This window comes from Perna viridis, chromosome 6 (genome assembly GCF_037379345.1).
Source record: "Perna viridis isolate PV_CMFRI_1.1 ecotype Kerala chromosome 6, ASM3737934v1, whole genome shotgun sequence".
Lineage (NCBI taxonomy): Eukaryota > Metazoa > Mollusca > Bivalvia > Mytilida > Mytilidae > Perna > Perna viridis.
The window spans coordinates 10,963,690-11,095,471 of NC_142450.1; the positions used below are offsets into that span (position 1 = coordinate 10,963,690).

Below are 131,782 nucleotides of genomic sequence, written 5' to 3' on the forward strand. Positions count from 1 at the left end.
GAATGACCTCAATACCTACTTTTGACAGCATTGAAAACGACCAGCTGGACACATTACAATACGTCTTTACTGCTTTCGTAAATCATTCCAGTTGCATTTTCTGTCATATCTACAAGTAAAATCGGTTATTAAGTACCATTCTGTGTAAGAATCAGGCAATGAGTGGCACATCATTTTTCTCAATTTGGTCTTTTTTGCCTTAAACATATTCAAATGCATCTAGAAAACAACTGAAAAGCTATTTAAATTTATCCTGAAGCATTGGTGACTTAGATATTTTTGGGCAGCTTATATAATGAAAAAGTGTGGGAAAATTTTCCCGCTATTTTTCCATAGTGCATTTCAACTAAATTTGACCTAACGATATCTTAAAAAGGCAAATTTTACAAACACTTTGACAGTAATTTCTTGAGTTTATAAGGTATAAATACTTGGATAATGTAATAAAATCTCTGTGTATTTTTTCTTCATGTGCCACAAGTTATACACATTTTGCCCGATTCTTAGACGGATAAGTATTTAAATATTTGGCCACCCATATCATAATTCTTGCTTGATTTTCACATGACAGCATTGTTGCGATCTTTCTGCCCAATAATATCATTCATTTTTCATTAGCAATCGAAGAATCAAATTATTTACATTTATGTACATGTACAAAAATAAATATTTCGCTGTATTGTTTTGTTCGTGCTTTATTTTGGAGCCGTTGGGTCATGTTAGATTTGTAGCTATGCGATTTTCTCGAAATCATGTTTTGCCTGAACCTGATTTCTGTGCACGAGTTTTAGCCGGACTATGTAAATAGCAAAAGTATGCTGACAAAGACATATGAATTCCGAATCGGTGGCGCTGACTGGCTTAAGGAAGGGAGGGGAAATTCAGTAATTTTTTTTATTATATAAACAACCGAATTTTTCTAGCATAAGGTGGTCGCCATGTGCAGCCTCTCCCGCTTGAATCACGTATGATTATAGTTATATACATCAAAGATACACTTAAGCTAAACTGCGTTTCAAGATTACCATGCATTCAATGTCAAAATAGATTTTTAAGAAATCCTACGTTCTATTGAACTGCTATTTTTGTAACACATGTAATATACTAATATCAGAAATGTCGGTTAGACTAAATAAACAAAATAACTCATTTTTATTTATTTTATTGACAGTTTTATAGAATAAGTTAAGAGCGCAAGGTAAGACTTTTTGTTTTTAAATACATCAAAAGAAAATACAGATATTTGCTAGAGATGTACGAATATGATCATTATAATCAAATGTGTCCATAATAGGAGCTACATTTGGTGTATAAGTGCATAATATGTGTATAAATACTGTGCAAGGTTGGTGAAATTTGTTTGTTACTTTTTGAGTTGCAGATAATACAAAGTAGATACTGTCAACAACATGAAATGACAAAAAAGCCTAAGATCAACACGTGAAAATATTTTTATCAAATTTCCCTATAATAAGAGGTGTACATTTCATTATATACACAAACATTCGGAACAGGCGGGAGATGTCGTGCGGTTGCTAGACCTGCTTTTACCGTTGGTAACGCAGGTTAAATCTTTTTATACCATGACCCGAACCTTTGGCATCTGGAAACATGGACTTGAGACGTCATGCATATACCAGTACTCTTTGTCAGTGAAATGAGGCAGACCTATATTTTTTGTTGTTGTTTCGTCCACATCGGACAAAGGGGGCCCACCGCCGGTTCGTAATTGACTTCTTTGATTACGACTGCCCTAATTTTGGCTATGGAGAATGATATTCTCATAATTTCGACGCAGTGGGTATAGTTTCGCTTTTCATCCTTTAGCCTTAAAGACGCTCTTCCATGGAAACGCCAGTCTACTGATCGCAATTCTGTTTCCAGACTGGCCAAATACTAATAACTTAATGGCGCTCGAAAAAAAGTATCGAATATTTAAATTGCGTGCCATGTGTTATTCCTGAATAAAATTAAAAAAAATAAAAGTAAAAAGAACAAATTTTACTGCATGCAATTCAACCCACTCACATATAAATAAGAAAGAGTGGTCATAAGAAAGTTTTCACTTCGTTTTCTTTTCTTCCCAGTCGGCTGCTTTATAATTTTGTTTTCCATGTCAAAGTGCATTATGGGAGTTATCCAGTGGTTAAATAAGTTATCCACACATTGGTCTTGAGCGACAGAAAATAATCCAACGGATAATAGTGGGCTACCATACCATTGGATAGAAGATTTACCCACCACTGGACAATTTAAACAAGTGTTCGGAGCAACTCAATTCATGGCGAAACGGTGGCAATTAAAATCCCGGGGCAACACATAATTTTCACCAAAAAAGATCAAGTCGTCTTTGCCTATAAAAAATGTCTACGCCTTTCTCAGCACTTTCTAGTTAAGGTCACTTTGGCGTGCTATTTATATTCACCATAATATTTAGGGAAGAAGCCCAATAAAATGAAGTTCAATTTTCTGCATCATGGCTTTCATCTAAACAGACACCCAAAAAGGTCGTCTATCCTTCATACAAACGGTTTTCTAAATACAAATATAATGATTTTTAAGTACTATATGATTCAAGAATGCAAATTTCCACAGATTTGTTTTGTTCAGTAAATACTTAATTTTCAGTGAGTTACATGTACATTTTGCATGTGCTTGGTAGGCAGGTGCGGATCCAAAGACGAGAGTGCCGGGCGTACGCGCTGCGCCCTCTAAAATTGGTGGAAATAAATGCTTAAAATCTTAATTTTTCACAAAGGCCATCCCTCAATTTTTTTTTGACCCGCTTTGCGCGGTATTTAATTCATTTCTGTTATCGTCTTGTCCTATTTTGAAATCCCTGATTCACCCTTGGCATACATGTCATCGGTATTTACAAGTAGTCTATTTTTAGAAATTATGTGTTTATCTTATGATTCGGAGATCGAAATGTTCGCTACGCGGAATTTTAGCTAGTTATATTCAACCAAAAATAGTCCTTAGGACACACACATACTGCGGAAAATGTGCATGGACATCTAATCCAATCTCGTCGATGAGTGAACCTGTTTTTAGCACAAATACAAATTCCTTTTTTTTCGTTCATAAAATATTTATGATTTATATATCAAAATATAAACATATTTTATTCAGTAATATTACAATAATTATATGGCAATGATTCGGAAACAAGCAGAGCTAATACAAAGCATGTTTCCTTAAAACAAGAACGTACGGAGTTAATGTAATACTTTGACACGCTCACAAACTTCTATATTACATGCAACACACTGTTTTTGTGTAATTTGGGTGTATCACTGTTTTATTTTTAGCCGTCAATGATTACATGGCAATTGGGCAAATTTGTTATCTGAAACCTATTACTTTTTCAAAATGTTTTCTTTTCCTTGCATTTTGCACGGAAGAATAAATCTTTCAACAAGTTGCATGTAAGAACTGAATGTACGGTTACATTTGTAGGTGTATAACTGTATATGAATTTAAGGAAATTAAATTTACAACATGAATTTTATGAACGACTGTTAGATTTTTTGGTCTATGAAGAAATAACCCTAATGCCCGTGGTGCACACATTTGAATAAATTGCTACGCAGGTTATTTTGTATGCACCACCTGATTGAAGTTATTTCTTCATAGACCGAAAAAATACAAGTCATGATTCCCTAAATATCCAATTTACAAACTTTAAATAAAGAATAAATAAAGTACCACAAATGTTTTTAAGTACCAATCCATATAAAATTCAGACTATGGCACGGGTAGAAGTGATTCAATGTGAAGATAAAATCTAACGAATGAATGGCACTTTACATACCCCCGCAAATAAAGTTTGGGGTATAATGAAATCGCACCGTCTGTCTGTCCATTTTCCTTGTAAGCGCAACTCCTCCTAAACCGCTCTAGGAATTTTCATGAAATTTTATAGGAAGGTTGAGTATCATATATATGTGTGCATGAAGGAGTAGAATTACTCTCGGCGGACTACAAAAGGAGATAATCCAAATTAAAGGTTTTACATGTTAAAACCGCGTAAGCGCAACTTCTCCTAAACAAGGCTAGAAACCACTAATTCCACTTCCCATAGGCTTCTATGCTAATTTCACAATATTCAATGGCTTCACTGGGCTTTACCTTAACTTTAACCTGCAGAGGACTATATATCAGCATGATTCTACATATGTCAGCTCACAATCCTCAGAATGGCATGTGGGGTTAGCAGACTTGCAGTGCAGTATTGGTCACCGGAATTGAAGGGTCTATAAATAGCATGGGAAATCCCAGTGTTTTCACAAGATAGGGGTGTAAATATAGAAATCATTATGGAGATTAGGCTTCACATCACAAGAAGCAAAATGCACCTACAGATTGTACAGAAATGTTTTTCCTTTCAGAAACTGCTTAATTTTTTTAAATAAGATGATAACTTTTTTCACAGCACTATGAGGAACAGGGGTAATTTCTGCGTAGGACTATTTTTGCGTACGTTCCAAATGCTCATTGGTTGAATTGGTGGTCTGTAACCTAAACAGCTCAAGGAATTTTGATGAAATTTTATTAGACGGTTGACTATCTTTAGTAGATGTGCATAATTACTGTTGGAAGATTCCAAAGGGAGATACATCCAAATTAAAGGTTTCACTTTTGAGTCTATTTGAAGCAGGGGTATTCTCTTCGTAAGCTTTCTCACAGTATTTCCTGTTCAATCTACGAACACAATTTTTTTTACATAACTTAGTCCTTTCTGTATACTGATCTGTATTTTAGAGTAAACCAAACATTCAACTCCCTCTTAAGGCTAAGGGATTTCTGTAATTTAACAATGTAAATTGAACCAGTGTAAGGGACACAACTCTTATAAAACATTGGAACCTTTGTATTCAACATTTTACATCAGTCTCATGTAAGCATCAAAGTAACATGGATCAATACCATTGTTTCAAATGAAAGCTTGATAGACCTTGGTGAAATTGAATACGATACAAAAATATCGATTTCAAGAGTTATGTCCCTTATCCTAGGTCTACCTCCTTAAATCAACCAAAAACCATGGAAAGGGAGAAACAGAGTAACAGGGAAACCATGGGGGACAAAATCCAAAAGCTAGGTGCATCATGTACCGTAAAAAGAACTCATTTTTAGTAGTCAACTCAAATATTTGGGATACAGGAAATAGAATCAGCATTTAATTGGTTTGCTACCACATGTATTATATGTACAAACAGCTTTCAATTAAGGAATGTAACTAATATCTGAATATATTATTTTGTATAAATATTTTTTGTTTGATTTACACAGAATAAACGGTAACACAGTTTACATTATGCGTGAATCAATCCAAAGTTCCTTACACAAATTAAAGGTTTCACTTTTGAGTCCATTTGAAGCAGGGCTATTTTCTTCATAAGCTTGCTCACAGTATTTCCAGTTCAATCTTCAATATGAAAAAGTATTACATGACCATAGTCCTTTCTATATACTCATCTGTATTTTAGAGTAAACCAAACGGGAATTTCTGTAATTCAACTATGTAAATTGACCCAATGATTCTTACACAATGTAACATATTCAGATATTAGTTACATTCGTTGTGAATTAATATTTTGGCAAAAATATGATAAATTCATATAAATTTAGTCCAATAATACGCTTTTTTACAACAACAACATTTCATTTGTAAAAGTAGTCTAATTAAAAGGGGCTTGGTTTAAAGTTCATCACCTTGTTTATTAATCAGATGATAGGAAAATTTTGTACCAAAGATAAAATAAAAACGACGGCATCATTTTAAACTGTAATAAAATCATTATATTAATGGAAAATAAACTAAAAAAAAAAAATTCAATTGTTCAACAGCTTCCTAAACACTACTGGGACAGACATTGCTTTTATTGAGATCAAACATTTCTACAGGATATCCTCATGTGAGGTACACAATTGGGCAGGATATACACTTCTTATCCTCATGTGAGATACACAATTGGGCAGGATTTACACTTCTCTGGAGAAATAACAAAGGCGTTAACAGAGAACAGCTTTATACCGACACAAAAGTATACAAAATTATATTTATCATATTCATGTCTCTTTTGCCTTATCCACCATTTTCTGTATTGATATCGGGACCCACTGGTCATTGTCAAAAACAAACAGTACATTACGGTCCACGTAAACTTGGTACTTTCCAAATTTGTAAACCTGTTTTGCTTCCTGCGTTTTCCCTGGAAGGGGCATAAATAAAATGTTGTTTTCTTCTGCCTACAAAAGACAATAGGTATGTATGAGTGAAACATTCCTGCTTGTTTTTATCGCTATCAATTTGTGTACTACCATTTTGCCAAAATTTCCTTTGTGTTTACAAGTGGTAAGTGAAGTATAGTTCAGGGAAGGTTACATCTATTAAGGTAGTAGACCTAGGGTAAGGGACACAACTCTTACAAGTCATTGGAACGTTTGTATTCACCATTTTACATCAATCTCATGGAAGCTTCAAAGTTACTTGGACTGATTTCATTCTGTTTTGAAGGAGATCTTGAAAGGCTCTGATAAAATTGAATATGATACAAACATATCACTGATTTCAAGAGTTACGTCCCTTACCCTAGGTCTACCTCCTCAATTTTGCAAGTTGATTTCTGTATTTTGTGGGAAAGTAAATTAAAATTTAAAATTTTCTGTAAGGGGGTAAATGCCTATAAAGATTTTAGAGCCCTGTGCATTTTCTCTATGTTTTACAAATGAATACTCAGAATCTGTAAATAAAAATCATTTTTACACTATCATATTCTACTCATACCATGTCAATAATCATTATACTTTTTCATGTTGATTGTTATTAGCTATTCTCTTTTACAGTTTATAATAGACCAAGTAAATGCAACAAATTTATTTTTTATTCACTCTATTAAAAAGTGACTTCAATAGTTAGCTGGCTCTCTCGACAAAATATTTCAAAAACAGTCCGAAATATGTATATATATATCTGCCGTTTTACTGGCCCCTGAAAATTTGCCAACGACTTTAAAAACACAACTGTACCTTTGCTGAATGAAATTTTAACAGACAACCATACAACTGCAGTCTTATTATGCTACAGTTTAATCAGTGACCCAAAATTCATATTTCATGCTTACCATTTTTTCAACAAGACCCTTAAAATTTGAGGCATATGATGTACTTGGACTAGAACTTCTGACTGTTCCATACTGAAAATATACATATAACAGAAGTGAAAGTATGATATTGTCTTAAAAAAAAAGGAGGGCTTTAATGGAACATTAAGTGATACCCGCCACAAAGTAGCGAAAAAAAAAAGGGGGTGGTAATATATTCAAAATGGCTTTTTGGATTTTGCTGACAATTATGCTTAACCTGTATTCTATGGAACTTAAAATGGTGCAAAGTTTCAAAAGAATTCATTAATATGTTCTCAAGTTATTGCCAGAAGACAAGACATACATGCAATTATTTGGAATAATAATACATTGCCACTTCGTGTGGCAGGGTATAAAAAAAAAAAGAACAAAGAAAAAATGAAGCAATCACAGATACATGTAATCTCAGAGCAGCTAAGATTCCCCATTGCTGGAAAATTTGTTTGAGTAATAAGAAAATTACTGAAGCAAGCCTCCTCTTTGGCACTTAAGCACCTTTTCCTTTTCAGAATTTTTGAATCCCCACTGATCATGAGATTAAAATAAGACAAGCATACTCAGAAATATGTAAGATGACCATAAAATACCCCATCTTTCATGTCAATCAAAATTTTTTTTCTTTTTTTCATTCTGTAGCTTAAATATGGTGCAACAAAAATACTCATTGATCATAATTCAACTCCAAACATTGTCAAAAGTGTCAGCGGTATCTTAGGGATAAAATAACTTACATCTGATTCTGGTCTGAGTGGTGGTGGGGGCGGGGGTTTAGCTGACTGGTTGTCTAGTAAGTGACGTCTCTCTGTATGAGTGAAGTAAGCAATGTTCTCCTTGACACCTGGCTGGAATGTACCACTTACAGCTCTGTTCATCAACTCTAAAGCCTTCTTAAAGTGTTCTGAAGTATAAACAACATTTCTTCAATTCAAAGTCAGTCTTTTTAAAATGCACACGACTTCTTAAACAGATGCTGGGATTAAATAGCTGACAGAGATTTCCGGCCAATTTAAATTTTCGTGAGTTAAACCACAGATTTGCTTAAGTTCATAGAGAGTAGATGACAATTTAAACTTTTAAAATTTCAAGAGTTATGTCCCTTACCCCAGTTCTACCTCCTTAAATGCCTAAGTATGAATATCTTTAGGTAACTGATATTCAATCAATTAGGAAAGATCAATTCTATCCCTTTAAGTACCAATCCATATAAAATTCAGACATTGCCTATGGTAAAGTGATTAATAGTGTAAAAACCCCACAGAACAAAACACTGCATTCTTGATCTACATATGCTACATTTTTATGTGACAATAGACTTTTCTGTATAAAGATCTGTACTTTTGAGAAAATTACACTTCAATCTCTCACTAAAATCAACCAAATCAAACCAAATCAAGAACAATAACTCTTGTTAAGTGTTAATTTCATGTACAATCTACATAAATTTGATCTCAAAAAGCACAAACCCTAAATGTATAACTAAGAAATTGGTGGGTTTTTGACATGCATGAATCACCTCCTGTCTGATTATATATATAGTGAATACCCAATAAGAGTTGAAAATTTTCTATCACAATTATTTCCGATATGTAAACAGTTATATCATGTATGTGTTCTTCAATACAGAGAGATATCAATTCATTTGTATGATTTTGCATTGTGTAGACCACACATAATTGGATAAAACTGTTCCTTCAAATAACCGAAGGAGCAATACACAAATTAAGAAAAATCATCCGCCACTGATGAAAATATTTGAGTGAAATAGGAAAATGACTATAAAAGGAAAATCCATCCATCAATGATAACAATAGTTGCAGAATGATGTAGAGACTGATATATCTTTATCAATGAAATGAGGCTCGTTTTAAACAATTTGACCTGAATACTTCATTCATGCCACCAGCCAGTGTGTACATTTGACCTAGATGCCAAGACAAAAATAGATTTTACCTGGTAACCACTGACAGATGTTCAAAATAACTTTCAAGAAATAGATTAATTTATTTCTCCATAAAGTAGATTAGCAAAATCGTACAAAAATGTTATAAGCTCCAGTAACTGTCTGTGATTATTTAGACAGTCAGTAGATCTGTTGGAGGGATTCGACTAATGCCTACCCCCCCTTGCCCCCCAACAAATCTACTGGCTGTCTAAATAATCATAAATGGTCATGGGATCTTATTATCTATGTATTTCGTGTGTCTTCAAATTCAGTTTTATTTCATGTCCTTAAACAGTTACAGATCACATAACCAGTCTTAGTTTTTCATTTGGTTATTGTGCATTTGAGATAAAAAATACATAGATTGTACATGAAATTGGCACTTTGAAAGAGTTATGGTTCTTGGAAGAGTTAATTTGAGTTTGACTTAGTTGATTTTAATGAGAGATAAATGTATGATTTTCTAAAAAGTGCCGATCTGAATGCAGAAATGATTATCGTCATGGGAAAGTATAGCATATAAAGACTGGAAAAGCATCGTTTGTTTGGTGGGTTTTTCTTCACCATGAATCACTTGATCATTGGCAGTGTCTGAATTTTAGGTGGACTGGTATTTAAATATATTATAGTCCATTTAATTTGGTTTTGTGAAACCTTTGATTTTTTTTTTCATCCAATGTATAATTAAGGTAGATTGCACTTTGATAAAACATATACATATGTATAGGGAGGTTACTCTATTTCAATCAATAATGTTAATTATTTTTTTTATTTAACAAGTTTTCAAATTTGCAATATTCATTAAAAATACTACTAAAATCAATATTTGTTCCTACACATACTTACCTTTGGAACAAATCTCCCCATTCGACACTGTCTTATGCGGAAGATGTTTATGTAAATGCAAATATCTGATGTAAAAATTCAATTATTTAGTATTTTTCACAGAAAATAGGGAAATTTGAACTAAAAACCTCCCACAAATTTTACATTTTTATGTGGGATATTCTAAATTTTTCATTGATTTTGTGTGAGTCTCCCCATTTAACAAGAATGCACACAGAAGCCACCACTTACCGACAACAGGAGGGTAGTTACGGTATTCATCAGAGAATAAAGTCTTCCATCCTAAATACCACTTGGTGATCTCATCATAATTTGGCATGTTAGACATCCATGAACACAGTACCTGTAACCATTTGGGGAAAAATGTCTTTTCCAACATGGCAACCATGTGCTTTATAGGGATGGTATCTGACCATGACATTACCCAATGCCAAGGGTCTAAAATTAGAAAGAGAACAATGTCAAGAGGTTGTGGAACAATTAAAAATTTAGACCATAAAGTATCATCATCATCATCACGACAGAAGTTTTATGGTCGCCATCATGAAATCGTGGATTGTTAAGTTGTATCCATTGGTGCCATGAAATTGATTTGTTTAATGTGTCATAGTTTTTACTTTCCTCATTCATCTACCCTGGACATGACTTTTTATGAGCAACTTCAGTGTCGACAAATTTCATCACTTCCATCAGAATATTTTTAGCCATTGATAGTTCCAGTCTTACATTCTACATCTATAGGATGTCACAGACACTCCATCCATATCAAATTTTGACACTATCATTTACTTAAAGAGGCTTATTCACAGTAATTGATTTTTATTTTTAATTTTTTAATTTTTTTTTCTTTCTTGTGAAATAAGCCACAAGAAATCTGTAAATAAAAAGCTCACTAAGTATACCTTCCTTTCCATCACAATATAAGGAAAATTTATGTTTTTTTCAGGAGACAGGAAGTAGATGTCATCCAAGTACAAAAACATATTCCCTGATTGAGTTAACCCATATGAAGCTTTGTATTGAATATCAACAGCCTATAATTTACAGAAGCTGAGAAATTTGTTACTAAACAAATGTGGCGTAGAACATGCACAATGAGAATGACAAACACATGTAAAACAGGATACACCCTCCTATGGAGCGGGAGTATAAAGATAACTTGGTTTACAGTTCACCCAACATTCAACTGCATATGTGGCATCAGACTATTGAATAAAACTCTTTAATGCATATTACTGTTAACATATATTTTGTTCTTGCTAATTTTTGCGGATTCTGTCAAGTAATCATGATATTTGCAGGTGTCAATTTTTGCAGTTTAAAAAATGATAAGTGTTATATCATGAACTGGTACTTTTTTTTGCGCTTGTCTATCCAGTGCAAAAATAAAGAAAAATTAGTACATTTACAGTACTTGCTAAGTGTAACATGCAACTTTCTGAAAATTTGTCAAAATGAAACCGTAAAAAAACCATCTTTCTCAAATTTCAAATCATATCACAAAAATATAAATAAAAATCATAATGCACCATAAAAAGTTTGAAAATAATGTAAACCTACCAAGGACCTGATTAACAGGGTTGATGACAAACTCCTGCATACACATGCCCAGCTTCGGTAATATATTTTTCACCAGAAAAGCTTCAGTATGGCCAGGTTTAAATACTTTAATCCAAGGCTGCAGAATAACTTTGGCAGAACTATCTGATGGATGCCAGTTGGTTAATGCATTAGCAAGCTTATGTCTGATTGGGGGGTAACAGGGCTCCAGTTTATCTCCCATGAGAGGCAACCAAGGATGAAGCCAGGAATGAAGTGGGACAGGATCAGTGAGGGGGTTCCAGTTTTCTACTTCCTGTAACAGCCGTGGGAGGACAAGTTGATCAAGGATGTTTTCCATCATCCAATGTGGTAGAATTGGTTTCCATGTCTCTAGAAGTTCAATGGGTGGGTCAAAGTTTCGAGGGTTCCATTGTCTACAAGAATGTAAAAGTGTAAGCACAAAGCTAAGCTGTGATAATCCATAGAGTGTAATAATTTTGTCAAATTTGTGATGCCTTTGCCAATGTATACCTATAAAATCTTTAGGAATTATGATTAAATGGACAAAAATGCTTCAAAATATTAAGGTATTACATGGGTCTACATTGGTAGAGACATTTGATTTCCCATGGAATTGATGATTTACTTCCTGGTTTTGTAAAATTTAAGAAAACCAGTTATTTGATGATGACTGTTATCAAAATGTGAAGAAATAAAGGCAATTCAATTTTAGGTTTTACACTTTAGTTCAGCAAGTAAAAGTTTTCTGTGATTCAAACATTAATTTTCACAAAAATAAGGGCCACTTTAACCTGTAAATGTACCCCAACAACAAACTATATAGGAACTACAAACAATCCACAAACATCTCTTTATACCATATCTCAACAACATTGGAAACTTTTTTGTAAAGTATCTTTTGTGGTTTATCTGATCAGTCCGCTTTCACATAATATTATTTTCATGATAGCTTATCTAATCAATTGTAATCTTCGTTTAAAACATATATTCGTGGTAGTTAAATTCTCATGAAAATAAAACAACTGTGAAAAGTTCATTGTTTACCGGACACATTTTTTTTAAATTGCTTAACTTCAAAATATTAGTTACATTGTACTTGTAAATGTAATCCATTGTGTACATGTAAAAGATTGTATACCAGTACATGTATCATTGAACAAAGAAAGCAAAAAACAAAGAATATTTACAATATAGCTGTCCTAACATAGGGTAACCATACATCCCACAGGAGCCTCTGAAACACATTCATATTCTGTAGACTTGTATTGTATGTATTATTGTAGTTTTCAAGGATGCACTGCCATTCCTTTATAGTGTTGACACCAAGTGTGGGGTTCTTCCAGGGGTCCCAATCCTTAAAATGATCCCTTACCTGAGAATGGAATATCAATGATAATTGTTCAAACATAAGTGATCCATTATGGCTTTACATTTAAAGCACATTTTAAGGAGATAGATCTAGGGTAAGGGACATAACTCTTGCATTCAGTGATATGTTTGTATCATATTCAATTTCACCACAGCCTATCAAGCTTTCATTTAAAATAGAATGAAATCAGTCAAAGTTACTTTGATGCGTACATGAGATTGACATAAAAAGCTGAATACAAACGTTCTAATGATTTGCAAGAGTTGTGAGCCTTATCCTAGTCTAACTGTTTAAGCCATTTCAAAGGAAAGTTTGTTTTGATCAGCCAAGATGACTATCTTGACTTGCACTTCAACAATGTTCAAGCAGAACTTTTGTTTCCATGAAAGCTGTCTTTGTCTTGTTTTGTAGTTTTCTCCTAAATAGGAGCACTTAAAAATTTGATACACTTGTATTGTAATGATAACACATGACAAAATACAATATATAATTGCAAATTCCCAAGACACTTTATCATGGCAGCAAATATTTCATATGAATTAAAAAAACAGCAAAGTCCAAAAAGTGGAATTTGATATCAGACAGCACCCAAAATTGTCTACAAAGTATGCCCCATCAATATAAAGCCACAAACCAAATTTGAAATTAATCAATCCATTAACAGCCAAAATTTGGATGGATAGACAGAATTCTAAAATACCACCCACTTATTGATTGGGGGTATAATATAAATGGAGTTTCAAATTTAAAAAGCTAATTCATAGCCTTAAGTAGAATGAAAATTCTGTAATATGGGAGAGACCCACAAAGAAGGCTACACATTTTTACCTTTGTAATTATATTGTTTTAATGGGATGTATGATGAAATGTATAATTACTCATTCCAATCTGGTGAATCTGCCGGGTCTTGGGAGATAATTCACATAGAAAATCCAATAGTTTCTATTGTATTTTCATGTCGTTTACAAAGTTATCTCCCTTAACTAAGAATTCTACAATACATTCTATGTAAAATATATCGCTTCAGACAAGGGTTACATGGAAAAACATGTACATGTATGTTCATTTCTGTTTACCATAACATTTTAAACAAAAAATGAAAATCAAAAATCAAAAAAAAAAAAAAATGTAGGCTTTCAAACCATGCATTACATTATGTATGGTTTTTAGCTGAAGTACTACTTAAACAGTTTTTACAATAATTTGCATGTTTATATTTTAAGTGGCCGTCCATGTCAAAATCAGGCAGATCCTATGATTTAGTCGGCACAGGGGAAATTTTATCCCTCTGAATTTTTTGTTTTAATGTAATGTATGTATCTTATGTATGTCCAATAGTACAAAGATTTTTCCAAATTTTAAATCAACAATGGATGGGTCAGAAAATTATTTTAAAATTCCCTAAGAAATCAACCAAATTTTGCACAAAATTAATGAGTTAACTTCCCTTTTCAATGCTTTCTACGTAGTTTATTTCTACTTATATGTTGCAGTAAATTTAAAACCAACATTCACCTTTGAGAAAGGATGCATTTGTGAAATAAAATAGATGAAATTTTTTTGAAAACAAAATTTGTCATGTGCAACCCACTGCCTGATTTTTGCGTGAAAGGCCTCTTAATTGTAAATCTTAAATTAGATGAACATGAATCTTACCATAGGAAACACTAAAGCTATAGAGAGAGAGGCTAAGTCATACATCTTATATTCCTCATAAAAATCATCCTGAAGACATTTAAATATTTTAGCACACTCAGACAGGGACAGGGGGTTCTCAGATCCAGGCTTTGTTCTCTCCTCACATCTGTAACATATGTAATAGTTATTGATATATTAGGTTAAAGTATGGGTGAAATTTAAAGATCTATCAGCTGGACCAAAAACGGCAAAGATGCATTAGAAGTCTTGGAAGCATGATTCCTATGATAAAAAGACAGTCTATTTAAATTTGAAAATATTTTTTTCTAAAGAAGACAAATTTTTGCAGATTATTTTTTGAAGTTGCAGTTAGACAGAACATTGACCTTCAGATTGATTAATCAATTTAAATAATGATTCCATTTTAAAAACTAACTGTACATTCAAATGTTTATCATTGTATTTGTTATAACATTTGACTGATAGGTCTATTGTAGTTTTAAAGCAGATTTTTCATACATTTCAGGATAAAAACATTTGCCAAGTTTGACAGGGTATGACATTTAAGGCTATCCTATTTCCCTGGACAAGCAATATTGACATTCAGACAAATAAAAGTTCAATGATACCTGCCCAAATAACAACTAAATTTCTCTGAATTTTCAACATAAATAGTTAGTAGAGGGCAACTTAACTTTCATAATGGGCAAGTGAAATCTACTTCAACTTGCCCAGTATGACTAGGCCCAGTGTTCTCCCCACGCCAATATAGCACTGTTCTTTGCAGTGCTATGATTTCTTAGTACTGTGCTATCAGTAATTAATTTTAGTTAGAATGTACTATGGGCACTATGCTATAATTTTGGAGGAAGGCTAAAAGAGCTGTGCTATGCCAGTAAGCACTGTGCTATTAAAAATTTATGGGGAGAACACTGCTACTAGGCTCTCAAAAATTTAACATCAGTCCCTGCTCAATATAATCAACATACTAGTCTGAAATGCTAAATTAAGATTTTTATTGTGCTACATGTAGCCTACAGAAGTAACAGCCTGCAGGTAGGCATGTAACCCAGCTTTGTCACATTATTTTGACTTGATGCCAGTTGTCCTTGGCAAAGAAGCAATGCCTACTAAATTAAAAGTCTTTGGAGTGACTTGGCTGGGGATTGAGTCTATGACCTCTTGCACTCAAAGTGAGGATGCTACCACAAGACCATCAAGACTATTTCTGATGTTTGAGCTAATACCACCACAAATGTTTTCTAAAGCTTGACACTTAAATCTATCCTTACGTGTCAATAATATCCATAATCTTTTTTAACTTTTCCAGTTGTCTCTCTTCCTGGTCACAAATATCATCCAATCTTATTTTCTCATGTCTCATATTTACAATGTGGTCACTTTCATATCTTAACCTGCAAGAGGATAATAATTACTTTTTGTTTTTTAAGGAGGTAGACCTAAAGTAAGAGACATAACTCTAGAAATCAATGATACATTTGTACCACATTCAATTTCAACAAACCTATCAAGCTTTCATTAGAAACAGAATGAAACCAGTCTGGGTTACTTTGATGCATACATGAGATTGATGTAAAATGCTGAATACAAATGTTTGAATGATTTGTAAGTATTGTGTCCCCTCCCCAAGGTCTACCTCCTCAATTCAGTATGTTTTGAAGCAGTCAATACAGCAAATGAAAAAATGTCAAGTAAAAATATTAACAAAATCAGACTCGGAACCCACTATAAACTGTTTTTTTTTACACAGCAATATCTTTCTTCCCTCTCATTTCTTGACTACAAATTAAAAAAACAGGATACTTAATATGAAAATATAATATTTATCAGTCAAAGAGTAATCAAGGGAACCAAGGTTATAGAGGTAATCAAAAGAATGTAATCCAGGGACAGAGACCAGACATAGAATACAGACACACACAACAAAGAACATAAAGTAACTAAAAACATACATACAAAGTAACAAAAGCAAATGAGCAACTCGGACTCCACAAAAAACTGGGAGCATGGACCAGGTGCACTGGTAGGGTAAGCGTCCTCTGCTTTTCTAGAGACACCCGCCGAGTTGCTCATAAAAAGTCAAGTCCGGGGTAGACAAACAAGGAAAGGAAAAGTAATGAACTATGAACATAATCAAAATGCAGTTGGACACCCTGTTGTGTTAGGCATACACAATCTGGTACAGGAAGTCGAAACTGGATAGCAACCAAAATGGCTAACAATGCATGCCATATCTATATAAACCAACATACCAAATTTGAAATAAATCCATTGAGTGGTGGCTGAGATTTTTGTGATGAAAGTTTTGATGAACAGAATGACAGAATGATATATGCCCAAGCTGATTCCAATATACCACCTACTCAGTAAGTGGGGGAATAATGACATTACATCCATATTTCCTTTTAGTTTATATCTTCATTGTATAGAGAAGGTAATTAAAAAAGTAATCAAGGAAACCAAGATTCCAGCAGAAATCAAAAGAATGTAATCCAAGGACAAAGACCAGACACAGAAAACAGACAAACACAACAAAGAACATAAAATAACTAAAATAATACATAAAAAGTAACGAAAGTAAATGAGCCCCTCAGACACTAACAACTGGGAGCATGGACCAGGTGCACTGGTAGAGTAAGCATCCTCTGGTTATCTAGAAACATCCCCTAAGTTATGAAAGACTCAAAGTTTGAAGTGTCACTTTCCCTCAATGGAGAACAGACTGCATACATATACATTATACATATTATGTGAGTAAATAATCAAGTACAGGTAAATTGAATTTCTCAAGTGCCTTAAGTAGCAAATAAGTCACACAAAGTTTTGATATGTTTTTTGAATTTATATTGGTTTATAGTAATGAAGAACTTTTCTTCATGAAAATAGTACTTTTTATACAATCCTTTTCAGAATTTTAGTTTTACTTCCAAAAGCCCTGCTAGGATGTCAACTGGATTTTACTTTTCAATTGGTCCATAAAACCATTTCAGATAAGAGTCTACAAATTTTTACAAAATTTAGAACTCACTTTACTCTTTTAACAACTTTCCTCATTCCATATCAGAGAAAAAATATGGCATTAACGGACCATTAAGTGATACCACACCAAGTAATTAGCATAATGTTCAAAATGGTATAACTTGAAAACCACACTTTGGACTCTGCTGAAATTCAACATAACCTGTAGTTAATATATGGTTCTAAACCACTGTGCAAAGTTCCCAAAACATTCATTAATCTGTTTTCAAGTTATCATCTGGAAACCAACAGGGGACAGATGGAAAATGGAAGGACATGCAACATTTTGGAAGTATCACACAATACCTCGCCACTTTGTGTGGCACGTCATAAAAATAATATATTCTTTTTGATAAAAACATGATCATGTGGTATTCAATCCATTAATGTGCATTACAAAATCAAGAGAGCATTGTGGGCATTAACACAAGACAATACCCAGGGTAATACCCACTTTAGATTTTTCAACATAAAATGCCTACTTTCTATCATTCATGATAATTTCCTCCTCTGCCATATCTACCAAGATATTCAGATTGTGCATGAGTTCTGGCATGGAAAACACTCTCTTTTTTGTTGGTTCTGGTTGCAATATATCTTCATCTTCCTCAGGCTTATCATGTCTTTGGGATATAGAATGGTACCCTAAAAATATATGATACACATGGGAGTATCAAACAAACAGGTTTGGTACCCTACAATTTTATTCACAATTTGAATAGTGGAAATGCTCCTGATATCAAAAACAAACATGAACACTTTACAAACTATTAAATTTCACCATAGAAAAATTAAATCAAGGAAAACTTTGATAATATTGAGTTGTATATTGTATTTTGACGTGATAACACAATGTCGACAAAAAATCAATCTTTGGTAAAATTGAAGTTAAATATACAATCAAACTTGAAAGCTAAGAGTAAAGATCACTAAGTGATACCCCCCTCTAAAAAAATAAACCATATAGGAAACCCCAAAAATTATTCAAACTGAAAAACAAAATAGGAGGTGCACAATAGCATCATGTGAAAGAGAATGTGTGAAAGTTTCATAAACTCCATTCAGCGGTTTAAGAGGAATTTCATATTATAGGGTTATCCTCCACTGGTTATGAAATGAGTTAGTCAGTGTTTTGGAGTTGTCGAGATTCTTATAATTATGATTTGTTGTAATTATCGTGGGAAAATAACGTCCACATTTTTGTACATTCCTATTGTTGACATTGCCATTACAATAATGTCAGCTTAGGTGGAAGTAAGATTGAGATGGCAATAAACATTTATAGAAGTCATGAGGAGTTTTCAATATTTATTAGATTAGTTCAACAAATTTCCCATAGGATTATGATTTAAATGTCAATGTCATATCAGGAATAAACTAAATTGATTTCTGATTTAATTTGAAGAAAGTCATGTCTTTGTCATCGTGGAGAACTTAGCATTTAATGCATACCTGTCATAACCTTTTGCTCTTTTCCTGTCATGTCTATGACCTTGACCTTTGATGACCTATTGGGGATGACCTTCTTGGTTTTACCTCCAGTTTCTATGAGTTCCTGAGCTGTTCTGTAGACATATTTTGGTTTCTTTACCGGTTTAGCTTGTCCCTAAAGAATCCATTTACACGTATGAAAAATACAAGTCAAATGTAAGAAATCCTGGCATAACAGTTCAACCAATTCGGTTCTTTTTTATACTAAAATCATCAATGTACACGTATCAAATAAGTTAAAGTGAGATTTTTGAAAGGATGTCCATTAAATTCCTAATTTTCATATTATATATTATGATTACTTAAAAAAAATCCCCTCTAGATTCATACCTGATTTTATGAGGTCAACAAACAAGAGAAAATTGGTAAAATCAGAAGTAAATAAACCGTAACTAAGATATAAATTGTGGAAAATGGAGTTACCATGATTTACTTGCAATTCTAATATGACTAGTTTCTTAATATTCTTGAATAGAAGCAGTCTACAGTCAAACCTCGGTAGCTCGAACTCCAAGGGACCATTGAAATGTGTTTGAGTTATCAGGAGTTCGAGAAATTGAAGTTTGAATATTTCCTGATTTTTTTCGTTGCCGGTCCGAGTTCAACTTTATCGTTAGAAATTGCTTACTACTTCCGTAGTTGTGTTAGTTCGTGGATCCTTTTCATTCGCTTTCAGAAGATTATGTTGATTTGTGGACATTAAAAATGCTGTGTTCACTTTTAAAAACGTTCAGAGTTCGAGTTCCTTGGTCAATAATTTGTTTTTATCTGATTTTCTTTCATGCTTTCATCATACCGACTTCGGAAAACATTCTCGAACTTTAATCAGTACTATGTTAAGATCAAAACTACCTAATAAGTGATGACTTAAGTATTACCTGTAATTAACTAAAATGACACTGGCTAATCATAGGGTTTCAGTTTTTCACACCTTTTATTATCCAAGCTGACACAATGGCAGACGTGTTTGAGTTAGTGATGGTTATTCTCTAAGATTTACTACTGAACGGACTGACTACTCAGTTCGAGAAATTGATGTTCGAGAAATCCATGGTTATTTATATTTATTATATTGGAGAAAATTTTGGTACTTTTGGAAATCCCGGGTGTTCGAGCCATCCAAGTTCGAGCGAGTGAAGTTCAACTGTATATGTTGCACGAAATGTTGATCATGTAATTATCACCTTTTTTTTTTTACCATGGCTGTGGTCTAAATAGCTTTGAAGAGCACGTCATATTAGAATTAAAGAATGTCATGGATTTGATTCAGCTGCATTCCTCTTTAAAGCGAAAAAACACACAAAAAAAAAAAAAAAAACATAAAAAAGAAAGAGTTTTGTCTAATTTACCTCAGATTTTTTCTTCCATTGCTGCAGTTGATTTTGAAACTGTTTTTCCTCTTCTTCTTCTGAGTCATAAACAGGAAAGTCCTTTAGGGATCTCTCAGTCCTTTCTGATCCATATGCTCCTACTGCAGCTCTTCCTTTTCTCAACTTGGCCTCTACAGGTGTGGTTATACCTTGGTTTGTTTTACCTAAACCTTTACCTTGTTCATAACCCATCTAAAAATATCATATACGGTGAAACCTGTGTTAACAAACCCCTATTGGACTTTCAAATTGGTTTGGTTTACCAGGGTTCAAAATACATTCAAATTGATGTAAAGGGACTTACACAATGAGTGGTTTTGGCAGGTTTTCAGATTATTCAGTGTTTGGTTTAGACAGGTTTCAATGTATTATTGTATTACTGTATGTTATTTAATATGTAAAATGCAGATATTTAAGTGTTTAAGTGAAAATGCTGTAAAACTACAGTGTCATATATTAAGTGTAAGTGTTTGTAAGAATCAGGTAAAATGGGAAAAATTAAAAATATACATGTCAAAACCCCACCGATCTGACAATGTAATATAACCCAAGGATACTTTATCTATTTGAAAAGACCATTATTTGATCTCTGCATCACTGGTTTTGCTCAGATATTTTTCAAATAGAATGTTAGAAAAATGAGGTTTTGACAGAGTTATCTGCCCTTGAAATGTTCAATTTGCCAGAATGAGCTGGAAAATATTGTCTTTTTTCCTTGATTCTGATGGTGCAAATAGTCAAATTACAGTATCAAAATGTTTGTTTTTTTCATACCATGTTTCACCCACTGCCCGATTCTTACAGAGACTGACACTTAACAATGTAAAATTTGGGTAGAATATATATCATGATATTCCTTGGTCTAGTTACATATCTTGGTCCTAAGGGCTTCTATTAAGACAAGGTGAACAGCCAGGATTTGTCCTTTTATTCAAACTTTAAATGTGGAAGGAAATAAGTATGGCTTTTTTCCCATATCCTTAAATTGCTCATTTTAATGCTAAAAAATGTTAAAACCAATCCAAATGTCATTCAAGTTGTGTACAGACCCATGTAAAAGAGATGTAGATGGGGATAAACATAATAAAATATGAAACTTTATAATGCAGAAATAAACTGAGTTTTACTACCTGAATTTTACATTAATCTGTACAAATAAATCCCTTACCTTCTGCAGGAGCTTCTGTCCAATACCTTTTGTATGTCTTTCCCAACCACCAAATTCTCTGTAACCACATAATAACTGATTATATATAATAAGAAAACAAAGATGCACTGGCATTGATACAGAAATTTAAGAATGGGGTTCACAGTCAAATGTGCCACAAATGATAAACATATATGTTGCTCAATTCATATGATATTCATATGATAATCATATGATGCAAACCATATGATCTTCATGTGTGGCAAATTTGCCTGTGTTCCTGGGAATTATTTGATCAGTTCTGCTAGTATTTTGCACAGTATTAACAAAATTTTCCAACAAAAGGGGGGATCCAAAATACCTAGACCTCTGGATCTGTCATTGGATTCAATTTTACTGAGATTATCTTGATTTTATTGAATGATCATTTGAATTTAGTCCTTAAAAGATACAGAAGCCTTAATATACAATGACAAATCATGCTCAGGATCGATTTTTCTAGTCTTCCAAGTAAGCCTTTTGATAATTGGCATATAGGTGGACTTCCTTCAACATGATGTGTTGTATACCAGAATGTTTAACCTTTAAACCTTGAGGATAAATTTTGTGGGTTTTCTTTTAATTTTCATGTAATAAATCATTTCTGAGGTGTCACATTTTTTTTGGAGTTTAGGCTTTATATATTGTAGAAGGCATGAGGGGATGACAATCTGAAGATGAAGTGTCATGTATTTTGAGGGTTTTTAACATTTGACCTTGAACTTTGAAATTTAAATGTACTATATGTTAGTTTTCCATCAGTCTGCTTAACCATGATTTATTTTCAGTGGTGCTCACAAACATGAACTCCATCTCACATTACATATTACATGTATCTTCAACAAGATTTCTGAAGTATTTTTCTCATTTTAAAATAAATGAAATGATAATTATACCTTGACTCAACTGGGGGTATAAAGTGAAAGGGCTTCCATCTATTCTTCCTTCCATTGCGCAAAGGGGTAACTATCTTGTACACTACTTGAAACATTCAGGTTTCCAATTTTAGCGTTCGTGAATCGTTTATCGTGCATTTACACATCGTTTTGCTTTCGTTTAAATGCACGATAGAAGTGTTTGTTTAAATGTACAGAAGGAGTGTTCGTTTAAACTCACACTAGGAGCATTCATTTAAACGTACGATAGAAGCATTTGTTTAAATGCACAGAAGGAGTGTTCGTTTAAACGCACACTAGGAGCATTCGTTTAAACGTACGATAGAAGCATTTGTTTAAATGCACAGAAGGAGTGTTCGTTTAAACGTACACTAGCAGCATTCGTTTAAACGTATGATAGAAGCATTTGTTTAAATGTACAGAAGGAGTGTTTGTTTAAATGCACACTACGAGCATTCATTTAAACGTACGATAGAAGCATTTGTTTAAACGCATGCTGGGAGCATTCTTTTTAACGCACACTGGGAGTGTTCATTTAAATGCACGATTGGAGCGTTGGTTAAAAAGTACAATACAAGCATTCGTTTAAACGTACAAGAGAAGCGTTTGTCTATAGTGCGTTTTAACGCACGCTGTGAGCATTCGTTTATCATGCATTTAGTGAGCGTTTAGCGTGTGTTTAGGTATAGTGCATGCGGGAAACCTAAAGTCTCAAGGAGTATATCTCTTAGTCCTTCTACACCACTGAATGGAATAAAAGGAAAACTTCTCAGAATTTTTATAACATACTCCCATTGTGCACCTCTCATTTTAGATTTTTATCCAAATATATTTTGAGGTATAAAGATGCATGTTATAGAATGGCCAAGTAGGAAATCAAGTTCATGAGCATTGCTTACATATTTTTTAGTTCTATAAGTGTTTATAATTATGAAGACAACATGTATCTTACTTGGTTGCATCAATGAAACCAGGAAATCCTCCTCTTCCTTTCTGTTTTCTGGATCTTTGGACAGGTACATCATCATCACTATCAGAATCCTGTTAAATGAGAGAGAAAACGTAAGATCACATTTCTGAATTTTAACTAAATTAATATTTTTTGCCCAAACATAAATTCCTGACAATATGCACATCCCAATATGGTAATCTAACACCCTCTTAAGTATCTTAACAATCCTGCAAGTGGTTGAGGAGGAGTTGCGGACAACACATGAAACTAAGTTTTGCTGAAAAATGTTTAAGTCCATCAGTCGTCATTTCTACAATTTTCCCCCAAACATAAATTCCTGACAGTATGTACATGTACATTGGTTTGCAGTTATTTTACATCCCATAAAGTTTCATAACAATGCTGCAAGCTGCTTAGAAAATAGTTCAGACAGACAAGATTGTTAAAGATCTAACTACTAGTTCATATAAAATTCAGACACTGCCAATAATAAAGTGATTCATGATGTAGAAAAACCCACCGAACAAACAATGCTTATTCAATCTACATATGCTATATATTTACATAAAAATGTTTATTTCTGTATCAATATCTGCACTTTTGAGAAAATGTTACATTTATCTCCCATTAAAATCAACCAAATCAAACAAAATCAAGAACAATAACTCTTGCAAAGCACTAATATCATGTACAATCTATATAATTTTTATCTCAAAAGCGCAAACCCCAAATGAAAAACTAAATATTGTTATGTGATCAGTAACTATTTCTGAACCAGAAATAAAAGTGAATTTGGTGGGTTTTTGACATGCATGAATCACCTTCTGCCTGATTTTTATCAAAACTGCTACTGAAACAGCAATCCTTAAGGCTTTGGTGCCACAAATATACAAGTATATTAATATTCTTACACCAATCAGAAATAAAATATTTTTATTTTAAACTCAGAACATTCAAGTGCTTCTTGCAACATAAATGAGTTGAGGAATAATCTAAAATTAACTGTTAAACATAGTAACACCTGAAGTTTAGTTTGGAAAACTTCGTATCGTAAAAAGGGTTATTCATGCAAAGGTTAAATTTTGTGAATTTAGAGGTCAAAGCTATTCATTAGTATAATATTTGAGATTTTCTTTACTATGTTTCTATATACAGCTTTAATAATTATTTCATATAAGGGATGTTTTTGCCGAATATTTAATGACCACAAATTTAGAGAAATACAAACATTAACTCTTTGCAAAAATTTTCTATTTTACAGTACTTTTTCAGAAGTTTGTATTGAGGAAGATTGATTGACGGTTTATGCATATATGTCCTATATTTCAGGCATTTCAGGAAGAAAACAATTGAATAATCGAACAATCCCTGTTTTTTACTTGTCCAAAACACAGAACCAGATATTTATTGTGCTGATGATTGAAGCCACTACCCCTCCCCCACTTGAGGTGAGCCTGCTGCTTTGTGACCATTAAGCCAATTTCAACACACAAAAAAAAAATTTTTTTTAGAACTTGAAACATACATATGCTGCAGGCAGCCCTGTGGTGCAAGAGTTTCTTTGTTGCTCATTGAAAACCCATGAGAGGCCTTAAGCTGACATTTTTCATCCCGGTGGAATTGTTGTCGCTTTGATCTATTCACCATATCCAATCTTGTTATTAATATATGGTTATCTAATCCAATGGGAATTGTATCACACTACATTATAATACATGTGCTGATAAATATAGACATCAATTTTAGTTTCATTTTACTCCTTAATTACAGGAACATCACTTCCTCCCATTCTTAGCCAGTCATTTAAAGTGCACGTTCCAAGCAGTCATTAAATTTCTTAGAGAGTTTTCTCGCAATTTTTCATTTTTAGAGTTTTCTAAAGATTTCATGGGAAAAACGGATTCTTCTTCAGCTTAATTTTGAATCAAATTATTTCTCCACTCTCTATGATAAAATTACCATAAGATTTTAACATGCTCGCTAAAGCTTTTATGTTGGGAATCTAGATTTTACCATCTTTAGTGAACAAATAATTTAAACTGCTCATTACTGAAAAAAATCTATAAGTACAAGTATTTCTACATTTCAATATTACAATGTACATGAGTATTTCTTAACCTTTTTTAATAATCAGTTCTTACCGAGTCCTTCTCACCACTGTCTTTAGTAATCTTATCTCCCTGTTTTATTCCACCACTGACAAAGCCTATAGGAGCTGTCATATCTTTGGTTTTTCTAGATCTTCCAAAACTGGGCCTTTCATCATCACTGTCATTATCAGCCCACATGCCTGTAAATTAAAACATCAAAACCATTGTATGTCAAGTATTTGTTGGATAAAAAAACAAGTAATTTGTAAAATAAAAAGGTTCATTGTGTAAAATCATAAGATTAGCTGAATTGTTTTGGTAAAAATAGGACATTGATAGAACAAAATGATAACCTGCCACATAATGGGGAAAAAAAAGAGGGATGAAAAATGTACCAAATAATTAAAAAAGTACATATTTCATTTTGCTTAAAATTTATCCAAACCTGTATTTTATGATACTTAACAACTAGTGATACCCTTGTTTTTAATCACGATATAAAGAAAAATTCATGTGTTTTTCTGAAAACAGGAAGTAGATGTCATATGTGTACAAAAACACATCCCACTATGCAACATCTCTATAGGAAGCTTCGTACAATATATATTAAAAATCTGTCATTAACAGTAGCTGAAATAAATGTGAAGAAAATTTTGCTTATTACCACCACATAAGGAAAATTCTTGTTTTTCCCTCAGCAAACACGAAGTATATGTCATAGGAGTATGAAAATGTGCTTTATTTGTATTTTATTTGTATTAAGAAGGTAGACCTAGGGTAAGGGATACAACTCTTACAAATCATTGAAACATTTGACATCAATCTCATGTAAGCATCGAAGTAACTTGGACTGATTTCATTCTGTTTCAAAAGAAAGTTTGAGAGACTTTGGTAAAATTGAATATGATACAAACATCATATTCAAGAGTAATGTCCCTTACCCTTGGTCTACCCACTCCTTCCCGTTTAACTTTTAAACATGGCTTTTGTTCATTTATTTACTATTCTTAAAGCAGTATTCCCCATTCTCCTATGCAGCAGGGGTATAAAAATACAAACAATGTATGTATAGGTACATGTATGGAGCATGTACAATAATCATGATCACAATCATGATACATGTAGTCATACATGTTTGTAGTATGCATATTTACATACATGTATGGTTACCCTACAATTCTCTTATGTAAAAATTGGCTTGCTAACATATGTCTTTGTATGATTACTACACATGTGTGGACATGACTTTACGAGGTCTACAAACAAAGCGGAAAATGGCAAATCAGAAGTAAATTTACAGTAAAAAAAAGAATCGTACGGTAAAATCTGGATTTGAAATAATGGAATTCCACTAAAAAGCGGGAAAAAATCATGTCTGCAGTGATCACAATATACATGTTTTATGATAATCATAACTAAATTATAACAAATGTTAATCATTTAACACTTAATTCATTGAATAATCATACATGTTGCACTTCATCTGATACTCCTGTGTAGCTGTTTAGCATGTGTACCCCCAACCATGATCACAGTAATCATATGGTCAAAATACACTTCTGTCAACCAAAATTTTAATGTCCACACTATTCACAGTAGAGTCACTCATGTTCTCCACTGTGACTCCACCAAAGTAAAAACTGAGATAAAATTGCTCCATTTCAATAGTTTTCAATTTTTTTCTGTCCTTTGCTAAAATGTTATTAAACTGCTAGAACCATTTAATATAAATTGGTATAAAGACAACAGAAGTTAATTACAGACAATTTTTAAAATGGTGACTCTAGAGACACTGTGACTCCACTTAAAATATCTCCACTGTGTAGAGCGGAGAAATTAATATTTGTGTTGACAGTAGTGTATCTGTTCTGAGTTGAAAATAGCTGGATTCAAATTAGGCCAAAACAAAAAAATATGTGTGTTTCTTGGTAATACCTATCTTTTTTTGTGCCCAACTAAAATATTATGTAGCCATTTTGGCTCAAGCACAGTAAAAGTCCAGATTGTTTTCCCATTCACACAATATAAAATGTTTTAGAAAAATGAAATGATTTCCCTACCTCCCTATCCTATTTTTGTCTTGATGGTAGCATGAAAACAAGACTTTCATGTTTTTTTTGGGGCTTGCAGTACATTTTTTTTATTTTTTTTTAATAATAAGAAATTTACAAATGTACATGTATTGCAACAATAAGATAAAAAATTTGTTTTATCATTAAAACTTTGATTATCAGCATGAAGAATGATGATTTTTAATGTGAATTTGCATTTATAAAACAAAGCTTGAAACTGTTCATTAAATAAACAGTGGAAAAAAACAGATAAAGTGAAATGTAACAAATTCTCCAGCCTATAACTTAATACAAAACAGTAAATACTTCCACAGGTCATCTGACATAAGATGCAATGCTAATGTATAAACTCATATAAATTCAATATACCATATATAGCCTGATTTTTTGTCTGTCGTCTCCCTGCCCTGGGGTAGAATTCATTGGCAAGATCCTCCTCTGTCACCTCAAACCTCTCAACCTCTGGGGAAGACATGGTTTTGTCTCTTTTCTACCTACATGTAGTTAGAGAAAATACAGTAACATATTTGAAATCAAGACAGTGGCCTTTTCTTATAAAGCCTGTGTAATTTGCTACATGCATCATGTTGTGTCAAAAATGTTATGAGAAAGGCTGCTTGTCACATTTAAATGCTTGAATAAAAAACTTCTTTATCCTAAACTTAAAAACTCTCATTAGGCCAAACATAAAAAAATGTGTGGTTCCAGTCATCAGACCCACCCACTGCCCCATCCTTTTTTTTTTGCAAAAATGTGAAAATAAAATAAAAACTGACCAACCCCATTAACTTAGGGTAATCTAGATTGCTTAACTTCTCAAAACCAGACTATTTACAGTAGTAAACAATATTGTTAAACAGGATAAACTCTGCTTCAATTGTTTAGGTAAGCACTTTCTTAGAGACTGCAAGTCAAAGCATAAATGCAGAAATTGTGACAAGGGACATCACACCAGTCTATGCAATGGAAAACAAGGTTCTAACCCACAAAGAGAAGACTAAATGGAATCAACCAAATCAGGACCAGATGTTTTGTTGAAGACTGCTATTCAGCTATACATGAAGCTTATTGTAGGTTAATAAAAATCATATTTCTTGACATTCGCTAACCTTTTAAAAAGTGCAATTGTTTTATTTATCTGTTATGTAAGAGATAAAATGCATTTTTATTTTCATGTGTAAAGTTCAAATGAAGTCAAACCCGAAACAGTTCTTCTGGTAATTTTACAAATATTTGGAATTCCCTTTGATGTCTCTCACTTACAAATGTATTACTAATGACAAATTCCTAGACAAACTTGGCAAAATGATAAATGGCATTAAGTCTAATTTGTTGAAATGGGAACCTGATACTTTTGCTTTGGACTTGGCTCCATCTAAAGGCCATTGCCTATCTCATATTATTCTATTGTATCCTATATTAGAATAAACCACTTATTATAACTGGGTTAGAGCAACTAACCAATTGTTTTTGTCATCTTAGTATTTGGTTTCACCTATTTCATATTAAATTCAGACACTATGAAAATTTGTTATTTAGTTTAGTTATTAGTTTTTCATACAAAAATATACTGCTGTACCCTCTTTCCGATGTATACCTAGTTCCGATGTAATATTAATATCCCTTTTTGTACAGAACTGATTGCACATGCTTGGGTCAGCGCTCAGAGGTTGCTGACACTGAACCCGGCCTGTTTCACGAAAACAACAACAAAAGATCAGATTGCCTGTATTCCAGGTAATTTTCAAGTTTCAAGCTCAACATGGAGTATTTCCCACTTTTCCAAAACCTCTGTATGCCATATTATTTAATCCCTTTTAGAAATGTAGAAAATATACATGAAACCAATCAATGAATATTGATTTATTGTCTGCCATTTGCAAAGCTTCCCAAACAACAATCACGTGACCAAAATACGTCATGTGTCATACAAATTAACTTTGGAAAGCCAGATTAACAAATAATGAACATTTTCTGAGGATTTGACAAATTAAAATATTGAACATATTTTCCCTCATCTTAAAAGCATTCTGCTTGGAAAAATTCAATGGAAATTAGTAGTTAAGCAAATTTAACACTAGAAAATTTTAACAATGAACAAATTTATGCTAATTTGGGATATTTTTTTTTTTACTTACAGATATATAAAAAAATGAAGACAAAACGGTATCACCCTGATGCTTAGAAATCTGCCTTCAATGCAGTACAGAATGGATATTTTTTGTTTTACATTTTTTTTCTTGTTTTGCTGCTGTTGATTTTATTAAAGTTGTTCAAATGTATAAATGATTTAATTTTCTAAGTTAGAATTAATTCAAATGAAAAATAAGTTGCACAAAAATGGTATATGAAATACTTATATTAGAATATTTAAATGTTTATCCAATAAAAATTAGCAAGTTTAAATAATCCAATGATTGACATCACCTAGTATATCAATTTCAAGTAATCTAAAGTATTCTAAATGATTTCAATTCTTAATCAATTTCAATCAAATGATTATTTGAATAGGAATTGAAATAAGATAAACATTATTTTGAAATAATTTGCCTTAAAAAATGAAGTGTTTAAATTCTCACATAGAGAAATTTCTCTTAAAATAGACTGAAAAATAGATTCTATAAAGTTATTTTTGTTCAGTACTATATTTTTTCAATAAATTGAATACTAGCATATTTCTATTTATTTAGTGAAAATGTATTGTATCCCATATGGCTCCCCATACTTGTTTAATCTCTGTACTGGAAATGCATGGATTTGGGGTATGACAACAATAATGGCGGATGATTGACATTTGATTTTCAGTCACTGGTGAAATAATTAAATAAAGATGCACCTAACATAATTTACAGAAAGGGAAAGTAGAATGTCCGAATTTTATTTCTATAAATTATAAATAATATTAGCTTCGTCTGGTCAAATCGGTAACTCGATCGGAAAAATATTATTTTGACCAACGGAATGGGGGTACCCCTTTATACTAAAAAAAAAAAAAAAAAACACCTTTTCCTTTAATTGTGGTCCAAATATGGAGGACACTGAACATGTCATGTGCCTGTGAAAACGAAGCCCTACGTCTACCAGTTTCTAAACATACATGTACAATACAATACAAAAGCTTTAATCAAAACAATTACAACAGCCAACATAACTTAAGCACTCCTAGGAGCTTTTAAAATCGACATATATACCTAGCTTGGTGTAATGTAACACTAATCAAATATAATTGCGTCGTGTAAATTGTGAAATGCTCTGTGTTAATTTTGGATATATCTACTCTTTCATATTTATAAAAAAATGTTCAGTTTTTCTGTGGTGCCAAAACGTTTTATCGATGTTACTTTGAATTACTGCCAAGATTTTAATGTTCGTATTCACTAAAGCGCACTCTCGACTAAGTATATAGTACTGTCCATCTAATCAACTTAATCGTACCTAGACAATTTTCGTCCCATAGTTAAAAGCGTATTCTGTAAAAATTGGAGTAAACCTGGTATAGTTATTAAAATTCACCAACATTATCCCCATTGTTATAAGGTCTTGTGATTAGCATACTTGTACGAATCACATTTTCTGGCTAGAATAAAAAACGAACCTTCCAAACAGACAGAGAAATCAAGGCACCCACGTGCACGATTCTAGCGGAAATCGAAAGAATGGAACCCAGCAAGAAAGACCAGGCTTGAAAAAACAGACACACACACAACAACGTATATGTTATAACCAAAATTAAAACAAACAAAGTAAAAAAAGTAAATGAGCAACTCGGACTCGGACTCCACTAAAAACTGCCGGTAGGATAAGTGTCCTCTGCTTTTCCTTTTCTAGTAACACCCACCGGGTTGCTCACAAAAAGTCAAGACCAGGGCAGACGAAAGAGGAAATGAAAACTGTGACAAGTTGAACAAATTTTTCAAAGTGCCGATGACCATACCGTAACGATCTACGAGTTCATGATGACGACCTTAAAACTTCTGTACTGATGACTTGTAGCACCATAACCCTGTTCCAGAAGCCTAATTGTAACAGAATTCTAGTGCGAATCAAAAAGTCTGCGTAGTTACGGAAAACTCTGGTATAACGTATGAGTTATAATAAATGAAAACTCTACGCAGGTGCTGAAAGAACGTTGCCAAAGATGAAAGGAAAGTTGACAATACGGAATGAAAAGTCATCGCATTTGTCGTATAGTATGGTCAATAAGTTTTCTTTACCATCGATCTCTAAGTGTAGGTCAAGATATATGGCTGACTTAATAGTGTCAGTAGTATCCTTTTTAGTTAAAGGGGAAGATGCGATGTATCAAATACCCGAAACTAGAATTGTTTAACGATGATACTTTTATCTATATAGCGGAAACATAGATTAAATGATCTGGCTAAATGATGTTCCCACTTTTGGATCAGATCAACTATAAAATCAGCCTCACAAGAGTAAAGGAATAGGTTAGCAAGTAGAGGCGCACAATTTGTTCCATTGGAATGCCGACCGTTTGTTAAAAAACACAAGATATTTGTTTGTTTGTAATCCCCTTCCTGCTAAACACAAAGACGTAAAGGCTTATTTATAACATTCTGAGGTTAGAAGACTTGTTATTACATGCATATGCAATACAATTAATTTTTTGACTTTTGAGAGCGTGTCCATGCAAATACCAGACAGTTGGTTGCACATTACAGATTTTGATTCCAAATGTTATCATGTTGAATATTGGTTTTTTGATTAATTGCAACGATTAAAGAAAAAATAAAGTATGTGGAAAGCATTGAAATTCGTTGGAGAAAGGGAGATAAATCCTTAATTTGAGCAAAATTCGGTTCCTTTGTTTGGGAATTTTAAAATCATTTTCACAGCCATCCACTGTCGATTCAAAATAAACTTTATGATATTTGACATACATATGATAAATCAATCACATTGGAACAAAAACAATCAGTGGGATAAAGTTTACCATGTTTCACCCATATTAAAGGATCTGCCTGTTATTTAAATGGAGAGCCTCTTAATACATATGCATGCTGTTGATATGAAGAAAAAAAAATTCCTAGGGCGACTGAGAGCAACATTTTATCTTCTGATATGATTTCTCTATTCGAAAAGACAATTTTAAAATCATTTTCACAGCCATCCATTGTCGATTCAAAATAAACTTTATGATATTTGACATACATATGATAAATCAATCACATTGGAACAAAAACAATCAGTGGGATAAAGTTTACCAAGAAATAGAAAGTTTTTGACAGAGTTATTTGCCGTTGAAATGTTCCGATTCTGATGGTGCAAATAGTCAAATTAGACTTTTACAATGATGAGTTTTTTCATACCATGTCTCACCCACTGCCTAATTCTTACAGAGACCGACACTTGATTTCTTATCCAACAATATGTAAATATGTGAACACAGGAGAGTTATAATGCATACATCAGTTCTGCTTTTCAATTGCTATCGACACATATTTATGTTTTTTCTTTTTGTTTTGCTTTTTATGGTTTGTTATTATTTGTTTTCTTTTTTGTGTTTTTTTTTCTTTTTTGTTTCCTGTGAAAATTAAAACCAATAACGACACTTAACCCTTAAAAAATCAGGACCACATAAAGTTCTATGATAACACGAGTAACATATTTTCAAAGAGTAATCAAGGGAACCAGGGTAATAGCGGTAATCAAAGAGTAATCAAGGGAACCAAGGTTATAGCGGTAATCAAAAGAATGTAATCCAGGGACAAAGACCAGACATGGAAAACAGACATACACAACAAAGAATACAAAGCAACTAAAACTACACATACAAAGTAATAAAAGTAAATGAGCAACTCGGACTCCACTAAAAACTGGGAGCCTGGACCAGGTGCACCGGTAGGGTAAGCGTCCTCTGCTTTTCTAGAAACACCCGCCGAGTTGCTCATAAAAAGTCAAGTCCGGGGTAGACAAACGAGGAAAGGAAAACTATGACCCGTTGAATAAATCAGTTTTCATGGTGCTGATGGATACACCATAACGATCCACGAGTTCATGATGACGATCATAAAATTTCTGTAGTGATGACTTCAATCTTGTAGCAACAAAACCCTGTTCCAGAAGCCTATTTGTTAGAGTTCTAGCGCGATACAAAAAGTCTGCGTAGTTTCGGCAAGCTCTGGCATAACGTATGAGTTGTGATATGAACAGTCCATATGCAGGAGCCGAAGGGATGTTGCCACAGATGAAAGGAAAGTTGACAATTCTGAATGAAAAATCATCACGTTTGTCGTAAAGTTTGGTCAATAGTTTTCCTTTACCATCGATTTGTAAGTGTAGGTCAAGATATGAGGCTGACTTCACAGTGTCTCTAGTATCTTTTATCTCAAGTTCTTTTGGGTAGATGCGATGTATCAAATCCCCGAAATTAGGATTGTTTAAAGATAACACATCTTCTATATAACGGAAACTGAGATTAAAGGATCTGGCCAATCGATATTCTTTCTTTCGGATCAAATCAGCTATAAAGTCAGCCTCATAAGAGCGAAGAAATAAGTCAGCAAGTAGAGGAGCACAATTTGTTCCCATTGGAATGCCGACCGTATGTTGAAAAACGCGTCCGCCACACTGGAAAAATATGTTGTCGATTGAAAATTTCAGCATTTTGTAAACATCTTCTTCTGTATATTTGGAAGATGATTTGGAATTATTTTTCACAAAGTATGAGGAATCTCTACCAGAACTATATAATGTAACTAGAGGTACTATATTTTTGAAACAAAAACAACGATGTATAATGTTTTTGAGTCGGGATTTTAACTGAGTATGGGGAATTGAAGTATACAGTGTTGAAGTGGATTCTTGTGGAGTCTAAGAATCCAGTACATAGACGGTAAATCACAATCATCGTCCTTGATAGAGATACCAAAATAGGATAGCACAGATTTATTGTTTTCCACAATCTCTTCTTTGGAGAGGTGGTAGCAGCATAGGTCTTATCACTGTTATTATTTTCGACGTCTACCTCTGATAATGAACATTGGATGTAAAACGTTTTGCAGACAAAATAATGTTGTTTTGGGCTTTTTCTGCTGGTACGACAACATATTTGTCATGTATTATAGACAATGTTTTTGCTACATAGGGGTCTTTGAAAACTGATGTAGCATTGGTATTCACTGACCTACTTAAAACTTTCATTCGTTTCAAAATTAAAGACCTCACGGCCTTCAACCATTCTGACAATGTCTTCTATTCTCGTTTTATCCATTTTCTTGCGTAGTCCTCCACGGCATCCATGAGAACTTTAAAGTTATAATTCCAATTTATGGAGCGTGGTTCACGGTACTTGGGACCTTTAGAAAAGATATTACGCAGAGATTCGTTTTCGATGATGGTTAAATCCCCCCCAGACAGCATGCCTCCTTTGGGCCAACGTTGGTTCAACGGGAGTCATTTATGTTGGGCCAACGTGGGGTACCCAATTTTGGCCCAACGTTGTAAGTGCAAAGAGAGCCAACGTTGGCCCAACGTAATGCCAACATTGACCCAACGAATACGAAACGAATACCCAATGTTGGCCCAACATAAGCCCAACGTTTACCCAACCAAGCGGTCTGAGCATGGTATTCATTGAGATATATTAGAATTAAATTTTATAATTTGTTTAATTGTTACGTTGCAGAGTGCTGATGCTATGTACTATATATCAAAGATAGCACTCAAATTCCCCTCAGTTTATCATATATATTCTTGAAAGTTAAAACGAACCAATGACAAGTTGATTGCAGTTGAAAACGTTTAAAACAAAAAAATCTATTATCAAATTAGCAGATATTACAGGCATTGGTATAATAGATATTGAAAATTTGCAAATCATTTGCATTTGATAGAAATATGATAATGCTTGTCACTGTTTTGTGTTTAGGTAGAATTTACATTGAAAATATGTATACGTTTGTTCAAAATGAAAGACAACTTATGTTTTGAAAAAGGCGTATTAAGATTTCAGTAACAAAATAAGGGGGAGATAATCACGTACATTATTGTTATCATAAGTTAGATTTGGTTATTCATAATAAGTTATTATTAAGTACTAAATGATAAACACTCGTTACATAAATATTAAACATACACATAACAGTATTTTTGACAAAGCTAACAGAGCTTTTTTTAAAGTAAAAATATATATCATTTAATTTTTTGGGTGTTTCAACGCAGTATCGCAGTTTAGATGCAACACAATTTTTCTTCAATATGTCTGGATTTGATTTCTTGTTTCACTTTACTTGAGATCAAAAATAATATGAAGTCTGTTTTAACATGTGTATCACCAAAGTTGTTTTGACGTTAGTTCAATGTTGGCTCACCGTTGGCTATGGGTTGGACTAATGTAGAAAAAAAACAAATTATGTAAGCATGGTTTTGATTTAAAAATTGAAATTTAACAATACTCTCAAGTACAAACAGCTTCTAAAAAGAAAAACATTAAATGCAAAAGTTATTCTGAATAGTAGGGCCAACGTAGAACCAACGTTGGGCCAACGTAAAACCTTTTTACGACATATCAAAACGGCATGTTTAACCATTGGCTTGACATGTATAAACGATTTTGGTAAAAACAAATCAAGAGGAAATATTTTCCCAAACCACTCACTGCTACATTGGGCCAACGTTGGGCCAACATAGTATTGCCAACGCCAACTAAAAACAAACGAATCAACCATCAGCCAACGTTGGCCTAACGGAGGCATGCTGTCTGGGCCGTAACGACGTGACCGGAAGGACCATATTTGATATATTTGGTATAACACGTTTTTGATACAGCAGTTTTGTTTAAAGAAATTGTTTGAAAAACTCAGCGGCGAAAATGAAAACATCATGGATGGAAAACACCAAAAAGTTTTATTTTAGTTTGAAAGGGTTGTTCATTGCCAACATAATATCAATTTTTTCCCACAAATTTAAAGTGCCTTTTAAATTGTTCTGCCACTACTTCGGATCGGTGGCATGTTTTATTTGCACAAATTCAGTGTTCAGGTCTTCATATTCACTGTACATTAAGCTTGAAATTATTTTCAAGCCGTCTCTTCTAGCCATTTTTCGCAGCTTCGGTTTTTCAGGAAGTGGTACATCTGGGCTTGCACCCCCCTTTCCGAGTTCTTTTAAACCAAAATCTTGTTCAGACATTATCGTAATAATCTCCTGCTTGGTTCAGCCGTCAAAACTTGTATATTGGCTTTGAAAGCTAATTCTGTTTGATTACACGGGTAACTACAAAGTACAAAACAAAAACAATATTAACAAATAGTTATCAATTATCATTGATTTAGTAACATTTTAACTACAGTCAAGCCATATAGAACTAAACAATACGCATACCCAAATCATCAAATAAAATTCATGTCCAGTGACAAGTGACTGAATCCATATTGAACTACTGCAAATTAAAAAAAAATGCTTTTGATTTCAGTCACTGGAGACCATTTAATCAGCAAAATGAATACGAAACGAAGAAGAAATAATAATAATAAAACAAAACAAATAAACAAAGGAAAAAAAAAACAAACAAACAAACACGTGCAAGGTAGATTGGAAGAAAAAAAGTTTACGAAGGCGCAGCGTGATACTGTGATGTAGCATATGTCTAATGCGTAATCAAGGAAACCAAGATTCCAGCGGAAATCAAAATAATGTAATCTAGGGACGAAAAACCAGACAAACACAACAAAGAACATAGAGCAACAAAAATAATACATGCAAAGTAACAAAAGTAAACAAGCAACTCGCACTAAAACTCGGAGCATGGTACACTGGTAGGGCGAGCTTCCTATACTTTCCTAGAAACACCCATCGTGTTGCTCATAAAAAGTCAAGTCCTGGATAGACGAAGGAGAAAAAAACTATGACACGTTGAACAAATCAGTTTTCATAGTGCAAATGGATATACCGTAACGATCTACGAGTTCATGATGACATTAAAACGTCTGTAATGATGACTTCAATCTTGTAGCATCATAACCCTGTTCCAGAAGCCTGGATGTAAGAATGGAAGCGCGATGCAGAATTTAAAGTTTGTGTAGTTACGGAAAGCTCTGACAAAACGTATGAGTTGTGATATGAAAACTCCATACGCAGGGGCTGATAGGATGTTGCTATAGATGAAAAGAAAGTTGACAATACGGAATAAAAAGTCATCGCGTTTGTCGTAAAGTTTTGGTCAACAAAAGTCCTTTTAAAATGCCCTTCCAATGCCGAGTTTAAGCATTTATAACTTCGAAGCAGTGTCATGTTTTATTTGCACAAATTCAGTGTTCAGTTCTTCACTGTACAATAAGCTGAATTATTTTCAAGCCCTCTTTTCAAGCCATTTTCGCACCTTTGGTTTACCAGGAAATGGTACATTGGGCTTGTACTCCCTTACTCCAGTAGATTCTATTGTATTGGGGTGTCATTCATATAGTTATCTCCCTCACTTTTGAAATCTACATTGCATTCTATATAATTTTTATATCCTAAGAACACGGGTTATATGAAAAACTGAACGTTAATTTCTGATTACTATGGCAATTCAAACAAAATATCAAAAATAAAAATATGCAGGTTTTTTTACCCTTGAATCATATTTTGCATAATTCTTAGCCGGAGTGCTACTTAACAAGTGATACTGTGTTTGTAAATGTCGTCAAAACCGGCAGATAGTTGGGTTCAGTGAAATTTTGAAGTCGCCATTGAATTAGGATTGCAATGTGTATCTCAGAAATCAATTTTCATTGAAATCAAACAATGTTAACATTTTGTCGAATTAGGCGGCCATTTTGAAAAAAATGGCGACTGTCTAACAAAATCTGAAACCGCCATTGAATTGAGAATGTCGTGTTTACCCTATATATCAAATTTCATGGAAATCGAACAATTTTGAAATTTTGCCAATTTTGGCGGCCATTTTGTAAAAAAATTGCGGTTTGTTAAAATATTTTTTTCGACTAAATTTCAGTAAGTTCAGGACAGTGTTCTGAGTTATTTTCATACAATTAATGCTCATTTTGTATTTTAAACGGCAGCCGTTTTGAAATTCCGGAAGTAACTTGCACATCCCCTCAGCATGTTTGATATTTAAGCCAAGTTTGGTATGAATCGAATAAACCGTCTCGGAAAAATCGCCAGGACATCTTTACGTATAGAAAAAAATATAATAATTAAAATTTACGTTTCCACAAAGCGCGTAGAATTCGCCTTCCGTTTCCTTATCTGTGTTTTGAAAAACATATCGTCAGATGAACTGCTTATTATTAATCGAGGCAGCGTAAAGAACCTTGATATCAAATTTCGTCGAAATGGAATAACTTAAAGTTTTTCATTGCGGTGGCGGCCATTTTGAAAATGGCCGCCGAGATGCACGCGAGTTTTTTTCATGATTTTGTTTGGACTATTGAGATTAATATATACACCAAGTTTCGTCAAATTCTGATCAGCAGTTTTCGAGATATATGATGCTACAATTTCCGATGTAAAAAAATTAGTACCTTTAGTCCGGCCGCCATTTTGAAAAAAAAATGGCGGCAGCCGAAAATTTTTTTTGAGGTTCTGCATCCTTCGAAGAGTAGTTCTAATATCTTGAAAAGTTTCATCTCAATCTGACCAGCCACTTTTGAGAAAAAAGGCGGACACGTTCAACAATTTTTATGACAGGAGTATTAAAATAATAATAATAACTAGAATTGCCATTGCGAGCAATAGCGAATGTCGCCCTCGGCAACCGTTTAAGTTCCCAATTTTATAATTGTATTGTTATACCTATTCAATTCTTTTGACAGACTTATTTTCAAATTTGTATCTATTCATGTTGTTGAGATAATGCTATGTCCTAGATTGTGACCTAAGGCAGCCATTTTGAAACTTTTCGTCAGAATATTTCCTTTAATTCCGAGGTCTGACTGATACGCATTATATTACTAAGTTTCATTAAATTTCTTCAATGAATAAAACACTTATGACCATGTGAAAAAAATGGATTTTGATATTCATGAAATTTTCAGCTCTTCGTTGCCATGGCAACAGACAACATATCGATTCACTTCTTTTGGCTTTCTTTTATTAGGCTCTCTATACTGTATCACTGTTATCGCACTATGTTAGGCATTAAATAGTCGACACAATATTGTAGGGTTCTGGATAGTTTATTTTGAAGCAACAAAAAATAAACCCTCTAACGAAATATCACAATTAGTAACAAAAAACTATATGTATAAGTTTCTGATTTTCTAAACATGGAATAAGTCATTCTAATAGATTTAAAAAACGTTTGTCATTCAAAAATTACTACTTGAACTGTAATTGCGTCACAGATTCATAAAATTAATAAATTGAATACTTAAATATTATCTGATATTTCAGATCAAAATCAAATCAAAGCAAAATACTAAGCAAATGTAAAACAAACTGAACGATTTACCATACCTCGTATGAAGTACATTACATTACATCATAAGCTAGGTTACCAAATCTGTCATAATACTTGTACAACAAATATTAAATTATAGTTACTTTGCACAGATTTGTATACACTGAAATTCATATCTGCCTTAGACAAATTTAATAAAAAAATGTAACTCAAAAGTATTTTATCAAATTTAAAAGTTTACTCATTTACTCTCGGACTCATTCCGCTCAGTCGCTCGTCATTCATTACGTTTATTTAAAATCAAGTTATTTAATTCAGGCATAAATCAAGAACTCTAACCTTAAATATTATGCCTGTTAGAAAATTACAATTACTTTAACAAGTTTACATAATTCACACACCATTCGCCCAATGCACATTCTGACTACGATAACATGTTAAAATGGAAAGTTACCCGTGCGTGAAACGATGTAAATCAATAATACAACCGAGTAGAAGAATGACCGAAAATGAAAAGATAAAGTAATAAACTGACCTGAATTAACCGTAGAACTCCTCCAACATGAATAAGAGAATATCAAACTGCAAATTAAAGCAACAGAAGAAATCAGATACGTGTGTTCGGCTTGAACATGAACTACCTGGACTTCAAAAGAGATAAATCGCCAAAAGAGATATGACCAATGAAATAGTAAAGAGTGTGCGGCTAAATCAAGCGTAAAAAACTGACCATATAGAAATAGTAAGAGTGAATGATAATCAAGACGAACACTGTCAACTGTCAAAGTCCGTCTATGTAAAATACACAAATATTTAATTCATAATCAATTACAATCCGTAATTAATCTATGTTAAATAAAGACAAAAGTTTCATATGAATATATTAATGATTTTATTTCAAACTAAAGTTAATATAATAAAATTAATTCAAATTACAAATAAGTATTCAAATATAAATTTTAACACAAATTCTGAATATTTTCACACTATCACATACTCCCCCCGGATCAGAAATGACGTCCCGTCATTTGCCACTGGTAGTTTTAATGATGTCCAGAATGGTCGTTGCTGCTTCGTCCTGTAAATCGTGAAACATGTTGGTATCTGCTAATGATGTTATGCACTGGATCTTCTGGTACCAATCCTTGTCTGTAACTGAACACACAGAACGCGATAGGTCATACTTACCTGACCTCATCCATGCTGGTGGTTTCCCCTCTCTGGTAGACCGTCTAACAGTATGCGAGGATAACAAAGAGCTATCATCAGACGGTTCTTCCTGCTGTGCTGCGTCACTCCTACTACTCAAAGCGCTTCTCTGTTCAGTTTCTGAATCTGTCTCAAAAACTGATCTAGATTCGTCAGCCTGAGAAAGGGCGTCCCCATCAGATTCAGAAATCTCTGTTATATCTAATTCGGTCTGCTGTCCTGGCTGTGATGATGGTTCTGTAGCGGCTGAGTCACGGTCATCATCAGCATCTGGATGCAGTACCACCAACTCCATTGACTCCTCATCAGAAGATTCGTTCTGTCTGTAGTCTGGACTTGGTACCGGTCTATCAGGTGTTGCGACAAGTGGTACGGTTTACTTTCTATTCCTTGGCTTCGGAATTGGTTTGTCCTCCTTCGGTGTGTCTGTAATGTATCCTACAGGCAAACGATGGTTTCTGTGCAGGTTACGTTACTTTCCACCTCCATGTTCCTTCTGCGCTGTGTACACTGGAATGTCTGGGTTTGGCTGCTCCAGTACACAATACGAATCCTGTTCCCATTTATCGAAAAGCTTGTGGCGTCCATCAAATGCGTTGACTCGTACCAGCACTATGTCTCCTTTCTGTATGGTTGCTCCCCGAACTTTAGTGTCGTAGCATCCTTTCTGTTTCTGTTGAGCTTTCTCTGATGTCGCTGCTGCAGCCTTGTATGCATATTCCAGTCTTTCCTTCATGTGTTTGATGTAATCCTGATTCTTTGCCTCCTTCCTAAGACCAAACGCTACGTCAACTGGCAATCGTGGGTTCCTGCCAAACATCAAAAAGTACGGTGAGTAGCCTGTAGATTCATGTCTGGTGCTGTTGTAACAGTAAACTAATGGTCCAACATAAGTCTTCCAGTTTATTTTCTGTTTTTCTTCCAGGGTTCCCAGCATACTCATTAATGTCCGGTTAAACCTCTCGCATTTTCCATTCACTTGTGGATGGTAACTGGTGGTGCGGGATTTTACCATCCCTGTCAGGTTACATAGCTCTTTTATCAGCTTGGATTCGAACTGTGCCCCTTGTTCTGAGTGGAGTCTTCTTTCTGGAAGTCCGTAGTGAACGATGTAGTGGTTGTACAGAGCTTCAGCAGTTGTTCTGGCCGTCATGTTCTTTGTTGGTATGGCCTGCGCAAATCTGGTGAAATGGTCCGTTATAACAAGAACATACTGTTGTCCTCCCTTTGATGGTTCCATGGTCAGGTAGTCTACACAAACAATCTCAAGGGGTGCGCTGGTCTGTATGCTGACGTGTGGTGCTCTATGGTTGGGGATGGCTTTCCTCCTTAAACATCTTCCACAGTGTGCTATCCATTCCTCAACGTCTTTCGCCATTCCGGGCAAATAGAACTGGTCTCTAAGAAGTGAGAGAGTTCTGTCCTTTCCTTGGTGCCCAATATCACTATGAAATGACTGCAAAAAGGTGGTTACTAGCTGTGATGGCAATACAAGTTGTTTCTTCATCTCATCATAACTGCTTACTACTCTGTATAGGATACCTTCAATAATCTTCAAATGGTTGAACTGTCTCTTCAATATCCGATCTCCCTGTTGTGGTCTGACCGAACAGGTAGTCCTTAAATTTGTCGGTGATTGCCCACTTCAGTGCCAAAAATTCCAGTTTATGCGGCGGATAATTCTTCTCTGCTTTAGTAAGGCCTCTGCTTGCATAGCATATCACACGCTTCTCACCTTCTTGTTCCTGGTAAATGACTGCTCCTAATCCAACTCTTGAGGCGTCTGTGTGCAACTTGAAAGGAAGTCTGGAATCCGCATATTCTAAAACAGGTGCTGACGTAAGAAGCTGTTTTAGGGTGGCGAAGGCTCTTTCCTGATCTTGTTCCCATTTCCATTCTATCTGTTTCTTGGGCTTTCTTTTGGTTCCTTTCTTGCCTGTTGGTACTGGCATCAAATCTGTGAGTGGTCTGGTAATCTGGCTAAAGCTCTTTATGTATCGACGATAGTAGCCTACAAAACCTATAAAACGTCTGACTTCTCTGGCGATGATGGTGTTGGCCAGGTGGTAACTTTGTCCGTCTTTTCTGGGTCGATCTCTCTCCAATACTCTGACACTATGTGACCCACAAACCTGACTCGTCTCTTGAAGAAGAAACACTTCTTTGGAGCTAGTTTCAAGTTGACTTGTCTGATCCTCTTCAATACCAGCTTCAGGTTCTGCAGATGCTCTTCATATATCTTCCCAAACACAACAATGTCATCTATGAAGACACAACATATACGTAGATGGTAATTCCCTAGACAGTCTTCCATCATTCTCTATTAAGTGGCCGGGCTGTTGGTAAGACCAAACGGCATTCTGTTGTACTCATAAAAACCTAATGGACCGACTGTGAATGCTTTTCTCTGCTTGTGGGGCTCATAAATCTCGATCTGATGGTATCCTGACTTCATGCCTATTGTAGAAAAATAAGTTGCTCCTGATAGGCAATCCAAAAGGTCGTCGATTCTAGGGAGTGCATAGCTATCTTTTTTGGTGACGTTGTTTAAAGTCCTGTAATCCACACACAGCCGTAGGCTTGAGTCTTTCTTCCTTACCAGTACAACGTTGGACGCAAAAGGACTGTGTGATGGTCTAATAATCCCTGCATCTAAAGGTTGGCTCAGATGTGCTCGGACTTCATCATATGCTGAGGGTGGAATATGCCGGTATCTCTGCTTAAAGGGCTTCTCGTCTTATAAATCAATCCGGTGTTGAACTATCCCAGTGTGTCCCACGTCGTCATCACTCTTGGAGAAAATATCTATGTAGGAACGGATAAGTGCAAGTCCTTCCTCAAACAGTTCGTTGATAAGATCACTCTGAGTAAATTCCATCTTGTCCATTATTGCTCCGACTTCTTCATCTGATGTTACTGTTTGTGGTGACTCAATGGTAACTGGTTGTATCTCGGCAATGATTGCTCTTGGTGGCATGCTAATGGTTCTGGTGGTAACGTTGGAAATTCTAACATCTAATGGTCCATTCCTTTGGTGTTGGTATCCAATAAGTGTTGGTTCGACATCTAAATCATCAGAATCTCTGGCTAATGGTGATGACTGTAGCATGACTAATGAATCCTGATACGGTATTTCTTTGTCTACAAATCCAGTGACTCTGATGTAGGAGTTTGGTGGTATGGTTACAGGTTTGATTTGTCCATTTCTAATTACTCCAAGTCGGTTGATGTTCTTTTTAAGTTGTTTCTCTCTGAGTGTGATGCATCTGAGTGTGAGGTACCATGGAGTGGTTAAGTCGCTGTCCTGAAGAAATCTGTCTCCAATACTTACCTTAAGTTCTTCAATGATGGTTGAAAGTGTATTGGTTCCTATCAACAGCGGTACTTGTTTGTTGTATCTGCTATCTGTAGTTATAAGGAGTATACATTGAAATTCCGGATGTTGACCTGGTATATGTATGTATGTTTCTGTATATCCAATGTATGACAGCTGTTGTCCATCTGCACATTTAATATCTAGCAAGGTTTCAATCTTCTTTAAAGGTGTCTGTAAATGGTTGTTGAAAAATGACTGGCTAATGGTGGAAACTGTTGAGCCGGTATCCAAAAGTGCTGATATTATCATTCTTTTAATCTGTATGTTTACTTCAGTTGGATGACCAAAGAGTCCGAGTGGTGTCTTGACCTGGCTGACTTTGGGAACGTTGCTGTCATGTAAGTCTATGAATGTTCCCCCTGCATAGACTTCTTGGAGTTTAAATTCTGTTTACTCTGGTCCATCCTAACCTTGCATCCTATCTTCAAATGTACCATCTGACCGCATCTCCAGCACTGGTAGTCCTTTTCTTGGTTATCTCTACCTCTATTACTACTTTGTCATCTACCTCTATTTCTTCCTCTATCTCTCTGTTCTTGTCTGTAATGTGGTTGCTGTTGCCATGGTGACTGCCTTAGCTGCTGCCATGGTGGTGTATTCCTATGTGGCTGCCATGATGATGACTGTCTATGTGGTTGCCATTGTGATGGCTGTCTTGATTGTTGCTGGTTCCATGGTGCTTGCTCCCACCTTTTATCATTGGTATCTAGTATTGTGTTGATCTGCTGTATCATACCCTTGATTTCTTCATAACTGTCACTTCCTGGTTGGGTTACAGCTTTGTTGATTTGTGACTTCTTGGTATCTGATAAGTCTCTCTTTTGTTGGTTACTCTCGAACTGTCGCAAAGCTACACGTAGTTCATCAAACTCAGATGTATGGTGATGTGATAGTGTGTAGCCACCTAGGTTTCCGAGATACTGCAATGTCTTAGATTATGAACTTTTCGCGTTTCCATTGAAACGTTAGCCATTTTTATCGCCAACTGTTCTGGGGTCTGTTGTTCAACTTGTCATTAAAATTATAGAGTAATTAATTTTAACGAGTCATTAAAACTTAATTGAGTGATTAGTAAATCAAATGATTAAATTTTGTTGTTCAACTTAATTTAATCATTGCATTTGTTAATTATTGTATTAAATTTTAATTGCATGATTAAAATACAAGTGCATCCCATAATGCACTTTAAATATCAACTTCTGGCACTTCCTGTTACTTTAATATAACCAAATATTGATAATGTAGCATATCCTTCTTAAATATTACATTTCTATGTGACAAAAATAAGTCATAAAGTAAATTAATGTACCAAGACTCATTTCTGAATGGTTTTGTAAAAACTTACACTTTTTTCAGTCTTGCATTCATGACAAGAGTATTTATTTCATATTGTGGTACCTAAGTACATGTTATTGAGATTACATTCACTTTAACTTACAAAAAGTAAAACTTTTAACTTTTCAAACTTTGTTTGCATTGTTTCAAGGTCAATGGGAGATAACTCTTTACCGGGTCCTACTAAAAACATGATTTGACTCTGATTCATTATCGCAAACTGTGTAAATGGTGTTTGAATTATGTGATTAAAGTTTCAATTCAGGTCCAGTGGGTGCATTTAATTTAATGACACGATCAGCATTTTTAATGATTCATTAAATTTAATGACAAGGTGAACAACAAGTTAATTACATAATTAATTTTAATCAATTGATTAAGGTATTTTAATTACTAATTTAGATTAATGACAAGTTGAACAACAGACCCCTAGTGCACTTCTTCTCAATACCATCTACCTCCATCCAAAGTTTAATCCATTCCCTTCGGTGATGCTCCTTAAAAACTCCGAACAAAAATCATTGGAAGAAAAATAATAATACTAATAATAACTAGAATTGCCATTGCGAGCAATAGCGGATGTCGCCCCTCCTCCGCAACCGTTTAAGTTCCAAATTTTAATATTGTATTGTTATGCCTATTCAAATTCTTTGACAGACGTATTTTCAGATTTGTAGCTATTCATGTCCTAGATTATGACCTAAGCCAGCCATTTTGGAAAATATTTGCTTTAATTCCAAGTTGTGACTGATATGCATTATATTACTAAGTTTAATTAAATTTGTTCAATGAATAAAAAACTTATGACCTTGTGAAAAATGGAATTTGAGATTCATGAAATTTTTACTTTTTCGTTGCCATGGCAACAGACAACATATCGATTCACTCCGATGTACCAGCATACCAAATTTCAAGTTTCTAGCCACCTAGGTTTCCGAGATATTGCAATGTCCTAGATTATGAACTTCGGTAGCCATTTTGAAAATGGCGGGATATTGGCGAAAAATTTTTATACGAGTTCCGAGATATTAATCAGACGCTGCATACAAGAAAGTTTCATTAAAATTGCCCACTAAATAAAAAAGTCATAGTAGTGAGAAAAAAGTGGATGTTGGTATCCATGAAATTTTCAGTTTTTTCGTTGCCATAGCAACTGGTAACATATCGATTCACTTTTTTTGCTTAATGTTATTAGACACATTGAGTTCTACCACTATACCAAATTTGAAATTTCTAGCCACCTAGGTTTCCGAGATATTCCAATGTCCTAGATTATGAACTTTTCACGTTTCCATGGAAACGGTAGCCATTTTTTCGCCAAAAGTTTTGGTGCAATCCTTCTCAATACCATCTACCTCCATATCAAGTTTCAATTCATTCCCTTCATTCAGTGATGCTCTCTAAAAACTCTGGACAAAAATCATTGGAAGAAAAAAAATAATAATAATAATAAAAAGAAGAAACAGTACAATAATGACATGTCACCCAGACATTCGTCGGTGGCGACATAATAAAAAAAACACAGTAAAAGCAATAAGTCTCCGCCACTTCGTGGTCGGCGACTTAATAATAATAATAAGAAACACAGTAAAAGCAATAAGTCACCGCCACTTCGTGGTCGGCGACTTAAAAACAAGTTTTAAGTTGGGCTTGCAAGCAAGTCACATATAAGTCCCCTAATGTTGTTCCCCAAATGGTCACAGAATTCAGTATACAATTTTAAACCTACATACTGGGTTTCATATCATGTGGATGAAATTAACACTGCTTCCCAGAGGGGGCACCTTATTTTGGATGGCTGTCATTTTGAAAGGCATGCAGCCATCTATAATAATAAAAATATGAAACTTTTTCACACTTATATGGTTTTATATCCTTTAAGTTTGGTAAAGATATCTCAAGTCTTTTTTCCTACATAAAGGAAAAAGATCAGAAAAATTCAAAAAAAAATTCATTTTGTTCATTACCATGGCAACAGATGAAATATCGATTCACTTTTTTGCATAATATTGTAGAGCTCGCCAAACTCTACCACCACACCAATTTTCAAGTTCCTGGCCACCTAGGTTTCAGTGATATCGCAGAAGAAACGGAGCAAAAAAGTAAGTCGCAAACTTCATTTTAGCGACTTAATAAATAGTTACACCAATAATCATTGACATTATTACAGGCTCAACCACGTTAAAACCGTATAGAACTAAACAGTACATATACAATTTACCAGCAATTCTCAAAACAAAACAAAAGAAGAAAACAAATTAAAACAATAATCACCAATTACACGTGTCAGGCAGGTACGAAAAACGCTTATGATGATAATTTTTTATACAGTGGCAAAGATCAAAACATGAGAGGTTTAAATGCAAATAACTTGGTTTACATTATTGCTCGGTATTTTTTATTTTTTTTGGTTGTTTCTTGTTCTTTGTTGCGCGTGTCCGTTTTACCTGTACATATTTCATCCCTGGATGCATTCTTTTGATTTTGATTTTTGGAGTCTTGTTTCACTTGATCACGCTTCATTGCCTCGTGACCACGATGTAAATCGTGAGTCATCTGCTCTATTCATCAATATGTTTCATACTATCAAGGCAAATAGCAACGGGAGAAGCAGATAACTTTCCCCTGCTATTTGTTGAAAATGACCATTTATAAATTATTTGTAACAACTGAACAATTTGAAAACTGACAACCAAAATATAGAACTTCAAATACTCGATTATATTCAGCACAGAACCATGGACGTCAAAATTGGAACAAACCCAATTTATTTAGAGTACGCTTACTCATGGTTTTGGCGCCTTATCCCTACCTCTACACAGCGACAACACGTGTTCAGAAACACAATCGATATAGATGTATTACCTTACTTTATCATTTTGCATCTTTTTATAGAAGCCGAGTGAGAGCTAGTTGACTTTAACTATGCATATCAATCTGATTGATACAACATCGAAAAAACGTGACGTACTAATTAAAAGGAGCTTAAAAATAAAGTTCTGCTTTCGATAAAAAAGAAAAAAAACAAACAAACCAACAAACCAAAATAAATAAATTAATAAATAAATAAAACAATTAAATAGATAAAACATAAAAAAGTGTTAATTCTGTTTTCCATATTTGTATACTTCATCACATTTATTTGTAAACTAGACAAAACTAGTGCATGTTAGTGTTCACATGCACAAGGAAAATACACTTACTTTAGTTTCTTTCTGTTACCTTTCTTAGTTATAGGAGTACAGTCTATCATACTGTATTTATTTCTGCCGAACAACCAATCAAAATGTTAAATTTTGTTAAGGTGTTCTTAAATGATATATTTATTACATGCATGAAAATTATACAACCAAAGTAATGAAGTAAAAGGTCTTTAACAATTGTTAAGTTAATAATCTCAGTGGGACATACCTAATTAAAAATCAGATATAGGTTTGGCGATATTTGGCCACAGCTTTAATCGACAAATACTATATATATATATATACTATAATAAATATTCACACAACATAGATATATGCACAGATGTACGGTTAAACAATGCACCGTGGGATACACAGATATTTGTTGATTCTATGTACCGTGGGTGCAAAGCAGTGAGCCCAACATTTTAATAATTAACTGTAAATGAAACTCATCTCAAAATATGTACAAATTTCAATAAACAGCTAGGATCATCAATAAAACATCAAGATTCAGCTCTAAATACATGTGTGTTTAATCAAGATAATTGAAAAATACAAGAAATTACAAAGGAAATTTCAAACCCCCGTCTCTTCTTCATGTGAAATACTCAATAGCTCCTGGCAAAATGTTCAAAAAAATATCATTCCCAAGAGGTGTGAAATGAACATCATCCGTTCTCATAAAACTTAGGTTTGGTTTAATATCTGTATATATTACATTTGCATAAAACCCCCAGATTGAAGAACAAATGCTGCCACAGAATTGTTTATCCTGTAATGACTCTTATTTATTGCATCACAATTTTCTGAATATTTCCACTTTAACCGTGGTAATTCTTGGGACCATAGCAACATGGTGTTTGAAAACTCGCATAAAATCCAACGAATTATATTTTAATCTCATTACGTAGAAATCCAACTTTGACTTTTCCTATACCATTACCTGCTACATGGAAGATTAGGTCGATCTTCAAAAGTTCCTCATGAATCTAAGCTATTTTTTCACCTGCCTTAAAACTATACCACTTCTTCCGTGCCACCACAAAGAGATATCTAAACATCCTAATCCTACGTTTACACCTCCCGGACAACTCCTGGCTGAGACAAAGGCCTCTTTGATAATAGATGACCCCACGATCCATTCTTTCACAGCATTTCCTACAAACCTGATATAGCAATGAGCTAACGTGTTTGCAGGAAAGCATGGGAACATAATTAAAATTAAACTAAGATACGATATTTAATGTCTTGTATAACCTTTGCATGTATTGGACCTCAAATGACCAAGGCGCATTTTTTCATCATCCGAAACACCTTCAACTGATAAATTTGTTGCCGTCCCAACGCAAAATGAATGTGAACTGAACCTGTGCTGTAGAATGCCAAATACACTGAGTGACTTCGTCAATAAAGTCACAAATTGGTTGCGAGACAAAGGTCTAACATCAAAATGACAAAAACAGTGGACATGAAATCAATTCAATGAAATCCTGAACTAGTCTGACATGGTAAATTGACAATTCATTAGCAGAGTGTATAAAAACAGTTGTACCACTGTTTTAGATGTAAGTTTTAGATGATCTGTTTTAGAGGAGATAATATCTATTTAAGGAACTGCCAAAAACTGCAATGTTTGTATTCAATAATGTGTGTTTGTGTATGTTATTAGTAACTGTCAACTCTCCAATTCTAAATAAACCATAGTATGATAGGACAGTACTTAGACATTATTGATTAAATTGTTATTGTTGAGAAAGGGAGCAATGTATAATGACTTTAAGAATTAATATTGTCTATGTTAACTATAAATTGAATTATATGCATGTACGGGTAAACATGTACGGGTAAACTGGACACATAGAATGTTTATGTCAAGATTCACATTGATTGATGGATGTGTCTTATATAATTGAATGGTATATATATTTGAACATGTTGTATATTCGGGGAGCGTAACAAGTAATGAGCAAGTCAAAAGAAATGCAATTATACCTAGAGGTAAAAAAAAATACTTGTACACAAATAATAAATCGGCGGGTAAACTGGACACATAGAATGTTTATGTCCAGATTCACATTGATTGAATGATGTGTCTTATATAATTGAATAGTATATATATTTGAACGGAGGGCTCGCTTTTACTCTTGAACATGTTGTATATTCGGAGAGCTCGCTTTTACTCTTGAACATGTTGTATATTCGGAGAGCTCGCTTTTACTCTTGTAATAAACGTTACAGTCAGTTTTACTTGTCTTGGAATTATTCATCCGTACCAGACTGTACCACATATTTTTGGTGCCGTGACAGTTCGTTCCTGAAAGTAAGTCGCTTTAATGTTATGTTAGATTTTGTTTTCTGTTACAATGACTTACCAAAATCCATTTGATGGTTTGACTGCACAATTAGCTAGCTTGTCGAATTCAGTTAATGTACAAACAGTTCTTGACCGTATTAAACCTTTTTACGGGGATTCAAAAGATTTTAAAGGTTGGGTTAAGGCTCTAGAAAAACATGCTTTTATCAGTAAGATACCTGCTATTGAAATTAAACAATTAGCTTTCTTGACTTCGAAGGGTTATGTAAGTGACACAATTCAACGAAGGCTTACGAATTTTCCAGAAGAAACTTGGGACGGGTTAAAGAAAGAATTGAATGCTCGTTTAGGTACTTTTCTGATGCTCATTTCGCGGGAACCATGCTAAGAAGAATTAGGCAAAAACATGATGAAAATGTTCAATTGTTTTCTGAAAGGTTATTAAATCTGAATGAGGAAGCATATGGTAATCTGCCGGGGGGAATTGATGCTCATGAACTTTAAATTTTGCTGTTAAAAGTGCCACTAAAGAACAAAATTTAAGGCAACGATTTTCATTAAGAACAGATAGAGTTCATCACTGGTCTCAGTCAAGTGACCCCAATGCTAGGCAATGCTTTGATAGGCAGTGTAGGCGTCCCTATAATCACAACGTTGATCATGAAGAATCCTCGCACGAACCCATGGAGGTTGATAGCTTTCAAAGGTGTAATAAGTGTAAAAAGTTTGGACATAATGTGGAATTTTGTAGATCTTCCTCTAAATTACCTTTAGGGCAACCATATAATTTCAGAAATGGTTATAAACGACAGGGGTATTCACAGGCTGCACATGTACCTTTACATAATCCAAATTTTTCAGACCACAGATTCAGCAATAGTCCACGTGTTCCTTTATATAATCCACAGGACTCTGCTCAAAGATTCCAAAATCGGACTTTGTTAAAATGTTATCGATGTCAGAAACCTGGTCATATTTCCACCCAATTGTCCACTTCCACCACCTCATAGAACTCAGTCAAACTAAAGCTTTCTCTTTATTCCGGAAGCGATAAGGGGAAGAAAATACGTGTCAAGAAATTAAAAAAATTGAAGGGTCAAAATTTTAAAATTAATTTAGCGGGTACACCACGTTCCTGTTTATTCGAATTCAAAATCGTTATCTCCGAACTCTTATCGACACAGAAGCAGAAATTAGTATTTTGAATAATAGAATTTTTAATTCTTTGAGAAATAAACCCCATTTGAAATTTGTTAGGGTGCATGTTCAAGGGGTTGACGGGTCTGCATTACATGTTCAAGGAGTTTGTGAACTTCAGTTTAAAATTGGCATGGAAATTTTGACACATCAATTTTATGTGGTTAAAAACGTAAATAGGAATATTATTTTAGGCAGGGATTGGCTTTCAAAATATGGGGTGAGGTTATATTATGATTTGCATTCTTTGAAAATTAATAGTTCATATGTACCTTTAGAGAACGACACGCGTATAGCTTCCATGGTACGATTGTCGGCTAGCACAGTTTTAAAACCTCAACGAGTTTATGTCTGTCAAGCTAGATTAAAGCATAACCCGAGTTTTAAAAAATGTCAGTTTATTCAAATAGAAGCTGCAGATGCAGGTTTTCTTGCTTCTCATCCGGGTATTATGTTAGGGAATAGTTTAGTTCAAATACGTCAAAGTAGACGTTTTCCACTCATGATTGCGAACAATACAAATCAAACGGTACATCTTAGGCGTGGGTGTTGTTTGGGTTACGTTCATACAATTTCCGAGGAAACTATATCGGAAACGGACATGTCGAATTTTGTATCACGGGGCGAGCCGGATATAAATATTGAAATCAATGCGATTAGCAAATCTGAATTAGAAAAGCATGTCCAGGTGCCAGATGAATTTGGGGATCAAATTAATGAGTTGATTATAGCTAATGAGGGTGTGTTCGCACAAACTGATAGGGATTTAGGTATGACTAAGACTTTGAAAATGTCCATTGATACTGGGGATCACCCACCAATTCGGCTCCGTCCTTAAAGGGTGCCATTGCATTATCGTCATGAAGTAGATGAGTGTATTGATAAAATGCTTGACGCAAATGTAATCAAAGAATTTGATTCACCATGGGCTTTTCCTTTAGTAGTTGTAAAGAAAAAAGATGGGACTTTGAGAATTTGTTGTGATTTTCGGAAATTGAACAAAATTACAAAGACTAAGAGTTGGCCGTTGCCTTTGATAGACGATATTCTCTCGCTGTTAGGAAATGCAGTATATATGTCTTCTCTTGACGCCAGATCTGCGTATTGGGCAGTTGAATTAGATGAAGAGGCTAAGCAGAAAGCATCCTTCACATGCCCGCAAGGTGTATTTTCTTTTAACGTCATGCCGTTTGGACTTTGTAATGCTCCTTCTGTTTTTCAGCAGTTAATGTCTATTGTGTTAAAGGGTTGTCAAAAGTTTGCGATTGCCTATCTTGATGATATTCTAGTATTTTCTAGGTCGGCTGAAGAACACATGCGTCATTTACAAATGATTTTTGATCGATTGCGAGAACACAATATTAGGTTGAAATTAAAGAAGTGTTCATTTTTGCAAAAAAGAAACTAATTATTTAGGATTTGTCATTACAGAGACCGGTATTAAACTAGATTTACAGAAAGTAAAGGCAATTAGAGAATTTCCACCTCCAAAAACGGTAAAAGAGGTTCGAGCTGCTCTCGGACTTTTCAATTGGTATAGGCGGTTTTTCAGTGGTTTTTCTGAACTTGCTATTCCTCTTGTTGAACTAACCAAGAAAAACGTTTGTATGGTCTGAAGAACAACAAAAAGCTTTTGATTTATTAAAGTCCAAGTTATGCGCAGGTCCATTGTTAAATCACCCAGATGTGTCAAAAGATTGAATATACAACATGTTCAAATATATATACCATTCAATTATATAAGACACATCCATCAATCAATGTGAATCTTGACATAAACATTCTATGTGTCCAGTTTACCCGTACATGTTTACCCGTACATGCATATAATTCAATTTATAGTTAACATAGACAATATTAATTCTTAAAGTCATTATACATTCCTCCCTTTCTCAACAATAACAATTTAATCAATAATGTCTAAGTACTGTCATATCATAATAGTAGGCGAGTGAAAATGCAGCTGTCAACAAGCATAATTCATATTGCAACTTAATAATAATAATAAGAAACACAGTAAAAGCAATAAGTCACCGCCACTTCGTGGTCGGCGACTTAATAACAAGTTTATAACATGTGGATGAAATTAACACTGCTTCCCAGAGGGGGCACCTTATTTTGGATGGCTGTCATTTTGAAAGGCATGCAGCCATCTGTAATGATAAAAATATGAAACTTTTTCGCACTTATATGGTTTTATATCTTTTACGTTTGGTAAAGATATCTCAAGTCTTTTTTCCTACATAAAGGAAAAAGATCAGAAAAATATAAAAAAAATCATTTTGTTCATTACCATGGCAAAAGATGAAATATCGATTCACTTTTTTGCATAACATTGTAGAGCTCGCCAAACTCTACCACCACACCAATTTTCAAGTTCCTGGCCACCTAGGTTTCAGTGATATCGCAGAAGAAACGGAGCAAAAAAGTAAGTCGCAAAACTTCATTTTAGCGACTTAATAAATAGTTATACCGATAATCATTGACATTATTACAAGCTCAACCACGTTAAAACCGTATAGAACTAAACAGTACATATACACTTTACCAGCAATTCTCAAAACAAAACAAAAGAAAAAAAAAAAAAAACAAATTAAAACAATAACAACCAATTACACGTGTCAGGTAGGTACGAAAAAAGCTAATGATGACACATTATTATACAGTGGCAAAGATCAAAACATGAGAGGTTTAAATGGAAATAACTTGGCTTACATTTTTTCTCGGTATTTTTGTTTTGTTGTTTCCTGTTTTTTGTTGCGCGTGTCCTTTTTACCTATACATATTTCATCCCTGGATGCATTCTTTTGATTTTGATTTTTGGAGTCTTGTTTCACTTGATCACGTTTGATATAAAGTGTATATGATTTCGATAGAAAAAAACTTTGAAAAAATGACAAAACCTCTTTTACATTTTAGACAAATAGCAAAACATTTTAAGTAACACTCTAGATAACCTCTACATAATCATGTGTTTAACAACTGACAGAAGTCAAATATTGTTACATACAGTAATAACTTTAGGCAAATTAATCTTGCAACAAAATGTATGCAAAATACAAACTTACAAATGGAATTTTGTGTGAAAAATGCAATGCACGAGTGATTTATCTTTGATTCGATTTTCATTGCCTCGTGACCACGATGTAAATCGTGAGTCATCTGCTCTATGCATCAATATGTTTCATACTATCAAGGCAAATAGCAACGGGAGAAGCAGATAAATTTTCTCTGCTATTTGTTGAAAATAACCATTTATAAATTATTTGTAACAACTGAACAATTTGAAAACTGACAACCAAAATATAGAACTTCAAATACTCGATTATATTCAGCACAGAACCATGGACGTCAAAATTGGAACAAACCCAATTTATACAGAGTACGCTTACTCATGGTTTTGGCGCCTTATCCCTACCTCTACACAGCGACAACACGTGTTCAGAAACACAATCGATATAGATGTATTACCTTACTTTATCATTTTGCATCTTTTTATAGAAGCCGAGTGAGAGCTAGTTGACTTTAACTATGCATATCAATCTGATTGATACAACATCGAAAAAACGTGACGTACTAATTAAAAGGAGCTTAAAAATAAAGTTCTGCTTTCGATAAAAAAGAAAAAAAAACAAACAAACCAACAAACCAAAATAAATAAATTAATAAATAAATAATAAAAAATTAAATAGATAAAACATAAAAAAGTGTTAATTCCGTTTTCCATATTTGTATACTTCATCACATTTATTTGTAAACTAGACAAATCTAGTACATGTTAGTGTTCACATGCAGAAAAGGAAAATACACTTACTTTAGTTTCTTTCTGTTACCTTTCATAGTGATAGGAGTACAGTCTATCATACTGTATTTATTTCTGCCGAACAACCAATCAAAATGTTAAATTTTGTTAAGGTGTTCTTACATAATATATTTATTACATGCATGAAAATTATACAACCAAAGTAATGAAGTAAAAGGTCTTTAACAATTGTTAATAATCTCAGTTGGACATACCAAAATTAAAAATCAGATATAGGTTTGGCGATATTTGGCCACAGCTTTTATCGACAAATACTATATAAATAGTCACACAACATAGATATATGCCTAGATGTACGGTTAAACAATGCACCGTGGGATACACAGATGTTTGTTGATTCTATATACCGTGGGTGCAAAGCAGTGAGCCAAACATTTTAATAATTAACTGTAAATGAAACTCATCTCAACATATTTTAATCTCATTATGTAGAAAGCCAACTTTGACTTTTCCTATATCATTACCTGCTACATGGAAGATACGAAAATTAGGTCGATCTTCAAAAGTTCCTCATGAATCTAAGCTATTTTTTCACCTGCCTTATAACCATACCACTTCTTCCGTGCCACCACAAAGAGATATCTAAACAGCCTAATCCTACGTTTACACCTCCCACTACAAAAGGGGTTGATCGGGGACCCCCCTTTCATATCTATTTATAGATCCAAGGGTAGATCTGAGGAACATAAGGATAATGAAGAGATCGAAGATATTAAAATTACTATGCCTGAACAACTGTCAAACTTTATTTCAAACGATCAAACGATGATAGATAAGCGACAAAGTATTGTTAAATGGATAATAGGAATGGTATTGTTAGCCATGATTTCAATCACATTAGGCATAACAAATAAAACTGTTTTGAAAGAGGTGGATTTTACATCAGATTGTATCAAAATTGCATCTCAAAAGGGATACCAATATATTAATTTCACAAAGTAATCTTATGCATTCAAAAACATTTGAATCAATATCTTTTACAATAACTGATCTAAAGAAAAAAAAATATATATATATATATATATATATATATATATATATATATATATATATATATATATATATATATATATATATATATATATATAAAGAGAAATTTATAGCTCCAAATTGTATTTGAGTAGAACATGAATTCGAACACGGATGAATTGTACAAATGCATCAACATTGATGACAAAGAAAATAAGATCAACTGGACGAACATGGATGATACCACCTTTCAAATCTACGAACGTATAGTATCTACAATGTTTAATGACGGAATAATAAACTGGGGGCGAATACTAACCTTGTTTGTTTTTACAAGGAAATTATGTCATGAGAATCCTCAATATTCAGAAAGGTTATGGGCTGTGTATTACAGATCAGTAAAATGATTAAAATAGTATCTTGTAGGAAAAGACATTTTACATCAGTGTAGAAAAAGGGAGACCTTATAACATTTTGTAATTTTATACTTAGTATCCATGATTAGCGATATCGGTACCGTTATATAATATTTACCAACCGTGACACTCTTTGGGTATAAATAAGCTTTTGGACAACATTTATCTTTACAAATGGGTTTCGACAGAGAAAAAACAATTTTTAACTGTGGTTGTTACTTAGAATACTATTCACACGATTTCTTCAATTATCAAAAGGATCATAGATTTTTCAACGTCTGTGGTAAACATCCTAATCAAAAAGCTGCAATGGAAATTCAAAAGTCGCCACATGAATTAGGAACCGAACAAAACCGAGCAGCAATGGAAATTCAAAAGTCACCACAGGTATTAGGACCCGACCAAAACGCACCCTTTGACAAGTCTGATGACATATTTACATGTTACGATGGAAGATGTTTCATCAATCTACTTGATAATTTATATGTGGTCGCCAAAGAATTCAATAAAAAAAATGCTAATACACATTAGACACTTTGACGAAACAGGACAGAATAAAATTCCTACAAAAAAAGGGGTAACATTTAATCTATCCAGATGGTTATTATTGGAGAGTAAAATGGATGACATAAACACCCTGTTTCTGAAATCACTGTCAGGCGATGAGATGGAAACATACCGACTACATTTAGGAGGAGGTGTTCACGTCACAGTTGATCCAAAATTTCCAACGGTAGATATACGACACTTTTGGAAACCATCGGACTCAGATAAACCAGTGCCAACAAAAAAAGGAGTGGCTCTCAACAGAAAGAAATGGATTCGTTTGTGCGACACAGTACAAGTTATGAGAGAGTTTGTACCTGAACTGAATACAACGGCTGTTTGTTTCGATTCACATCTCAACGATCTTGAAGCATTATCATGTAAAGAATGTTTCCCCTTTGAAAAAGAAGAGGAATGGAAAGAACTTTTACCAAATCTAGAAGAAGACGACGCCGACCATACACAACCTTTACCAACAGAGGACAAGTAATAATAATACAAGACGTTGTTCATATATCTGACATTTTAATTTTTATCATTAGTTAGTCAATAAAATAATGTTTCCTATTTTTTTGTGTTGTTGTTTTTATAATGATAGAGGTAAAAACAAAACAAACCAAAATAAATAAAAGCTCGTGAAAAACCAACAGTTACTCATTTGAACATCCATTGACCCAACCGGTACCACAAAAAAAAAATGTATGAAAAATAAAGAAAAATTCAGTTTGAAAAAAAAAAACACCGAGATGACGTATCAGGAGAAACGTAAATATGTTCTTAAAATATGGACTGACCCTGCACATCCTGCAACATTTACAGGGCCTGAAAAACTATATACTGTTATACGTAAAGAGGGAAAATACAACATTGGTTTAGGAACAATTAAGAAAATATTATCTAATAAGGAGTCTTACACTGTGCAGAAACCAGTGCGACGAGCATTTGCACGGAACAGAGTTATTGTCAGTGGTCTCGATGATCAATGGGACATGGATTTAGCCTCCATGGAAAACGTAGCTCAATACAACGACAACGTTAAATTTTTACTGATAGTCATAGATATTTTTTCAAGATATTTAATGGTCAGGCCTTTAAAAAATAAAAAAAGTTCTTCAGTAGCCGATGCCATTAAAAACATTCTAAAAGACCACAAAAACAGGAGACCCCTTGTTATACGTGCGGACCAGGGTGGTGAATTCAAATCAGAAGTGAAAAAAATCTTAACAAAACAGCATATTCATATTTTCTACACACATAACTCTACTATAAAGAGTTCATACGCTGAGCGTGCGATACGTACACTGAAAGGGAAAATTTATTCTTTTTTCATGGAAAAACAAACATATAGATATATAGACGTTCTGCAAAAGATCGTTAGTAGCTATAACCACTCCCCTCATCAATCTTTAGGGGGATATACACCATCATCTATTAACAAAACTAACGAAGACGAAATGAGATACGTGCAATATATTGTGCGAATAAAAAAGATGAAAGGAAAACCAACTAACACACCTATAAAACTAAAAGCAAGTACTCAAAAGAAAAAGAAGAAGAAGAAACCGTTTTACAAATTTAAGCTGGCCGATTTCGTAAGAGTATCACATTTAAAAAGAACATTTGAAAAAGGTTATCAAGAAAAATGGACTATGGAATATTTCAAAATCGTGAAGAGATTCAAAAGGGGAAACAAAGATATGTACATGATAGCAGACATAGACGGTGACAAAATCAAGGGTACATTCTACAGATACGAATTACAAAAAATAGATAAAACCGAAACCGATACCTACAAGATTGAAAAAATAATCAAACGGAAGAAAATAGATGGTACAAAACATGTTTTGGTAAAATGGTTGGGTTGGCCAGTGAAATTCAACTCATGGGTTCCAGAGGCCGATGTTAAGGATATATAACATTAATCTAATACTATATTCCATACATTTGAGGCAGAGATGAGCTTGAGAATGGTACTATCTTCCGAGGACGGAAAGAGTTTTAATCCTAGTAATACCCCATACGACTTTAGAATTAAACTGAATAGGGCTTTACAGTTTGATGGTTATTGGGAAGTGGCTTTAACAGAAATTAGAATTTCCCAGGAAGATCAGAAAGAAGACACCGCATTGTTCGTGTGTTCGGATATTTGTCAAGACAGTATTGTCGGAACTTCAGAACAGCCTTTATTAAGAAGAGTATTTTTTGACGACGTAAATGGAAAAAATGTAGTATATACGCATCCGTATTACGTACCGCTAAAATTGAGAGATGTTCAACAAATTCGTATCTATATTAAAGAAGGAAGCAGCGCTGATGCTTTATTTTTGAAAAAGAAAGTGACGGTGACACTTCACTTTAAAAAATTCCCCTTTCTTTCGTAAAACAGAAATGTATGGTCAGTCCTACGTGTCAAATCCATCTCTTTGGCAAAACTTCTATAAGAATATGTCGGAAAATAAATTTAATGCATACAAATATAGGAAAAATTAAAAAAAAAAACAGACAGGCAGAGGCATGTATGGAAGATACAGAGGGTCCTACATGATTCCAGTCAACCAAAACACAACCTCAGACTCTACTCCTGTGGTTAAAACATCCGTGGTTTCGCCTATTGCGGCTGCGGAGAAAAGGGTAGAATCGCAAATGGAAGAAGAAAAGAAATTACAAAAACCTCGTGTGAAATTAATACAAAAACGTATAAAAAGAAAAAAACAAGACAAACACATCATTAAGAAAAAAGCTGACAAGAGGAGAACATCTTTACGATCTTCAGCAAAAGTAAATAAAAAGACACAGAGGAAAAAGGTCAATTCTAAGAAAAAACACAAGATATCAAGCTCAAGAAAATCAAAACCTCACAATAAGAAGCTTCATTTTTATGATAGTGTTTGGGATCTTCCATTGATCAAGAAGAAAAAGAAATAAAATGTCATTTTTAAGTGATGAGAATAAGGAAGTCGGCCAACCTATGGAACTGTCAATTTTCGCCTCTCCTCCGAACCAGGTTGCCATTGATAAAATTAACTACACCGAAGAAAGACCCATTTCTAACTTGTTGAACGATGGAACACCCGTTGAAATCGTAGTTTCCGGTGCTGGTAGCGATTATATAGATTTAAGAAAGAGTCGATTATATGTCAAACTTCAAATTGTAAAAGGAGATGGTTCCCCTCTTGTTGCAAAAGAAAAAACAGGTATCATCAATTTACCTTTGCAAAGTATGTTCTCACATATCGATATATACATGAACAACAAACTGGTCTCAGTGAACTCAAATAATTATCCGTGGAAAGCATATTTGAAGGTGATACTATCATCGGGTAAAGATGAACAGGAGTCGCAACTGCAAAGCCAATTGTTTATGAAAGACGATGATCCAATGGACTCCGTCACACTGAATGCAGGGTTTGTTAACAGATACGAATTTACCAAAGAATCCAGAACTTTTGAATTGGAAGGAAATTTGTTAGAAGACGCCTTGAATTTGGAAGGAAAGTTGTTGATTAACGGTGTGGACATATACATGAAATTATTCAGGTCGAGTAGTCCGTTTTTATTGATCTCAGGGGAGTCAACACCTAACTACAAAGTTAAAATCCTAGACGTCTATTTTAAAACAGCCAGAGTAAAATTAGACCCTGGTGTCATCTTGAATCACAGAAATCAAATACGTGAAACTCCAGCAAAGTATGTCATTAACAGAAGCAATGTCATTCAAAACGCCATACCAAAAGGCTCTACCGAATTTTACTGGGACGGAATGTTTCCAAAGGCCATACCATCCAAGTTAGTTATTGGTCTTCTATCGCAGACGGGTGTTAACGGAGATTACACTAAAAATCCATTTCATTTTCAACATTTTAACATGAAGGAGGTGTCATTGAAAGTTAATGGGGTAGAAATATACGGAACACCTCTCAAGCTAGATTTTGGAGTCAACAGAAATTACAGTACACCGTATGTGAGACTTTTTGAAATAAGTGAAAAATGGAATAAAGATACAGGGTTAAACATATCTTATAGTGATTTTGGGGCAGGATATTGCCTGCTGGCTTTTTCTTTGGATCCTAGTTTAGACTTTCAAGAAGATTTCCTCAATTTAGTTAAACATGGCAACGCTAGATTAGAAATTAGATTTGGTACCGCTACTACTGAGACTATAAATTGTCTGTGTTACTATCAATCACAAGCCATTTTAACTGTAGACGAGTCCAGAGAAGTAAGGATCATAGAACCATGAACACAGATCAATTAAAAGGAATGTTAAACAGATACAAATGCCTAAGAAACATACTTATTGACATCACAGCAATCAATGTTTTGCCAAAACGCACATCTTCCATTTATCCTCAGTTATATATCATCAATACAGATCCTCTACCCAACCCTGGAAAGCACTGGGTGTGTGTGATTTTATACAATTATGGACAGCTCGATTATTTTGACAGTCTTGGAAATCCGGCACAATACTACGGCAACGATCTGCATAATTTTTTTAAAAGGAACGGTCAGAAACATAATAATTCTGTGCAAAGACGTATACAATCGCTCTATTCGGATCTATGCGGTCTTTATGTGGTATATTTTGCAGTGATGAGACTATGTTTACATTTTTCAATCAGAGATATTTATCAGAGTTTCCATATCAATGACTTTAAGCAAAACGATAAGTTTATTTATATGTATTTTTCACAAGAGTTTTTTTAGTAAATAAAATGATAATTCAAAGAATACTGGTTTTATTTTGTAAACAAACATCCCATTGTAATGACGTCGAAAAAAACACTCCTGCCGTTTTTCTCTCCAACTACTCTATGCATCGTAGGTCCGACCCAAAGTGGGAAAAGCATGTTCACCAAGAAATTGGTGGAAAACGCAGTTTCCATGTTTACCCTTCCTCCGGAGAAAATATTGTATGCCTATTCTGAACACCAAAAAATGTTCGACGAAATGCAAAACATACCAAATTTGACATTTCATGAGGGGGTGCCGAGTAAACAATGTTTAGAAGAGCTAGCTCAGGATACAAAACACTGTTTAGTTATCCTTGACGACTTAATGTCAAAAATAGTTCAATCCGAAGAAATTTTACACCTTTTTACAATATCAAGTCATCATAAAGGAATTTCAGTGGCGTACTTAAGTCGGAATCTTTACACGCAGGGCAAATTTGCAAAGACTATTGCCCTCAATTCGGCAAATTTTGTTTTATTTCGTAATCCTAATATGAGACAAATCTTAACGTTTGCCTCTCAAATACTGCCAGGACAGACCCGCTTTTTCTTAGATAGTTTTACAAAAGCTACCAAGGAAATGTATTCTTATCTCATGGTGGATTTGTCGACACATAGTAATAGGGAGTATATGCTCCGATCTGGAATTTTTCCGGAAGATACATGTATTGTGTATAAACCTCAATAAAAATTATAAAATATCAAAAAACTTGGCATTGTTAAAATATGAGTCGTCGAATGAAGACGCATGCCGCATTTATTAAATTTTTACATAATTCAACTGTGAAACAAAGAAAAGCAATTTTATCCAATCTTACTGACAAGGAAATTAATCTCTTGTCAGAAATTGCATTAAACATATTCAAGGGAGTATTACCTCACAGAGAAAACTACGTCAAGACATTAAAACCTTACAAATTGATCATTGCACGGCTTGCACACAAATCCGAAAGCGGAGCTCAAAAGAAAAAACTCTTACTTCAAAATGTTAAAGTCGTTCCAAAACTTTTGAGACCTGTTCTTAAATACCTATGATGGCAAAAGAACTAGTCCTCATACCCAGAAAGAAGTACGAAGAACTGTGCAATCATGACAAAAAAAGTGACATTAATAAAAACACGGAACCGACAGAAAATTTTAAAAATTCTCAATCTGAGGATGTTGATAAAAAACCGGAACCGATAAATGATTCAGATGATCGTACTACTGTGCAGTCGGGGGAAGGGTTCGTCGTGAAACAACGATCTATAGGCAGACTTCTAGGAATCTCCAACAGGGTATTAAAAAAGACAAATATACAATGGCTAAAATTTTAATAAATATGTATATTTTTGTACAAATAAAACAAAAGTTTGAGAATGTTACAGTTTTGTCTTATTTTGTGCAATATCCATAAGGTAAAGTTGAGAGGTTGCTTAGTAGACGTCTCTTAGTGTAGACCATTCTGAAATCTTGTGCTCGATTCTGTTGTATAGTTTTCTTTTTAGCGCTAAGCGAGAAATTTTCCGAGGATTTGTTACTGTAATACAATGTTTGGTCTTTGCTACGACAATTTCTTTCATGGTTGAAAAGTTTATCAGGTCAGAGTTCGTCTTACTTTCCAAAGAAAAACCTCTGACCTTGCAAACTTGTCGCTGTGATTTAGTTAAAAATGCATACGATTTAGGACCACTGGAAACAAATTTCGTGATGTGCCCATCCTCTGGGACTATTTCGTTTGTCAATTCGCCCAAATAATTACCGATGGGTAATGTGTTTGTTATTGTTCGATCATTATCCACAAAAATGATTGAATCTGTATCCACGTACAGTGCTCTGTCTTGAGTCACTTCTAACAATTCGTAAAGTCGTAATCTTGCCATACAGGTTGTGAAACTGGCCAAGAACACATTTGTTTTAAAATCTACTGGCAAGAAAGACGAATCGTCGGCATATTCCAGATGAATCATGTCATCACTAATGATGTGAAAATCAGAAACTTCTTTTGTAGAGTCACAAAGTAATTGGAAGAATTTATCCGCTTCAGTATCGTAAAAAAACTTTGTTTGACTCATGTTCAAGCGCTGTCCAAACTTTCCCCAAAAACTGTTTAAACAAATTTTGGCCAAAGTACGTAATCCGGGATTCTTTTTTATCTGCTCATATTCAAGTTGGATTTTTTCCTTTTCCGCATATTTTGCAATATAATCTAATTTCTCTACTTCAGTTTTACATTCGCTAGGAAATCCCGATGCCTCTTGTTTTATTTTCAAAAACATATTCACATATCCGGCAAACAAACCTCCAGACGCTGTTTTTCGGTCGTATTCGCTTGTGTTCTTAAAATGATAGACTTCATAGAATTTCAATATTTTGTAACCTTTTGACACGGCCAATTCCAATTCAGGAGTACACCATGTTCCAATAATAGCTCTGTCGTTGTCAGGACATGTACACCTATCTTGAAATTCTATTTCTGCACATCGTTTGCAAAGCGGAAATTTGAGTTTTCCGTCTGTTGTCGTATACGGTAAAACAGGGTGAAACAAATTTTTCGGAGGTAACACTTTCACCTTGGCCAACCCAAAATATTGTGACAGGTCTGCAAAATTGGAGGTGATGATTTCAGGATGTCCACATACATATTTTGCGTACTTGTTTACACTAGGGTACAAACTACAAAGAAAGAAAAAAATTAAATAGCCATTACAATTTTAATCTGAATGAATTTATAACACAGTAAAGTCCCGTTCCCATGAACAGATTTAAGTAGGGATAAAAACTTTGCACATATGCAAATTTCCACCCAGGGGTATTTTTTATTCAAATTTGCTCCATGTGACAGTACCTAGTCCCTAGTCAGACCAGATGATGCAAGTTCATATTTGCACATGAGTAAATTTACTCCTAGGGTATATTTGGTAATGTGAACGGATAGTAAAACTTGCACCCTATCTTAATGAAAAAATCACTGTGATATCAAGCTTTTATACCAAGTTAAGACTAAACACCCCTGAATAAATTTGTTCAAGGGAACGGGGCTTAAGTCTCAGTTTTAATCAAATTAAAAGAACGTATTTACCTGGTGTAATCGAAATACTCAATGGTCTCTCCGGGTTTTTCTACCTCATGGTACAACTTTATGGCATTGGTCCGTCCTCCAAAAAAACTCTCTCTGGGATGTAGACGTTCTACAATGTCCAAGGTTCCAACAAATTCAGCCATTTCCTCATCCTGTTTGATATTTTTAAGATATTCGTGCTCCCAAATACATACGTATTTGTATCCTATGCGTTTTAGGTACATCTCCTTTCTTTTCGTTGCATAATATAACTCGTTCATTGTATGTTTTGTTAAAGGATTTTTCGTTGTAGTCCTGTTTTCAGGGAAACAATGTTGGCATCCATGAACAACACACCCTGAAATTGAAGTGAATACTTTTAATTGTGGTTATCCTACTTTTGCGCCTTTGCCGCGTCAGCTCATGCAATTTTACACACTTAGACCGTCCGCTTCTCGAATACCGCGCCGCGTCTCGAATGTCGCACCTCTCCCCCATCGCCGCCGTCGCCGCCGCCGTCCCTTCTTTTTTTCAAAATATGCAGACAGAGTCCTGGGAACATATGAAGAGACAGCCTCCATGATAAATATGGTCAATTTCGGTACAGAGGATAAGCAAAGCTGTTTATGAAAATAAATCTGTACGCATATGTTTATTGACTAAAAAAAGACTCCTATTATTTATTTTTGAAAAATCCATCCATAAAAACATATCAGCAAGTCCATATTTTTTTCTATAACAGTTTTTAAAATGTGGAGAAGAAAAAAAAACACCTTATATAATATAAAAAAAACTATAAATCTTATTGTCTCTGGTTGGTTTCACTTCATAGTTTCATTATCCTGTCTCTTCTTTCAGCCAGATAATTGTTGAAGACAGTATCAATATACATCTCCTCCTCTGTCTTATGTAAAAGTTCAGTTTGTTTTGTGCATTTATGATCTTTTTATTGATTATTGTAATGGTTCCGGTTATGTTTTGAAGTTCAGCTTCATTAAGTGAGACCTTCTTTACCCACCGAAACCAACATTTCAAACCAGAGGACCAAACCCAAAAAATACAATAGACGGCTTCTCTAGAGATATCCGTCAAGGTGACTATTATGGTCAATAGAGCAAAATTTGTTTTATGGAAACTAATTTGTATGCATCTGTGACACAGATACTTCCTAACAGGAAAAAAAAAGAAATCTGGTTTACTATACCATTTATTTTAAAAACCCTACCCTATATATACATAAGTTGAATATATCCCACAATTTTTAATACAAAAATGTACAATAAATCCATTTCTATTCTAAGTTCATATTGATGGCTCCCTATATGTCTCATTTGTTTATTTTCATCAACAGCTTTTCTCTTCTTTCTGCAATAAAGTTATTGAAGAGCGTGTTTTCATAGATGTCCTCTTTTGTTGTTTTCAATAGCTCTTTTAAGTAATTCATTTTTGTATGAGCATTTATTATTTTTTTGTTAATTATAGTAATTGTCCCTGTTAAATTCTGAATTTCTGCTTCCTCCAGGGATACCTTTTTTATCCTGCAAAAAAAAAGATACATATTTCAGTACGGTGAGTGATTTCGGCTCCTTGGAGCCTCTTGTTTTCAAATACAATAAATTTACCAAAGAGCGGTTTATTTTTTATAACAGCTCTAGTACCTGACAAATGCCATACTTTTCTGTCGTGCATAAGTATACGAAGGTTTAAAGGTAAAGCCTTGATCTATTTCAAAATAACATATGTGATTCAGTTTGAAATATTTCTTTAGCTATTATACTTTTCCATCTATTTATTGACATAGTTGACATAGTTGAAAAATCTTTTAAAAAACCGGCAAAGAAAAGGGAATGACTCCCATATCATTTCAAATCTGATTTTGAAAGTTTAATTTTACTTGCGAGCTACATGATTTAATTATTAATAACAAAGTATAATTTGTTATCATAAATTTCATAAAATACTTTTGTTGCTGGTAAAACCCAGTTTACAAAATTATAAATTTCATAAAATTATATTATAACGCTATTTTTCATAAAATACAATAAACTTACTTTACATGTATCATCTGAGGTCTCTCTGTTTCTTTCTCTGTCTCATGTTTCATCCGGGGTCTCTCTGTTTCTTTCTCTGTCTCATAGGGTTCTCCTTGTCTTTTGCGTTTACTGAGAAAAAAATAGTTGTATGTTTTACATCTTTTTTTAACTAAAAATTATTCAATCGTGTGAATTTGAAACAGATCGCATTTGAGTTTTTTTTCTAGTTAACCTTTCCCTCTTCTCCCCTTTAAAAAAATATCACTTTGTATGTCGCAATAGTCTTTCTTGTTCCAGGCTTTTTTGTCTACTGCGAGGTTGTATATCCATATACATTTTTTAAGAGTATGTGAAAAAAAAAATAGCTGTATGTTTTACATCTTTTTTTTAACTAAAAATTATTCAATCGTGTGAATTTGAAACAGATCACATTTGTGTTTTTTTTTCTAGTTAACCCTCCTCTCCCCCTTTAAAAAAAAATACATCACTTTGTTTGTCTCAATAGTCTTTCTTCTTCCAGGCTTTTTCGTGTACTACGAGGTTGTATGTCCTTATACTTTAGAGTACGTGAATTTAAATGTGATTTTTAAACATATTGTATTTGAGTTATTTCCCCTTCCAAGTTGATACATAGATTATTAGAAGTTCTTACGGTGTTTTGTGAAAATCTGTAGTGTCTTGCATCGTTGTTTCTCTATAAAATAATAATTGAATATCACTTTCATGACTTTGTATAGACATTTAAATATACAAGATTGCTACAGTAGCCGTATGCGCAATGTCATGCAAAAAAAGAAGAAAAAAAAAACATCCATAGTGGCTGACTTTTGAACTTGTCCCCATACAGTATAAATTTGGCTTTTTCAATAATGTTGGTAGAGCGCCACTGATAAGTCTTGCATAGACGAAACGCGTGTCAGGCGTAGCAAATTTTAAAGCCTAGAACTTTGTTGTAGTTTTTTGTTTCAAACTTCCGTGTCGGTTAGCTCTGCTGGTGGTGTTTCAATTCCCCGACGAGGTTAGCCCACTCCGGCATCAAAACACTTTTGTGTTTACGAACGCATCAAAGCTTTGAAATTATCTGTTTAAATTTCAAAATTGAGACATAGGTTGATCTTAGGCCTAATTAGTGTTTGGCTTTTTGGAATTTTGTTGTATGCTTTGTTTCGATCAAACCCCCATAGAGAATAATATGTAAGTGCTCACGAAATGTAAAATACCAAATATTTTAATGTGGGATATTATTGAAGTATTTAATAAAATTTGTTCACGTCTCCTTGTCTTAATATCTGACTAACGTTTTTTTTGTTTCATACAAGTACAACAGTATCATTAGTTGAAATTTATATAAAAAAAATGAAATAAAGTATTCAATAGCCTTACAGTGTCTGTTCAAAATCCTTTAATGTGTCATCTCCTTTCATAGAAGCTTCCCTATAAAAAAAAATTCGTATAATTGCATTTACACGAAATTGATAAAATTTATTTTAGGCGACACCAAATCACTTTAAATTAAAGTAGGATTGCGATTTTTAGCAAAAAAAATTCTCATCAACTATTCCTTCTCTTACATAAAAATCATCACATACTTCTAGGTAAAAAAATAAAAGTGAAACAAATAATAAAATAAAGTTAACTTACAGTTGGATCATTCTCTGTGCCATTTTCAACAGTGTTGTTCTTGATTATTTTAAAAGCAGTCCTTTTATAGCACTGAAAAATACCACCCTGAATATATTTCTGATAATTTATATATCTTATCTCACTAAAGTGGTAACCATAGAGTCTTCAAAAATCTGTTTATGTCTGTTAATGACCCTCCTCATTGGTTTTATTTCTACTTTATTATTTTGTCTTTAAATAGTAATTTTTTTTGGTTTTTTTTTTTGTTTTTGTTTTGCATCAAAAGTTTGTTTTTCAATTGTTTTTTACCTATCTGTAAACGCCCTATAATAATTTAAGTATATTATCACTCCAAAGTTGTAATGAGCGATTTCTGATTCAAACATTTGTAATTCTGTTAAGTTTTTTTATGGCTTTTGATCTTAATTTATTCAAAATACAAAAACGATGATCAATACTATTATTGTAGCAGCATAAACAGTTATCTAATTATTTAACGACTAACGCTTTTCTGTTCGTAATGTGTAAAGTGATCGACCTTGGGGGTAAACCTTTGATTTCTATAATACTCCCTAGAACTTTTGAATATCGTGAGAAGTTAGTAACAACTATTTCATATATGACAGTATGAAGAATTTTAGTAAATTTTGATATTTTATACAAAATCTTAAATATTTTTCTTTTTTTTTTTAAGATTAGTATTATCTAATGCTATGAAAGTTGTAATAAAATCAAACAACACAGATATAAAATATTTAATATAAAAAAAACTACTTTAAACACGAAATTTCATTAGATGACATCTAGTGGCGAGGTACTCTTGGGGCGATTAATACCACATATAAAATGAGAACCGAAAGGTTGCTGTAACTCGATAACATTAAAAAATATATGTAGAAGAAGATTAGACTTATTTTCGTTCCATCTATTTTGGTACTTAAATGTTGATTTTCTTCATTAAGTAAGGAAAAAAAATGTCAGAAATGTTTAAATTGTAACTTATTACACTTTTATAATTGGTGATTTAGATTAAGGCCTTATTTTTTTTTGGAAAAAAAAGGTAATTTTTATAAGAATTTTCTCGCAACTGTTGATCAGTGACTTGAAATTTTGTTGAAGATTAGATTTATTTTCGTTCCATCTATTTTGGTACTTAAATGTTGATTTTCTTCATTAAGTAAGGAAAAAAAATGCCAGAAATTTTTAAATTGTAACTTATTACACTTTTATAATTGGTGATTTAGATTAAGGTCTTATATTTTTTTGGAGAAAAAAGGTATTTTTTTTTAAATTTAATTAAATTACCACTATGGGCAGGTATTAAAAAATTGTGTTAGGTTAATGAAAATAATGTTTGTTTAAACATTAAATTCTATTGGGTTATTCCCATTTCACAGAAGTGCCTTTTATTTTGTTTGTTGATGTAATATTACCTTTGTTTATTTTTTTTAAATTGTTTATTGCATTTGTCAAATACTCAAGTATTGAGTTTGATATTGATATAGAGAAATTATTTCATGTTTTTTTTTCACATTAGGTAGGTGCTTAAATGTTTAATAGTTAGATTTCTTTTTTTTTTGTTGGTGCAATATTACCTGCATGTATGTTTTAAATTTTTAAATGTTAATTGCATTTGTTATAAGATATTGATTTTATAATTGTTGTACATATTTGTTTTTTGTTTTAAATAAAAAAAGAAGAGAGTGAAAAAAAAACAAAAAAAACAGGGGGTATCTTTATGCTCAAGTTGTGAATATTACAGATTTGACATTTAGATGCCTCCATGTGGATTTTGTTAAATATCAACTTTTAGGCCTAATTAGTGTTTGGCTTTTTGGAATTTTGTTGTATGCTTTGTTTCGATCAAACCCCCATAGAGAATAATATGTAAGTGCTCACGAAATGTAAAATACCAAATATTTTAATGTGGGATATTATTGAAGTATTTAATAAAATTTGTTCACGTCTCCTTGTCTTAATATCTGACTAACGTTTTTTTTGTTTCATACAAGTACAACAGTATCATTAGTTGAAATTTATATAAAAAAAATGAAATAAAGTATTCAATAGCCTTACAGTGTCTGTTCAAAATCCTTTAATGTGTCATCTCCTTTCATAGAAGCTTCCCTATAAAAAAAAATTCGTATAATTGCATTTACACGAAATTGATAAAATTTATTTTAGGCGACACCAAATCACTTTAAATTAAAGTAGGATTGCGATTTTTAGCAAAAAAAATTCTCATCAACTATTCCTTCTCTTACATAAAAATCATCACATACTTCTAGGTAAAAAAATAAAAGTGAAACAAATAATAAAATAAAGTTAACTTACAGTTGGATCATTCTCTGTGCCATTTTCAACAGTGTTGTTCTTGATTATTTTAAAAGCAGTCCTTTTATAGCACTGAAAAATACCACCCTGAATATATTTCTGATAATTTATATATCTTATCTCACTAAAGTGGTAACCATAGAGTCTTCAAAAATCTGTTTATGTCTGTTAATGACCCTCCTCATTGGTTTTATTTCTACTTTATTATTTTGTCTTTAAATAGTAATTTTTTTTGGTTTTTTTTTTTGTTTTTGTTTTGCATCAAAAGTTTGTTTTTCAATTGTTTTTTACCTATCTGTAAACGCCCTATAATAATTTAAGTATATTATCACTCCAAAGTTGTAATGAGCGATTTCTGATTCAAACATTTGTAATTCTGTTAAGTTTTTTTATGGCTTTTGATCTTAATTTATTCAAAATACAAAAACGATGATCAATACTATTATTGTAGCAGCATAAACAGTTATCTAATTATTTAACGACTAACGCTTTTCTGTTCGTAATGTGTAAAGTGATCGACCTTGGGGGTAAACCTTTGATTTCTATAATACTCCCTAGAACTTTTGAATATCGTGAGAAGTTAGTAACAACTATTTCATATATGACAGTATGAAGAATTTTAGTAAATTTTGATATTTTATACAAAATCTTAAATATTTTTCTTTTTTTTTTTAAGATTAGTATTATCTAATGCTATGAAAGTTGTAATAAAATCAAACAACACAGATATAAAATATTTAATATAAAAAAAACTACTTTAAACACGAAATTTCATTAGATGACATCTAGTGGCGAGGTACTCTTGGGGCGATTAATACCACATATAAAATGAGAACCGAAAGGTTGCTGTAACTCGATAACATTAAAAAATATATGTAGAAGAAGATTAGACTTATTTTCGTTCCATCTATTTTGGTACTTAAATGTTGATTTTCTTCATTAAGTAAGGAAAAAAAAATGTCAGAAATGTTTAAATTGTAACTTATTACACTTTTATAATTGGTGATTTAGATTAAGGCCTTATTTTTTTTTGGAAAAAAAAGGTAATTTTTATAAGAATTTTCTCGCAACTGTTGATCAGTGACTTGAAATTTTGTTGAAGATTAGATTTATTTTCGTTCCATCTATTTTGGTACTTAAATGTTGATTTTCTTCATTAAGTAAGGAAAAAAAATGCCAGAAATTTTTAAATTGTAACTTATTACACTTTTATAATTGGTGATTTAGATTAAGGTCTTATATTTTTTTGGAGAAAAAAGGTATTTTTTTTTAAATTTAATTAAATTACCACTATGGGCAGGTATTAAAAAATTGTGTTAGGTTAATGAAAATAATGTTTGTTTAAACATTAAATTCTATTGGGTTATTCCCATTTCACAGAAGTGCCTTTTATTTTGTTTGTTGATGTAATATTACCTTTGTTTATTTTTTTTAAATTGTTTATTGCATTTGTCAAATACTCAAGTATTGAGTTTGATATTGATATAGAGAAATTATTTCATGTTTTTTTTTCACATTAGGTAGGTGCTTAAATGTTTAATAGTTAGATTTCTTTTTTTTTTGTTGGTGCAATATTACCTGCATGTATGTTTTAAATTTTTAAATGTTAATTGCATTTGTTATAAGATATTGATTTTATAATTGTTGTACATATTTGTTTTTTGTTTTAAATAAAAAAAGAAGAGAGTGAAAAAAAAACAAAAAAAACAGGGGGTATCTTTATGCTCAAGTTGTGAATATTACAGATTTGACATTTAGATGCCTCCATGTGGATTTTGTTAAATATCAACTTTTAGATGTATAAAGACTTTTCTCTATGTGATGACAACATGTTTGAAAACAAAGGGTGTTTAATTATTCATGCATGATGGATGTTTTTAAATGTATTTAATATGTCAAGTAGGTAGGCCATAAAATTAACATTGTTTATTTTATATAGTTAAACAAACCATTGAGTGGCATCTTTATGTTCAGGTTGTCAAGATTGCAGATTTGACATTTAGATGTTCTCATGTACATTAACATATTAAATGTTGGTTTCTGTCATAAATAAAATGTGTTAAAGTAATACTTGAAGTACTCCTATTAACCATTTAACAATACTTTGTCGCTTATCTATCATCCTTTGATCGTTTGAAATAAAGTTGGACAGTTGTTCAGGCATAGTAATTTTATTATCTTCGATCTCTTCATTATCCTTATGTTCCTCAGATCTACCCTTGGATCTATAAATAGATATGAAAGGGGGGTCCCCGATCAACCCCTTTTGTAGTCCTCCCGGACAACTCCTGGCTGAGACAAAGGCTTCTTTGATAATAGATGACCCCACGATCCATTCTTTCACAGAATTTCCTACAAATCTGATATAGCAATGAGCTAACGTGTTTGCAGGAAAACATGGGAACATAATTAAAATTAAACTAAGATACGATATTTAATGTCTTATATAATCTTTGCATGTATTGGACCTCAAATGACCAAGGCGCATTATTTCATCATCCGAAACACCTTCAACAGATAAATTTGTTGCCGTCCCAATGCAAAATGTATGGGAACTGAACCTGTGCTGTGGAATGCCAAATACACTGAGTGACTTCGTCAACAAAGTCACAAATTAGTTGCGAGACAAAGGTCTAACATCAAAATGACAAAAATAGTGGACATAAAATGGGAGTTCTCAATTCAATGAAATCCTGAACTAGTCTGACAGGGTAAATTGACAATTCATTAGCAGAGTGTATAAAAACAGTAGTACCACTGGTTTAGATGTAAGTTTTAGATGATCTGTTTTAGAGGAGATAATATCTATTTAAGGAACTGCCAAAAACTGCAATGTTTGTATTCAATAATGTGTGTTTGTGTATGTTATTGCTAACTGTCAACTCGCCAATTCTAAATAAACCATAGTAGGCGAGTGAAAATGCAGCTGTCAACAAGCATTATTCATACTGCAACTTGTACACACAAGATAAAGAAGTAAAGTTTTTAACATATCTCTGGTAATAGGTAAACGTACATCTGTCATTTTTAGTCTTGAAAGCTTTATCCCTTCTAAACGTTTTATAAACACAAATGTTTGAAACATATCTTCATAATAATCAACCTTACTAAAACATCCGAACCCAGTAACTTAAAAACATAGTTGAATGTGACAAATTTTCTGGAAACAAAATAAGCAATAAAACCTAATAAACATTAAGACGCAGTGGGAAAAATATCAGCTAATGCAAACTTCAAACGAAATTCTTTATATAAGGCAAGCCATCTCTGACTGTCAATCAAACTGCATACTACAGACTTAAAATAATACTCAAAAACGCCTCTGGTATCGGAGCAGATAAAAGATCTGCTGACGGGCTCATGCATTACTTGTTGACCTATTCCTTCACTGTTATGAAGCTGTTATATAGATCTTGGGAGAGATTGCTCCTACTTTGGAAGAAATAATTCCAAATCATCTTCCAGATATACAGAAAAAGATATTTACAAAATGCTGGAATTCTTAATCGACAACATATTTGTCCAGTGTGGTTAACACGGTTTTCAACATACGGTCGGCATTCCAATAGGAACAAATTTTGCTCCTTGCTGACATATTCCTTAACTCTTATGAAGCTGACTTAATAGCTGATCTGAACCGAAATAGAATATCGTTCTGCTAGATCCTTTAATCTCAGTTTCCGCTACATAGATGACGTATTATCTTTAAAAAATTCCTAATTCGGAGATTTGATACATCGCATCTACCCCAAAGAACTTGAGATGAATGATACTACAGACACTGTGAAGTCAGCCTCATATCTTGGGCTTCACTTAGAAATCGATGGTAAAGGAAAACTATTGATCAAACTTTACGACAAACGTGATGACTTTTCATTCAGAATTGTCAACTTTCCTTTCATCTGTGGCAATATCCCTTCAGCACCTGCTTATGGAATGTTCATATCACAACTCATACGTTAAGCCAGAAAACTGATTTGTTCAACGTGTCATAGTTTTCTTTTCCTCTTTGGACTACCCCGGTCTTGACTTTTTATGAACATTTCGGCGGGTGTTTCTAGAAAAGCAGAGGATGCTTACCCTACTGGTCCATACTCCCAGTTAATTCAAAAATAAAACAACTTCCAAATAATCTTCTGAGTATACCGAAGAAAACATGCTCGAATGTTTGACAAAATATTTATCCAGTGGGACATATTTTTCAACAGATGGTCGGCATTCCAATTGGAACAAATTGTGCTTTGCTACTAGCTAACTTATTCCTTCACTCCTATTAGGCTGACTCTAGAGCTGTTTCTTCCACTTCCTTATTCTTACAGAGCCTGACACTACAACCAAACAGATAAAAGATATACCATAAAAATGAAATAAATTGCCTGTTTGAAGGCAATAAGACGGTAACAATTACTGGAAAGGAAGCTGGAGTTTAAGGATGATAGAAAGTTTAGTTTCTGTACCAAAGCTGAACCATTTCTGGTGTTCGGAATTTTCCGATGTTTGTCTAGATGTTGTCATTTCCTATATGGACTTTCGCTTTATCGGTTATTGTCTCGAGATTATCGGTTCGGTAATTATGTTATTACCCTTCATGTTGATAAATAAAAACCAGAAATTCAAATTATGCATAGGGCTTATTTGTAGGATTTCGAAGGAGACTGCTGCATACTAATTACATGATATTTTGTACAGTTTTGTGTCTATAAAATTTGATCCGGGTACTCCAGTACTTGCAATTATTATGACCGAGTTCTCGACATTAAATTTCGGATATTTCGCCTTCCCTAATTCGATGCCTCGCTACATAATTTTCTAGTGTTAAATGGAAAGCTTAGACTTTTAAGAAATATTTACATTTCCCATTCGAAAAATGAATAAATGATAACTTAAATATCAAATTTAGAAATAATCTCCTTAAAAATGAAAGATAATTTTTATACTTTCTTATCCTTTTTTAAAACGAAAAAATATTTAGATGCAAAAAAATAATGAAAACGTAATGCTTTTTTAAACACTCTGACAATCGTCCTTTGGCGCCAATTGGATATAAAAAAAAATCGTAGTTAAATTGCGCAAAACATTTTCGTGTAGTCTTTTTCAGTCAGAAAAAGACTACCTTTTGCGCCAAATACAAATGAGAAAATTAAATATCAAAAAGATAAAAATCTAAAGTAAAACGATCATAAAATAAAGAAAATTAATTAGAAACCAAAAGTTTAAAGTACAGCATATATCCGGAATAAAAACCAAATATAAATTATTTATTATAAGTATGTTTTTCCATTTTAATTTTATTATTCTTGAAAGAGGTCTAAATTTGTTATCCGAACCTGAACAGACAGATCTGGATTAGTTCGGTAAGAATTAGTTCGACTTCATGGTATTGACCAATGTACATGTATGCTTGAAAATTGTCAAAAATAAATACAATAAATTAAAAAATAGGAATAGTACTTGTAAATAAGATTTTAATTGTACCTTAAAATGGATATAATAACCATATCAGGCATCTAATATAGCGATAAAACAATATACCATATAAATTTACTTGTATTCTGGTGCAAAATGATCATTAATTTATTGGGGCAATTTAACTACAAAAATCGCAAAGTAAACTGCATGGTGCAAAATAGTTGTGGCGCAAACGGTTTCATATATGGCGCAAAAAGAAAACGCCCGATAATTGACAATGCATATACAGTATTAATGTTAAATATCGTAGCAATCCAATGAAAAAAAAACAACAAAAAAAACCCACATATTTCTCAATTCTATAATGGATACAATGTAGATGTATTGAAATAATTCAAAATGTGTATCTGTTTTGTATAACAAGAAAGTGACAACGTTAGGATACACGATAATACACAAGCAATTAAAAAAATACATAACGATACAAAAAAAAATTATTTACAATCGCATACCGTTACTTCCTCCCTATGGCTTCTGTGCACATGAACCCGGTGAAATATGCTGCTAAACTGGAGATTTCGTCCTTGGCTTGTTAGATGTGGACTTTATTCTTATGTAATTTGGGATATTTTTGTTGTTAATGTTGGTAAGAATCTGGCATTTACAAAAGATAAAAATTGACATTCACCTAGAGAATAAAAAAGTGTCAAGCATCATAATATTAAAACTCTCATACAATTTATGGTTAATTACTACAATTAATTGAGTAAGTACTACTGTAACAGATCACTTATATACTGACGATGATTTAAGTACCAGACCATATAAAATTCATACACACTCTGTATCAAAGTGATTCATGGTGAAGGAAATTCCACCAAACAAACAATGTTTTCAATCTACATATGCTATATTTTTGCGTAATAGTTGTTCTTTCCATTTTCAAATCTGTACTTTTAATAAAATCATACATTTATCTCCCACTAAAATCAACCAAATGAAGTCTGTCTAGAATCAGGCAGAATGTCATTCGTTAAGATCAAAACCCAGCGAATTCAATTTAATTTCTTGTTCAGAAACAGTTACTGATCACGTAACATGTCTTAATTTTCCATTTGGTTGTTGCGCTTTTGAAATTAAAAATTATATAGGTTGTACATTAAATTCGAAGTTATCGTTCTTGATTTGGTTCTATTTGGTTGATTTTAGATTAAATTGTAGTTTTCAGTACAGTTCGAAATACAGGGAAGACCACGACTGTATTGTCGTATGAAAATATAGCATTAGTATACAAAAAAAAAAAAAACAAAACAAAACAAAACAAAAAACAAACAAACAAACAAAAACAACAAAAAAAACAATTATCTTTTTGTGAGTTTTCTACACCATGAATCACCTCTACCATAGGCAGTGTCTGGACTTTATATGAAATGATATTTAATTATGTCACAATAAACATTTCAGTTTGATAGTATATTAACACAGTTCATGCATCTGCAATTTTCTATCGAAAGTTTCATCTCTGAATATCAATAAGTGGGTAACAAACTATAGAAAATATGTCATTTCACAGCAAGCGTTCATTGGTCTAATACAGAATCCATCGAAAATCAGTCATATCTTTTGAACTTAGTTATACAAGATTGATAATAAAATCAAGATTCAATTTCATAGATAATATCTAAAATATATGATACCGATGAACTAGTATCAATTTGAGATATACGATGACAATGCAAATTGACAAAAAATGTATACATTGTACATTTTTTACAGTCAAGTAGCTGAATCCCTTGCAGGTAAATAAACCGGTAGTAAAAGCGAGTGTCCAGATTATTTTGTTAATGGTTAGGACATCTCTTTTAGTGACAAATTGAACATTTTACGGAGAAACAAGGGATTTTTTTATTTGAAATGGAGTGCTTTAATCCGTTTGATCATTGTTGTTTTTAGAACCAGTATTTATTTTTAAGTACGAGTACTTAGAATGATCAAATAAGACTATATGTAATTTTGTTTGTTATAAATATCATGCTTCTCTCTTAGAATATTTCATTTACAGCACATAGACAAACTGTCACCCTTTTGTAAATTTGAATCGGTGGTAAACCACTGCTGACATTGTATATTTAAAATTTTTGAGTTAATAGCGAAAACCGGGATTAAAAAAAATATCAACCCCCCCCCAAAAAAAAAAAACAAACAAACAAAAAAACAAAAAAACAAAACAAAACAAAACAAAACAAACAAACAAACAAACAAACAAAACAAACACTTAGTGGACAAAATTTTGTTCTCAACGTATTTATGTGTACCGTGTACAATTCGGTATTGAATCCCTTTTCTTTGATGAAATACGCATTCGGATCTGCTTCATTTCCGAAATATATCTTCATAGATAAACCCCAACATTCCCGACAAATTGACGTAGTCTAATTCAACTGGCATAGTAACGTCAACGAAATAAAAGTTAACAATTGGTTGACAATAAATATTGTAACATGATGTCAAATGTGTGCATTTTGGGTCTTCTTTATTTATTTTTTTATTCTTTTCAAACTGTTTTTAGTTTTATAACAAATATTTCCCATGATCCAGTATTAAGTGGAGTCCCAGTTGCTCATTTTACTTTTGTCACTTTGTATGTATTATTTTGTTTATTTTATGTTCTTTGTTGTGCATGTCTGTTTTCCCACGCCTGGTCTTTGTCCTTGGATTACATTCTTTTGATTTCCGCTAGAATCTTGGTTCCCTTTTATTACCTTTAACAGTCAAAATTAAGCAATTGACGAAATAAAATGTTTCTATTTTTTTTCTGTAAGGTTTGTTAAGCACCTCAAAAGTTTTTGTATATAATGTTTTTCATTAATTTTTTTTCTGAATTATTTGGGTGTTTATTACAAAAAAGGTACTATTTATAGGCAAAAATAGCTGAAAACGTAGCTTTATGGGTTATTAGAAACAACAAACCTATGTAACATTTCTCTTCGACAACTGACAACGCAAGTCATTCAAATAAAGTTATAGTTCAATTTCTATAAATACATATTTTCGATTCCAGGTTGCAAAATACCCCCTCCAAAAAAAAGACAAATAAATAAAAACAATAATTTAACTAATTTGTCAAATTAAATTATTGTTTATAACTGCAATAATATGTACAACTAGAGAATCATCTCATTTTGGTATTACTCTACGTGTCTCTACCTATCAACGTACGACTACATTTGTACCTACCGCATCTAACGTATTCAAGCATGACGCAAAGGGATCGCTTGTTGTGGACAATCATAATTAATAAGCATGCACGGAATGAGATTCTCACAGTCTATATTCCTAAACTAAAATTTTGTTTTCAGATTAATTTATGATCGTGTTATTGTTACTTCAAAATTGTTATTACTAGAGGATTCCCGCGATATCGCCGACGATTGAGCAAAGTGTGGACACGAGACTAATTTGACGAATCCAAACAATATAAGTAATCGTTGTAAAGAATATACAATCATCTACCATACATCAACGATGTGCTTTTTTGTTCAAGATGCTTCAGTGATTTAGGAGGAGGTGACCATTGACCTTCCAGGGTTTCAGGGTTTTCTTTTGACTCTGAATTGGGTTTTTTTTTCGCGCAGCGCGCAAAAATATATAATTTTCTAACGCATGTAAGCGAAATACATTTTTTCTTATATTCACATTACTTATTTGTTTAACTATTTCTTACCAAATTTTCTTTTCTCCAAAGTCAGGATCAAAATATTTTTAAAAAAAAAATAAAAAACCAAGCCCCCCCCCCCCCCCCGAAGTTAAATGATGCGTCCCTAAGCAAAGTTTCATATCTTCATGCCAATGAACTTTCCTGGAAAATTGGTTTAATCTGGGACTTAGAAGTAAATTTTTTGGTCCAAGGTTTAATTTTACCCGGGGGTATGGGAACAGCTGATGTTTTACGACGATAATGACGAAACAGACCAACGCAAATATAATTTAAAACTTGAAAAGTTGATATGGCCCGTTGAGAAAAAAAAATCCATTAAAATTAAAATTGCAATAAACAATGTGACTGATCCAGACATGTGTTGCGTCAATGACGTATTTCTGCAGCGATCGACTAATTCAAGATTAGCAGTCTCTACCTGTAACCCTGGTTATCCTGCGGCTTCGCCCAAGTTTTCACTCCTTGGATGGCCAGTAACCTTAATTTTTATTTTATCCAGAATTCTGCTTATATGCACGTTATATGGGACCTTCTTGGTCTGGTTTGAGGGTGTTAACGTTTATTTTTTTATTGTTGAAGACCCTCATACAACATCAAGACACAGAAGAGGCATTATATATATAGAGACGGACGTTGAGGATGTCTTGCTCAATTTGAACATCAGTAAGGCTTGCGGGCATGACCTTATAAATCCACATTTATAGAAAGCTGGTGCCCCAATTTAAAAAACGCAGTTATGTAGACTCTTTAATGTGTCGTTGACTAATGCAATTTTTTCCAACATATTGGAAAAAGGCAAACGTAATTCCGGTTATTAAGAACGGAAATGCTAACGAGGTTAAAAACTACAGACCGATCTGAATATTATTTCGAAGTGTATGGAAAGGTGCGTCTATAAGTATATACATAACTTCCTCTTACGCCACAATGTTATAACTGCTCACTAATCTGGATTTACGCGAGGCGATTCGGTTATAAACCAGCTAGGTACATTTGGTAAGGCTTTGGATAGTAGGAAGGAAGTCAGGGTAATATTTAGTGACATAAGCAAAGCATTCGATCGCGTATGGCTCACTGGTCTTTTATTTAAACTAAGGAACCACGGTATTTCGGGAAAACTGTTGAATTGGTTTAAGAGTTATTTGAGCGGTAGAACTCAACGCGTTTGTTTGAATGGGGGTCTCTCCGAATGGACACCCATAAATGCCGGCGTACCGCAAGGTTCGATTTTAGGACCTCTGTTATTTATTATATTTATTAACGACATCGTTGTAGACATAGATGAAAGTATGAAGTACGATACTAGCCTCTTTGTAACCGTCGATTTTCCTGCTATTGCCGCGAATATCTTAAATGATGACCTCGCGAAAATTCACCAGTGGGCAACTACTTGGCTGGTAAAATTTAATCCAGAGAAAACCGAGATTATAGTAGAGATGAACGATCATGACATACAGGAAGTGACAAGCCATGAGCATTTGGGTATAACATTTTCAGATAACGGATCGTGGAATAATCACATCGACAATATTGTCAGAAAAGCGTTTACCCGTGTAAATGCACTTCGTCGCTTGAGATTAGTTCTTGATAGATTTACACTCGAAAAATGTATTTCTCGTACGTTAGACCACTAATGAAATATGGCGACGTCATTTGGGACAACAATATAGAATATCTGTCTGAAAAAGTCGAGAGTGTGCAAATAGAGGCCATGCGAAAAGTAACGGGTGGTACTAAACTAACTTCTATTAGCAAAATTATACGTTGAGACAGTGTGGGAAAAGCTCGTAGATCGTAGAAAGAATCATAACCTTACTATAATTCATAAAATGGTGCATAAGAAAGCTCCTGATTATCTTTGTAATTTGATACCAAACACGGTTTCGGACCTGCATCATCATTTTACTCGACATTCTAACAACGTGGCAGATATACGTACGAGAACCAATATCTATTTTGGTTACTCCTTACCTTCAAGTGTAAAATTATGGAACAACTTGCCTGTCGACATTCGTAAGGCGTCGTCGTTAGAAACGTTCAAGAACTATTTGAAAGTTCAGAACGTAAAATGCCCAACATACTTCTATATCGGCAATAGAATCGGTCAGGTGCTCCATGCACGATCACGTATGGATAGTAGTTCTTTGAATGCCCATTTATTTGCGCGCAATCTTGTCGATAACCCATATTGTACATGCGATCAATCTGAAATGTCAGCCCTGTAACAAGTATGCAGCCATTCGCCAGACGTACATATTGTCGTTAGATTTACCAATCCCGTTAACTCCAAAAATTTTGCTTCATGGATTAGATGCTCCAACTTTGGAACAAAATATTTATATATTTACAAATGTGAAAAAGTATATAGTAGACAGTAAACGGTTTGTGAACATATAACTATTAATGCATTTCATCCCTTTTTCCTAAATACTTTATTTTCTCCGCGCCACATATTATATTCTTCAACATGTGAATGTGCAATAGAACATATGTGCTAACCAAATTGTCATTTTAATAAGAAGACGGACTTAGTATAAGCTGTGCTTGTTTCCGAATCCTTGTCTTATTACTATTATGTTTTGTAATATGTTTAAATTAAGAGGCATTAAAGCCCTGTTCCTTGATATCGTTTATTTTCAATGTATCGTGTGAGTTTTTTTCAGACGCACATTCGCTCCCTAACAACCCTATGTATATACAAATATGTGATCCACCCAAACTGGGACTTGTTAGCTTGTGATTTTTTAATGGTTGAATTGGCCAGAAAAGTCGGAAAGGCATTTTGTCTTATTATTCTGTCCTGTTAGTTATAAAAGAAGTACGCCCAATAATACTTTCAAGTAGGTTATCAAAGTGGTCGCTCGAAAAATATTTTTTTAATCTAGCTCAAAATCGAACTAGTATTTTTGTGCTTAACAACTGTACAAAGTTTGTTTATCAAATGGAAAACGCCAGGAGACGACCGGACAGACAGACGGACACTCTACTGAATTTTTATGCATAATAAAAAGTTCAAGCTTCATTCACACTTTATCTGAACTGTGCATTTTGCTCGAACAGAACTTTTTATCACACAATGTAATAAAAGAAAGACAACTACATGTATATTAAAAGCTTTTCAGACTTCGTACATTTTTAAGTCATTCTAAATGTGTGAAAATATCATTTCCTGTTTGTCTGTGATTGATGATCCAGTTGTTTTTTTTTTGTTTGTTTTTTTGTTTTTTTTTCGGGGGGGGGGGTGAACCCTTTTTAATTTCTGAAAGATCTGCCTCACCCAGTTAAAAGGTACATAATAAATTCATAAATTTTAAATAATTTAATATTTCACAAAAAAATTGGGGAGTGGTTTTACCAGTCATGTCAGTTTACACATGAAAAGGGAGAGGGGTCCGTACTTCGGGTGCAAATGTTTACACATAGAAAAGGGGGGTTATTTCGACATGTTCTACGCCTTTCCATTTCTGGACAGTTTTGCACCTCAGAAAAATGGTTGATGTCATTTAATTAAGCAAAACAATGAACGTACAAACCGTATTGTAATTGCACATGCACACGTGATCCGGACAGTATGTCGATTGAGCATACGCGAAAGCGTGTCACAACACACGGACCAATGACGGTCTCTGAATTGGATATTTTCCCCAAAATTCTTTTTTTTTTTGTAGAAAAAAAGATCGTTTCAAAGACAAATTAAGGAAGTACACAAAACTACATTTATACCTCTTATCACACATATATTTGACCTTGTATGCTGTCAGAGGACTTGGTTTCAGCACAGGCCCTTGGGACCAGGATTTTTTTGTATCTAAAAATATCATTAAATCACTTGTTTCCAGATTTGAGTTATTATGCGTGTTCTCTGTCATGTCCGCTTGCTATTTATTGCTGTTTATACTATGCCTAGTTTCTCATCTATATACTTCTATAAAACCCATTTCAAAAACCCCATTAGTACGTCAAGACTATCCTTACCAATCTCCTGGGATACGTAAAAGGACATACTTTAGGATATCTCTGTTAAACAGAGAATGTAGTAAGTACAGCCATCACTTTGTAGCTGATTATTTTTTTATTTCAACATATTTTTCAATCCTGCAGACAACGTTTTTTTATACTTCAGTGAACAATTAGTATTCAACGTTTGTACGTATATATCTATAATTCTGGTCCGGCTGTAAAACAAATCAAGCTTCATTAATTTGTTGATTACTCAACGTCTTTTGGCAGATAATTCAAGCATTTTCAGACCTGATTTACAAGGACAGACACCCTAACGGGATTTTTCATTTTGCTAGTCTTCAACAAGCCAATAAAAAACAAGATGATATCTCACGCCACTTTCTAAACATCATTATCTTCTTTATACAGTGTGCCAAAAGATTGTATAAGTAGTAGTAACAGGCTTGACACGGCTTGGGATTTCTCAAAGCAAGGAACTCTAACAATTGGACTGTTGAAGACGCTATCACGTGACTTCCGTCTTAATTCTACCCCAACCTTCTTGATTGACAACAAATTTGGCCGGCTAACGAGAAATATTACGCACTTAAGGGGGTTGACCTAGGGTAAGGGACACAACTCTTACAAATCATTGGAACGTTTGTATTCAGCATTTTACATCAATCTCATGTAAGCATCAAAGTGACTTGGACAGATTTCATTCAGTTTCAAATGAAAGCTTGATAGGCTTTGGTTGAATTGAACAACTCTTACAAATCATTGGAACGTTTGTATTCAGCATTTTACATCAATCTCATGTAAGCATCAAAGTGACTTGGACAGATTTCATTCAGTTTCAAATGAAAGCTTGATAGGCTTTGGTTGAATTGAATATGATACAAACATATATATTACATTCCGCTCAATTGTTTACATTACAAACTACTACCACGACCGAGTGCACTTTATCTGCACAATGTATGAGTGTAGTAAAATCACGTTTTAGGAAATGAAAAAAGTTTTGCTGTATTCTTACACACGATTTCGTGTGAAACGCCTGTACCACAAGTCATCACCATTGCGGTTCTGGCTGCTCCGGTGGTGTAACATCTGTTTTGACAGATTTGAAAAATAAAACAAGTTATAATTATTCATATTAAATGTGTTGAAGGTGGTTAATCATATTTCCGCACACGCATGCTGTAGGTCGTGTTTTGAGAAGTTTTATATTCCCCATTTCTCTTCTTAACACATGTACCACCTTTGGAACTATGTTATTATCATTTGTATATTTATATTGAATGAAATCCAATTAAAAGGCTATAATTATCCTCTTCATGTACAAACATAAGTGTTAAAGCAACTGCAACCGTAGTGTCTGGCAATCCCCGCGATAGTAATACATGAAAGATTTTTTTGTTCCTAATTTATAAGCATACTAATATATAAGAACGTTTTGCTAAATCCCGGTAAAAGAAAAATAGGGGCGCGCTGGCATTTCCTATATAAAATACCAAACTTCCCGAGCAAAATGATGTGTCCGCGCCTCTCCCTTTGATAGGCTTATGGTTGTTCCTTATCATTACCTCCAGCAGTACTTTTTGAAGTATAAGTATCTTTTATGGAACGCTGGTTTAATTTTAATCTTGAGTTTGACGGGCACCTAAATGACAAAATGCTGAAAACGGAAAGAATCTTTATAAAAAAAAAATATTTTTTCGCCTGTAATATGCGTAGGGATAAAAAAATTCACGTAATGAAAGTACAAGTATATATTCACCAGTTTTGCAACGCCACTGTTTGACAATTTGAATAGTACCAGTTGCGGATCCAAGGGAGGGGCGCCCTCCCCCATTAAAAAAATGCAATTTTTAAAAATTGATGAAAATTTGTTCAAGATACACTCAGGATGCAGGATTTGAGGTTTAATATTTCTAAATTTTCTTGGGGATATGCCCCAAACCCACTAGCAAATTCGGATCACTTCGTGATCCTCACCGGGATCCTGTCAAGAAAATGTTTTTTGCCCCCCCCTCCCCATTTACCTTAAAATCTGGATCCGCCACTGATTATATACATGTACATGCAAACATGTTTAAGATCCCATGGATAAATAAAACAATCGCCATCACATACATTATGTACCAAACTTTTCAAATCAGCAAACATCTATGCTATACGTACATACAATGGTTTGAAAAGGTTAATATATTACAAAGACGGAATCGATTTGTTTTACCTCACTTTTTGTTCATCACATTTGAATTAAATAGTCTAAGAGATTTGTCACGTATTCCAAAGACCATGTGTGACAACGAAACATGAGAAAACAAACCGACACGAAACATTTAGATCTTTTTTTAATCGAAAAAATAGATGATCATAGAACTTCAGAGTGAAGTAAAGAGAAAAAGGGAGAAAAAAAAATGTAAACCGTTTTATTTACAGCCGGGTAAGTGAAGTTCGTTATATCAGTTATTCGATAGTCTCTAGTTTTTGTTTGTTTCTATACTACATATAAGGCACGAAGGATTTTCTTATGGTGGGGGGCTGGGATTTAAAAAAAAATATTAATTCAAATTTTGATTAAAAAAAATAAAATATTTTGAAAAGAGCTGAAAAAAAATAAAATAATTCAGAATTTTCAAAAAAAATTAAATAAATAAAAATTGAAAAATCTGAAAAAAGAAGAGGAGGAAGAAGAAAATGAAAAAAAAGAAGAGGAAGAAGAAAAGGGAAAAGAAGAAGGTGTTCAGTGCATTAAATATAGTTATTAAATTTACCATGTGTTAACCTTTTTTTAGTTTATTTTCTATAGGGGTCCATTTTACTCATGTTTTTTAGTTCTTTGTTGATTTTAGTTTTTTGTGTGCTTTATATGCGTTTGTATATATGCATGTTGGTTGTTTTATCTGATTTGCAGGCTACCGTTCATTGAAGGTATATAGGTCACCTTAGGCTGTCGATTTACCATTCCTGGTTGAGTGGTTGTCTCCTTGACATATTCCCGATTTCCGTTCTTTTTATACCTTGGATTTGTGATCTCTTGATTGTTTTCTGGGTTTTTTTTTTTGCACCTAGCCTTTGTACTATACTGAATGATTGTACCATAGATTTAATGATTGGATATGAACTGAACACAAAACCAATAAATACCAAACACAAAATGGAAAGAAAAACATAACACTTTAATATTTCAAAAGAAAAAAAAAACAAAAAAGTAGATCACTACATGTGATTTTGACTAGAAATGAAAAAAAAATAATGCAAGACAATGGCGGAACATAAACATTTTTTTGAACGTTTCCTTTATCTGTTGGTTTGTTTACTAGGAAGCGGGAAATATTGTCTGTTTGAACTTTGTTTTGTTTTTCTGGTCTACCACATTTTAAAACTACTCGAGCTTTCCTCTTCTCTACTTTTTTCTTGTTTTTTTGTGTTTTTCTTACAATCCCCTTTTCTCTAGCTGAAACACCAGACCTTTCAGTGATTTTTTCTTTATAAAATTTTTTTAACTTCAGCAATTTTTCGAAATACTCATCCACTATATCTTTTATTTCCATAACATGTGTCCTTTTCAACCTCTTCCAAAAGTCCTCTTCCTCTTTATGGCCATGTTTTCCTTCCATAGATTTCAAACTATTTTCCACAGTTTCATAGCCTTGATTGCACCAAGTCCTTATGTCATTTACCCCCTCAAAACAACTATACACTCTTTCTGCCTTCTTTTCGACTGGCTGATGTGTTTCTGGGTCCATCAAAAAATATCCTTATAATCCTTTTGTAGTTCTTTCATTCTGTATGAAATGCTTTGTTCTTTGAAGTATGCAGTCTCTTTCAATATTTCGTCATATTTAGAAAAAACTTAACATTAAATTCCACCTCTTGTCTTTTTCCTGTCTACCCCAAACATACAGTTTTGCTTTAGACTCAAATCTGTAACTGGCAGAAGACAACATCTTCAGAATAAATGAATTACATGAAATCTGTTCAAAATTTTGAGGACTTTTATACCATAGCATACTATATTCTTTCGATAATGGGGATATACTTTTCTCTGTTACTGCACAACAAAAAACATTGGAAGGAATGTTGATCTGAACAGTAGATTGAGCATGTGAAGTACTTGTAGAACATGTAGATGATTGGATGAGGGAAGTTTCTTCAAGTTTTCTTTGAAATCGTTTTATTTCCAAAGGTTTCATGCCAATTTCTTTAAGAATAGATTCCGTACAGTCAACTAAATATTTCGTTTTCTTTATTCCAAGCTCCTTCAAATTCGGCAAATACTCTTTTAGATCTACGTCTAACAACCATAAAAGTAAAGAATGTAAATTTCTGAGATATTCTTTAGTTTTATCACCATCTATCTAGGGGTAAAATAGATTGCAAATTGCTGCAAATGCTCTTGATTATAAAACCTCATATGATAGTGCTCCTTCGTAGGAGGGATACGTGTACTCAACGGACAAAAAGACCTACACCAAAAAATAAGCCATACACATTTATTAAATCAAATATGAACATATGAATAATAGAAATGTGTGAAATATTTTATAATACAACTCAAAGAGTAGTTGTGAATGGCCCACCAATCATGCTTCCTATTGAAATAAGTAATGCTCCTTGGACGGTCATGCCGGAAAGTGTCAGAGTAGCAGGAGAAAGGTAAGCAAAATGTTATGATTGTTTTAATGTACAGAACACAAGAATGCCTAAAAAAGAAAAAAAACTGATGCCATACATTATTATACAGAACATTTTGAATTATATGTTCAGCTTTATTATATTAAATAGTTAAGTTTAGCTAAGATGATTGTCACGTAGCTTTTATCTATGTTTTATTAACATCATTTTATACTCATTCATGTATACATATATTATGGTGTAATTTACATTATAGTACTATTACTATTGACGCTGAATATCTCTAGGGATCATTTATTGTCACTGTTCAAACCTGATATTCTCTTAAACAAGACAAAAATAATGCAAAAAGATGTTTGAGTATGTATATTTCAGATATTCCTTGCTTGCGATAGCATACGGACATTTTAATTGCGACATGAAAATTCAAGGATCTTGGTATCTCTATGATGGTCTAAGGGAGTACCATAGTGCAGGAACTGGCCTACAGAAACTATGCTCACCAAAACCAAGACAAGGCTATAGACAAAATTATGTTTTGTATTACCGTAATAAAATATCACCTTGAAACATGTGCTGTATAATATGCATTTTTCCTATAAGCATACGCTGGGATATTGCTCTTGCAGAGATCAAAAAGCATACATTTCAGGAAATTAAAAAACAAATAAATAAAAAAAATAGATTAGTTTCTCAAAAAAAAAAAAAAAAAAAAAAAAAAAAATATTTGCTGAAAGTGTAAAAAAAAATTCCAATTTTATTTTGGTCTGAAAAAAAATTTAGCAAATCCCAGGCCCCCCCCCCCCCCGTCCCCACCATAAGGAAATGGTTCGTGCATAATGAGTAGCTTTTACACTGTAAAATGGCTTGTAGCATTCATGTATAGCATGTTAAAGATTTGCTTTGTATTTGGTATGAACATTATTGTAATGACATCCTCTGTCCAATTGTAACCCGTGCAGGTCCGGGTGTCAAAAGAATAGGCCTGCAGCAGCGCTAGGCTTGTCGTATAAGGCGACTAAATAGTGCTCAGAAACCTAGCCAGGGGCTCGGCGCTCTGCCAATTGTGTCAATTTGCTGTCTAGCACTGTTTGCTGTATCAGTGTACCAGGTCAATGTTACTTCTAGTTCCATCATAGCTAATGTATCGTCTAGCACCGTACGTAGGTACATAGCGCAATAGTCAATGTATCGTCTAGCACCGTACGTAGGTACATAGCGCAATAGTCAATGTACCGTCTAGCCAAATGCTGTGTCAAAGTTTATCTAGGACCGTAGGCTATGTCAAAGTGTCGTCAAGCTGATAATGTATTAATGTGATGCTGCTGCATGTCCGAAACTAGGATTTTAATGAAAAAAAAATATGTTTCTGTGTACAATTTTTTTTCTGCTGTAAACAATTTTTTTTACATGTTTTTGCATCAAATTGGTATTGGGAGATTTGTCATAACCTCCCCCCACTCCTACACACACGCCCATTCTGTTTCGAATCAAATTATTTGATTTCATACAACCGCATATATGTTATCTTCAGATCAAAGTGAATAGAAAGATTCAAAATATTTTTCTCTCATCTTCAGGAAAAAATGGTTGTTTTAAAAAAGCCTGAGTCGAAATATTCATTTTAAAGTTCTTCCACTCCCACCTTTTCAAATTCAAGAACGCGCGTCCCCTTAAGGGTTTATTTTCGAATTATCAAATGAGTATATTTGTTAATGTAGGCTGGGTCCAAATGTCGTCCAATACGTGTCGCAAGCTTTACAAATGAGACAGACGGGCGTCCAATGAGCAATATTGTGTCAAATGTGAAAAGCGACATCGGTCACGTATGGACGACGGCAAAAATCGGACATGATAGGACAAAAGTATATATAGGAAGTGTTTAGCTTGATAGACATGTCTAAGGGTGTCTCAAATTCTCACGCTGCACCCATACACTGTTAAACACGTACATTGTACGATGGAAACTTAAATTGTATTTCCTTACTCTTCTTATTACAGTCATTTATAGTTTTTAGTTTAAAAATTAAAAAAAGAATGAGTAAAATGTTCAAATATTGAATTTTAAATGTCCCCATTTAACAGATGTGAAAAGCTAAAAATATGTTGTTAGAAATATCTTAAAATAGCTATGGTTTATTGTGGATTATAAATAACTATCATGGGTAATAACAGATCGTATACTTCCTCATACCCTCGTCATGAAATTATTACAAACGGATGGCAACGAAAGTAAATATCTTTACGTCTGTGGTAAGGCATCCTCGAAAGACTTTTAGGTATGTATTTCTTAAATCAATACATTTTTGTCCTGTTAATGTACTTCATTGACATTGTGGTTGAAATATCTGCACTACATGACTTTTTGGCTACTTCCCGGGTCATTTAGCGACAGGTTTATAAGGCAGATCCAGACAGAGATTTTGGAAAGGGGTTCGAGGAAAAGGGTGTCACGCTATTTTTTGGTAACTTTTGTAAAAAAGTAACTATTTTTCAAGCAATGTGGGGACCGATTCGACTAGATCTGCCACTGCGAATATTGCCCGGTATCAGTACATATACATACAGTATGGGTTGGGGTCATTTGTTGTGTTATCTTTTAACAAAACACGTCTTTATAAAGTATATTTATGATGGATAAAACTATTATAGCTACATGTGTATAATAATTATGATAAAATGTTAAGTCTCGATGTTAAAATTGCTTATTTGTTCTCTGAGGTAAGAAAGTTGCTTACCACAAGAATAAAGTTTTATTACATGTATTTAGTAATAAATTATTTTTTTTGTTTGTTCAAAAGAAAATACGGTAAAAACGACCACGCAATATTCGGAAAAGAACCGAGGCGTTCCGAAATTTGTATTATAGTAATATGAAATATTGCAAATTTCGGTTTTCTGTATTAAGAAGTAGCCACTTATCGATAGCATTTCAACCACATACATATAACGATCTTAATAAAAAAATGTATATAAGAAGCACTCAAAACTAAAAGATAATGAAATGGGCTATTGTCAATTACAAATTGGCGATCGGTCAATTTTTTGTGACATCTTTGTAGATAATACATTTATGTATAAGATAAATTTATGTAGATGAACATTTAGCCATTTTATAATTTATAGCTGTGTGGGAAAAATGGAAGTGAGATTTGTCCATTATTAAATGAAGTTGTATCAATAATATACAAACAATCAAGGCTGTCTTAAATGTCCATTACTATGGATATGCAACTCATATTGGGGAATGATATTCCTTGCAGAATAGATCATAAATATTGCACTGCAAGATCGTGTGAACTGTTCAAGATAATATTTAAATCTTTTAAAATGCAACCATACTCTGAATCACAATACTATACAATACATGTACCTGACATTAAAAGATTGACGGCGTTTTTTTTGTATATTTAATCAATACGTTACGGAGCAGTTAATCTTTTAAATATGATAAATAACAGGTTTACACTTTATCTTCGAGCACTGATCACATAGTCATATCGCTCATGTATCAAAGCACTGACGCACTGAGTCAAAGAAGACCTTCAACTTATGACAAAACACATGTTATTAAAGTTAAAGCTAAATGAATCTATCAAAATCTTAGAAGCTATACAAGTTCTTTTACAGCAATACTCGTTATTATCCATCCATGCTGGTATTTTGATTTTGTGTTTTGTAAGGTTTTTGCCTGTTGTTTTTTATGTTCCTGGTTGTGTTCTTTTTCGTCAACGAATTTCCTCATATGTGTTACTTCAGTATTTCTTTATATATACACAGTATGTTTACAAATTAGATAAGAATCTAATGACTATTGAGGTTAGATGAAGATTAAAACCATTATGCATATGTAAAGTACATGTAGTTCAGAACAGGAATATTTAATTGAAAATCCCCATGATTAAAATTTGAATAACGGAAGGCTTATCACTTATTTTACAACACAGCAGTGATTAATCAAAGTTTGGAATTTCCAAGTACAATATCTCTTGCTAATTTGCACTTCATAAAATTAGACATTTGAAGGTTTTTTTTCCAAATTCATGACAGGTACCTGTATTTGCGCCAGGATTTTATTAATTAAACAAGTGTGGACACGGACTGGTATTGCCCGAGGGCAAGTATGGACGCTGATTGGTATTGTCCGAAGAGCAAATTTGAACATATTTGAGTGCTTTTGGTCGTGGATAATCCCTTTCGGGATTCGGCATTAGAGATATTTTTTGTTTTGAACACCACGGTGACCACGAAAACAAAGAATATCTCAAGAGCCGAATTCCAAAAGGGATTAGGCCGTGGACTAAGTCTATTGCATGTTTAGTCTCTGCATATTTGGTTTTCATTGAGTATTCTGAGTTTGGTGTCACCATGACTTATTTCATTTAAAAAATTAAATAAAAATAAATCCCCACCTACCGACCCTACAAAATTTTAGAATGGTGATCGGAAACATAACATTATTTTTTCGGCCTTGGAGAGTTCTGGTCAATTGACTTGCATGCTCCAATAAGTTACCTATCTGTCTTACATGCACTAGAAAGTGTTTAGCGTGCAGATGACAAATTGGATCACTAGGTTACGGATCGACATTAAATCACGTGATAATGCATTTAATGAATTTAATGAATAAACGTGGTCACAACTAATTTCCCCGAATACACCATGACCCACATTCACGGGTATGACTATGCCCGGGGACTGTGTTAACGCTCGATGCTTTTCTCCGTCTGTGAGAGACCCCAAATGATAGCCAAGGGCGTTAAGAAACCCCTCAGTCCGTCATGTATTACAAATACCACATACATGTATGAGTGCAAACAGGGTCTAACAGTATTGAGTGTATATATTTGTACGAAAACGAAAATTAAACCAAGTATTGGAACATTCCGCTGATGGTCAGCGTCACTCATATCGTGCAGATGATTGGCTAACACTGTGTTACGAAATATTTTTGAGGATTTTAGTGGTTTATATCCACAAAGACAGTCGAATTATCTGCTAGAAGCAACGATGTCCTGGCTTTATAATGCACGAAAAGAAGTGTATAATGGATATACGGAAAGTGCTATCCTTTTTCAACTTTATTGTTATAGAATTATTTATATATGTTAAAATTCCGTGAATGTTTGTCTTCCTGTGCGTGTAAAAATTTCTATGAAGTTTACAAACCTTTAAAACACTGTGTAATTCTCTTTTTCCAAACAAATAAATGACACCATTTAATTTGGAATGACAAATATATTGCAATGTTATGAATAGAGGAGGAATTACCTCTTTATCACACGTGTTCTTTAAGTATGAATACAATGGTACCCCTAATCTACGAAACAGAGGTTTGTAGCTCCTTCGTCCCTGTACGGTGTTTGTTTGACGTAGGAGATACAAGGGCCTCTGTTTTGGAGATAGTAGTCCATCTTTCATGAATGTCAGTTCTTTTCATGATGTATTGATGACTTTCAGCCTCAGCAATATAATTTGTGTTTAATTGATATATGATAAACAATCTTTGATCTAGTGAATAACTTTATTTAAATCTTGAAATCAAGCACTACTTGTGGTATGCTTGATTTCAATATTAAGATAAAGCGATAGTCTTTCTCTTAGATTGACCTTAATTTGAAAGAAAATCAAACAAACAATAAGGAATAAAACAATTATACTCAAATGCAAAACCCATAAACCTTTATGTTGTCAATATCCACCGTGCCTAAACCCTAAAGCAGATTTTACGTTTTCATCGCCGGTGTTGGTTAATTTACGGTCATTTTCTGAGAAAACCCTTGGGTAGACTTAAACTGATATTTTTCATCCCGATGTGGTTGTTGTCTCGTTGACATATTTGCCATATTCATTTTCCTTATTATTTATATTAAATTACTATTACTAATATGAATGACCGTTCAGTTAACCTGCTTAGCGGTATGAGCATCGATTGCTAGCCTACAGATTAAAAAGTGTATCCTTTTTCTCAATCACTCTTGAAAAGTGTAAAAGCGAAATTTGTCTCATTTTTTGCTTTTCGTACCAAAACGTTCTGTCAGGAACCTCAAATGTATACAAGGCACTCTTTTTGTCACCATTAAGTATTTACAGCCTTTATATGTTTGTGTAAGCTTGAATTTTGATCAATCTAGTATTCAGAATCTGAGGCGGAATCAGATTCACGATAACCACATTTAGACGATACGCACTGAGGTTAAAAAAAACCCAATCTAGTAAAATTAGACCTATCAGTTGTTCCATTCAGCAGTGATTGAATGGAACAATTTATTAGAGTGAACAAAAATGGTTTTTTCCTAGGAAATAACCGTAAATTTACCAACACCTGTGCTATAAAAACAATGACAATAAAACCTGCGTTTGGGATTTTTTCGTTTTTGTAAGAATCAAGCAAATTGGGAGAAATCAGAAACATGCATGTCAAAAACCTACCGACCTTTCAATATAATTTCACCCAAGGGTGATTTCCCTATTTGACCTCTGCCACACTGGATTTGCTCAAACATTTTTCAATAGAATGTGAAAAATGTTCATTTTCGGTGTAAGTCAATGTAAATTTAACTCAATTTACCAAACTAATATATATTATTGAAAATCTTGTCTTAATTCTAAAGGTGGAAACAGTCAAATCAAACTTTTAAAATGGTTAATTTTTAATACCATGTTTCACCCACTGCCTGATTCTTGCAGCGACTGACATTTGATATCTTAAAGGTTTTGGACGAAAAAAATGTCATAAACTTTGGTAAGATTCATTAAATATATATTTCTATTTTCAGTTCATAAGCCCATGTAAATAGACACTTCTGATGGCATCAAAAGAGAAATCAGGTATACCTACACAATAAAGACATGCTACGTATTTTGGGTGTTAACTTGAGAAATAAAGATTTTATAAAATTTCATTTTAAAATTTGGTAAATTTTTAGCTCAAGTTATATAAAAAATGTCGGTAATAGCATCTACCAGATACATGCACTTATCTCAGCGTATATTGTGTTCTGCGCAAGATTCATTCTGTTTGCAGGGACACGGGAAAAACAGGATTTTGCATGACGTTTAAATCCCACTCATTGACTTTATTTTCCTCATGCTTTCGTCAGAGTGGTCACAATTGTAGGAGGTATATAGTGTTAATGGTGTCCTGGTTCCCGGGACTTCATTCCATGTATCAGCTACTAGCAATACACTCTCACGAGGGTTAACTTATATTTGTTTATGTGTAACATACTGAATAATGCGATCGGGAACCAGTGTTGTTGCCCGGTCAGCAGCGCAAAGCCTTTCGTAAAAGGCGACTTAATAGTGCTCAGAAGCCTGGCCGGGGCGAGGGCGCTTTGCCATCAGAGCAACTAGGTTGTGTGTCCTAGGTGGTGGTAGGAGGAACCCCTGGCGTGTTACGTGTACATGCTTGGGTTGTCAGGCTATAATACGGAAAACCTACCGTTACCGCAAACCATGGTGGTGCACCGTGTTGGGAAAGATGCCACGTTCCTCGCACGTTAAAGAACCTGCTGTGGTATTCGATAGGAGTAGGAACCTTTGCGCTCCGCCACAGGCGGCTAAATTGCCCAACCCTACCCATCCCTACAAATTTCTTGTGGCAATGAAAATTTGCGACCGATTACCCTTGTGCCTCATCCCATTTTTCATTTCATCATCATTTCATATTCATTTTAACATAATGTTTATCGCCTAAACATGGCTGAAATATTGTTGCTCGGGTGTTTAACCCTAACAATCAATCAATCAATCTGTCCTTTTGTCCGTCCTTTCGTCTGTTCATCACTCCACATTTTTGTAAACAGTTTTGTGATCAACAGTTTATTTATCATAGCAACTTGATATTTTTTACAAAATTTTATATGGATACAATTAATGTGCTACGGGGCGCCGAATGGGACTCTTGTGGTTTTGTACTCTAAATTCAATTTTGTACTGACAAAAAAGTAACCAAAATGAGTTCAGATTAGCAAAATTCATAACATACTACAAATTTTAATTTTGTCACACAAAGTAATCTGTCAGTGGACAAAAGTTACTTTTATCATGACAAAATTCATATTTGTATCACCAACTTTACTTTTGTTTACTGATTGGCGTATCCAAACGATTCTGTAAAATAATTTGCATACAAAATTGACTTATGTCTCACAAAATTGAAATTTGTGATACAAAACTGACTTTTGTGACACAAAATAGACTTTCGTCTCACAAAATTGGAGTGATCATGAAACAAGTCTGCAAAACATAGTTTTGTGCGAAAAAAATATTTTGTTATGACGGAATTTGAATTCAATTTTGTAAATGATTACAAAAAGATCAAATCCCATTCGGCGCCCCGTACATGTATGTGCGACATATTGTCGAATTCGATTTTAAACTGAAGCGTCATTTGACTAAATGGTCACTAGAGTGTGGGGCGGGGGTATCCTTACGTGAGATTTACTTTTAGTTTTCTAACTTTTTATTTTTTCAGGTAGTTTACAACACAAACTATCAAAAAGAGGGCGTTTTGTAAAAGTCGGCAGTATTAAAATATATGTTCTTTGTGATGATATCGCAGTACAGTCGGTATGTTAAAATAAGTGTATATGAGTGGAAAATTATTGAAAATCGTGAACAGAATAATTTTTTGGTTTTCTCACGAAGTCTGTACATACAATACTTGAAAAACATTAAATGGCGGGAAATCTCAACTGCCGATGTTAAAAAATTACTTAAACATCTTCATGACAAGTAGACGCGCTATAAAAAATATAAATACATGTAGTCACTTGAATTGTTGTTTAATTATTTTTTGTTTGCTTGTCGATGTTGTTGTTGTTGTTTTTAACTTTGTTTTTGTCTATTCTCCAAAAGCTAAGTAGAGAAAATAAAACTCAATAGATAAATATTATGCCTTTTGCATGCTTTTATTTTTTCAGTATTCATACTTTTACAGACAGATGTCGTTATTAACAGTGCTGTACCAGATTTGACCCTTTCCAAGGGTAGAGCATCGAAAGCTTTGTTGGAGGTTGCCGGAGACAGTATCCAGTTGGAATGCAAACAGAAGTATAAATCTGGTATTACATCTGCGGATGTGGCGGTTACTGGACCAGGAAAACTGCAATGTAAGGTTATATACCACGTTACTTTACCAACTTACAGACAAGATGGAGATGAAAAGGTACATTTAGAGTAGTTTTTAACGTTTTCAATTATTAGAGTCTTATATCAGAAAAGATTGAAGTTAAATTTAAGTTGTAAGTTTATCTCAATTTTAAATATCGGCTAAAATAGCGAAACATCAAAACCGCAGGACAATTCAGAGACACTAAAATCCAAGGACCGGAAAGCACCTTTAGCTATTCCAGTTCCAGAAGGTCAAAGGTTTTTTGAAAAATGGATATAATAGAGTGATTTCGTATTGTATTTTAGGAGTTGGATAAAATAGTAAAAAATTGTTTGGAAAAAGCTTCTGGAGACAAAAGGACATCTTTATCCTTTCCTGCACTTGGAACGGGATTCTTGAAATATCCAACTAAAACAGTAGTGCAAACAATGTTCAATGCAGTAGAAACTTTTTCGAAGAGGAGTCCAAATTCTTCAATTAAATTCATCAATTTTGTGGTATACAAAGACAATAAAGAAACCTTAAAGGTGGGAAAGTTGACTTTATTATATACAATGTACTTAAAAACGAACATTCAATCCTCATTTTTTTGCGAATTTAATCATAATGATAGAAATGTGCATGCGGGTTCAGATAATTATTGTTATGTTTTTTTCCTTTGTTTTAAATTTAAGTTGCTTTGCACACATGTTCAACAAAGTTTTACACCGACACATTTTAATACAACTGCAAGCAAAATGCGGTCGAATAAGGACAAGTCGTGTTGGGCGTTTTCTTTGTTCGTAGACTTTCGATTTCTAAATCATAATAATTCATAATTGTAAGTTTATGTACCTTTCTGAAATTGCGCCAACAGGTGACATTCCACCAAAAAAGGCTGGAATATATTTTGGTGGTTTTTACTGTATTAATTTAGATCTGTTTTAGGAGGCAGTGCCATTTTATTAATAATAATCAATTAAAATAATTGCAAATATTCTTGTCTATGGGGCCGCATCATCATGAAAAGACTTTTTACTATACAAGGGGGGTATTTGTTTTGTTATCCTAAATTTAATAACAGAATTGAAATGTAGTCCGATTGCAGGATTCGTCGGCGGGTGTTTCTAGAAAAGCAGAGGACGCTTACCCTACCCGTGCGCCTGGTCCATGCTCCCATTTTATAGTGGAGTCCTAGTTGCTCATTTGCTTTTGTTACTTTGTATGTATGATTATAGTTACTGTATGTTCTTTGTTGTGTATGTCTATTTTCCATGTCTGGTCTTTGTCCCTGGATTACATTCTTTTGATTACCGCTATAACCTTGGTTCCCTTGATTACTCTTCCAGAAGTTTATTTGTACGAGGTCCATTAGGTCAAAGATTTAATATTCTATTAACAGCATTATAGACACTTGTACTCGGCGTTGGCTTGGACAATTACAGTCTTCCTTGGGACATTATTCAGACCTTGGACAAATAACTGACCCATTATGGAAAAACACTTATTACTACTATATTAATATTAATAATAGTAACCTCAGCTCTTCATCAGTACGTAAAGCCGTAATGCAACACATATCGCGTCATAGCAACTCTACTTTTATAATTAGTAACAATTGGTACGTTTTGACAATTCTACATTGTATATGGAAAATGTTTCTTAAACTATATTTTTTCTTAAATACATTCAATGACTATAAATGTACATATATGTTAGTTGTATTATGTACAGTAATGCCATGTTAGCATTTGATTTCCATCAAAACGTACGCTTGTTCAGGAAGCATTTATTTTTTTTTTGTAGAAAGGCCGGGGGGAGGGGGGGCTTGGGTGAAAATTACTATCCTGTATTTTTTATTTTGAGTAAATACATGTCCTTCCTTTTTCAAAATATTTTTCAATACATACAGAAAGTGAAGAAAAGCATAGATCCTTTGGATGCTTTTATATGTTTTTCTTACGGTCTGTCCTGTCTTTTTATTTTACAAATTATAGCCCCATGAAATGGTTAGTTCCCTGACATCGTTTTCGGCAAGAGTATGTTTTAGTGTATAGTAATTTTTTTTTAGGAATTTCTGGATGAAGCAAAGAGGAGAGCGTCCAGTAAAGGTTAGTGGTTAATTATTACGGGGCGCCGAATGGGACTCTTGTGGTTTTGTACTCAAAATTCAATTTTGTACAGACAAAAGTGAATTTTGTTTAACAAAAATGACTTCAGATTAACAAAATTTATAACATACTACAATTTTTCAATTTTGTGTCACAAGTCAATTATGTGGCACAAAATTGAATTTTGTCACAAAAGTAAATTTTGTATGCAAATTAATTTACAGATTCCTTTGAATATGCAAATGAATTCTCTCCTTACGATTTTGTAAGAAGGTTGCTCATTGGATAGAGTAACCGCTGGTTTCCGATTACTTCGAGCAACGCAAGGTTAAGGCGGTATTAAATGAAATTAAATTGCACCCTACAGTAGAACTATTCTAAAGTAACTAAAATTGCTACTATACGTTTTCTATGAGATTTGTTTGATAAAACAGCTTTTAAAATACGCGATTTTTCTACTTTCGATTTATTGGGATTTCTCCAGGTGAATCACGTGATCATTTCCTGACATCTTTCAACTCAATTATAAAATGCCTTGCCCGACCTGTTAATCGCAACCAAATTTGTTAAAATTTGACAAGATAATTTGTATTTAAAATGTATATGTCCCAAATTTTGCTGGAAAAGAAATGAAATGTCAGACCAGCCAAGAAAATCATATTAGAAATGTGTTGTGCGGTGAAATTTGTTATTCTGTCAAATTCGGCGAAGGATTATTTTGTTCCACTATCCCTCACGATTTGTTACCTGATACAGATAGATTCCCTATTTCATTCCGATTCTATTGCTGTAAGACACACGAATTCGGTTGAGTGGAACAGGTCGGGTGAGATGAAAAACCGACATAGTACGTGTCTAACTTCCGTTTCCCTTTTGTTTACAAACGCTCAAATGATCTATCTTTAGATTCAAGATTAAGTGACACAGTGGGTTATACAATTAAGGTATCCAATATTTCTTTCACCTATTGCTTTATTATAACCGTGCACATTCGTACCTTATCCACTGTACTGCAGTGAATGCTTTAAGTTTGTAATACACGTGTACATGATGCTGCGCATTTTGAATTCATTTGCATATCCAAAGGATTCTGCTTTTTGGCACAAATTTTGTCTCACAGAATTGAATTTTGTGACACAGAATTGAATTTTGTCTCACAAAATTGAATTATATCTCACAAGCCTCCTTTGCTTGCACTAGAATATTTGGTAGATAGGAGTTTCTTTTGTCGAAAAATAATGTAAACCATTACCTTGGCATCGTGTAAAAATGCAAGCGAATATCTGCAATCAATTAGTTTCTATGCGCATTTGAAGTTTTGTTAAGTAGGTACTATTGAATTTAACCGGTGATGCAAAATTTCTTTTTTCATTTAGTATATAAACCAAAAACAAAATGCCAGTCAATTATTAGTATTTGGACTGTCATTCATTAGATTAGTTAAACTCAAGATACATGTACCTTTGTATGTAATTTTGTATAGACTAACTTTCTACCGTGACATCATTAACGTCTGTGTCGATTGGTCTATAGTCCGCGATTCAAATAACTAAAAACTAATAATTTGACTGGAATCGATTAGAAGTTAAACTATAAGAATTTTAACTGAATTAAATACCATTCATCACTATAGCATTTTGTATATGTTAGAACTGCCTGAAACTGATTCTCCGAATACACGCAACAGAATTGGACAAACAGATATTCTTGTAACTAACGGATCTATTGTCACAGAAGAGGTAGGTTCCCTAATAAAAATTGTAAATGATATATAATTTTTATTTTACTGCAAATATGCAAATTTTTTGAAGAACTACTAAATGCAATTCGTACTAATAAATGCTCAAAATGGATAAGGCCTTTTACTCACATCTATATAAATGTGTTGGTTTTTAAACTTCTTGAAAACAGTTACAAGCATAACTTTTATAATTTGTAAATGCTTAAATAGTTCAATATGTACTTTTTAGTATTTTAATTAGTTTTATACATGATAGGTATCAATGGTTTTAGTTGATGGCTTGAACAGTAGGAAAAATAAAGAAAAAATGTTATATATATATGATTTTTAATAGGTTGAAGTGATTTTGTGTTGTGGGCCTCATAATATGAAACTAGGAACCCGTTCGGGAATTGCAAAAACTCTTGACAAGCATGCTGGAAGTGAACTACAAGCAGAAATTGACAGCAAATATCAAAATGGAATTAGAACAGGAGAATTGGCCGTTTTGAGGGGTCACTTGCTGAAATGTCAGAAAATTTTGTATGGGTGTCTTACACCTTTTTATGCAAAAAAGGAAAATGGCTATCTTCCTGAACAGGTTTGTAAACTTATAACTATTTGATAATAGGATAGGCATGTACCTTTCTTAGTTAGGGATCACTAAATCATTTTAAATATAATTTAAGGTCTCATTGTTTGCAGGTCCTGGTCCTGGTCCTGGTCCTAGTCCTAATCCTAGTCAATCTAACATACAGTGTATAACTGGCACACCTTAAACATGGCTTAACTAGCACCCAAATGGGATAAATCACTTAATGAATGAGTCAAATATTTTTTACAATTAGTATTTCGAAATTCATGAAGCGTAAATTGACTCAAAGTGCGTTATCAGGCATGGATCCAAGGACTGGCGCACCGGGCGTATGCCCCCCCCCTAAATTGGTAAGAAAAAAAAATTTCACCACAAGTTTCACGCCATAATATTTTTTGCCTTGCTTGCACGGCATTTAATTCCATTTACCCCCCCCCCCCCTCAATTAAACTCAAATTCTGTATCTGCTTCTGGTTATATTATATAACTTGGTAAGTAAGTTTAAACAATTATTATCATTTAATTTCTGATCACTTCCAGTTAAGATTAAGATTACTTACTTAAGGGGGTAGACCTACATGTAGGGTAAGGGGCATAACTCTTAATATCAGTGATATGTTTGTTTCATATTCAATTGCTCCAAAGCCTATCAAGCTTTCATTTGAAACCGAATGAAATCTGTTGAAGTTACTTTGATGCTCACATGAGATTGATGTAAATTGCTGAATATGAACGTTCTAATGATTTGTAAGAGTTGCGTCCCTTACCCAAGGTCTACCGCCTTAATCAAAGCGTTGAATTGAATTACGGACTGCGGACCAATCGACGTTAAGGTAGAAAATACAAAATATACGGAGCACTCTTTTCTGTCATCTTGCAAAATCATACAGACATATATGTTTTCAATTAGCTAACAGGGTTTCAATGATGAAAAATAACAATTTTTATTTTTAGATGATTCTAAAAGAATTTTTGACCAAATACAGTGTTTAGGATAATAACAAAAGACCTTTTTAGGGGGGAGATAATTGGCGAGAAAATGTTCCATAGAAATGTAATGGGAATTTGAGTTCTTTGATGTTTCAAGAAGGAGAGTTCGGTGAACCCTAATTTTCTTTTTGAAATATGAAAGAATGTCGGTTAATTATGCTTTCTATGAATTTATAAGAAATTCTATGTTTGTGTAACATTCTTTTGATATTTTGCAAAATAGAGAAAAATCCCTACAAAATCCAAATAAAATGTTAAAAATGCGTTTTTAAGGCTCAATTATGACAAAATCAAGTTCGTTAACCTATTAATGTCTTTTTGCTTTAAAATTCTTAAGTATGTTCATTTAAGGTAATCTTTGAGAGAGTAATCAATGGAGCCACAATTCTAGCGGATATCAAAAGAATGCAATCCAGAGACGAAGACGAGACATGGAAAACAGACATACACAATAAAGAATATAAAACAACAGAAATAAAACATACAAAGTAACAAAAGTAAATGAGCAACTCGGACTCAAAAAACTGGGAGCATGGACCAGGTGCGCCGGTAGGGTAAGCGTCCTCTGCTTTTCTAGGAACACCCGCGGAGTTAATTGCTTATAAAATGTCAAGTCCGGGGTTGACGAAAGAGGAAAAAAAATAGGAGAAAATCAATCTACTAGAAATATTAGGTATGTTCTACCTTTAATAACGTCTTAGTACAATGTACCAACAAAATAGATTATTGTGCCTAAAGAAAAATTGCCCATAGGTTTATTGAGTTATGCTCATAATTAAGTAGCTGTCTTTGTAATAATCATGCGAAATCTGAAAAAAAAACATGATACACCGATAAAAAGGCTACATATTTTTATTTTTTTTAAATTAGGTTAAATTGTTTTATGGGTATTTATTATGAAATGTGTAATAATTCATTCTAATCTGCCTACTTTTAGGAGATAATCAACATTGAAAATCCAATAGATTCTATTATACTTGAATGTCATTTATAGAGTTATCTCCATTAATTTTGAAATCTACAGTGTATATATAATATAATTTTTAACTCCTGAGAACACGGGTTATATGAGAAACCGAATGTTAATTTTTGTTCACTATGGCTGTTTAAACAAAATATCAAAAATAAAAAAAAATGTAGGCTTTTTCACCCACGAATCCACATTTTGCATGATTAGTAGCTGGAGTGCTACTTAATTGCAAACAATTTAATGTTACAGTTCTCTGTTTTGCTTTCAGATCCTATACAACTTCGTTAAGGCATGCTTAGAAGAAGCAACCAAGATGTCTATCAGGACAATAGCGATACCGGCATTTGGAAGTGGTTATCTCAAATTCCCAGTTGATCTTTCTGCTTATACCATGATAAATGCTATTACAGATTTTCTGAAGATAAATCCTAACAGCTGTCTTCGTGAAATTAGAATTATTGTGTTTGATGGAGATAGAAAACGGCGGGCTATAAAAAAGGCAAGTTTCTTATTTGCATGTTTAGTCGAACTTCACTCGCTCGAACTTGGATTTCTCGAACACTCGAACTGACTGGTCGGTCTGTTCAGTAATAAACATTTAATTAGAGAATAACCCCCACTAACTCGAACTCGTATATACATTGTATAAGCAAGTGTATAAACGTAGAAGAAAGGAAGAAACGTGTTCTTAGTTACATAGAACATAAATCATACTTTCCATGAATCAAGTTTAATTTTGTATTCTTCTAAATGTAAATAAATACAATGATAAATTTGTTGTATTTTCGTGGGGCCGGATTTTAATTCACGGCGCTTTTATTTGAGTCATACTTTGTACCGTAAACAATAAAGAAGAATGAAAGATGAAAGCTACGAAAATGTACATATAAGATAGACATGCTATTCTGAGTTTACTGGCAGTATTGAAATTTTTTGTTAGGCGACTTTATAAATTTTAAAATGGCGGCCATTTTTACCAGTTGATCGGATTCTAATGATTTTTGGTTACTTCGGGAACATGGTATTCTAAGTTACATGGTGATGACGAAAATTTGTTCTGTGCGACCATTTTCCAAATGGCTGTCATTTTCCCGCTAATTTGTACACTTGCTTTAATTTCAATGATTTTTGGTTTATAAAGTAAACATGGTCTTCTGAGTTGACGTGATGATGAAAATGTTGTAAAGCCATGATTTAATTAAATTTATGTTCTTTTTTCAGCAAATGAATAGTGAAATAATGCCCCCTTCACACCTGGTTGGATTACAGGGCATGGGAACGTCCTGCCCAATTTTTCTCCAGAGGGTCTAAAAATACTTTGAAGGCATTTCCAAAATTTTATAGTACCTTAGGTACTCGGTTGAACTTACAGCATTCAATTACATTATTCTAGTTGTTGAAAAAGTGTATTATAATAGTTCTTTATTGGTTCAGTATGTACAAAAAGTGTACTATGGTATTCTAAGATAAATATTCTAGAAAAATAATGCCTGAAATTGATGACTGAATTATTCATGTTTTGTAGGCTTATATAGATTGCTTACTATCTCCTACCACGACTAATGCTAGTAAGTAATTATAAATTTAGCAGTTACTTCTTAACATTACAATAAGTCATATTGGGATATATCATATATATATCCTATTCATACTCTTCTTCTTCCTCCATCATCAATATAATTTACATCGAAAATGTGACTGTCGACAATAGGTCAAAAATGATATTAATTATCCATGATAGTAAAAGGACAATAGGACGAGGACAACGTTTTTTCTTCATCATGATTGCCATTGGCTCTTCGAATGCGTCTTCCTTTGACATTTGATATTTCTTGTCTTTTTTAGTATTTTAGTATAAAAATAACAATTCTCTCATCACGATCGACCTTTAAAGAAAGCTTTTTTTTCGCCGGCGTTTATCGATGTATGACAAAGCTGTTTACTGAATGTTAGCTTGATAACATAACAATGATAGCAATAAACAATATTCTAATATGACGTCTTCATATCGTCAAACAGTATATATGTCGGTACAACCCCACCTTTAGCATCTGCGCACTGTCTCTTTTCTTTCGCTGTCGCTTCGCGACAAAACACTCATTTAAAACGTGTACGCGATGATTTAACGGTTGAGAGGTTATCTAATATTATACTGATACTAATATTGATACTTATTCCGTAGATGGTTTACTTGTATATGTGGTTAATTTCTTAATCCCACTTCCATACGGGAGAAGTTAAACGGAACAGCCGTTATTTTGTATACGCCTTCCTTCCGGGGTAGACTTATAATAATTTTAACTTGGGTTTGGTATTTATATTCTCATTAAACACCTCGCTGTTCCTCTGAGTTAAATAATCGTATATAAATACATTACCCATGTTAAAATGAAAACAAATCTACCCCGTCCTTGAATTCATTCTTAAACAACCTATTGAGGGAAGTACAATGTACGTCTAACGTTACAGCGAGAAAAACAGCTTTTTCTGGTTAATCGAAACAAGTACTATCTTTAATAAGATAGCCGACGCAATAAAATGTTTTTTATTTACTTACAATTTTCTACATTTCATTCAAGAAAATAACACATTGCACGCAATTTCAATTTTCGACACAGTTTTTTCTCAACGCCGCTAAGCTATCGATCAGTATTTGGCCAATCGGAAAAAAGAATTGCGATCTGGTGCCTTGCGTTTCCATAGTAGAGCGGCTTTAATGTCAAAGGGTAAAAATACAAAACTATATCGACTGCGTCGGAAAAAAAAACGTCGCATATTGCCTCTGCTTCATTAACAGTACTCAATTATTTCAAATAAATTTAATTAACGTTGTGCATATTGATGATTTCTTACTGTCTCATCAAAATGATGTCTTTTGTGAACGTCATGCAATGCATTTCCTGACAAAAACTTTTTTGTGTTGTAAGCATACTTTGAAGTATGGGTTATCGTTTTGCTAGAATAACTTTTAAAATTATTTTGACATGTGCAAGTACTATGATTTGTTATTCTAAAACAGATTTATTTACTCTTTGTTTTCATTTTTTTTTTAAATTCTAGACTCAGATATAGCTTGTACAATACCAAACCGAGGAACGAAAGAATTCCTTTCTTACAAATATACCGAAGACCCTCGAACTCCACCATACTGGACACACTTTCACAATAAGAAAACCGTAAAGGAATGGAACACATCATCACTAAGTTCCCCATATCATGTCACTAATGTTGACGAGACAACAAAACAATATATAACTAAAGCGTTTGAAAATACAGGCAGTGGTTTTAGGGTCATTTCAATTGAGAGAATAGAGAATATTCTTTTATACGAGAAATACATACATGAATGTCAGAGAATGTTCAGGAAAGCATTTGTGAGTGAAATCTTCACGACATTGGAAAATGTTTCACTATCAACCGGAACTGCGTGTACGATGCAATATTTGAACAAAGACATGACTGATCAACTCTCCAACGAGATAAATGAGTTTTATCTATTCCATGGCACTAAAGTAGATACTGCTGAAGTAATAATACAACAAGGTCTTGATAGAAGACTGGCATCGTCTGGTTTACTTGGTACAGGAGTTTACACAGCTGAAATTGCCGACAAATCTGCTGCTTACACAAGTAATATTAACGGAGATTTAATAAATGCGTTTTTATTTTTAAAAGACTAAATTGAAAAAGTAATCAAGGGAACCCAAGATTCTGGTGGAAATTAAAAGAATATAATTTAGAGACAAAGACCAGACATGGAAAATAGACAAACACAACAAAGAACTTTAAATAACTAAAATAATACAAAGTAACAAAAGTAAATGAGCAACTCGGACTCCACAAAAAAAAACAAAAACAAAAAAAACTGGGAGCAAGGACCAGGTGCACCAGTAGGATAAGCGTCCTCAGCGTTTCTAGAAACACCGAGTTGCTCATAAAAAGTCCGGGGTTACAGTAGACGAAAGAGGAAAGGAAAACTACGACACGTTAAACAATTGAAATCAGTTTCCATCGTGCAGATGGATGCATTTACCATAACGATCTGCGAGTTTATGATGACGACTATAAAACTCTTCTAGAGAATACTTCAATTTTGTAGTTCATAATAAATAATACCAAAGAAATCACAGTGAAAATTAACAAGGGAATGAGGATATTTTTCTATAAGGATTGGGAAAGGACACTGGGGTTATAAGAGGGAATGGGGGCAATACATGTATATGGTGTGATTGGAGGCTTTTTTTTATAGTTTAAAGAGCTGTACTACCTAGAGTCTATTTACAATCCAATATTTGTTTTTTTTATAGATAAGAATTTGAATGGTGACCGAAAGATGTTTATGATGAGAGTTTGTCTTGGCGATATATTTATAGTAAATACTTCAAAGAAGTTTTGTCGCCCTCCATGTAGAATATGCCTTGAAGACACATGCACAGAACACTCAGAGTGTTATGACTCTGTGGCAGCTCAGTTCAGCAAACGAGAATTTGTAGTCTATGAAAGTTGCAAATGCTATCCCGAATACATCATTACATTTAGAAAAAAGTAACCTTAAAAAGAGGGTGTCTATGGACAATAGGAGGCACATGACAAATTTTCTAGTATTTTTATTCATCAAAGATCACAAACTCGTTTTTTTAATGAATGATGGTTTTTAATTTACTGAAATCGCAAGAAAGAGATTTACATAAGAAAACGAGAATCTTTAAAATAAAGGGAATCTGTTCATGTTGATTTTTTGGAGAACTTTGAGAATATACATTTATTTATTCTTAGTCATCCACTTCGATACAGAAAATAACCATGGGCCCTGTTTCAAATTAAAAAAAAATGTTCGAAACGAATATTGTGGAGCCATTTGTTTTCATTAAATAAATTGCACGTCTTGTTAAGCACATTTTGTTCAATCCTGTGCTTCATAAGTTTTTTTTGCCGTGAATGATAGCGATACGTGGTTTGCTACATCTACATGAAAGGTGATGTAGTGTAGTATTATGTCATCTTCATGTATGTAGAATGTTTTTTCTCGTAGTTTTCATGTATTGAAAATAGGTGTTAATTTGGATTGAGTCTAATAACATGAATTAATATAGTTTGTTGGAACATATTTTGGTGCTAAATTGTAATTTAGGTCATTCAGTTTTAGTTGGAAAATTGAGTGGTAGAGATGCACTTAGATGTTGATACAGAATGAGAAGATCTGACTTTGAGTTGTATTACTTACATTGGTTTTTTGTAGTCTTTATTTGCCAGAGCTTGTAGTTTTCGTAGATATGATAGTTTAACTTATTATAATAATATACATTTTGTGATAGGAATTTACTGTTTCGGATGATGGTTCGACATGTTTGTAAGTGTTTGTTATGATTATTTTGTATAAATGCCTTTTAAATTCATTTTTTTCTCCCCTTTCCAATGGGGATCCAATTCATCTTAATATTTTTTTTTCATGTTACTTTATATGACGGTAATGCTATTGTAACATGTGTAATAAACTATAGACCAAAACAAGAATATTTTTGTTTTCTGAACCAGCTGAAATTGTGAGCAACTTGGTTAATGTCGTCAAATAAACCAGACAGCTTAGTTTACACGTGTACATTGTCCGTATTGCATCGTGACGAACACAATTGGGGCTTTGACAAGATAAAATATTATCCTTAACGACCAAATTTTAATTCTATCAAATCATATTACATGTTTTCGATTTTGTCAACATCCACTTTGCCTCTGAAAAATTCTAATACTCAGCGTGTGCGAAATCATAAAAAATTAGATATTACTCCCTAGTAAACTATTAACCCCGCCGCATTTTCGCGCCCCTCCCAAGTTAGGAAATTCTCGCCTCTGTATTTCTTGTTTCGTTTTCACATTCAGTTTACTTTATGTTGACTTACTTTGACTTAAACCTTGTCATCCGTTCCTGGACATAGGTCGTCGACTAAGGATTTCCATTTTCTTCTGTCCTGGGCTAGTCTGTCCATTTGACCCCATGTCATGCTCTGTTGTTTTTCCTCTTGTAAGGCTGATCGTCTCCATGAGATTTTAGGTCGTCCTTGCTTCATTTGGTCTTGTGGATTCCACTTTAGTGCTTGGTCTACAATGGTGGTTTTTGGCTTTCTTGGAGCGCGCCTTATCCAGGTCCAATTCCTCCTTCTTTGTATTTCTATAGGAAGCTGTTTGTCCTTTGCCATATTTCTTCATTAGGAATCTTATCTTGCCTTTTGATCTTCAGAAGGCTTCTCAAACATCTGTTGGTAAATATTTGAAGCCTGTGTGTTGATGCTTTAATTTGTCGTCCACCAGGTGTTAGAAGCGTATAATAGCACGGATTTTACATTAGAATTAATGATTTTCAATTAGGCTTTGATGGAAATTTGTGAGGATATCCATATTGGCCGTAAAGTTTTAAAAACAGCTGCTGCTTTTCCAATGCGGCATCTTATATCTTTGTACCACCATCGTTGCTCACAATACTACCCAGGTATGAAAATCTATATACATCTTCAAGTTCTTCTCCACTTAGTTGAATTTTGATGTGTTTTTCTCATTTATCTGCATAGTCCTTGTTTTTTCCCTGATTTATTTGGATTCCAATCTTTTAACCGTGTTGTTCCAATGTTGATAATTTTGTTTCAAGGTCTTTATATCTGTGTGAGGGCTATATCGTCTGCAAAGTCCAGGTCTTCAAGATGTTTTTGAAAAGTCCACTGTATACCTCTGAGTTGTGAATCTGTAGTTGATTCCATTACCCAGTTCACAGCCAACAAAAAAGGAAGGGTGATAGTAGGCATCCCTGGTGCACCCCTGTTAATATGTTGAAAGGTTCAGTAAGTGTGTTTTTGTGAATAACTTGGCATGTGCTTGGTTCATATGCCGATCTAATTATTTTTTATAAGTTTTTTTCTGGAATACCATGATGGTGTAGTAGTTTCCCAAGTGATGATCTATCAATGCTGTCAAAAGCCTTTTCTAAGTCTACAAAACATACATATAGTGATGAATTCCACTCTAAAGACTGTTCAATGATTATTCTTAGTATGCTTATTTTGCCTAAAACCAGCTTACTCATCGCGGAGGCATACGTCAACAGCCGGTCATTCTTTCCAGCAGTATTCTGTTTAGGATTTTACTTGGAACAGAAAGTAAGGTAATTCATTTCCAGTTTTTGCATCCTCCTAGATTCCCTTTCTTTGGTAACTTTATTATATGCAGATTATATAGCATGTCCCTTGATATGTTTGTGTCTGCTTTGATGGACTCTGCAGGAATGCCGTCTGGACTTGATGATTTCCCATTCTTTAATAGCTTAATGGCTCTTCTAAGCTCCTGTTTAGTTGGTCTGTTATCATTGATGTTTAGAGGAGTTTCTCTCGGTGTAATGTCTGAAGGGTCTGTTGGCATTGGACGATTTAATAGTTCTTCATAGTGTTCTTTCCATCTTTCCATCCAGTGGTGCCTTTTCATCCGTCTGGACCTGTCCTTCCTTGTTTTTAACAGGGTTTTCAGCTGTTCGTTTATTCCCTGTAAGTTTTGTTTATTTTGTGATGTTGTACACTTCCTTCATATTTCTTTTGCCTGCTGCTTCTTCTGCTTCCTTCACCAAGTTGTCAATAAAGCTCTTTCGGTCTTTCCTTTTTTGTGTTTTTTTGTTGTACTTTTATTGAGCTGACATTTTTGCTGCCCTAGTTTTACATGTATTCAAAGCTGCTTTACAAACTTTTCTCTCCTTGATCCTTTACTTTATGTTGCTGGAATATATAGATGCGACTTTTTCACTTTACCTGTAAAATAATGTCGTTTTTGGGTCAGTTGCAACATGTCCAGTTGTGTTAGGGTTTTCTCGTCGTTCACTGAAGACCCATGGATGGCCTAGGCCTTGAGCTGACATTTTTCATCCCGGTTGAGTTGTCTCTTTGAAATATTCACCATATCCATTCTCCTTATATATTAAACTGGAAGCCCTGTTTGTCACAGGAGTCCCTTCGTCATTTGTTAGTAGTGATTTTAGTTTTGTAAATCAAATGTGTCTGTAAGACGCTAATGATGCCCCCACACGCTAGATTTGCCAAATTAAGACCATGTTTATTTTTGAATGAAGACATGGTTTGCAGATTTAGAAATGTTATGTACTCTCGGTTAATGCAGTAAATATTTGATATGTTAGGCTAGTAAGCAAGGTGCGTGTACATACATGTAGATGTAAAGTTGCATAGAACTGGAGATAACGAAAACAATACAGCACACAAACAATATTAAAAACTCTTGCTATACATCTATGAACTCACACAAAAAAGCGAATTTAACATCAGGCGCTTTGGAAGCGTAAGCAAGAAAGTTCTGTTCCGTCAGCGGCACTCGTAACATTGCCAGTAAATAAATTCTGGTAAGAGTCGATGGATTGTTAATCCCAATATAGCCAAAAAAAACAAAATAAACGTCTCGCCTATGAAATAGAAACTTAATATCTGTCGGTTAATCGAACTGTGATAACGCAAAATGTCTGTAGTGATGACATCAACAAAGGCTGAATATACATGTACATCTGTCTCAGAAGCCCTTTTGGCAGTACATCTACTCTAATAACCCAAAGGCTTCATTGAGGTAAGTATACATACATATTTCAAGAAAATTTAGTAATAACGTGAAGAAGTTTAACAGAATTAGTTAATAAAATGTCTGACGGTCTCCAATGTCATTGCATGCATCAAGTACAAAAAATCACAAGGCTTACCGTATTCTAATAACATGTTAAAAAAGTGGCACAACAAATATCTAATTTGAGATTTTTTAACACATACATGTTTGTTTGTTTTCAGTAGGTGCATTTCCGGAATGTTGGTCTCGTATAAAAAAAATAGGAATTCATTCTTACCCAACCAATTACAGGGGCATCATACATGTACAATTAGTAATTGAAAAAAAAAGAAATGTTTGATAAAATCCTTGATAATAGTCTCGATATTTTGCAGGAAAACAACGATGTAATAATATGTAAACAATTGTCGGATACAGTTTTTATACGGAAAGCTCTAACAAATGTCATTGAATTCATTTTCAAGACAATCAAACAAGTTGAAAGTCAGCAATTTTTTAATTATTTTCAAAAAACTGTCTACAGACCCCTAAGTTCCATTTTTAACATAGGCGGCCATATCTATCCACCGATTAAAAATCACAACAGTGATTTTGTGCACAATACACTAAAGAACTAATTTGCCTATTTTCATCAAATTTTCTTAGACGGTTTTATGGAAGAAGATTTTCAAAGTTGTAGATGGGGAAAAACCTCAAAAACTGTTTCAGGGGCCGTAACTCCTACATCAGTCAATGAATGATTTTGAAAATTTCGGCATAGGCCCATCTAATGACGCTGAATAATATAATCCATGCCAGAAATGTGCTAAAGGCAATGGTTTTTGAGTTATTTGCAAAAAACTGCCTTCTGACCCCTGTTCTATTTTTAGTAACCGCGGCCACATTTCTTCACAAATAAAAAAATCCTAACGGTCAATATATGTGGGATATCCTAAGGAACAAATATGCCAACTTTCATTGAATTCTGAGCCATGGAGTTTGAGAAGATTTTCAAAGTTGCACATGCGAAAAATGTAAAAAAAAAATCTGTTTAAGGGGCCGTAACTCCTACATCAGTTGACGAATCGTCTTGGAAATTCCAACATACGTCTCTTAAAGCTGAACAATATTACTATGCCAGAAATTTGCTAAATGCAACGGTTTTTGAATTACTTGCAAAAACTGCCCCCTATGTTCTATTTTTAGTAACGATGGCCATGATTGTTTTTTCATGGATCAAAAATTCCAACAATCATTTTATGCAGACATCCAAAAAATATAATCATGCCAAGTTTGAAACCTGTCGGTCTAGTAGTTTTGGGAAGATTTTTGAAAATTTGTCCACGACTACGACGACGACGGACGCAAAGTGATGGCATAAGCCCACTTAGCCTTTGGCCAGGTAAGCTAATAAATAGGAGGGGTGTAAACCTCTGAAACCCTTCCCTTGGATCCGTCCCTAGACAGCGGATTAATTGAAATGAGAGGATATGAATGCATCCACTAAAATCCCGGCCGCGACATCCAGTGGAATGATCTTACATCTTCTTTGTGGAACGATTTTGTTATTGGATTGCCAAAAACCCATTACAAAATCACTGACCTCATAGTCTTTTAGCATGTACATTAAATACGGTCGATGGATTCGGGGCATTGTATTGAAGATTTGCGTCAATATTCTTACTCCTCAACCATCACACCCTATATGCTTTACAATTCTTACATTTTACAAAGTTAACTTATATACATCTTTTATTCATAACAAGCTATCAGTCACGCGTATACAAGTTATGTATCTTATTAATGTATTTTTTTTTTAAAACTGAATTAAAACAAGCATTCTCAACCCCATGGTTTGTACATGAATTACCACGTACCACGTGTAACTTCAAATTCCTATTTCAAAGTGTTCATTATTGCAAAAACTGATCCTGCTACAACACACATATCAGTAAGAAATGTCGCGACAGCACCTATCACTTCCGGTACTTCGTCTATGATCCGTTTCCGCCTTAATTTTAAATCTCTACGCATTACAACGCTAATTATTTTTTCGTATTTTTCTTGTGTATGTAATAAGTTGTATTGGAACCTTTTCGTTTTCATATAGATCATTTTATCGTAACTGTCTTTTAGCACGTACATGTATTCAGCCATTTTCTCTTCATATTGTTTTTTCATTCTTTCTACTTCACTTTCTTTTTCCTTTAGAAGGCGTTCCTTTTCCTGAAGTATTTCCCTGTTCATCGCTTCCTCTGCCTTCTTAAAACACTCACTTGTGCAACAACGATTATTGTTTTCTGCTAGCATTTTGTCAACGATTTTAGGAAAATCATTAACCGGCGCCATTTTTCCTTCAAAGGAATCACCATTATTGAACGCTGTGATACGGCCGCTGCATTGTGTGATAATGGCTCGGCGATAATCATTAGAAGGCAATGATTTTACAAATTCATCTACATCTTTTTTATTTTTATCGAGCTCGTCTTTTCTGGTGAAAAGTACGATTGTGTATTTCCTCGCCAAAATGGTCAATAAAGTGCTGTAATGTATTTTTGTCTTCCTCTGTAAACCTTCCAATACTAATAACAAGGACTATGGCATGTGGACCAGGAGCAGTCAACCCAATACATTTTACTAGTTCATTGGTTGTATTGTCATCGACATGTCAGTACCAAGCAATCCTGGAGTATCTACTACCTTTAGTTTCCTTCCTTTAAGGTTTGTTATCGACACGTCAGTACCAAACAATCTTGGAGTATCTACTACCTTTAGTTTCCTTCCTTTAAGGTTTGTCATCGACTCGTCAGTACCAAGCAATCCTATAGTATCTACTACCTTTAGTTTCCTTCCTTTAAGGTTTGTCATCGACTCGTCAGTACCAAACAATCCTGGAGTATCTACTACCTTTAGTTTCCTTCCTTTAAGATTTGTCATCGACTCGTCAGTACCAAACAATTCTATAGTATCTACTACCTTTAGTTTCCTTCCTTTAAGGTTTGTCATCGACATGTCAGTACCAAACAATCCTGGAGTATCTGCTACCTTTAGTTTCCTTCCTTTAAGGTTTGTCATCGACATGTCAGTACCAAGCAATCCTGGAGTATCTACTACCTTTAGTTTCCTTCCTTTAAGGTTTGTCATCGACTCGTCAGTACCAAACAATCCTGGAGTATCTACTACCTTTAGTTTCCTTCCTTTAAGGTTTGTCATCGACATGTCAGTACCAAGCAATCCTGGAGTACCTACTACCTTTAGTTTCCTTCCTTTAAGATTTGTCATCGACATGTCAGTACCAAACAATCCTGGAGTATCTACTACCTTTAGTTTCCTTCTTTTAAGGTTTGTCATCGACACGTCAGTACCAAACAATCTTGGAGTATCTGCTACCTTTAGTTTCCTCCCTTTAAGGGTTACTTCACCTATATCACATTTACTTGTTACAGAAGAGGGAGATAATTCTGATTGTAACTGATTATTCATAAGTAGTGTGTTTCCTGTAGCACTTTTTCCTGACCCTGTTTTACTTATCAAAACGATGCGGAGTTCATCGTCCAAACCCGTCATTGTTTCTGTGCCTATAAAACAATAAATTATAGTTTTATTGGTAATCTTGACATACTGTGCAACCACTGTTTATAATATTGGCTACGTGTTTTGCGTGCACATACACTAGTAACTTAATGCATGGATAATTATACATGCAATTATTATGTTCCTTAATTAGTGACAAAAAAGCCGATTCTGAAATACAGAAGCAGTTTGGCTGGAAATATATCTCTATACATGGTACGGAATACTGGTTTGTACAGCTTTTAATGAAAGAACAGAACATATAATTTTGACGTACTTTTTGAATACGTCAGTACATGTATTTGTAATAGTCAGGCAAACAGGAGAAATCTGAAACATGCCAGTAAAAAATACACCAGTCGATTCAAACAATATTATATCCTAAAAGAAGTATTCTCGTAGTGAAATAACCAATAATCGGTCTCTGCATCACTGGATATGTTTGGAAAATATTCATTCGAATGTATTAAGTAAATTTGTTTTTTTTAAATATCTCCTGAAGTTATCAATTGCAGTGCATTTCAATGATGTTACAACTCATTTTGTCAAACTGGTTTTGAAAATCGTGTCTCATATCCTTAAACTACGATATGGCCAAGATAAATTGATTGTGCAATAAACTTTCCGGTTTCCCGACTCTACCTCTGTTTCTGACAGCTACTTATTCTTTTAACATTTTATTACCAATTTTTAAAAAGAAATCCAGATTTGTGTCGTTCCAGTTACGATTCCTCCCTTTCGAAAGAACAATTGTTTTTGTCTAAAAATGTTTTACCAATCTACCCTACCTACATTTTTGGGAGGTGAAATAGGAAACACATGATTACTTTTCCTTTGGCTTAGTTTCTATAGATGTACCAATGTCAAAGTCAAGTGGATGTTACTCCATTTCATGTTTCATCCTCTATCTGAGTCTAATATGACAGACACTTGAAACAATTCGATCTGTATCATCAAAGAGCAAAATGAAAGGTACCGGTACAAGATGAAAATAATATTGTTGAAAGATGGAAAATATTGGATGAAAGTAGAAAGCGAGAGAGATAAAAAAGGAAGCCCATAGAAATAGAGAAAGGCATAAAGAAAACGTTCAACAAACCAGTAAGAATCCAAAACCTAAATGAACTATGTTTGCTATAAGGTCTTGAAAAACCTGTATTAAACCATGACATAAATTTTCAAAATGATTATTAATTCTCAGTAAATTTTACACAACTGTTTGATTTTAAGGGTACGATAAAATTTTCTACCCAGCCTTTTTACTTTGAGAAAATATAGATCCTGGTCCCAGCGCCACATAACTCACGTAAGTCTGAGAAAATTCTTAACTGTTTGTGATATCAATCATCAATTTCCGAGTTTGATTGTCGTTACCTGATCATGCTTGGATGTTAGGAATATACTCAGACTTAAGTTATTTTTTTAACTTTTGTGGCCCCGCGGCCTGCTCAGTACAAATAATGTTCATGGTATAACAAGAAAAAAACATACTAGAATATTAAGACACCAAAGAGATCATGCTTGTACATCCTATTCTTTCGGTCTGTCATGTCAAATGACATATAAAATTTTAATTTCATTCTAGCGAGGTAGTCATTCCAATCAACACCAAGTGAGAGTTCCAAAACATTATATCTTAATCTACCTTGTAATGAAGAGGATTCTGTACAGGTTTCATTAAACTGATCGGAGTTTGTACTTCTGATAGTGATGTGTCATTCATATCTTGGGTCGATTGTCCTGTGGGTTTAGAAACATCATTTCTGTCAGTTGTACGAACTGATGGTGTCCATTCCTCAGCAAATTCAGATCCATCTCTTCTCAAACAGACCTTTTGCATCCTTCGGGATATATAGTACTCGGAGTTCAATTTCTACAATAAAGATACAAAATTTCATATCTATTTACAAAAAAATGATTTATAATGAACAATTAATGGTACATTTTTAAAAATTACAATGCTAGCCAAATAAAAAGAAGCAGTGCAAAAACAAAAAAAAAATTATGGGAATTATTTGCATTTTTTCAAATAGTTTGGACACAAGTTAATTGAAATAGCCTATTTAAAAATCCGCAAACTTTACCATAAAGTTAAAAAGTATTGGTCATAATCAAATAAACTATATATCATTGAGATGGCCTAGGCACAAAACAGTTATTTACAATGTAAAATTCTGATCTTGACGTCAAAGTTCAAGGACAAAGATCACCAACCATATTATGCGTTCCATCCGTTTGAGTCTCCAGCCAAATATTAAAGAGTAATCAAGGGAACCAAGATTCTAGCAGAAATCAAAAGAATGTAATCCAAGATTAAAGGCCTGACATGGAAAACAGACACACACAACAAAAAAACATAAACTAACAAAATAACTCGGTCTCTACTAAAAACTGGGAGTATCGATCAGATGCACCGTATGATGAACATCCTCTGCTTTCCAAGTTGTTCGTAAAAAGTCAAATCTAGGGTAAAACCGTATACAGAGAGACAAAAATTACAGCGCGGACGACACGAATCTGTATGCTTAAATCATGAATTTGACCTTGGAGTAAAAGGTCAAAAACCATGGTACGGGACACATCGTCGTTAATGATTTATTCTCATTTCCAATATCAAAAGCAAACACAAAATGACAAAATAGTTACATTACTCACATGGGCCTGCAATTGCAAAAATCATTAATTGACCTTGAGGCCAAAGTTCCAGGTCAAAGTTTTTTTAACCATGGTACGTGTGTATGCGATGCCTTATTCTTGAGCTGATCACATGCCAGACACCAAAGGACGAAATGACAAGGTCTTAATTATGTACATGTAGCAGGGATTTATAAAATGATCCATGTGTAATAAATTAAGATGAAGTATAAATTCAAATTCTGAAATTAATTCGACAATTCACTGTTGAACTTCCTCCCACGAAAGGCAAAGCGTCACCACATAAATATCAATTTGCCAATCGCAAAATTTGAAATGCATTAAAAAAAAATAAATCATGAAGAAAAGCTATATAAAATGCTTTTGGATAATCAATTGGTAATCTTGAATGAATATGTTTAACCAGAGTATGTGATATTACATGTAAGTCGTACGAAGAACGCATAACGATACACCAAATCTACGCGTTCTTATATTTCTTTGAATTCAAGGACGAGGGTGTATGCAGGGCGTAAATCCCCTCTTTCTCTCAAATTCTAGCCACTAAAATTGTCTTCCCTCGCTTCGCTCGGTACTTACACTCAACCCCGCTATCTTAAGTCCTGGATCCGCCTAATCCCACAAGGGACTTGGATCCGTCCTGAATTTATTAAAAAGTAATACACCATTAAAATTTAAATCTTAAACATCAGACGAAAGCAAGATATTTTTTATCAAAAAGATCGCTTCTTTTCATGCATTTATATATCTGAAGCAGTTGAAAATAGATTATGAGTCGCAGGGCATTCATTTTCAACGTGAGGGTAGGGGTCCCTGATTCGTTTTAACCGAATACGAATAAGTAAAAGGTGTTTAGGGGAAAAAGTAATGTGATTTTAAAGTCAGCAGATTTTGTTAAAGGAATTATCAACCAAATGTTCTGCGAAAACATACCGACACCGTCAGTGTCTGCAACGACCGTCTGCAACTCTAAAAGACCGTTAGGACCTTTTTGTTTGAAGAACTCCTAAAAAGAAAGGTGATTATCACTGACTGGCAAATGTGAAACGTATTTTTGAATACCAGCACTGTCCCAGTGTACTCATGTAATCTGACTAAAAATGCACTGACAAATATGTAACCTTTGTAACCAGTGTATCCTAGATTTCCAAAGAAATTCAAATTTACAGTACTTTAAACATACTTAAAGTAACCAGTGTACCATGTAACCTGAATAAAAATGACCGAGATCAAGTACGTTGGAAATGCAATGTTCGATATTCGACATTCAACTTTTCGATTTCAAACTGAATATCAAACGGTAAAATTTTACCGTTTGATATTAATTTCTGGCTACTTTTTAGAATGTAAACTCTAAATGAATATCAAATGAATATCCAACAGTTTTTCTTTGTTCGATATTCCTTTGACATTCGTTTCCGGTTTATAAATTGAATATAGATTGGATTTGAATATCCTGTTTGATATTCAGTTTGATATTCAAATCCATTCTATATTCATTATGTAACCCTGAAACGAATGTCAAACCAATATCGAACAGACCAAACTCCTGTTTGATATTCAGTTTGATATTCAAATCTGTTCTATATTCAATGTATAAACCGGAAACGAATGTTGAACAGAAAAAAAATCCTGTTTGATATTCAGTTTTATATTCAAATCCATTTTATATTCAATATATTACCCGGACACGAATGTCAAACGAATATCAAACAGACCAAACTCCTGTTTGATATTCAGTTTGATATTCAAATCCATTCTATATTCAATATATAAACCGGAATCGAATGTCAAACGAATATCAAACAGAAAAAACAATCCCGTTTGATATTCAGTTTGATATTGAAAAGTTTGAATGTCGGCATAAAAATGTATCGCATTGTACAAGGGAAACATAAAACGACCAGATATAACCAATGTAACCATTAATATTGTAACCCGGATTTCGAGTGAAATTCAAATCTATATAGGATTGTAATGTTACCATCGACAAACCATACACTATCTATATTTGTATTTCCATGTAACCAATTACAAATTACTGCCCTATTACTTTGTAACCATGTTACCTGATGTGACCATACGTATTACGTACTGAGGTTACAAATGCTGGTTTGCTCAATTACGCGCACATTTTTGGACTTATCCTTGCCAATCATCCGATTACGTACGTTGCAGTAGACACATATACCCAAATTTATGCAATTGTTCTCAAAACAGAATAAAAGAGTAAACAAGGGAACCGAAATGTTAGCGGAAACGAAAAGAATGTAATCCAGGGACAAAGACCAGAGACGGGAAACAAACACGACAAAAAACATAAAGTAACTAAAATAATACATACAAAGTAACAAAAAGTAACTCGTTCATACTAAAAACTGGGAGCATGGACCAGGTTCACCGGTAGGGTAAGCGTCCTCTGCTGTTCTAGAAACATCCACCGAGTGGCTCATAAAAAGAGTATTTATGTCGCAGTGGAAAATGAAAATAGTTTTGGGTCTAGCAATGTATAAATATTGCCACTACTAAAGATTGAGCAGTCCAAGGATACATTTTTGTGTATAATTTTATTCTGAAAGTACATATTATGGTATTATATTCACAATACACAAATGCAAATAAATTAGAACAAAGGTAATAAACTCTCAAACATAATAGATGATAGTAGCAATTAGTAACCTAGGATATTCAATAACATGCAAAGTGCCTTATATGCATAATACAATATTTCCCGCAAAGTAAACTAACTTGGTAATTATGAATTATGCAAATGTTCGAGTCACAGTTAAATTCAATTTCCCAAGTTTAGAGCTTTCTATTCGGAATATAGACGTTCTAGTCTCGATATACGAAAATCCAATCTATAAATTAACAAAATGATTTTAACAAATAGGAATATTTAGATAACTACCTGAAACACGGCGATGTTACTCCTCCGTCCTACATGTGACTATATAACTACTGGACAACGAATATTGTCCGATTCCATTTGAATACCAGTGCAGTGCGGGCCGTGCTCATGCAGTCAGTTTAGCGCGCGAACGCATATACCGTCAAAATATACATTATTGTAGACCGTCCATAAATTAGAGTCCGTTTCTTCATACTAACCCGTCAAGTTTGTCAATATGCATGAATGAATGAAGTTTGCAAATCAACCCGCGGTGACACACACACCCTGTGTCAAAAAGAATGGGTTCGCCCCTGAACCCTTAAACAATTATACAATGTATATTCAAAATTGACTAAAATTTTCCGTCCATAGCATAAAAAATAGTTCACTTGTTATGAAATTTGTTCGTCCTTACATTGCATGCGGTAAGTACCACCATACATAGAACAATAAACAATAATAAGCACATATCGTAAATATAAATGTAATTTATTTTAAGAGAAGGTGATTTATGCGTGTCAAAAACCCACCAAATTCAGTTTTATCTCTTGTTCAGAAACAGTTACTGATCGCATAACAAGGTTTTTATTGCTACGCTTTTGAGATAAAAATTACATAGATTATACATGAAATTGGCACTTTGCAAGAGTTATGGTTCTTGATTTGGTTCCATTAATTTGGTTGATTTTAGTGGTAGATAAATGCAAGACTTTCTGAAAAGTGCAGTTTAGAATACAGAAATGAATATCGTAAAGTGAAAGTATAGCATATACGGACTGAAAAAGCAGCATTTGTTTGGTGGGTTTTTCTACACCACGAATCACTTTACCATTGGCAGTGTCTGAATTTATACAGAGTGATACTTAAGTTGAGATGAACAATTGGTTCCCACTGTAATATACTCAAGAACAGCTACAGGAATAAATGTACAAACCAAATTAAAGCAAAAACAAGCATAAAAACTAGGACAGGCTCACTTGGTGATATCCCCGCTTTTCTTCCCCAAAACGATATAGTAAACCATGTAAGTACTTTAATGCATTCAAGCGAGAAAAAAACAAAACAAAACAAAAACAAAAACAAAAAATAAACAACTTCTGACGTCATGTGATACATTTGTAAATAATCTGTGAAAGTTTTATCAAAATCCACCGTGTTCATTAAGCGGTTTAGGAGATGTTGCGGATTAGAAGTCAATGTAACTTGGTCGACCAATAACAAAGTCCATGTCTTACGTTAGGAGCAGGGGCATAGCTAGGACTGTTTTGATGTGTAGTGCCATATACAGCACTGGGTAGTGGGTCGCCCTAGCTTCATAATGGATCCAGAGCGAAGCACTTGTGGAGGGGGGGGGTGAAGCCCGGAAGCTGACGGATTTTGAACTTATTGACATTATGGACTTCTAGTATGTAGAACTAAATATACATGTCAATCTACATTCATTGAACACGAATTAAGCTTGCCCCTAGTAACCTCAATAAATTTGTTCTGCGAAATACTAGTATTCTTTTTTTTAACAAATCAACTTACATATGGTAGATTGAGATTGAGATTGAGATGTAGAGCTTTTTACTATTCAAATACAAAGACAAACGTCTTGGCTTTTGCATCGCAAATTTTAAACACAACCTTATATTTGTCTATTTGCTTTTCCCTAGTAAAAGTGATAATGATAACGGCCTATCACCATCCATTTTTAAACTCGGGTAAGTTTTCAGCCAACGAATAACGCTTAAAGACATTTCGGCAGAAGCAGACGAGGCAATATCTAAATTTGGGTACAGTATGAGTTTGCGTATTGAGCGAAGGTGGTTGCTAATGTTAAAGGTTTATATCACCATCAACATTTTTCCATCTTGCTTTTCAACGTTGCCCTTCCTTTTTAAATTAATTTTTATCTGACGCAGGAATATTTCCGTCGAATATTTCATCTATTTTGGTACTTTTATCGACAGTTAGACCAAGAATTTCCGGAGAAATTAAAGACTAACTTATCTCTCAGTTCCACAATGAGACGGCCTAGACTTGCGCTTTCAATACTCGGTTTGAGTATTTATTTTAGCTGATGCATTACCTCGGTATCCTTGCCTTGACACAATCTAACAAATAATTGGAACGTTTGTATTCATCATTTTACATCAATCTCATGTAAGAATCAAAGTAACTTTGTCTGATTTCATTCTGTTTCAAATGAAAGCTTGGTAGGCTTTGGTGAAATTGAATATGATACAAACATATCAGTGATTTCACAAGTTATGTCCCTTACCTTAGGTCTACCTCCTTAATTATACAAGTTAATTATTCTCGGGCCCCGTGCAGGTCCGGGTGTCGAAAGAATAGGCCTGCAGCAGCACTAAGCTGGTCGTAAAAGGCGACTAAATAGTGCTCAGAACCCTAGCCGGGATCCTAGGGCGCTCTGCCCACAGAGCAACTGGGTTGTGTGCCCCAGGTGGTGGAATGGGGTACCCCTAGTGTGTTACAGGCTGGGGTTGTCAGGCTATAATACGGAAAACCTGACTGCAAACCATAGTGGTGCACCGTTTTGGGAAAGATGCCACGTTCCTTGCACGTTAAAGAACCCGACTGTGGTATTCTCCCGGGTAGGAACCATAGGGCTTCGCCACAGGAGGCTAAATTTCCCGACCCTACCCACCTCTCCCTATTTCCAGTGGCAATCAAAATTTGTCGACTTTTTGTTGAAAAGTTTGGTCAATAGTTTTCCCTTACCATCGATTTCTAATTGTAGGTCAAGATAGAAGGCTGACTTCACAGTGTCTCTAGTATTCTTTATCTCAAGTTCTTGATAACTTGGTAAGGCAGGTGGTAGGTTAATTGGTAATGTAATGCCTGATTTAGACAGTTTTTATGATTTTAGGAGGTAGACCTAGGGTAAGGGACATAACTCATGAAGTCAGTGATTATGTTTGTACATGTATCATATTCAATTTCACCAAAGCCTATCAAGCTTTCATTTGACACAGAATGAAATCAGTTACTTTGATGCTTACATGACATTAATGTAAAATGCTGAATACAAACGTTCCAATGATTTTTAAGAGTTGTGTCACTTACCCTAATTCTGCATCCTTAAGAACCACTCTGTGTAAGAATCAGGAAATGGGTGGCACATCACATTTCTCAATTTGGTCTTTTTTTCCTAAAATATATTCAATACATCTGGAAATTAACTGAAAAGTTATTTAAATTTATCCTGAAGCATCTGTGACAGATATTTTTTGACTGCTTATATAAGGAAAAAATGTGGAATAATTTTCCATCATTTTTTTATAGTGCATTTCAACTAAATTTGATCTATCAATAACTGAAGAAGGCAAATTTAACAAACACTTTGATGGTTATTTCTGGAGGTTATCATTTATAAATACCTGGTTAATGAAATAAAATCTCTGCGTTTTTTCCCTCATGTACCACACTTTATACACATTTTGCCTGATTCTTAGACAGATAAGTGACCTAACAATACTCGAGCTCCCTGTCATGGTTGGTAACATTGAAATCACCTTGTCCATCTATTCCAGAATTCCTATTTCAATTATCTTGGCTGCCAGTGAATGGATTGATTTCAAATTAAGTAAGTGGTTTCGTATAGATAGAGCATGCATTGTAAGCCCTTTTTTGGTGCTTTCCGATATTAACTTCCTGTATGAGTGGGGTATTCCTAGCACGACAATGCATGCAAGCTCATGTTATTTCATTCAGTCTCTGTACATATATAACAGCATTCCTTTGTTCTGTCTGTTTACGGGACAACCATTTGATTTTCAGGAGGATTGGAACACTATGTATATTGACCTTTAACCTTTTTGTAAATAAATAGTAGGGAGAAAAAAAAATGACACTTTCATATTACTCTGATCTGAACATAATGCATTTTTACACATTGTATATGAAATTTGCTTTAATGTAAGTAAAATATGAAAGTTGAAATATTAACATGGTGAAAACTATTCCCAAAATATGTTGATCAGAAGCAACGTTCCAAGAGCCCCCCTCTCCCCAATATATCAAATTGTTGTCCCATCCCATAACCTTTCTGTTCATCTAATTATATTTCAGCTTTTATGATTGTTAAGTAGCACTCAAGCTAAGAATCATGCAAAATATGATTTTGGTGAAAAGCCTACATGTTTTTATATTTTGTTTGAATTTTCATAGTAAACAGAAATTAACTTTCAGGTTTTCATATAGCCTGAATTCTTGGAATAAAAATTATATAGAATGTAAATTTTCAAATTAAGGGAGGTAACTCTGTAAATGACTCTAAGTATAATCAACGTTGATTGAAATATGTCGATTTTTTTGGGGTATCTTATTTTTCGGATTTTTGGATTTGGCATGATTCTTACAAAGACAGCTACTTACATGTAAATCATAAAATATGGAGAAAAAACCAGGGATCCATAAAATGCCATTAGAACAGAGTGTGGAATGGAATATTGATTTATCCAACATGCCATGACTGAATGAAATAATCTAGAAGGTCTAATTTAATTCGATTAAGTTTTTTTCAGGATTGAATTTCGACAGGCTGCCTAGTATTTTTAGATAAAACACAAAGTGGTTTCCAAATGCACAATAAATGAATGCTTCTTTTATGCATATAAACATGTACTCCTATCGTGTGTTTAAATGCAAGAAAAGCATTCACTCCCAGCATGTGTTTAAGCGCATGATAAAAGAATGATAAACGAATGATTAAAAAATGTCATTACTTACAATTAATTAAGAAAGAACAAATAAAATATATATTTTTATAGATCTAGAAATAATACAAAGAAGTTAAAAAAAAAAAATAAAAAAATAGGGCAATATTGTAAGAAAATTTGGTTGCTCTCCGATTTCATCTTCCTGTTTCGTGGCACTATGCCCATTTTCATTACATAGACTGATAGAGAAAATTTTCGTCACAAAAATCTCTGCTGCCAATGAATGGATTTATGTCAAATTTGGTGTGTGGCTTTATATAGATTAGGCATATCTTGAAAACATTTGAAACAATTGTTTTCCATTTTGATTTCTCTCTGATATCAACTTCTTACCAATTTTCACTCTGGCCTGATATGGAAAATGTTTGTCACAAAAAATGGTTCTCAATGGATGGATTGATTTCAAAGGAGAAAGTTCAGTAAGGATCTGTTGACTCAAGATACATTGTAATTTTTCATGAGTTGTTACCGACAATTATACACAAAATATATGAAGCACGAGCGTCAACACACATGTGCCCATTGTTATCAGAGTGAACAAACTGCAAAAAATTGGAGTTTTCCAGCCTTTTTAACATATTTTCTCAGTGTCAGCCAAGTTTGAAGGAAATATATGTTCAAATTATTACCATAAACCAATCAAATCAATAAAACACATTAAAGAGCAGGAGAAACAACATGAAACTTTCTTCATGTAAACTTCATTTTTGAGGCCAAATTTTGCCCTTACCGAACCAGCTTCTTTAGTGGATGACTTCATACAGACGTGGCAAATGTTACAAGTAATTTTAGTTGCTCCTTAAACTTATTCATGTTTATATACTTGTAGATGGAAGAGGATGAACCAACAGTCTTTATAAGATATGAGAAGTTTTTACCATTATGACAAAGATTATTATGGAAAGGAAGTAAGTGTTAAACAATCCTGATCAGTAAAAAGATTTCGAATGTACAAGGCTAGATTTCCTTAAAAAATCTGGAATTGAGATTTTCCTTAAAATCTTACCTCAAATTTCAACCAATCAAATATTGCATGAAGAAAGAAAATTTGAGAAAAAAACTCTGTTTGAGATTTTTTTATGCAATCCAGGCCAGAACTTATTAAATTCCAAAATTTAGAATACTTGGGACCATATTTTTTTCTAAATGCTTACAAATTAATTTCTAAATATTAAGTGATTTCTAACAATGTAGTATTTTTACATGTTTAAATTTAAATACTATTGAGTCCTTGGTTCTTTTTTAAATCGCTAATATTGTAAGCTACTTCTCGCATTCGTAATTTTAGTACTTAATATTATCGTATGATTTGTATAAATATGTAGTTATACGCCATGTAATGCTCCAGATTTTCGCCATGTTTACTGACATAGTGTTATAGTTCCAGCTTCATACGAGATAAAAATGTATCTCTTCAGTTTCATACACATGTGTTCTACGTGTGTTTCCTGCTTGTACGAGAACAAGAAATTTACATGAAATGATCGGTTAGCATTGAACATTACCCAGTTCCTGATTCAGGCACAAAAACTTCTTTCACGACTACATAGGTCATTTGCACTAACACAGCCCAGACGTTTATGAATATTAATTGCTAGTTGTTTAATCTGGTCCCTAATCTGGTTCCCTAGTCAATATCATAGCGACCCAAAGATTGCTACAATGTGCCTCGTTGAAAACATATCATACACATGTGTATGGTTGGTTTATTTTTTGCCTGTCTGAGAATGGGATGTTTACATTAATAAATGAAATAGTTGGTTATCATTGCATTTATGTAATATTACCCAGTTTCCAATTCAAACACAGGTCTTCGTTACAATATAGGTCATATATATTATCAGAAACCTGATATCTATATATACTGTGAAATTAATTTAATTTGTGGATACCATTTTCATAATTTAGGGAAGAAACACTAGTTCGTGGATTCTTGAATTCGTGGTTTTGAGGTTTTCAGTATACACATTCGTGGGATTCTCCTTTTTGTTGGGAACCAAATTTCGTGGTTTGGCTTTCCCACGAAAACCACGAAAATTAGTATCCCAAGAACAATGGTACTTTCACCGTAAAGTCATTGTCTGTTTTTAAACTTGTTCCAAGGAAATTAAAAACATTCAGGTAATCATGGTTACGCAATCATATCAAGGGAACAAAGGTTTTAGCGGAAGTAATCCGATTTTAGAGCATTCATGCCATTTCGGATCTTGAAAGTAAGCCAAAATAATTCAAACTTTTTTTTCAGGTATAAACCCCAACCAGTAGATATGACATTAAAAGCTTTTCAGGTTCTAGATGGTGATTGTAAAGGTTATTCATTACCAGATGAACTCAAAATGTTCATGATGACAAAAGGTACAGGTATGAATAGAAAAATGATAGCTTACTTTGAATATAGATTCTTCTTTAGTTATGAGTGGTTTAAAATATTTCTCCACTAAAGATATTTTTGCCAAATTTCACGTAGTGAAATTCAGGTTGTATAGTATGTGAGCTTTAATCGAGCATGCACCCACATTATTTTCATAACACCTTCCTCGGTAACTACTAATTACAGCCTCTCGATATTTAGTATCCAGCATCTTGTTCAGGTTCCATATTGTGTGATTCAATTTCAGACTTGTGTGATAGCTATTTCCTGTTTTAATTCGGTCTCTTTGCATCATTGACCCATTTTTAACTTCAGCAAGCATGTTATAATCTTAATTTTACCACGGAGAGTGGAGAAATGGTTTAAAACAAGAATTGGTGGTAGGAGAATCTCCAGTAAAAATTGTAGAAAACTTTTAAAATAAAAAATCGCGGAAAACTCCACACATAAATTCAATCATAGTCAATAGGTTAAAAAGATGCATGCATTTTTAATCACCAACTCAGATTAGGAAAAAAAGGCTGTTTTGCCCTACATGAAAACACTTATAAGTCTTGAATAGTTTGTCACTCCTACCTCCTCAAGAGAAATTAGCATTTAAGGAGGTAGACCTAGGGCAGGGACATAACTCTTACAAATCATTGGAACGTATGTGTAAAGTATTCACCAATCTCATTTAAACATCGAAATAACTTGGATTGATTTCGAATGAAGGCTTAATAGGCTTTGGTGAAATTGAATATGATACAAACATATCACTAATTTCAAGAGTTATGCCCCTTACCATAGGTCTACCTCCTTAAGTAGTGGGACTTTCATCAGTTTTGTTCATTCCTTTCGATAAGACACTTATTTTTGACTGATTTCTATAACTGCATAGTGATAATGTTAATTGTTTACATTAAGAAGGGTCTGTAAGGTCTCAAAAAAAAAATAATAACTTGGTTCTCATAACATTCTGCATCACTTTTGTCGGCTCATCAATCAGTTAAATGTCAGAAGAGAAAAAATCACCCTCTCATATTATAACCCTACTGAGTGAGTGGTATAATATTGGAATACCCTTCCAAAGCACCTGATGTCACTTATTGATTTTTTGTGGGAGTTCATACTGGTAGTGTTTTTGTTTTTATGTGTGATGTCTTTTTTTATTCAGTTTGCTACATTGTATATGTATATAGTATCTGTTTCATGTGTTACAATTAGGCCATGTTTTTTTTTTCATATTTTGATGTATTTGGATCATCCCTATGCTGACGCATTGATTTGTTTTTTTTGTTTGTTTGCCAAATCATTTACATGTCCATCGATCCAAATTTCATTACAATAATCTTGGCTCTAGCATGGATTGATTTCTAATGTGGGATGTGGCTTTGTATCGGCATACGTTTGTAAGAAATTTTGGGTAGACATGGAAATGTATAACCTGTACCAGTACGTTACCAACGTTTCCTCATACCAAAATAATGCTTAGTCAAATAAATCATTATGACAAAATGTAAGCTCAAAAAATTTTGTGTGATATGTAAAAGTTCCCTTTAATTCTTTCCTAGTCATGATGTATATTTTGCTAATTTTTATTGTTTTCTGTTTTCATAAGATCCAAAATATGTAACCAGAAATTACCATATCAAACTAATAATTGACTATTTACATTTTGTATTACATATTGTTAAAATTTTACT

At 33.7% G+C, this 131,782-nt stretch overlaps 5 protein-coding genes, 1 long non-coding RNA gene and 2 pseudogenes across 7 annotated transcripts; 4 read left to right on the forward strand and 4 right to left on the reverse strand.

Moving 5' to 3' along the window:
- Positions 1 to 6,018: 6,018 nt before the first annotated feature.
- On the reverse strand, positions 6,019 to 30,941 carry LOC148613632 (tuftelin-interacting protein 11-like). Its single transcript, XM_088587084.1, has 16 exons — positions 30,797 to 30,941; positions 27,975 to 28,099; positions 25,585 to 25,733; positions 23,444 to 23,532; positions 21,578 to 21,635; positions 20,389 to 20,601; positions 19,001 to 19,154; positions 18,031 to 18,193; positions 15,802 to 15,924; positions 14,528 to 14,675; positions 12,690 to 12,874; positions 11,500 to 11,915; positions 10,171 to 10,377; positions 7,883 to 8,049; positions 7,131 to 7,202; positions 6,019 to 6,255 (listed from the first exon to the last, which is right to left on the reverse strand). Exons 2-16 carry the CDS (start codon positions 28,078 to 28,080, stop codon positions 6,076 to 6,078), a joined length of 2,430 nt encoding a protein of 809 aa, XP_088443210.1. The 5' UTR covers positions 28,081 to 28,099; positions 30,797 to 30,941; the 3' UTR covers positions 6,019 to 6,075.
- A 5,510-nt stretch (positions 30,942 to 36,451) lies between these two features.
- On the reverse strand, positions 36,452 to 49,155 carry LOC148613633 (uncharacterized). Its single transcript, XR_015923146.1, has 2 exons — positions 49,093 to 49,155; positions 36,452 to 36,839 (listed from the first exon to the last, which is right to left on the reverse strand). It is a non-coding gene; the product is annotated as an uncharacterized LOC148613633 (long non-coding RNA).
- An 8,740-nt stretch (positions 49,156 to 57,895) lies between these two features.
- LOC148613634 (uncharacterized) lies at positions 57,896 to 59,614 on the forward strand (annotated as a pseudogene).
- Positions 59,615 to 61,265: 1,651 nt separating this feature from the next.
- On the forward strand, positions 61,266 to 62,579 carry LOC148613635 (uncharacterized protein F54H12.2-like). The gene has a single exon (XM_088586380.1). It carries the CDS (start codon positions 61,266 to 61,268, stop codon positions 62,577 to 62,579), a length of 1,314 nt encoding a protein of 437 aa, XP_088442506.1.
- Positions 62,580 to 64,487: 1,908 nt separating this feature from the next.
- Positions 64,488 to 66,407, reverse strand: LOC148613636 (uncharacterized). Its single transcript, XM_088586382.1, has 2 exons — positions 66,134 to 66,407; positions 64,488 to 65,727 (listed from the first exon to the last, which is right to left on the reverse strand). The coding sequence occupies exons 1-2, from the start codon at positions 66,391 to 66,393 to the stop codon at positions 64,488 to 64,490; spliced, it is 1,500 nt and encodes a 499-aa protein (XP_088442508.1). The 5' UTR covers positions 66,394 to 66,407.
- An 894-nt stretch (positions 66,408 to 67,301) lies between these two features.
- Positions 67,302 to 69,954, reverse strand: LOC148613637 (uncharacterized). Its single transcript, XM_088586121.1, has 5 exons — positions 69,787 to 69,954; positions 69,529 to 69,579; positions 68,798 to 68,839; positions 68,164 to 68,274; positions 67,302 to 67,650 (listed from the first exon to the last, which is right to left on the reverse strand). The coding sequence occupies exons 1-5, from the start codon at positions 69,807 to 69,809 to the stop codon at positions 67,440 to 67,442; spliced, it is 438 nt and encodes a 145-aa protein (XP_088442247.1). The 5' UTR covers positions 69,810 to 69,954; the 3' UTR covers positions 67,302 to 67,439.
- A 22,009-nt stretch (positions 69,955 to 91,963) lies between these two features.
- On the forward strand, positions 91,964 to 110,809 carry LOC148613638 (protein mono-ADP-ribosyltransferase PARP15-like). 2 transcript variants are annotated; one of them, XM_088587086.1, is made up of 12 exons: positions 91,964 to 92,097; positions 96,598 to 96,649; positions 98,298 to 98,392; positions 98,763 to 98,990; positions 99,242 to 99,463; positions 100,987 to 101,026; positions 102,677 to 102,765; positions 103,102 to 103,347; positions 105,570 to 105,800; positions 106,827 to 106,869; positions 108,362 to 108,931; positions 109,609 to 110,809. In XM_088587086.1, the coding sequence occupies exons 2-12, from the start codon at positions 96,628 to 96,630 to the stop codon at positions 109,848 to 109,850; spliced, it is 2,028 nt and encodes a 675-aa protein (XP_088443212.1). In that variant the 5' UTR covers positions 91,964 to 92,097; positions 96,598 to 96,627; the 3' UTR covers positions 109,851 to 110,809. The 2 variants fall into 2 exon arrangements, with proteins under 2 accessions (XP_088443212.1, XP_088443213.1); XM_088587087.1 differs by lacking the exon at positions 99,242 to 99,463 and having other exon boundaries at positions 91,970 to 92,097.
- A 17,294-nt stretch (positions 110,810 to 128,103) lies between these two features.
- The window catches only part of LOC148613639 (dynein regulatory complex protein 8-like), a 4,779-nt pseudogene continuing 1,100 nt past the window's right edge, over positions 128,104 to 131,782 (forward strand).

What these genes read in the sequence shown, in the direction of transcription:
- LOC148613632 (XM_088587084.1), bottom strand. Translation starts at nt 28,080, where the DNA reads ATGTCTTCCCCAGAGGTTGAGAGGTTTGAGGTGACAGAGGAGGATCTT. An exon ending in GGTTTCATTGATGCAACCAA is followed by an intron (nt 21,636 to 23,443) that starts GTAAGATACATG and finishes ATGTGGTTACAG; the next exon opens with AGAATTTGGTGGTTGGGAAA. An exon ending in AGAGCAAAAGGTTATGACAG is followed by an intron (nt 18,194 to 19,000) that starts GTATGCATTAAA and finishes ATATATTTTTAG; the next exon opens with GGTACCATTCTATATCCCAA.
- LOC148613635 (XM_088586380.1), top strand. Translation starts at nt 61,266, where the DNA reads ATGTCATTTTTAAGTGATGAGAATAAGGAAGTCGGCCAACCTATGGAA.
- LOC148613636 (XM_088586382.1), bottom strand. Translation starts at nt 66,393, where the DNA reads ATGAACGAGTTATATTATGCAACGAAAAGAAAGGAGATGTACCTAAAA. An exon ending in GAGTATTTCGATTACACCAG is followed by an intron (nt 65,728 to 66,133) that starts GTAAATACGTTC and finishes CTTTCTTTGTAG; the next exon opens with TTTGTACCCTAGTGTAAACA.
- LOC148613637 (XM_088586121.1), bottom strand. Translation starts at nt 69,809, where the DNA reads ATGGCACAGAGAATGATCCAACT. An exon ending in AAGGATTTTGAACAGACACT is followed by an intron (nt 68,840 to 69,528) that starts GTAAGGCTATTG and finishes ATTATTTTATAG; the next exon opens with AGAAACAACGATGCAAGACA. An exon ending in ACAGATTTTCACAAAACACC is followed by an intron (nt 68,275 to 68,797) that starts GTAAGAACTTCT and finishes TTTTTTTCTCAG; the next exon opens with TAAACGCAAAAGACAAGGAG.
- LOC148613638 (XM_088587086.1), top strand. Translation starts at nt 96,628, where the DNA reads ATGGCATCAAAAGAGAAATCAG. An exon ending in ACAATAAAGAAACCTTAAAG is followed by an intron (nt 99,464 to 100,986) that starts GTGGGAAAGTTG and finishes ATTTTTTTTTAG; the next exon opens with GAATTTCTGGATGAAGCAAA. An exon ending in GATCTATTGTCACAGAAGAG is followed by an intron (nt 102,766 to 103,101) that starts GTAGGTTCCCTA and finishes GATTTTTAATAG; the next exon opens with GTTGAAGTGATTTTGTGTTG.